Here is a 144,179-nt window from a genome sequence, read left to right on the forward strand (position 1 = left end):
TACATTTCCTTATTCTCACCTTCAAAGTCTTCACAGAAGCATCTTTTGTTCCTTCAAAACCTAGAAACTAAAGTAGTCTTTTGAGTTGAAGCTGATGAACCTAAGGTCCATTTATTCATTCACTTAAACACTCATTATGTGCCTACAAACCTCATGACATTGTTACAGCCACTCAAAGCATAAAAATGAGGGGAAAAAATAGAACACCTCTCCTCGTGAAGCTAACTATGGAATCTTTGTGTATGGCTAGAGCAGTGGTTCTCAACCTATGTTCAAAACCCCTTTGGGCTGAATGGCCCTTTCATAGGAGTCACCTAAGACCAATGGAAAACAGAGATATTTGCTGTCCGATTCATAACAATAGTAAAATTACAGTTATGAAGTAGCAACAAAAATAACTTTATGGTTGGGGTCACCACACGTGATGAACTGTATTTAAAGGGTTGCAGAATTGAGAACTAGTCTCCAGCATGGTTTCCACTGGTCCTAGGTCCTGGTGTTTAAGCCCCCATGCAGTTTTTTTTTTTTCAACAATAAACAGGAATGACATTTATAAACAATAGAATGTTTCAGAAATGATAGCATGTGAATTTCAAGACAGGCTCTTCTTTTTTAATCAATAATCATATTTATTTAGTCTTTGTTGCATAGAAAACGCCATGCCATGGGGGGGGGTCATACAATGTATTTCAATCATACACACACACACACACACACACACACACAGCACACATCTACCCCCACATCTCTGCCCCTCTCCTCACATCATGTTCTCTTTTTTTTTTTTTTTTTAATAATATTGAATCTAATGGGTGCTATCCTTATACTCCTGGGTATAGGACAATATACTGGAGTTTGGTAAACCTTCCAGTAGCCACACCCTTAAAGAAAACTGACTCTCCCTCTTCCAGAAGCCATAAACTGTCCAGATATCCTCAGGAATGTGATCTGGTAAACCCTGTCTCCCTCCACATTAGAATGATGACTGGATTGATCTTGTGCAGGTCTTGTACAGGTCTTGTGCAGGTAACCACAGCTGTTATGAATTCTTGAGTATCATGGCCAAGATGGATTCTTGAAAGAATCACTCACTCCAGAGAAGCACTGCAATATAATGAGATTTCTAAGTCAGAAGCAAGCTAAACTATTCCCAAATTCCTGAGCCTCAAAACTGAGTGAGATGATGAATCTTTGGCAGTTTAAGCCACTAAATATTGGAAGTAATTTATTATGCACCAGTAGGTAATCATTCCTGAGGGGGTCCATGATCCCACCAAAATGACTTGCAAATTTCTATGTACAATCAAATAGATGTATTAGCTGGGTAATGGCCTTCATTAAATTATTAATGAATAACAAACTATTCCCAAGCATAACATATATGAAACAGAGCAAGAAAAACAATGCTGGGATATGGGCTTAATTGACCTCCTTAGGCAGGTTATTTTAAATCAAAGAACTTTTCAAAATAGCACTATCCAATGAAACTCTATTCACTGATTAAATAATTTCATATTTCTACACTAACTGATGTGATAGCTACTAAGCACATGCAGTGATTGGACAGTTGAAAGATGGTTTATCTATCTAAGAAACTAAAATTGAATTCCACTTAGTTTAATTAATTTTAAATGTGTATCCAAGTACAGTTTTCCATTATAGCACTGTGCTCAGTAACTTCAGAATGTATAGGGAAACCCTCAATAAGATTTCTTTGAGCTGGGTATGGTAATAAATGCCTTTCAGTGCCAGCACTCAACAGGTAAAGGCAAGAGGGTCAAGTACACAAGCTCTTCTATAGCTAACCATCACGTCCAAAGTCAACCTGGCCTATATGCAACTCTGTCTTTAAATCAAAATAAAACAAAAAACTATATGTTGTTTTGAGGCACACTAGAACTATAGGTAATTCTCAATGGTACTATAAGTTTGACACAGAACTTTTTCCAATAGTTCTTCATATATCTATATAATACCTAGATCAACTGACCCACAGAATAAACCAAATAAATTAGTCAGGCTTCGTAACAGAAGAAACTTTGATCTTCTCCTCAATCCCTTCCATTAATCTCTCCCACCCACTGTTATTGCCCCCAGACAGTTAGCACCAGTACCCCAATCAGGCCTCCAAGTGCCCTTAGTGCTTCTTCCTGAAGATGTAAATACAAGCACATTAGCATAAAGAGGAAGAGTTCTTGTCAGTCTCAGGGAATTAATGGCATATAGGAAATATGTGTTAACTTCCTATAGGAGAAGCTGTGGGTCCCTGTTAGTCACTCCTGTTGTTTGCCTCACTCTTGCATGTGCAATCACTTTTCAACTCACATTTGCTGTAAGAAAGATTCGGGCAATGTTCACAAACTGCCCAAAAGGTCCAGCAACTGATGTAGAAGGCTATGAATCATATTGTTTTGCAATTCTGCTTGCTTCCCCCAACAAGGAGAACCAGTGCTCTGCTGGTAAATTGGAGATGTTTAGTTCTGCTGACCCTTACATAAGAAGTTTTACTGGAATAGAGAACAGAGATTACAGATGGGAAGAAACAAAAAAGCTTCCAGTGGAAGTCGGAGGAAAAGCTTGGCTGGAATTGTCTCTTCAATGCCAGAGTTTCAAAGATAAGATCCAGTATCAAGTATTTCACCAGGAATCTGCAAGAGATTCTGAAATTAAGCAAATTGTTTCTTTTTTAATTTTTTTAAATTTATTTTATATAACAAAGTCCATTTAAATGAAAACAAACATTTATACACAATATTTGGGAATTGGGGCATTGTTCTTTCCAAACTACTTTTGCTGGTAAGGGGTGCTGTCATGGGGGATTCGAAGAAGATTCAGATATCCTGGCTGTAGTCTGTATGGCTGCTTTGTCCAGCTGTTTTGAATGTAGGATCACCTCGTACTCTTTTTCAGGCGGTCTGGCGTGATCAAACCACATTAGTCTGGAAGGAATCCACATCTTTTCATTTTCTGTGGAAACAAAAATAGAAATCCTTTTCCCCAGTAACTTGTTCTTCAACTTAAATTTTGGAGTCAAAGCGTTTTTTGTTTTTTTTTTAATTTATTATTTTACATGTCGATCCCAGTTCCCTCTCCTTCCCTCCCTCCCCTTAAGCCCTCCCTCCCTCCTTCCCTCCCTTTTACCCTCTCTGCCCTCTCACATGCACTCTAAACACCCTCCCCTCCCAACCCCCCACCACAATACCATATGTAGGGGAATGCCATCCAGTTGGGGTCATGTAGATCTGACAGGTCCTGTGAAGTAGGGACTAGGGCTTCTCTCCTGTCTCTAGATTAATGCAGTTATCCCTCCATGAGGGATGTGTTCGCAAAGTCCTTTTGTGCACCAGGGATACATCCTGGCTCCACTGTCTGAGGTTCCTTAGATAAGCAAATTGTTTCTAATAGTACTTATTACTATTTGATCCTAAACTTGACAATTATCTTTTAAATCACCATTGTACAGAAATTAGAGGAAGTGCAGTTACTCAGATACAATAGTAACCTTGGAACTAGTCAGAAACCCCTGACAGAAAGCAACTTTTTGACCATCAAGTTTATACAGTTTTAGCTTCTTGCTAATTCTTTCTTGCTCACTTTTGTACAGATGTTCCTTGTACTAGGATACAAAAAAAAAAAAAAAACATAAAGAAATCAAGAGAAACACAGGGAGGGGACATTAGGAATCCTTACCAAAATAATCTATTGTGTATGTTTGTGCCTCTCTGTATGTGTTTATATGTTAAATTCTGTGTACCTATATGTTCATCAAGTTATCCTAAAAAGTTATGATCTAAAATAATGCTATTTGTTTTTGCCTCTACTTTTCAAACTTTATTTAAGCAACAAACATTCTTACACGTATTCCCCTGGTATAAAGTGCCCTAGATTACATTTATTTAAATTATGTAGTTATCCTGAAGGCAAGATAAATTTTGAGAACATGATTTTCCAAATATATGTGACTCATACTTCTTTCTCAATTTGAGAGCCATTGAAAGAAACAAGATAAAATTCTTTCTGTCTTACTTTCCACTTCCTCCAAATATTCTCTTAGGCAAAGTCTGGGGATTAATCAGTTCCCTACACCCATCCTTAACTGCAATGGGGTCAAAATGGAGCTCTACTTTAAAAATAGAGAGCTTGGGAAACTGATTCGTCTGCAGGACAGGTTAACCAGAACTTTCTCAGTTCTGCAGAGAGGTTGATTGTTCCCTGCTTCCAATGGAATCATGAGACACCTATAGTTTCACATTCTCAGAACCTGTAATTGGAGTTGAAATCAGGAGAATGTACATACTTATGGAGTATTTTGGCCTGTAGTAAGGGTTAGTCTATTATTTTCCAGTCTGTTAGTTCTTAGAGTGAAATCTCATCTGGACAGCAGAAAGGTTTTACTAAGAGATATTAGTGATGCAGGGGAAGGGGAAATTCACACCAAACCACAGTGAGCTACTACTTCAAGAACAACTATTATTTAAAAAAAAAAAAAAAAAAAAAAAAAAAAAAAAAACCCTAAGTGTGACAATGCTGGTGTTGATGTGGAGAAAAAGGAAAATGGAGTCCTTGTACATGTGGATAGAGACAGCATGGAGACACTTCAACAGACTAAAAATATAAGTCTCGTGCAAACTAGCAATCCAGTTGCTGACTATATATTCAAAGGAAATGAAATCAGCATGCTAAAGAGACACTTGGACGCCTATGTTTACTGAAGCACTATGCAAAGGAGCCAAGAAATGGAAACGAACATCCATCAGCAGATGAACACATAATGAAAATTGGTACATATACACAACAGAATATCCTTCCACCTATAAAAAAAATTAAATCCTACCATGTATGACAATGTAAAGGGAATGGGTAATAGGCAGTCATGGTAAGTGAAATAGATCAAGCATAGAAAGACAAGCTACACATGGCCTCACCCACGTGTAGACCTGAAAACAAAATCTCATAGAAGCTGAAGAAGGAAAAGTCATTAACAGCATCCAGAAAAAGCAGAAACTAGAGAAAAATGAGAGAAGAATGAGGGAAGAATGACAAAAGAATGGTCAGTGGGTAACAATGTGGAGCAAGAAAAGTTGGTGAACAATAGAGTATAAGTATATGGAACAAAAATGTACTCCTCGTCCCCCAAAGCTAGGATATTTTTTAAATTATCACCAAAAATAAATGATATTCAAGGAGATAAAAATGTTTCAGAATGTGTGTGTGTTTATATATGTGTGTGTGTGCGTATGCATGTACATGAGTTGGCATGTACATTCTTAAAGTTTACATGTGTAAAAGAAAAAGCAAGGGAGGGGAAATTAAAAATTAAAAGTAAATATTAATGCTTATTTTATAAAAGCAGTAAAGTTGTCATTACATCTCTCAGGGAGCAATAATTCTCAAGGAAAATAAATAGCAGAGTCTGGCCCCTTCTTCAATTCCCAGGCTTAATTTACAGACCCAGAATCACTAATGAATGAGAGCTAGATCCCTAATGCACTACTGAAAGTTGAAGGAAGCAGTCTTGAAGTACCAAGACCTGGAAGAAATAAGCAGCCATCTTCCTACCCAAGACAAGAAATTACTCCAGAAACTGCAGACATTATGATGGCTTCTGTTGATTGTCAACTGAACAGAAATCTAGAATTGCCTACTAAAGGAGCCTTGAGACAAGCCTTTGAGGAGTTGCGTAGATGCATTGGCCTCGGCATGCTTGTGAGGAGTTGTGTAGATGCATTAGTCTCCACATGTACGACTACAGCATCCTTGAAGAGAGCCGTGATAACTATCATTTTCAAAAAAGAACTACCACTGAGAAGAGAAGCCTTTTAATTAAGAGACCAGAATGTAATAGAAATTATCAGACACAAAGGTAGCAGAGTCACACAAGGGCAGCACTGAGGAGGTCTGTAATTATGCTGAGCAGCAGGGTCAAAGCAACATCTAGTCTCTGGTTGATCAGTGTCTCTAGAAATGAAATAAATTGGATGCTTAATTGATGCTTATTTGATTTGTATAAACAGAAAGGTTCTGGGTCAAGTGGCTAAAACTCTAACCTGAAAAATAAAAAGCAGAATCCAGCCCATTCTTCAATTCCCAGACTTAGTTTATAGACCTAGAATAGCTAATGAAGGAATGCTAGATCCCCAGTGATCTACTGAAAGTTGAAGCTGACTCTCCCAGCTGTGGCAACACTTTACAGAAAGAGAAAAAAAGGCCATTTCTAAGGCTGGTTGGTGCATGCTGACTGTACACTCACACTAAGTATAGGAGAGACAAGGCATCACTTGGGCCCTTGAAGCCAGGCAGTTGTGAAGGTAAAGCAATCTATGGAATTTTGACACAAGTCCATATAAGATGTGCCCTAATGTGCCTTGTATTTATCTTGCTAGTCCAAGATGTGTAATATATTATATATGGTCAACAGCTGACAGAAGCTCCATATCATTTCTCTGAGTTGAAAATCAAGTCAAGTATGGTGGGAAAGTCCAAGAAGAAAGTAAGAGAACTGCTTCAGTCTAGTATATTAATCCCAAAGCAGTATTGCATTTCTGGAAAGCTTGCTGAAGTTAGTACAAGCATTAAGGACTTCAAAGATTCGGAAGTTCTGATTCATCTATTATAGAAGAGATACATCATAGAGTAGGGCAGTAGAGCACCAACAGCTAAACCGTGTGATGATTCTGATTGCAGCTAGCTGCTGTGCCAGATGTGATTTCATTGTTTGAACAAATTAACCAACCCTCTGGCATCTAGCACGCAGCTGTTGATCTAACAAATGCTTTTCTCCCAAGACCTATTAGTAAAGACCATCTAAAGCAATTTCCCTTCATCTAGAAAGAAAAGCAAAGCACTTTCCCTATCCTATCTCAGAAGATATCAGTTGTAAATCAGATTGCAAAGGTCTGTAAAAGATGTTGCAATATAGAACATTGTGATTTATTCTGATTACCCAGGGCAAAATGGACTGTTCTATAGTGCTGGGTGGTTTTCAAAGAACATGTCTGGTATATACAAGCTTTCTTAGGATGTCTCTTGATATTAACACATCCTGTGATTAAGGACAATGAGAAGCTTAACCTAATGTAGAAATGGCTACTAAAGGCCAAATTTCTTCAATAAATGAAGGCTTGTTCATCCTCAGAATTTAAAGGACCACTATCAGTTTAGATGCTTGCTGAAGACAAAGGCATACAGACTGGGCAGTGGAGGACAGCAGTAATAAATGGCACCTCTGGCTGGTATAACACCTTCAGTGCTGTTCAGTAGATTCCAATATTCAAGCTAAGACCTGGTTACTGAAATGAAACAGTATATCATATTTAGATGAAATCATATGAGAAGACCTTTGTGATAGGATTAGTGGCCATATAAAAAGGAAACCAAGCAATCTCTTTCTCCATGTGAATATGCCATAAAAAGGAAGCCATGCGAAAAGTAGGAAGCAGCCTTCAGTAGATACCAGATCTTGATCTTGATTTTTTTAGACTTCTGAACAGTGAGAAATGATTGTTGGCTTTTGGATCCACAGAATCTTAAGTGTGGTCACAACTCATTTGGACTTAGGTAAATAAATGTGGCCGTCGTGAAAAATTTAGCAACAATAAAATGCATAATGACCAAAAATCAATTCAAGATAAAAATATAATGAGTCTAGGGTTCTTCTGGAAGCTCTAAGTTCTGAACATCCAGTATCCATACTGTGTAGTGAACATAGCATGAAAGCAATGTTGGCAGAAATACCTCAGTCCTGATTCTAAGACTCTTTATAATGTATAACTGTGTTATACAGTTTCTGCTCTTATAAAAACATAATGGCTTAATGACATAAAATAAAACTTGCATTATTTTCCTACTGCAATTTGGCAGCATATATCAAATTAGGATGTCTTCTGATTGAATTGCATTAGAATCTTCAGTTTTTCAAATTGTTGTTTAGTCTTATTTTTTTTAATCATTAATGAGTTTAGGTTCAAGATTAAAACAAAGTTGATAAACAAACTTCTCCCACTTTGTACTACATGTGGTAACATCCTCAGGTTCACCATTATAAAGTCAAAACAGTGATTAACTTTGAAAAGTGTTGAAGATGTCCTGTATCCTGCAGTATTAGATTAGCCAATATTTATTCTATTTATAAAATTAAATATACACATCATCATGTTAGTATGAAATCTTAACTTTATCTTTATCTGGGGAATCCATGCACATACATGTGCTTGTATACACCAGAGGTGAACCTTAGTTGTTGCTCCTCGGGGATTCCTTTTTTTATTTTTCTTTTTTTTATATATTCTTTTTTTAATATAATTTTTTATTTAATTTTATATAACAAAGTCCAATTAAATGAAAACAAACATTTATAGACAATATTTGGGAATTTGGGCATTGTTCTTTCCAAACTACTTTTGCTGGTAAGGGGTGCTGTCATGGGGGATTCGAAGAACATTCAGAAATCCTGGCTGTAGTCTGTAAGGCTGCTTTGTCCAGGTGTTTTGAATGTAGGATCACCTCGTACTCTGTTTCAGGCGGTCTGGCGTGATCAAACCACATTAGTCTGGAAGGAATCCACATCTTTTCATTTTCTGTGGAAACAAAAATAGAAATCCTTTTCCCCAGTAACTTGTTCTTCAACTTAAATTTTGGAGTCAAAGCGTTTTTTGTTTTTTTTTTTTTAAATTTATTATTTTACATGTCGATCCCAGTTCCCTCTCCCTCCCTCCCTCCCCTCAAGCCCTCCCTCCCTCCTTCCCTCCCTTTTACCCTCTCTGCCCTCTCACATACACTCTAAACACCCTCCCCTCCCAACCCCCCACCACAATACCATATGTAGGGGAATGCCATCCAGTTGGGGTCATGTAGATCTGACAGGTCCTGTGAAGTAGGGACTAGGGCTTCTCTCCTATCTCTAGAATAAGGCAGTTATCCCTCCATGGGGGATATGTTTGCAAAGTCCTTTTGTGCACCACGGATACATCCTGGCTCCACTGTCTGAGGTCTCTTACACTGCTCAGACCTTCTGGCTGAGACCCATATTCAGGGGGGTCAGAGTCAGTCCCCTGTTGGCTTCCCAGCTATCAGTCTAGTGGCCCTTAGCTCCTCCTTGTTCAGGTAAGCTGTCTCTATGTACTTCTACCGCATGGTCTTGTCCTCTCCATCTGCTTCTGGGTTCTAGTTCGACTCAGTGTTTATGTATGGGTGTTTGCTCCTGTTTCCAACAGGCATTAGATGAGGGCTCCATGGATAAGTTAGTTGTTGATCTCACTCTCCTGGAAGGGCATTTATGATAGCCTTTCCATGGAAGCTGAGATTGTCAGTTGGGAGCAGTCTTATAGTTCCCTCGACCTTTCTTTGTGTTCAACTTTATCTTCAAACCAATATTGGCTCCCTCTTTTATGTTCTCTCTCTCTGTCTCTGTCTCTGCCTCTCTGTCTCTCTCTGTCTCTCTGTCTCTCTGTCTCTCTCTCTCTCTCTCTCTCTCTCTCTTTTTCCTATTTTCCATTCCTAACCAGGTTCAATCCTCCTGGTCGCACATGCCTTCCTCTCCTCCCCCTCATTTTCTGCTACTTCTCTCTCCATTAGCTGTCCTCCCCCACTTTACCTGAGGTCTGGGGGGACTTGTCCCTTCCCAGTTCTGTGAGGGACTTTATATGAATCTCTTAGAATACAACTTGTATCCTAGTTCCTCTGGTGATGTGAATTATAGGCTGGTGATCATTTGATCTAGGTCTAAAATCCATATATGAGTGAGTACATACTGTGTTTCTCTTTTTGTGACTGGGTTACCTCATTCAGGATGGTTTCTTCAAGTGCCATCCACTTGCCTGCGAATTTCAAGATACCATTATTTTTTTCTGCAGAGTAGTATTCCATTGTGTAGATGTGCCACATCTTCATTAACCATTCTTCAATTGAAGGGCATCTAGGTTGCTTCCAGGTTCTTGCTATTACAAATAGTGCTGCTATGAACATAGTTGAACAGATGTCTTTGTTGCATTGATGTGAATCCTTTGGGTATATGCCTAAGAGGGGGATTGCCGGGTCCTGTGGTAAACTAATTCCCATTTTCCTGAGGAACCGCCATACTGATCTCCAAAGTGGCTGTATGAGTTTGCACTCCCACCAGCAGTGGAGGAGTGTTCCACTTTCTCCACATCCTCTCCAACATAAGTCATCACTGGTGTTTCTAATTTTAGCCATTCTGGCAGGGGTAAGATGGTATCTCAAAGTTGTTTTGATTTGCATTTCCCTGATAGCTAAGGATGTGGAGCATTTTCTTAAGTGTCTTTCAGCCTTTTTGATTTCTTCCATTGAGAATTCTTTCTTCAGTTCTGTACTCTATTTTTTAATAGGGTTGTTTGGTGTTTTGTTGACTAGTTTCTTGAGTTCTTTGTATATTTTGGAGATCAGCCCTTTTTCGGATATAGGATTAGTGAAAATCTTTTCCCAGTCAGTGGGCTGCCGTTTGGTCTTGTCAACTGTGTCCTTTGCCTTACAGAAGCTTCTAAGTTTGAAGAGGTCCCATTTATTAATTGTTTCTTTCAGTGTCTGTGCCCCTGGAGTTATGTTCAAGAAGCGGTCTCCTATACCAATTTGTTCAAGGGTACCTCCTACTTTCTCTTCTAAGAGGTTCAATGTGGCTGGATTGATGTTGAGGTCTTTGATCCATTTGGACTTGAGTTTTGTTCATGGCGACAGACATGGGTCTATCTGCAGTCTTCTACACACCTTCATCCAATTGTGCCAGCACCATTTGTTGAAGATGCTGTCTTTGCCCCATTGTATAATTTTAGCTGTTTTGTCGAAAATCAGGTGTTCATAGGTGCGTGGATTAATATCAGGATTTTCAATTCGATTCCATTGGTCTACCTGTCTATTTTTATGCCAATACCAGGCTGTTTTCAGAACTATAGCTCTGTAGTAGAGCTTAAAGTCAGGAATGGTGATGCCTCCTGAAGTTCTGTTATTGTATAGGGTTGTTTTGGCTATCCTGGGTCTTTTGTTTTTCCATATAAAGTTGATTATTATCCTTTCAAGGTCGGTGAAGAATTGTGGTGGGATTTTAATGGGGATTGCATTGAATCTGTAGATTGCTTTTGGTAAGATTGCCATTTTTACTATGTTTATCCTACCTAACCAAGAGCATGGGTGGTCTTTCCATTTTCTGGTATCTTCTTTAATTTCTTTCTTTAGAGTCACAAAGTTCTTATTATATAGGTCTTTTACTTGTTTGGTAAGCGTTACACCAAGATACTTTATGTTGCTTGTGGCTATTGTAAAGGGTGATGTTTCTCTGATTTCTTTCTCTGCCTCTTTGTCGTCTGAAAAAAATAGGGCTACTGATTTTTTTGAATTTATCTTGTATCCTGCTAGTTTGCTGAAGGTGTTTATCAGCTGTAGGAGTTCCCTGGTAGAGTTTATTGGGTCGCTTATGTAAACTATCATATCATCTGCAAATAGAGACAGTTTGACTTATTCCTTTTCAATTTAGATGCCCTTGATCTCCTTTTGTTGTCTTATAGCATTAGCTAGAACTTCTAGTACGATATTGAAGAGATATGGAGAGAGAGGACAGCCTTGTCTTGTTCCTGATTTTAGAGGAATTGGCTTAAGTTTCTCTCCATTCAGTTTGATGTTGGCAGTTGGTTTGCTGTATATTGCTCTTATTATGTTTAGGTATGTTCCTGTTAGGGGATTCCTTTTTTTATTTGTTTGTTTTTTGTTTTGTTTTTGTTTTGGTTTTTGGTTTTTGTTTGTTTGTTTGTTTGTTTTGGTACAGGGTCTATCTCACTAGGATCTGGGACTCATTCGCTTCTCTGCCACTAGGACTTCAAGTGCACATCAACATGCCACACTTTTCACACAATTCCTGGGGATGGAACTCAGGTCCACATGCTTTCCCAAAGTACTTTACCAACCAAGCTGTCTTCCCATCCCTCTACTTCCTTCTTTAACAAATGGGAAAACTGTATGTGTGCCCAAAATCTCTTTTTAAATAAATTTCTTTGTGATTTATCACCAGCAAATTCTGATTGTCATGCTTATTTTTTATGTAACATAAAATATATAGTTGGGTTAAAAAGGATTTAGGAATTGAAATTTTTTTAAGAAGCTCTTATTTAAGCCACTTAGTCCATGAGGTTTTGTTATCACAGCTGGGGTTGGCCTAACCTTCCTTTTCTCTGAAAACAAGGAAGAAAGTTCACTTCTAGATTATAATTTCCTGATGAGCAAAGGAATTTTCAGCTTTAGATGCCTCTAGGACTTGAAGCAGAATCATCATTTGTTGATTAATCATCATCATCCCAAGATTAACTTCTTCAAGGCTTTGGTTTGTTTGTCAATGTTGTCTAATTCTCAGAAGTTTCTCTGCTTCCTCTTGAAACCTCCTCCAACTACCACAATTTACAACAGAAATCTTTCTTATCATTCAACAACCATCATCTTCAGAGACATGAGTTGAAATCCCCAACCTATATTCCAAGTAGAAATACTTGAGAAGTGAGGCAAAACAGAGGAAATTGTCAGTTGGAGGTCATCCTGGCTTCTGAAGCAAGTTGGGGGCCAGCCTGAGTTAGATGGTAAGTATCTACCAAACAAACAAACAAACAAAACAGAAAGCAGGGCAGTAGTGGTACATGACTTTAATCTCAGCACTTGGGAGACAGATGCAGACAGATCTCTGTGAATTTGACAACAATGCCAGCCTGCTCTACCAAGTGAATTCCAGAAAAGCCAGAGCTACACAGAGGAAACCCTGTCTAAGAGGCCAAAAAAAAAGGGGGGGGTGAGGAATTAGGAGTGAAATGCTGCTTTCCATAGCAGAAAAGAAAAGCACTTCAACCTGTGCTTCAGAATATCAAACAAGAATCCACTACTTATTAAAGGTCCAGATGGGAAGCAGGGGAGCCAGTTATAGACACAAGGACTACTGCAAACAAGCTATGCAATGTGGATATTTTATTGAACACATGCACTCAGCGTGCTCAGCCCTGGAAACTCCTAGAGGGAATAGAGGGATGGAGCTCTGCATCTCCTCAAAGGGGCATTTCTCTGTTGCTTTAATGGGTCTGTATACCACATCCATTAAGTCACTGAGAACTGGGGTCATTCTGGAAGGTTCATTCTCATCCTGTCCAACCTGTTGAACTTATATGGCCACAAAAGTCAGGATGGTGGGTCTGAGCATGCTTTTATATCATCCCTACCAGGAGCTCTTGTCGTCCATTTAAAGACTCAGAGCTCTCTGTTCAGTGGGCTCAGTAGCGGCAGCCTATTAAATATTGTTACAATGTGCTTTGGTTGTACCTGGTATACCAAAACTAATCCTTGACCTTTTTTATTAGTCACTTTCTCTTGAGATTCTCAGACCAAATTTTTCTTCCACAGGAAAATTCTATTTCACTGTGATAAAAATATCCTTGCCTTTTCTTCCCACCCACCCCCCAGCCAACTCGTCACATAATTTTTCCAGGCAATTCTCTTTCTTATAATCATGACCTGTTATGTGTCTACGGCTCTTCCCCTGGAATTTAGTCACAAGTGTCCTCTCATCAAGAAACATGGAAATCGCAGTGATGACGGAGCAAAGAAGGGCACTAACCTCCCCTATGAATGGAATCATCCCACATTCTCACCTCCAGCCCACCCACTTAGAAACAATGGCAGCCTTTCTGTCTGGCCTCCTTGACTCTAGGCTTAAGAAACATATTTCAATGGAACTGATTTTTGAGTATAAATCTGGAGCTTTGCCCTCAGAGCCTGACAGGAACAAATAAAAAGACAAACTATAGGTCTGTGGTTGACACAGCAGGGACTCCTATCATGCCATCGGCTTTCATGTTCCTAAATGTGCAAACTGCCTAAAAGACCAGGGTAATTGAAAGGCAGGCATAAACCTCTCTGGTTTCTCCATATTAGCTGAAATTGCCTCCTACTGAAGTTGCTTTCTGGCTTAGTATTCTGAAAGAAATACAAGCCATTCAGTTTCCAACAGGAGTGTCTAATTCCTTTAACCAGCCCATCATGAAGAAAAGTCTCTATGGACTGGTAGGTGACAGGGCTAACGTAGTGGCACAGTTATTCCAATCCCGTTCTTAAGATGGTTCTCTCTCTCTCTCTCTCTCTCTCTCTCTCTCTCTCTCTCTTTCTCTCTCTACCTTCCTCCCTCTCCCTTTTCCTTCCCTCCCTTCCTCTTACCCTTCCCTTCTTTCTCCTCCTCTCTTCCTTCTTTTCTCACCTTCTTCCTCTTTTCCTGCTGTCTTATCTACTCCTATATTAAAAGAGAATGAATAATGAATATGCCTGAAACATTCCATCATTTCTTCCAGAGTTTGCAGTGTCTTATCTCACCTTCAAGTGTATCATTTGATAGCTATGACACTGCCCTCACAAGTAATGTAGATGCTTAAGGCAAGTGCAATGGTTTGGCTGTTTCCACAAAGTAGTGCTATTAGCAATGGGAACCTGGTGGAAGGTTTATTGAAGATGTATCTTCAAAGGAAAATAGGTTTAGGCACGCCCTCTTTTCTAGATTTTGCTCCTGGAATGAGTGGTTTTGCTCTCCCATGTGTGCCTACAGTGATAAGACACCTTCATCTGCCCAATCTGTGGAGTCCATCAATTTGGGATTAGACCCTCCACAACCATAATAAATCTTTTTCTAATAAATTGATTATCTCTGGTACTTTGTTATAATAATGGGAAGATGGGTAATACAGAAGGCTGATGTATGTGAGTAAAATGTTGGGTTGAAGTATATATATATATATATATATGTGTGTGTGTGTGTACATATATATGTATACATATATATACATATAAAGAATGATAAGCAATAGTATCCAAACATCTAAACCTGATGAAGAAGTAGTAATGATTCATGTGCAGAGACGTCTACAGCCATATACTGGGTAAAGCAGGTGTCCAGTGCCTACAACCTTGAGCGTATTCTCCACAATTTGGTAAGTTATCATCTTAAATGGAGCTGAGGTCAGCCATCGGCTATGTGGCTATGAGGAGAGCCCTTACTCAAGTTATCTGAGTAGTTGCTAGACAACCCAGAGTTGTAGGGGTAATTCCTCAGACCATCTCACTTACCGTTCTGCACCCCTACCATACCACCATGGGACTATCCATGAATATTGGAGAAGTTACATGTGGAGAGGTTTAGATAGAGCTTGAAAACCCAGGGCACTGATAAACTGCACTTGTATTGATCAGCTGATAGGAACTGTATGAAATCACAGGAATGTCATCCCCAAATCCAAAGCTGCATGTCAGTAACTTGCAAAATCTATGTAAATGGTGGGTGAAGAGGCTCCCTAAAAGTAGTGAGAGTAAGTACCCATTTCCTCCTCCCATAGGTCCAAAAGAAACCTTGATTTCAACACTCTTTCAGCCTTTGAGGCAACATTCTGCCTTCTTTTAGGTAATCATTCCTGGGTCTGAGACAGAGAAAAACAGTCAGGAAGGGTTCATTCCTTTTACCTTTTATGTACTTATGATATAAACAGTTCCTTCTCGCTTTCCTTCCAGACTTCTGCTTACAGAGCTTAGTTTTGAATTTTCAAAACATCTTCAATGAGTCATTATCAAAAATAGCTTTATTGTTGAAGACCTGTCACAATTTTGATTCTTTGTGCATGTCCCTGCCTGGCATGAAGAAAGGTCAATAGGAATAAAAATGTTCAGCGTGGGGGAGGGGAACAAAATAGAATATCTCAAAATGCCAATGGCCAGCCACCTTCTCTTCTCCCACCTTTCACAGTGGTTCATCAGTCCTTTGTGTGTCCTCCAGGGAAGTTGTTGAATCTTCTTTCTCAAATACCTTAGCCACTAAATGTACTAATTTATGACCAGGAGAGTTTGCAATTCCAGGTATTTTTAGATTTTAGAATTTTGTATGTACATGGTAAGATATTTAGGAGACTAGGATCCAAATCTAAAGACAGAATTCCTACTTCACATAACCTGAAAGGTCATTTTATATAACATGTTTAGCACTTTGTGACCTGTCACTATGAGATCAGAGGTGGAATTTTCCACTTGTGGAATTTTTCCATCATGTCATCAATAGGTTTCAATTTTTAAATCATTTGAGAATTCGCATTTTCACATAGGAAGTGCTCATAAGTAGCTGCAATTTAACTCCAGACTAGACAAGTGAGTAAGGAAAAGACTGAAGGATGCTGAGACCAATCCTCCTAAACAGTCCTTTATCTGGCTCTTCTTTGAGTAGGGTCAACAGCCAACCCCAGTGTTGTCAAATGTATCCCAGTACCCAGCACAGAAAATGAAATCCACAGCACTCTTTAACCAGAACAGTTAACATGCTTAAATGTGATTGTTTTCAATAAATAAAACCTATCTCTATGTATCTTCTATGTATTATATCTGCAGCAACCCTCAAGGGAAATTCTAGTATAAAGAGCTAAATCTGGATCAATCATATCAAACACTATACACTTCAAAAAAATCTAAAGAAAGTGTCTTGGGTAAGTTTTCTAACTCTTAGCAACTTAAAGTTTGTTTGAAATGTATCTATCTGCTTCAAAAAAAATACAGGTAGTGTTTGTGTACATTTTAAATCCTATTTAAGCCCACACACTTCACCTTCTACAGCTGCATTTTATTTCATTTTTGGTGAAAGATGAATAAGAAATAAACCAAATGCCAACATTTCAAGTTGTGTACTTCTGGAAAACTCTAGAGTAGTAATCACATTAGGGAAGATTCTTGACTATGTATCACTCAATAGCTCTAGCATAAACTGATGCTTCCTTCAAAAACAGAGTGATTTCAGTGCTTGTATTTGACACATACTGAAGAAACCCTCCCAAGAGACTGAATCATATTTGTTCTCAGACAAGAAGGCAGATGGTGCCCCGTGACCACAGCATGATGAGTTCTGCTCTGACATTTAAGTGGTTCAATCTTCTGACAAGCATAAGGATCCCACATGTGGGGTTAACTTTGTAGGGCAAAGCATGACATTCCCATTCAGGATGGAGATAATTGCATCTGTCTATTTTTTTTCTAACGTGTGTAAGTGTGTGTGTGTGTGTGTGTGTGTGTGTGTGTGTGTGTGACTTCACTGAGGAAATTCAACCTCACTAATCAGGAAATTATGTTCTTTCTGTTTTCTTAATCCATAGGAGGTCCACTGGCCCCTGGTTAGGGTCAATCATATTAATAGAATCACAGAGATAAATTGGGGGGGGGGCACACAGGTGTCTCCATTCCCAATCTGTAATTTGACAGACAAAAAAAGTCAAGGACCAACACATTTTTTCCAAAAATTCACAAATAGCTCATGCTATGGTTTATATGTATTCTTCACACTGCCACTTGTAAATGAAAAAGGTGTGGAATGAGGTTTGGGAAAACAAAGGGTTTGTATACACAGGTGGCTGGACACAGAAGGGAGAAGTATATACTGGAAGGGAAGGAGAAAAGATGGTACCTTCATGCTGGGAAAGCAATCTAAATGCCAGTTTCAGATGTTTTAACTCAGCATCCATTGCCAACTAGATTCTGATGAAAAGGACCAAGGACCCCTGGGTCCTACTGGGCTTCTTCAGCACAGGGCTTGATGGCTGTGATGGAGATGCTCTGCCCTCTGCATCTTAAGATACCTGCCTCACACTCAGACATGGTCTCCTCCTTGCCATTCACGTCCACACAGATGCTGTACCCTGCTTCCTGGCACTCAGATGCTTCTCTGCAGATACATTTGCTGTTCTGAGCTGGAAAGAGTAAGTGGGAAAGACTTAATGGCACATTGCGGAGGTGAGAGACCCAAAGCAATAATCTCCTGCAAAATAATGGCATCATGATTAGAGAGCTCCTGCCCTGAGTGACGCAGTAAACTATATGTTGGAAGGGCAGTAAGACCAGGAAATGGGGCTATTTTGTTCCACTCAGAATAAATAGGCTTTGAAATTGGTGCCAGGCTTTCCACTGACTGGACACACATGAGGCAGGTCTATCCAAGTCAAGAGCTCTCCCTTTCTTTCCTCATATAGGCTGCCATCCTTGTAAGCCAGACATCAAGGTTTTGGTGGAGGGTGGAGGATCAAAGCTCAGAGACACAGAAAGAAAAGATTAAAAAGTTCTTGGAGATAGAAAGTATGGCATTCAGAAGGCCAGTTGTCCTAAAAAAACTAATCAGAAACAAGGTGAAAACATGGGAAGTAGCTTGGTGGGAAACCATCACCCAGGTCTTCCAGGGGAAAGTGAGTAGGTCAGCCAGAGAATATTAAAGCAGAAATGAGCCTGATGGACCTAGAGTTACATTATCATCATCCTATCACAACTTATGAAAGGCTGAGGGAAAGGCCCCCATGCAGTACACAGGACAAAGAATCGGGGAGTTTGCAGATATATTTATCACATAATTCAGCTTCCACATTTGCAGGTACAGAAACCCTGTGTCAGAAGCTTGGTTCTTGCAACCCCGCCCTTCCCCCTTTACCTTATTCCCCAAAGCATGAATGGTGTTAAAGATCATTGCTAAGTTCAGTTCAGTCAAGTCCTACATGAAAACGGACCACAGTCTGAGAAAGTAGTTCCTGTGTCTAGTCTTTTCAGAGTCTTCTGATTATTTCAGGAAAGATCAGTTTGGGACTTATATTTTCAATGCCTCTCTAACACCATTAAAACTTCCTTATAACAGGGAGGAGGAGTCTTTAGTCTCAGAGCAGTACCTAGCTCAAATCTTCAACTTTACTTTGTTCCATTATTTTGTGTTTGTGTATAAGTGTGTGTGTGTGTGTGTGTGTGTGTGTATGTGCTATGTGTGTGTGAAACACAAATAATAAAAACCCAGGGACAGATATTATGGTTCAAGCTGAAGATCAGAGAAGCAAAGCAACCAGCTACTAGCTCTTGTCTCTACCTCAGGCTGAAAAGGCTGCCCTGTGTTCAGTGTGGGTGGAGAAAAAAATCTCTAGGACTGACTACTGAATGCCCTGATCCTATCTTATATACCTCTCTAGTGCTGGGATTAAGGTGTGGGATCCCAAATGCTGAGATCAGCTTTGTGTGAGCTGTTTCAGCTACAGACTGGATCAATTTCATGTAGCTCAGTGTGGCCTTGAATGAACAGAGATCTGTCTGCCTCTGTCTCCTGAGTCCTGGGAGTAACAGTGTGCACCACTACTGCCTATCTCTGTGGCTGCAGCTAGCTTTGCATTCCAAACCCTCAGGAAAACTTTATTAAATCACAAATAATATATCACTACATGCATATCTGTTGTTGTTGTCGTGTGTTCACACACCATGTTATACATATGGAAGTCAAAGAAAAACTCGTGGAAAGTCCCTTCTCTCTTTCCATCATGTGGATTCCAGGCAAAAGAACTTAGTGTATCGGAGTTGGCCACAAGCACCTTTACCTACAGAACCATCTAATCAGCCCAGTGACACTTCTTTTTTTAAGGATGCAATATCACAATTTGATTTTTAGAAGGTATTTTTATATAACTCCTTTGTCCCTTTAATTTTTTAATTTTTATTTTGTGTACATGGGTGTTCTGCCTGCCTGTATGCCTGCCTGCATACCATGAACGTAGAGTGAGAATTAGCGGGGCTTAGAAGAACACTTAGATGACCAGGAATGGATTTTTGTCCTCTTACCTACCTCATCCAATCCCCTCTCCAGGGGCAGTTACTGTCAAGCTAATCTAATATATGTAACATTTTGAGGTATCTACTGCTATACTAAAAACTACATTGTTTAAAACCCTTGGCACTGTTGCCTTGGCATTCTTACAGTTGCAAATACGGAAGGTTTCTTACCATCACATTTGCTCCAGGGTGGACACACACCACAAGCTTTCTCAGGTAAGGCAGGCAGGGTACAGCTGTCCTTGCCAACAAGAGTATAATTTCTTCCCTGACAGTGGAGAACATGCATCTTGCAGATGGTCAGAGACAGTGTCCTTTTGCTTCTCTCATCTCGAGCACATATCTCCAAAGAGGATCTAGAAAGAGCATTTTAATTACATTATTTACAAGGTTTGCTTTCTTCAGAGCTGAGGAAGATAAGCAAAAGTAAGACTTTGTGCTCACAACTCTACAAGCCCAACAACAGCAACAAAGACTGTGTTTGCTCGTTATGAGCTCATAATTTTTATATGCCCAGACACCTAGTGCTGGTTTATCTTCATCTAGGACAGACCAGATGAAGCAATTTAAATAAGAAGGTGAGGTCTGCCAGCAACTGCAGATGGATTGATACCGAAGGAAACAGAAAATGAGCAAAGACCAAACACCCCCAAGAGACCACATGAAGCCCCTGACCTCCCAGCTCAGCATCCCTCTGGGTCTGTAATCCAGCATTGTTGACTAAATTTGTTAAGAAAACAAATAAAGAGGAAACTATTTCTCAGTGCTGTCTTTAAGGTTTATTTTTATTACTTTAATTATATATTTTATTTTAATATTTAATGTTTAATGTATAATATTAATAATGATCAATATTAATATATAACTGTATATTAATATATTACATTAATAAAATATTAATACCTATAATTAAATATCATATGTGTGTGTGTGTGTGTGTGGTGCCTGCAGAAACCAGAGGGGTGAGACCTCCCGGAGCTGGAGTTACAGACAATTTTGAGTTCTAGGAACCAAATTCAGGTCCTCTGGAAGAGCAGCAAGTGTCCTTAACTGCTGGGTCATCCCTCCAACCCCCTCAATGTGATTTTTTAAAGTATCTGTGTAGCCAGTGAGATAGTTCATTGACTAAAGGCAATTGCCGCTGATGATGTGAGTTTGATTCTCCAGAACCAACGTAGTGGAACAAAGAGAGCCAAATCCAGCAAGTTGTCCTCTGACCTCCTCATTTGTACTGTGGCATGATACCCACCCTTGCCAATAACAGTGACGGTGCTTACAAAGGATTTAAATATATATCCATCAAACATCTTACTGGTTTTTTCTTAACCACTGTTGCTAAAATGGTATGTGTTGGTTTGAAAGAAAGTGGTCCCCAGAGGGAATGGCACTACTGGGGGAATATGGCCTTGGTGGAGTAGGTAAGGCTTTGTTGAAGGAAGTATGTCACTGTGGAGACAGGCTTTGAGCTCTCATGTATGCTCGTCATGCCCAGTGAGACAGATCATATCTTGCAAGTCAAGATGTTGCAAGTCAACTCCTTCTCCAGAATCATCATGCCTGTCTGCATGCCACCATGATAATGGACTAAACCTCTGGAAATGAAAGCCATCCCAATTAAATGTTTTTCCTTTAGAAGAGTTGTTGTGGTCATGATGTCTCTTCACAGTAATAGAAACCCTAACTGAGACATGGTATAATACAGCCACTTAGAAACATCATTTAAAAAAAAAAAAAAAAAAAAAAAAAAAAAGACTATTCCTTAAACAGGGCATAGTGGCACACATCATCACAGAATTTGAGAGATGGAAGAAAGAGGATGAGATGTTCAAGGCCAGTCGCAGCTACACAATGAGTTCAAGGCTAGACCTCTCTCAAACTCCTCTCCAACAGCCATACTCCCCCCCACAGAAACTACACTTCTGAATACTGATGGATGTGAAAAACATTGTTATAGGTAAAAGTCTTACATAACAAAGCATGTTTTTATACACTGGTCAGAAAGATTTTACATTCACAGACTTTATTTTTTTCCTCTTTGACCTAGAGCTAAATTTTTCCAGAGTAGCTTATGGGGGGAACTTCTTATTTTCCATAAATCTTTTTCTGTTTATTTGAAATTTGAATATAGCTACTTAGAGTAGTTTAAAAAGCAGAAAATTTACAATACAATGTTGATATTAGCATCCAATACTGTGAAATTATACTAAAAGTCATACCATGACTGCAAACAACAGAATGAGAATAAACTGGGAGAGTTTGGGGAATTAGCAAGAGAAAAAAATTGATTCAGATAAGTAATGACTATAAGACAGCAATAACAGAGTTGGGACACTAGAATAAGAATGTATCTGGGCTGATCACAATTTTAATTTATACTCTTCACCAATTTTCTGCATACTAAAAATCATGATATGTTATCATTATCTTCTATTAATTTAAGAAGAGGATATAGTATTTGATGGGCATTGCAACTACAAAGTATTTAGTAAATTGCTGTGTTGATTCCTAAAGATGAACCGACCTAAGTCCTTAATCTTAGAAATGAAAGAGTCCAGAGACTGGTCGTCTACTACTTCCTCCCAAACCCTTCCCCATCCCTGCTCATCTTCTTGGAAGTGTGGCATGGGATGACCATATCAGACCATGCTTATCCTCCAGCTGTGAGTGTATCCTGTTGTTGTAGAGCACAGGTGAGGTGGTTTTCAGCATGAAAGGAAGTGTGGGGAACTGTTTATAACTCTGGATTAGACCTGTGGTGCCTCTGAAGTCCCAAAAGGGAATCTGCTCCTCCTTAACAGTTGTCTCTTCATCACCCTCTCTGTCTTCATGTGTCATGAATGTCTCCCTCTTTCAGGCCTGGGTGTGGATATGCATACACACACAAAACTATAGTTTTGCTTTATTCTGCCCACAGTTTTGTAAGCTAGCTGCTAGACCTCTCCTACTCCTCATCTAATTATACAACCTGCATCTTGCTAGGATCCTAACACAGGCATCCAGGAGTTACTTCCCAAATCTTCCTAAAAGTATTGACTAGAAAATGGTAGCGTTTTTTGGAATGCAAATCTAATAAGGAAGCTTCTAGTGTCAGAAAAGCAGCTGCTCTATTATCTATTGGTACTGCTTTTTTTAACGTTTATATCCCATGGGAATTTCAGCCTAATCCTCAAAAGCTCTAAATCCTCAGGTGACAGTTCTGTCATTTTGCTTTACTTTATATGGAGAACAAGCAGTGCCCAAGCAGTCCTTCAACTCCTCCAGATTAGAACCCTGCTTAACACCATGGCTGTTCCTGTAACAGGCAGCAATGGGACAGATAGAAATGCAACAACCCTTAGCTATTCATAAACTGTACCTTCATTCAATAAGCTGTGCAAAGCCACCCCATTTACCCTGGATAAAATCAAACAGACAAGAGAGCGGCAAGGACAGAGCTTACCTGCACTCGTAGGGCATTTTACAGACACATTTTGAGTTCTGCAGTTTCTCCCAGGGCTGACATGCAGGAGCTGCTGGTGAGAGAGTGCTGGTGTCTAAAAGAAACATTTAAGAGAGATGTGATTCTTAGCAGAATAAGCCTTGCTTTTCAATAGAACTTGCTGAATCAGGATCTGTAGGCTTCTCAGCTATTAAGATATCATATAGTTGAAAGAAAGGTGCTGGATTTGGGTGGGTGGGTGGTGGATTTAGGTGGGTGGGTGGTGGGGAGAATGGTGCTGGGGGAAGGAGAACCATACAAAAATATTATATGAAAAAATGTATTTTCAATTTTAAAAATTCAAAAAAAAAGAAAGTATACTCTCATCCCTAACCAAGAAGCTATCTCTAATTGCCATCTGCTTGCAAAGGGAAAATTAGTTTTCTCCAGTGGCATCTCACTAGGTATATTAGCCACACTTAAGGGATATCTCCATGCCTAGCAGTGGAAAGCCAATGCACAATAAAGTCAATGGTATTTTTGTAAGACTTTTTTTTTTTTTTTTTTTTTGGCTCATATTGTTTGTTAGCGCACTGTTTGTATTATTGGTCTTTTACTTCTATTTTATGGTCTCCAACTTTGTATTTTTATGGTATATGGTTGTGTGTGTGTGTGTGTGTGTGTGTGTGTGTGTGTGTGTGTGTGTCTTTGCCTCTCTTTCCTCTCTCCTGCTGCTCCTGTCCCCAGGGAGTCTCCCTGTTCTCCTTCCCCCTTTTTATGATCCCTTTCCCTAATATAAAAACAAAAAAACAAAAACAAAAACTTCCAGTGAGCTCTGTCATATGGCATCTTTCTCCTGCCCTTTTTAAAATTATAACAGTGGTAACAAATGCAGAAGTGGAAGCTAGGCATGTTTAACTGATTGTGCACTGTTCATACATCTTGATGTTTGATCCCAGCTAACAAGTACCTATGTAAGAGATGAAAAACCTATTTAACAAATGTCCATATTTGTCTGAATCCAGTTATTGAAGCAAATTCCCTTTCGAGAAGCTGATCCTTGTATACTGTTGTTTTGGGCTACATTTCACCACAAGCCACGACTGGCCACAAAGCCACAAAAGAACTTAGAGATCTGGATAGATGGCCCTGTAGTTACCAGCACTGGCTACTATTCCAGAGATTTGGGGTTGATACCTATCACCCACATGTCAGCTCACAACTGTCTGAAACTCCCATTCCATGGGAGCTGATGTCCTCTTCTTCTGGCTTTTGTGGGTACCAACCATGCTTGTGATGCATATATATATATATATATATATATATATATATATATATATTATGCATAATATATATGCATAATATATATATATGCAGAAAAACACCCATATACATTAAATAAATAAATAAACAAAACTTCTTTTTTAATTTCTTCTATTGGAGAATTTCCTGATGTCCAAGGAGAGCTATAGCCTCACACATGCCAATGTCCTGATTGTCTTCCTCTCAAAACTGTGCTTATGTCTTGAAGTGCTTTATTAAAAATATTATATCCACTATCTTTTGTCTAGAAACTCATTATTTTAAGTAAACCATTATTTGAATTTTGGCAGGAAAACACCTTGGTGTGGCTTACAGTACCATAAACTGAAAGCCTTTGCATTGGCTCTGACAGATGACAATGTGAAGTCTGAAACACTCATTTTTTTTCTCCACTTTTCTGCTAGCTTAGTTTAATGAAAATCATTTGCATCAAACTTGGGGGCATAAATTTAGATACTCGTCACATAGTATATTATAAAGACAGTTTTATTAGAAGAACATGTTTTCTGCATTCTAACTGCATTTGTTTATTTAGTGTGTGCATGTATGTGGCGCACACACAGAGGTCAGAAAACAACTCCCACAGTGTTAGTCCTGGGAGATCAAACTCAGGCCATCAAGCTTGACAGCAATTGTCTTTGTACACTGAGCCATCTTGCTGACTTAAGGGCATAATTTTATAAGTGAGTATAGCATAGAATACATATGTCCCTTACTGTAGAAAATAAAAGAAAGTTAGACAAGATAAAAATCCCATGAGAAACTCAAAATTGGAAAAAATGGTAACAATATGAAGCATGTCTTCCATGGCTAGAAATCTCAATGACAATCACATGCTCTAAACACTTCAACTTGATGCAGTGACACTCCAAATGCAAAACAGAAACTTGAATCAGATCCTAGAAATTAAAATGACATAAGGGGGAAGCATGGTATCTGAAATAGATTAGTCAAAAGTGTCCTGAAAGCAGGGTTTAAATGAGTTCACCAGACCAAAGATAAATGATAAATTGGTGTTTATTAGGGAAACACACAGATAAAATAACCACCACAGTCTTCCTTCTCCAGAAGATGCAGTCTCTGCCCTTCTGATGCTCTCTGAAACTCAAGAGAGCTTGAGCCAGCCTCTCCTCTACCTTATAATGGGTCTCATCTGCACCTAAAACCACACCCAAAGGGTGTGGCCAGCACTACAAGTTCATTGCTGGGCAAGAGGCCACTATAGTGTCCTGGTAATATTATTTTCTCAATTTGTTTTGATTTGTTGTTTTCTTTGCTTTCAAGACGAGGTTAGACTCAAAGTTGAGATCTTCTGTCTCAGTTGTCAAATATTAGGATGGCTGGTACAGTGGTCTGAATGAGAATATCGCTATCCACACCATGAGCTCATGGATTTGCAGTTAAACTATTAGGAAGGGTTAGGAAGAATTAGGAAGGGTGTCCTTGTTGGAGGAGGTGTGTCACTGGGGGTGTCTGTCTTCCTCTATCACTCTCTACCTTATTTTTGAGACAAGGTATCTCTTTGAACCTGGTGCTTGACATTTTGGCTAGACTGGCCAACCAGCCAGCTGCCAGCATCCACCTGTCCCTATGCCCCCAGTGCTGGGATTAAAGTCATACACCACAATGCCCAGCTTTTATCTGAAAGCTGAGGATCTGAACTAGGGTCCTCATGCATATTTAATAAATACTGTATCCACTGAGCAATCTCCCATCCCCATACTCAACTCATACTTTAAAGCACCAACCTTGAAGCTGATAAACATGGAGATTTTTGTTTGTTATAGGTTTATCTTAAGTGTAGTTATTATTTTTATCTACATATTCAGAGAAATGCATGGGTTCATAAAACATCCTTAATTAGAATCAACCATAATACCATTGTCTACTAAGTAGGGGAAAATCATACCAAATTATACTATAAATGACAGAAGCAAGCATTTCAGAAAAACAACTACCTAACTTTCTTTGAAACCAAAGTATATCCTCATTAAGTATATATTGTTCTCTTTCATTTTAGAATCACAGGTACAGGTGCCTTACTTTCCACAACTCCATGCTAGAGGGAACACTAAAGACAGCAACTGTTTTCTGCTGTGTTCAGAAGAGAGTTCACATCAGAGCTAATGTAGAAGACACTCATTAGTCCACTCTACTACTCTCTACTATCTATGCATCACCACAGTTCATACCTAATTCAGAGGAACAGGGCTCCCAGAAACCTGTTCTTTGCCATTATAAATGTCTAATTCACTTAACTATATTCATTATAAAATCCAGTACTTATCCTCATAATAATAAACAGGTTTTAGCACTGAATTAAAGTTTTTACACTAAAGAAATAGTATGTAGAACAGCTTGTACATGAGTTTTCCTTCTCTCCTGGCTATAATTACTAAAAGCATTTTTCCAGGGTGAAGAGGTGGAACAGCAGTTTTAAGGACTTCCTGCTCTTGCAGTAGGCCTGGTCTCATATCATGGCACCCACATACCTCTCCATAACTCCAGTTTCAGGGCATCCAATGCTCTCTCATGACTTATGCAAGCCTTTCACACATGCAGTTCATTCACATACATGCAGGCAAAACATTCATACACACAAAATACAAACAAATTCACCCTTTTATATTGAGTAAACAACAACATATTTATATTTATTAATGTATAATCAAACAATAAATATATTTTTTAAAACTTATTTAGCCCATTTTACAACCTCTGAAATACATAATTTTGTCTTTCTAGATTGTTTTTTCTGTCTCAGGTGCTTGTTTGTTTTTTGAGACAAGAGCTCTCTCTGCATAGCTCTGGCTGTCCTAGAACTCACTATGTAGACAGGGCTGGGCTCAAGCTCACAAAGATCTACCTGCCTCTGCCTCTGCCCAGTTTATCTTAAGTTCTTAAAAGAATGTTTTTGCATGTGACTAATGTTTAGAATACGTGATTGCTGGATTTTCACAATGAAGAGTAAAAGAAGACCACCCCGTAACCCTCACACCCCCAACCTCAGCTAAAAGCCAAGGGCCTGAAACTGAGCTTAAAGCCATAGGAAGTAGCTATTTGGGGATTACTGAAGAAAGGTAGCTGACTTGACCCCAGACCAGTGGTTGCAGAGACAATAGATCTTGCAATCACACAGCTTATCTAAGAAAAACAGCTCATTTCTCCCATTCTGCCCCTAACAAGCCCTTCAAGCTGTTTCCCTGTCCTTAGCTACAAAAACATCAACCTAAAGCCTGAATTCCGCATCTCTTGAGCTCTGGACATTGAGCGATTGGGTCCTGTGCCTTGATCATGGGATGACCAGAATTAAGAGACATCACCTGTTTGGGATCAAAAGTTTTGGGCTCAACTGAATTCTCATGTTTTATTTCTTCCTGAAAACTTAATTCTTACTTACCCTTACAAAGAGAAGATTCACAAACCATAAGAATTTTCTTTGAAAAATGTCTACTTTGCAATCAATGTTAAATATGAATGCCTTACAAATTTTCAACTTCCATATCAATAGATTCCAAGAGTCCAGAAATAAAGCATTCAAAAATTGAAATCATCATCTTAACTCTTAGTTTAGGAGATCAGTAAAGAATCAAACATCAGCTTTCAAAAAGCCTTCATTTTCTTGCTACTCTATGTAGCAGACATAAGCTGTTCTTTCCCTGTGGAGGAGTGAAGTTCAGTTCCCCATCCTCTCCTGTTCCTCTACTCCACGACTCTATTATGCCATGTGAATAGCTGTTGCACCATCTACACATTGACTTCATTCTCCTCGGAAGCCAGATGGAGAGAATGACATACTGTAACCCAATGCCAAGAAGGTCACCATAAGGACTCTCACCTGTCTGAGCACTGGTGTCATTGAAGAGACATGGGAGCCACTCACCTTTCTGCATACACAGGGTGTTTTTCAGCTCAGGGCTCCATTTAAGGCTGGATCCACAAAGGAATGTTGAAGGACCTTCTAAGGACATGCCAGCTGCACAGGAGAGGGTCACCTTCTCACCGACCTTGTAAAGGGGTTTCTGGGGGTGACTCTGCATGCCATTCATCAGTACAGGTAGAGAGCAGGCAATTTCTGAAGATGAAGAACAGGATGCAAGGGTCACTGCTTTCCTAAAGAACCTGTTTAAAAACAGCCTTGGGGAGTATTAATATACATGTTCTGCCTTTTCTTATCAGAGGACAAACAGGGAAAACAGAGCATCTACTCACAGGGGGATCCAAAAAGCACACTCCATGGTGTCTGACATGTAATTGACCAGTGAATGGCTGAAGACAAAACAGCTGTCATCTCCTTCCCCTGCCCTCAAAGTAATGTGACAAGCTAAAATGAACAAGCCTACAAATAGACTCCCAAAGCCTAGGCTGCTGCTAAAAGCAGACTTCACAGCTGCCACTTATCTCTGTAGTCAGGTAATGTCCCACCAAAATTTCCCCCAAGAGCTTTACTCATTTGCATATCATTAGCTCTAATTAGATATGTCACTATTTACAAATTTAAAGCACCACCTTGCACCTTGCAACCATAAACGTGTACAGTGTTCTGTATTTTTCCACCTCAAATTTTCCCTTAGTGGCATTCATTAGTCCAAACCTATTTAAAAATAAAACCACAGAAAAAAACAGAGAGAGAGAGAGAGAGAGAGAGGGGGGGGGCAGGTCAGAAATCATGACTGAAAACAAAAAACTTTGCCAAGTCTCTCATGGATTTTGGACAATACTATACAACATCAAAGAGTTTCTGCATTGTCTTTATCAGAAGACCCAACCATTCATTTATTCAAACACAGTATTCATCATTTATTGAGTGCCTGTATTTTGCCAAATATGTCGTGTATTGGTGGAACAAAGCTAAGTACTGGTCACATGTTGTGCCTTCCAAATCTAGCACTGAGTTTGCTCATGACATGATACATCTGCCAGGTCTATTAGAAGAATGTCTTTCAGCCTGTCTCCCACTAAGACAGATAGGAAAGTTGCACAAGATTAAAGGAAAAACGTTTCTGAGAATCAGATAATTGTCAAAAGAGAACAGATTTGAAGTCCCAAATTCCAGACAGAAGAGAAATCTAAGATAGTGATTACAGATTTGGTAATGCTTTTCTCCATGTGGTACTTGTAAATTTGAAAAGCTAAACCAAAATTAAAATAAAAGCATAGTGAGGAACAGACAAACTGAAGAGAGGATTGCAGCTCCAAGGTTAATCTGTTTATAGAGCCTGCAGGAGAGTCATAGGGTAGAGGACCCAGAGCTACAGCATTGTCAAAAAGGGGATGATACCTAGGTAGACAGTCCATACTTCTATTAAGACCACTTAGTAGCTAGATACCATTGGAATAAACATTAAACAGTCATGAAGCAGCTTCATTTTTGACCAGATAGAAAACTCATCTTCTCCAAGGATGTCATCAAAACCTTAAATTGTTCTTAAAGTTTTTCATGTGGAGAGTGGCATTTAGTCAAAACTAATCTAGTCTTCAGAAACATAAGAATGACCAAAGTTTGACCACCAAAAATATAACTAACATAAAACATGCAAATAGTGAAATTAACAGCTATGTGCCCTGAAAAGGCTGCAATTATTTTGTTGAGAAATCTAAATGATATCAAGTATAGTGTCTCATGTCTGTAAAATCAGCAATTGCAAGGCTGAGGCAAGAGAACCAACATTAGTTGTGGTAAGGTGAATTCCATTCCAGTTTGGGCTATTGAGTGAAATTTTGCCTCATAAAAAAAAATACTAAATAACAAGATAGAAATTTTCTACAAAACATTGGAAAATAGCACACACCTTTAATCCCAGCACTTGGGAGGCAGAGACAGGCCAATCTGAGTTAGAAGTCAGCTTGGTCTACAAAGTGAGTTTCAGGACAGCCAGGGCTATACAGAAAAACCCTGTCTTGAAGAACAAAACAAGCAAAAAAAAATAGAAAATACAAATAGCAGGAAAATATATTAAAAGTTCAATAGGATTCTTAAAAGGCTATACCACAATTACAAAGAAAATGCACGAGTGAAAGATAAATCAATAAAAATATTTAACATGAAAAGCAAAGCACAGAAAAAAATTGTGTGTGTGTGTGTGTGTGTGTGTGTGTGTGTGTGTGTGTGTGTGTGTGTGTGAACACCAGCTTTCTAGCTTTGTATGCTGTGGGAGTAATCACTGAAACTCCCTCTACCAATGCTTCCTCAGTGAACCTGTGAGCCTTGCCTGTGAACTGTGAGCCAACATAAGTCTCAGTTTCCTTAAGTTGTTTTGATCTGGTATTTTTGTCACAGTGCTGAAAAAACTAAATGATGCAGACTCCTATCAGTTTTTCAGAAAAAGAAGATGAGTTACTCATGGTGATTTGCTCTATAGTGTTGGGGTTTGCATGAGTGGTTATTTATCTTGATTCACCTTCTTGTCCATCATTCTGTCATCTTAGGATATATACTAAAACCAAGACCACTCACTCTGACAATGCATTTCCCCAACAAGCCACTGTAACTCGTCTCCACATCTGGCAACAGGATCACCAATAAGGGAATACCCTTCTTTGCAAGCATATATAATGCTTTTCCCAACAGGAAACGTGGTACCTTCACCCTAAACAAGTCAAAAGATGGAAAAAGGTTGAGTTTGACTGTTTCTCATTAGGTTTATTTGGCCTACAAATCATAACTAATTTTAATCATCGATCAACATACATCCAAACAATTGATTTAGAAAATCAATGTAAAGCATTTTCCCCTGTAAGAATGTATTTAACACTAGTACCACCAGTGATTGCAATAAAGCCATAAATGCCAACTTATCATAAATGTATAGATTGCTCCCCAAATACCAAGTGCTGCACTAAGTATTTTACTAAAATCACTTTAATGAACACTATTAGAGTAATTTCTTTCCCTTATACTTGCAGTAAAAGGCAGTTTTTCATCAGATTTTGGAAGTGGTTGTTTGTTTGTTTGTTTGTTGTTTGTTTTTCCATCAGTTCTTCATCTGAAGGATGTGTATTCTCTTGGTTGACAACACTACCTAATAAATGTTAGCATAACAGAAATATTTGCATCTTTTCAATATCTTCCTGGAAGTTTTTCTCATTGATGACATTTTATCAGATCATTGTTTGTTTTGCCTTTTTGATGTAGGTTCTCACTGTGCCTCCCTGGATTTAATAAGTAGCCCTAGCTGGCCTCAAGATCAGAACCTCACTCCTCTGACTCCCAAGTACTGGGATTACAGGCATGTGCCACCACACCTAGCTCAACGATCATTTCTAAGAACATATGCTGTTGATCTCCAACTCTGCACTATAGTTATGCAAACACTGCTATGAGTGGATTACATATTTTATTTGCATATAATATTTGGAAGTAAGTTGTCATAATAAAACAAAGAATTTCAAATCCCCAGCCTGGCAGGAGAAAACTACCCTCATTTGAGATTCTGGCTTCTTTTCCTTACCCTCTAGTTCTCTGCCCCTGGGAAAATGCTAAAGAAATACATGCCTGGAGAATGGTTTGGAGATTGCATCTTACCCAGCTCTACTCTGGGAAATAAACCCAATTTCCTGGTGTCTCGTTATCATTGCCAGACATAGACTACTCAAGGTTTAGTCTACCTCCTTCATAGAAGCTAATAGGAAACAATGGGTAAGGAACATGCATGTCAATTTTTTACTATAGCCCCTAGGCCTTCTACTTTGCAAGAGGGACTTCCTAATGAGGAAGATTGATTCAACACCATCCAAGCATTTCTATTAAAAAAACAACTTATAGAAAGTATAAAAGACTCCACTCCCAACCTACTGAATCAGAAAAGATGTAGGATGTAAATCAAGCATCAGTCTCTATTCTGAAGTTCCCTAAGTGATCTATATAGACATTCTGAAACAGTGTTTAAAAATGTTCACTCCTTTAAAAAGCAGAAGAGCTTCATGAGTTGCTAATATGGAGTTTGCATTATATTGCTTTCTAAACATGTTACATTTCAAAAGCCTCATCAACCATGGTTTGTGTATAGAACAGTCTACGACTTTCTACCTTATCCCCTTTGCCTCCTCACTTTCCTAACAGCATATATACATTTGTGGAAACTTATGTAAACTCATTATTATACACTAAATGGCCCAGAATTGAAGAATCAAAATGCTTCATGAAGAAGGTAAAGCTGGCAGCATGGAGGGCATCCTTGTGAAGACATATCTCCTGTGTGAGCCATGAAGAGATGCCATTGAACTTTGAGCTACAAGTTCAATTGTAAGAAAAACTGGGACCAAAACTAATTGAGACCTTCACAATGCCAAGAGACAGCACTAGACAACCAACGCAAGATGATCATAGTCCTTTTATGAACACAAAAATTGATAAAAGTAGACAACCTACATCTATCTCTTGAAGTAAATAAAATACTTTATGATGAAACTTTTTTAAGATAGGCCATTTTTAATAAAAAAATAATAAAGAAAATTCTTCAGTTTAAAAAAAATTGCATGTACATTCACACTTAGTAACACTGATGGTATCTGTAATTCATCAAATGGCAGTATTAACATCCAAGACCATAGAGGGAGTACTGTCTTCAATTACCCTGGGCCAAAGGAGAAATGTCACAAATGCAATTCACCACTACTGAAGTTAAAATGCACACATAAAAATGTTTTCCACAACTTTACTATGGAGAAGGAGATGGGTTATGGCCAAGTAAAGAGATAGAAGCTGGAATATTTATAAAGGAAAAATATATATTTTCATAACCAACTTGAACAAATCCATCTTTTAAGGCAGGGGGTGATGGGCAGAATCCTTTTGGAACCAACGACAAATAAAAGCAATGTGGCTCAAGTAATCTGGAAAAAAATGAAAATCAATGTGATTTGTTTCCACAATTAAGTTGATATATTATATTACAATTTTCATTTATATCTGAAGACATGCAAGTAGAAAGTACCAAATATGTGATCACATTGTATTTTTAAATACCTAGAACATAAATTCAATCTAGCAAAAGATACTGATCTAAGTATCTACAGGATCCATAGTACAGAAGCAACATGGAAGAAAGATGAAAGTCTTTGGGTATTGTATCTACATTATATGATTTCTAGAATCCATCTGTCTCAGATATCAATGTATCTCCTGCTGTTGAGTTCTGAAATTCTTTTATCACAAAACTAATTCTACTTGGCAATAAAAAATATCCTTAATACCGCATCACCAATGCTATTCCTAAAAATTTACCATCACATTATCATTCCAACAGGAACTTGCAATTATGATAATGATAATGAAAACATTCATCACTGAACAGTGATTGTCCACAGTGCCTTTGTGACCATTATACTACCAATCCTCTCTGGTGAGTGAAATCTGAGTGAGAGGAACACAGGTAGGCTATGACACTTCTTTCTCGGCCAAATTCCTCATCTTTTGCAATACCCCAAGGAAACCAGAAATGGGAAGCAATAATAAAAATCTTCCTGTTTCAGCTAGGATATCTGAATCTTCTTCGAATCCCCCAAGACAGCGCCCCTTACCAGCAGGAAGTAGTTTGGAAAGAACGACGCCCAAATTCCCAAATATTGTGTATAAATGTTTGTTTTCATTTAATTGGACTTTGTTATATAAAATTAAATAAAAATAAATAAATAAATAAATAAAAATCTTCCTGTTTCTACTCATCAGGAGGACACATTCCCTCATTAGAGAAACAATAATAAAAATTGAAGAACAGGAAGAGGAGGTCACTTCCATGTTCCCTTCTCTCTGCCTTTGTGTATAAAGGTTTGTTATTCCCCCATTAAATAGACTTAATTTTGTAAGGAATTACAGAGTGCAGGGTAATGAGTCCCACCAGGCAAAGACCTCTTTCACATACTCATCCTCATGGGGGTACATGTACATTCTTTTCTCACTATAACCCATATGTCCTTTGGAATCCTTGAGAATACTGGTTATTATTATTTAACAAGGCATGGAAGACCTAGGATCAAGGCAGCGTATGTCCTCATCTGTCACTTACCAGAGCACCTTATTTGTTTCTTTAACTCACATGGCCTTCAAATCACCTTACTGGAGTTTCTTGTCTAGTTTCTGAGCTTTGAAATATTTCACAAATAAACCAACAAATGCATTTTTGGAGTCTTATAGGTGGTTCCCTGGGAAAGTATTCCCAAATGCCATACACAATGCCCCCAATTCAGCTGCCTAAAGCAAGATCATCTTTACCCCAGTTCCAAAATGGAAGCTACGGTTACCTGTTCACATGGGGAAATGATGAGGAGGTAAAAATTTGCTCAAAAGACCCAAAAGAAAAATAGCCTGTTTTTTTTTTTTTTGTTTTTGTTTTTTGTTTTTTTTTTTTTTTTTTTTTTGTGGCTAAAAACCAGAATTGACCTTGCACCTCTTTAGCAAGTCTCTTCTTTACAAGGTACCATGGATTCCAGAAGAAGTGCAGGCTGGGAACTGTGGTCGAGCTCCTAAATGATTTTAGCATTGCCTCTTTACAACAATAAAGTCTTAGTAGGATGAAATTCCTCTGGGACTGGAGAGATGATTTGGTGGTTGAGGACCAGAGTTCTGTTCCCAGCAAAAAGTCAGAGGGCTTGTACCAGCCTACAATTCTAGCTCCAGGAGAACCCTTAGCCTCTGACCTCCTTGGGGGTATGGGTATTCACATGTATACACACATAATTAAAAATAAGAAAATAATTTAATTTTAAGTGAGAAAAAAAGGAGGAAAAAAAAAAACCTCCTTCTGATCAAAAGAATAGACTCTTAGTGGAGACCAAAAATTTTAGTTAGGCCAAATCAATCACTTGGCCACTAAGCGGTCCAACTCACCTTAAGCTATGCTACCTTTAGGCAGAATAATATTTCCTTTAGGCAGAATAATTATTCCTTTAATGAGATTCTATACTTTGCCTTCACTGACCACCCCTAGAACAGCTCTTATATTTTTGGTTGTGAGCCTAGCCTTTAACAGCTGAGCTATCTCTCCAGCCCTTAAAAAAAAGAGAGAGAGAGAGAGAGAGAGAGAGAGAGAGAGAGAGTAGCCTAGGCTAGCCTCGAAATCGTGATCCTCCTGTTCCTCCTTCAGCAAATCCTAACAGCGTGCACCACCACACTCAGAGCACAGCCATGCTGCTTCTTGTGTCTATCCATGTTAGTTACTCGGGAGGATGTAGCTTTTCCTTTTCTTTCTGTTTCTGCTCTAACTAAGCATGCCTTCCCTAACACCTTGGATTTCCCTGCATTTGTCACTTTCTTATTTGTCCCCTAAAGCTCCTCTCTCTGCCATGTGATTGTTAGTGAGTCACATATCAGACCACCTTTAAACAGGATGGCTTTTCTTTCTTTTTTTTTCTCCTTCCTTCTTTACTCATCCATTTTACTCCTTTGGGAGGTTTATGAAATTTATGACTCACTCGCCCTAAGAGTGTTTCTTTTAAACTCTGATAAGATCGCCTTTTGTTTAGAAAAGTAAAATAATTCTGCAACAGAAAAACAAAGCCTGGGCATGGTGATGCCAGCTGTAATCCCAGCACTTGGGACGTAGAAGCGGGGTGATCAGGAAAGAGTACAAGGCCATCCTCAGTTACATAGTGAGTTTGAAGAAAGTCTGGGCTATGTAAAGCTCCATCTCAATTAAGGGAATAAATAAATAATTGTTTTAAAAATAATTCTGGCATAGGGATGCAATTGAATCAAGAAAGCTAAGAGAGCTTTTGCATGATCCCTGCCAAAGTAAAGTTAGTATCAGATTACCACCAGACCAATCAGGCAAAATATCATCCATCTAAAGCATCAGGCTTTATATTTGGCACAGAAAACATGAAAGTAGGAGGCAGTGGTACATCTGAAAGTCAACACATTTATTGAAGCTTTCCATGTGCCTGTGCCAATCACTTTTACATGCTTGATCTCATTTAGTGCTTATGTTTTATTAACAACTTACCTACAACTATTATTCTGATTTTAAAGGTCCATCAAGTGACTTGCTCAAGGTTACACAGCAAGTAAAAAGCAAACCCAGACCTACTCCCAGTTACTAGTCCTGTACCTCCCTAGAGTCCAGAAAACCTGATGCTCACAGCCAGTGTTAATGGCCATGACCAGTTCACTTCTTTGTTGACTCTGGTACTAAGAGGCAAAGAAAAAGGTGATTTAAAAAAATCACTTTACTTCTAATCATCTAAGAGCAGCTATCTGCAACCTCGTGCTCACCACACAGTATACTTTCTCTAAGTAACTGCTAAAATGTCTGGTCTCCATTAATTACCTCAAGTTCTCTAAGTCCTGGTCTTCACATTGCCGGCTTTCAGTTGTTTCTCCAATACAGGCCTTTCCACCTGCTCTGGGCTGGGGATTATTGCATTCTCTGCTCCTTGATTTCTTCCCCTGAACACAGGGGCCCCAAGAGGACCAACAACTCCAACCTCCATCAACCACTCCTGTAATATGAGAAAGGCTCTTGACTTCTGTAGAGCAAGAATTCCGAACTTAGTGTTGGGCTTGCTGCTAATGTGTTTATTGGGGATAGGGGGATAATAGCCTTGTGAGAAATTTACAAAGGGCTTATTATAAGATCAGCAGTTGGCTGAGTGTGAATCCAGCAATGGTTTTATTAGTTCCAAGGACTTGGACAAGTCATTCAAACTTCTTGTTCCTTTGTTATTCTCCAAGTACTTCTTAGTGTTCTCTAGCAGGTTTTATAGCAGCCAGAAAGGCTCTCCTCACTGACTTGAAGTATCCATATCCAGCCTGCTGAAAAAAAATTCTTGCAATATCTTAAGTTCACTGACAATTCTATGAGTGTCAAAGTACTTTCGTGTACATTGTATCATTTATTTGCTTTTCTAGACAATGACCAAAGCAAAGGGAGGGAAACATTACCATTCCCACTTTGTATTCCAATCCCTACTAGTAAAGGAAGATTCTGCTTTAAAAGATCATTGAAAATCCACCTGTCAGCAGTTGAAAAATATTGACTAATGGTACACAGTACAAAACTGTAGGGGTATTCCAAAGAGCTTGCTGTCAGAAAGGCTAGACAGGAGATATGCTCCCAAAGAGCTGTTTTAAAACAAAACCTTGTGAGATAATTACAAGAAATTGGAAGGCATTTTAAACATAATTCTATTCTATAGAGAATGAGGACTCAAAACCAGAATGGTGTTTTTAATTCAGACAAGTAAGAAGAGAGAGCAAAGGACATCAACCTTAAAAGCTATAATGTGGAGATGAAGATGGAAAACCAAGGGAGACTGAGTAGAAGCGCAACTTCACATCTGCAAACACGAGCAGGGCATGTCAAGGGCCAAGGATAATTCCCTTTTCAACATAGCCCTCATTGAGTGAAAACCCATTATACTGACCTGCTTGATTGCCGACAAGGACTCCTTGCTCACACGCCATACCAAATGTGTATGGTTTGCAGTGACACTGACATTCTGTCCCCACAACAGTAGCAAGGCCACCGTTCTGGCAAGGCTGGCAATGGCAAGGGTCGAATTCACCCAGGTACTCCTCGAGAGCTCGCTTCAGGTACAGTCTTTTTACAGATGCACAGGGCACTTCCTTGACCAGCTCATACAAAGGCATCAGCTACAAAGGAAAGACATCAGTCAGTGCTTAGAGCTTTCAGGGAGATTGTGCATAGTATATGTATATACAACCCCACTGAAACAAAAGGAAAAGTCACTCTTGCATTCATTATAGCTGCCCTGATAGTACATATGTTTCAAGATCCCCAATATAGTCCCCAAAGCAAGAATAGAACCAAATCTTACGTAGGCTGCTTCTTCCTATTCATATGTACCTATGATAAAGCCATAAAGGTTGCTCTCTCTATGTCTCTACGTGTCTCTCTCTGTGTCTCTGTGTGTGTCTCTCTATGTCTCTGTCTCTCTCTCTGGTCTTTCTCTCTGTTCTCTCTCTCCCCCGTGTGTGTGTGTGTGTGTGTGTGTGTGTGTGTGTGTGTGTGTGTGTGTGCGCGTGTGTGTGGTGGGTCCATGTGTCTGTGTGTCTGTGAATGTTACATGTATGCAGATACCCACAGAAGCAAGAAGAGAAAGTCAGATCCCTTGGAGCTGACATTAATTACAGGCAGTTGTGAGCCTTCCAACATGAGTGCAAGAACCAAAATGGGGTCCCCCAGAAGAGCAGCAAGTAGTGCTCCTAACAGATGAGTCATCCCTCCACCTTCCTGTGACAAAGTTTGGTTTATAAACAAGATAGAACATGGGATTAACAATAATAATTAATAATGAACTGCAACTCGTGAGTTGCCCATTTCTGAACTTTCTATTAAATGTCTCCAAACTATGGAACTAAGGAAAGTAAAACTGCTGATAAGTATTTACTACTTTACAATTGTTTCTTTAAAGCTTAAAAGGGATGTGGCAGGGGGGAGGATCTACTCTCCTTACCACAAAATCTACACAAACCTAGGAAAATTTAGAACAGATAAGGGAAGAATCTTGTTTATATTTTAAGCATGTGTAAAATTAAAAAAAAAAAAAAACAAAAAGCCAAAGAACATTCATTGTCTAGTTAATGGAAGATTGTTTTAAAGACAATGTGTTATCACCTCCACAGTGTACAGAAGTGTGCTTAAATTACAGCAAGGAAGCAAGTCCAATTACACTTAGAATTAAATTTCCTGTCTCAGAGATTTAGTATCTCTTTCCTAGAGACAAAAAGCCTTCTCCTGAAGAAATGTAAAGCAGGGAGATATTACTATTATGTGTTTGTTTTTTCAGAAGAAAAGAACTTTGAAGTCAACAGTGTGGTGGCTAAATTTTAACAGCAAGGCTTATGTGAAAACATGCTTTCCCAGGAGCAAGAAGGCTCTACCTTGTAACAGTTGCTAAAATTTCCTACACACTTTTGTGATAGCTACATTCAGATTATCACAGTGATATCACCAAGGACTCGACTGGGAGGAGCAATGACAGCCAAGCTATTCTGAGCAGTGGCCTTCAGTGGTCATAAAGCTGGATGGTGTCTACTCTTTCATTGTTCCTTTCCTGCTGAGCCAGGAAGTTGGCTTGTGTGCAACAGTTTGTAGCCCTTTAGGAAAAACAAAAAAGGATGCAGTTGGAGCTGTGAAAGAATGTCTGCTTTCCTCTCATCGACATTTTCAATGGTACAGTGAAAATAACCCATTCTGAATACTAAAAAGGTGGTACCCTTTGAGACCTTTCCTGAGAATGCTGTACAGGTACAGTGTGTTAGGTATGCTTAAAGCACTAGTGTGGGTCTTTATTATTATTATTATTATTATTATTATTATTATTATTATTATATAAAGTATGTTCATCTGGGATACTGACTACTATAAAAAAATAGATCATACAATCAATTCTACCAAAATGTTCCTTTAGAAAATGTGAATTTGCTCTATTGAGGTTGATACATCAGAGAACAACATGAGCATTTTGCAAATTTTATGTGTTCTTATGTGCAGTTGTATCCACAAGATGCACAGAGTGAGTGAGCCCAGAACTTCGCTGCTGAGGAACACATGTGATGTACACACACATCCATGGGCATTCAGACATCCATGTTTGTTCGCCTACTGTATTATAAAGCATGTACACCCATCCATTGGGTGATTTGTCTACCAGATTTCTGACTGTTCTACTTCACCTGATTGAAAACATTGCAACACTTCTAGCACCCAAGAAGCTTCAGGGTTTTCTAGACAATGTGCCCCATTTATGGCAACATCAATGCATGTATTAATAACTTAACATGTATAAACCCTTGCATCAACTGTTATCAATGCCACCTTTTTCTAATCAGAATCATAGCTAATTTTGAGTGTTGTGGCCCTAACTCCATTTTTCAGTCTTCACTGTACATGTTTGCATAATTCAGTAGGTTTTTTTTGGGGGGGGTTGTTGTTGATGTTTGGAATACATATATTTATTATAAAATAAGTCTCACTTTGTGGTAAAACACCCTCAGCTCTGCCTGGCATTTGGTGTTACTTTTATCTACTTGACTTCAGAGTCCATGAACTCTGCACAGGAAAAGAAGCAATCTCACTGACACATATAACAGCAAGTGAGTCTGTCTGCCTTCCTCTGGGAAAATCCGTAACCCCTCTGAATTGGAAACCAAAGAAAATATGACCAAGGGGCTGAAAAGATGAGTTGGTGGATAAAGGTACTTGCCCAACGAGCATGACAACCTGAGTTCAGTCCTCAGAACCCACACAAAGGTGGAAGAAGAGAACTGACTCCACAAAGTCATCCACTGTGGTGGTTTGAAAGAAAATGCCCCCCAAAGACAGTGGCACTATCAGGAAGGGTAGCTTTGTTGGAGGAAGTGTGTCACTGTGGCGGAAAACTTTGAGGTCTCATATGCTCAAGATACCACCCAGTGTCTCAGTTCACTTCCTGTTGCCTGCAAGATGTAGGCCTCTCAGCTACTTCTCCAGCACCATGCCTGCCTGCAGACAGACATGTCCCACCATCATGATAATGGACTAAACCTCTGAAAATGTAAGCCGCCCCATTAAATGTTTTCATTTTATAAGAGTTGCTGTGGAGTGATCCTACATTCAAAACAGCTGGACAAAGCAGCTGCAGATTACAGACAGGATTTCTGCATCTTCTTAGAATCCCCCATGACAGAGCCCCTTACCAGCAGGAAGTAGTTTGGAAAGAACGACGTGCAAATTCCCAAATATTGTCTACAAATGTTTGTTTTCAATTAAATGGACTTGGTTATAAAAAATAAACAAATAAATAAATAAATAAAAAGAGTTACTGTAGTAATGGTGGCTCTTCACAGCAATAGAAATCCTAACTATGACATATACATCATGCACATACACTGATAATAAAGCAAAGAAAGTAAATTTTCTAAAGAAAACATAATCATATTTAGGGAAAAAGTTAAAATACAAATTCCCTCATTAATTTGCTAGGGGTTTACAGGACATCTGAGCTTTACTGCTGATCTATGAACCAACCACATCCTCTGTTTCTTATTATCATGTATGCATTCACTTTTCTATATAAAGCATAATTGGGATGCAGGAAATGCTAATTGCAGCCAATTCTGTTTAATCACCTTGATGTAATTTCATTTTCCCAATACAAACAAACACAACTGCTCCCCGCCACTTCAAGCAGAGCATCACACACCTTTTGTTTTATGACTTGGGGAAGATGAGTTACAGATTCAGCCCAGGAAGAGTACCGCTGTTTGTTTCCAGCAGGATTATCCAGCTCCAGGAAACTAAGGTCAGATACAAAGCCAGGACCTCCACCTCTGACAAATGGTTCCCCTTGAAGCTTCCTGCTCTGGCTTCCTAAGCAGGAGGAAACAAGTGAAATATGTCAGCATAAGTCCTCATGCACATATAAAGCAAAATTAACAAGGTAAAAATGCGTGCAAAGTGTGTCAAGTGTTTTTTAAAAAAATCAAAATCTAAAGAGAATAGAATGGACAGACAGAACACAGAGATTGTTAGAGAAGTTAATCCATTCTGTACAACACTACAGTGACTATTATCCATCAAGACATACTTGAAAAAAACCATAAAATATACAACACCAAGAGCAAACCATAATGTTAATGAATATTATATGAGAAGATGAAATGTGATATGTCTATGTAGATTCATCAGTTTCAACCTATTGTTTCACTATAGTACAGCAGCTAGTGTGAGAGGTTTGGGGTCAGGAAGTACATGGCAAATTTTATACTTTCCTCTTGATCGTGCTGTGACTCTCAATGGACATAAAAAAACAAAATTGAAAAACATGCAGCTAAGAATACATGTGGTAGAGCATTTACTAACCCTTGGGAAACCCTGAGCTCATACCTGCACTACATAAAACTAGTTGTGGGAGCAAGCAAGCCTATAATCTCAGCAGTCATTCACAAGGTAGAAAGGATTAGAAATTCAAGGTCATCCTCTACCACATAAAAAGTTGAACATCTACCTGGGATACATGAGACCCTATCTAAGTGATGGTGATGATGATGATGATATTACCTATGGACTGACATAGAGGATATTATAAAATTACTGCTAGTTTTGAATACCTTACTTCAATAAGTATATCATGCATGTTTTGCAGAAGAATATCATTAGAAGAAGCATACATATATTAAAGGATGAAGTATCATGAAGGTGCAGCTTACTTTCAAATAATGCCATATCTTATATAAACATTTCAAATACATGATCATTGATGCTGCTAAATCACCTGTCAATATTATAAATATTTATGTATATTTGTTGTAAAATGTCAAAATAGTAATTTCTATGTACAGGTAATAGGTATGTAAGCAACTACTATGTTCCTTACATTTTCTATATTTGAAATTCTCTGTGATAAAATATTGAAGAAAAAACCAGCCCTAGGTCTAGCATATTAGCAATTTTTTAAAAGCTGTTAATTAATAGGAATACATTACCTAAAATGTGAGAAGTGTTCTGAAGTTTGAATGCTAATTGAGTTCCTATTTTTCTATTTATGTACCTCATAATTTCAGACATATTTTTATCTCCACTTATAATTGGTTCTTACAAAGGTCACAACTAGACATTTCAAATCTTACTGATCACAATTTGAGTGATTTCCACTTCCTTTCTTATAACTGTCCAAATTTTGCAAGTTTGTCAAATGAACACACTGTACTTTTATGAGAAATTATGAAAGCCTAGCATTTTTAATAAATTATTTGAGTGCTTCCTCATTTTCATTGTTAATTCTGGTTTGATATGCAAATAGTCTACTTAATGCAATAGCTCACAAGTTCAAGCCTTGAGCTAATGAATCACCACCAGTTGGGGTGCCTGCAAGTTTCTGAGCTCAAGCAAGACCTACATGCGAATATTTGCACAGGTTGGGAGATGGCTCAGTGGTTAAGAGCACTGACTGCTCTTCCAGGAGATACAGGTTCAATTCCCAACACCCACATGGCAGCTTATATGTCTGTAACTCCAAGATCTGACACTCTCACACAGATACACATGCCAGCAAACCACTAATTAAAATTAAAGTAAATAATCATTGTTTTTAAAAGGAGAAAAAGAATGTCTGAGGTAAAAATGCCCAGAATCTACATTTCCTCTCCTTACCCAAGTGATACATTTGAGCATGAAAGATTGGGACTCACTGCTTTACTGACACACCAGGATAAGATAGGCAGGTTCTATAAAACAGGTGCAATTTTTAAGCTTGTGTGATCTGTCTCCAGACCCCATGAACTGTCTGCTGTGACTAACTCACCCCCCCCCCCAAGAAAGCATGGCAAGTTCAGCAGCAAAAAAAAAAAAATCCATCCACTTACATTTGTAGCAAGCTTTCTTGCTGGCCTATCTTTGGATGCCAGCCTGCAAATAATGACCCGGAGACTTACTATTAATTATAAAAGCTTGGTCTTTGCTTAGGCTTCTTCCTAACTAGTTTTTATAACTTAAATTCATCCATAGTTTTTAATATACATTGTGGTATGTGGTTTATTACCTCACCTACTTCTGCTCATCCTGCTTCCTCCCCATATAGCTGGTGACTCTACCTTTCTTCTTCCTAGAGTTATCTCTGTCCCTGGAAATCCCACCTAACCTCTTCTTGCCCAGCTATTGGTCATCCAGCTCTTTATTAAACCAATCAGAAGGTGCCTTAGGCAGAGACACATCTTTACATTATAAACAAATATTCCACAATATACATTTCATGTTCTTGCTAGATATGATCTTGGGTGATCTCCTTTATTTCAGTGTGTCTGTATTTAGAATGAGAATATAAATTCTAAATATCTTATTGATAAGAGGAGTACATTGGTTAGCCTTTGTAAATCATTAAAAAATGTTCTGGAAGAAAATAAGTTCTATGTGTTTATTAAATACAAACCTATACGACCTAGCAATGGATGAGTCAGTGAGCAGCTTTCTGCTGCTAGCACAATGGACCTCTGCTCTCAACATCTTCCCAGAGCTTCCCTCTTCACCTCTGCATCCAAGGAGCATTTTTCCAAGTGATTCAGAGGGAGCTGAGGGGGATAGTGGGAGGGTCTTTAGGGAGGTAAAATGGGAAGAATTCAAAGGAGAAAAGGGAAGGGAAAATTATGTAATTATATTTTTTAATTAAAGGAAACTGCTCTTTGGCCTACCACTGTAATCAGATTGATGAACACCCCCAACTATAATCATAGAGACTTCATCCAGTAATTAATAGAACCAGACTCAGAACAACCAAGGACCAGTCCGAGTTCCGGGAATCCAGTCAAAGAGACAGAGAAGGGAATATGAGCAAGGCAGATCAAGACCATGATGGAGAAATCTACACAGACAGCTGAACCAAGCTTGTGGAACCTTATGACCTATAACTGTGAAGACTCCGGAGGACTGAACTTGAACTAGGTGAGGGGCTCCTAAAAGTAGGACCATGATACAAACCTTGTACAGGAACTAGCTTGTTAGAGCCCACTCCCTATGATAGGATGCCATGCTTAGCCTTAATGCATGGGAGAGGGGCCTGGTCCTGCCCCAACCTATTGTGCTAGACTATGCTGACTACTCATGGAAGCCCTTACCAGTGAAGAGTAGTCTGGGAGTGGGCTGGAAGGGAGGAGAGGTGGGATAGGAAGAGGTGTGGGAGGGAAAACTGTGATTGAAATGTAAAATGAAATTTAAAAATTAAAAAAAAAAAAACTGTTATTCATTCATTAGCCACCTCAATTCCCTTGAACTGAGTATTTTCCCTGGACTTGTCATCATCATATCTTTGGTGCCTAAGGCCTCTCCCAAAGATCTCTGTTACCTCACTGAACACTACAGTAGCCTAGGTCAGCCTTCATTCCTATTTTTACCCTCATCCCCAAGAAGATTTAAGCTCTAATATTGCCAAGTCCACCGCCTTATAAAAGACACTGGTATCTTGTCTCTCTCCCTCTCATGTGACAGAATCCCTTCCTTCTATGGAAAAACAGCTTTATCTCCACACTAATAGATGCTTTTTTCTGCTCTTGTCTAACTTGATATATTTCTAGCTTTTCAGTACTGACTTCTCATTTCTTTACTTTCCTTCTCCATTTCTCACCTTAGAGTTTATTTTTACTCTGTCCTTCCTCTTTCTCTACAACTCTACCTATGTAAAGCTTCACTTAATTATTTTTGCTTTAATTTGTTTTGATGGCACCCAGAATAAAATTTCAATTCCTTAACACTGTGTCTATATAATCTATATCAGCTGATCTGCATAATACTAACAGCAAAGTTGTAGGGTAAAATATTAACACAGAAAACAGTAGCTCTCCAATATACAAAAGAAATAGACCAAGAAAAAAAATCTGTGAAAATCACCTTTTGCAACTCAAAACAATAAATTATCTCACAATAACTCTAACTCTAAGCAAGCAAGTGAAAGACTCATAATAAAAACCTTAAAATACTGATGAAAGAAATTGAAAAAGATACTAAAATATAAAAAGAACTCTTATGTTCATGGATTGTTAAGAATAATATTGTGAGAATGCCCATTCTACCAAGCGTAATCTACAGATTCAATACAATCCCCATCAAATTCCAACAATCTTCTATTTAACTGTAAAAACACACAAAAAAACCTGAGGAATAATAGGACTCCAAGAGGTGTAGCCATCTAAAATTTCAAGTTATATTACAAAACTCTAATAATAAAAATAGCATGGTATTGCATGAAAACTAACACTCTGATCAATGTAATAAAATTGAAGATCTATACATACATAATCCCATACACTTATGAATAGCTGATTTTTTTCAAAAAGAAGTTAAAAATACAGAGTAGAGAAAATACAACATCTTTGATGAATGGTGATAATTAAAATGAATGGTTCCATGTAGAAGAATGCAAATAAATCCATACTCATTACCCTGAACAAAACTCAATTACAAATGGATCAGGGAATCTCAACATAAGACCAAATACCTGAATCTAAAAGAAGAGTAAGTGGAGAATAGCCTTGAACTCATTGGCACAAGAGATGACTTTCTGAACAGAACACCAATAGCATAGGTACTAAGATAAGCAATTAATAAATGAGACTTCATGAAACTGAAAAGCTTCAGCAAAGGACACCATCATTCAGAAAAAGTAACAGTCTACAGAATAGGAGAAAATCTTTATCAGTTATACATCTAATAGAAGGTTAATATCCAAAATATATAAAGAACTTTTTAAAAATGAACATCAAGGAAAAAAACTCAATTTTAAAATGGTATATAGACCTAAGCAGAGATTATCAAAAAATGAAACATAAATATCTGAGAAACCCTTAAAGAAGTGTTCAACATCCTTAGCCAGTAGAGAAATGAAAATTAAAACTACTTTAAGATTTTATCCTAACCTAGTCAAGATGAACAAGATCAATAATAATTTTAGAAAAAAAATTAAAAAAAATAACTCACGTTGGTGATGATAACATTCATCCATTGCTAGTGGAAATACAAACTTGTACAGCCACTATGGATAGAAGTGTGGGGTTCGTCAGGAATCTGGGAATAGATCTACCTCAAGATCTAGGTATAACATTCTTGGGGCACATGCATAAAGGACTCTATAGCTTACTGTACAGATACTTGTTTGTCCATGTTCATTGATACTCTATTCATAATAGCCAGAAATTGGAAACAAACTAGATGTTCATCAACAGATGAATGATTAATGAAAATATGGTACATTTACACAATGGAATATTATTCAGCTGTTTAAATTTACATGTAATGAATAGAGTTAGAAGTTTACATGTAAATGAATAGGGTTAGAAAAATCATCCTAAGTGAGATAGATAACTGAGACTACAAAAGATAAATTCCACATGTGAATGTTCACCAAGTGTGCTACAACTGGAATAATCACAGAGGTTGGGTGCTTAGTTAGGCACCAGAAAAGAGGAGAAGTTCTTCCAAGTAAAGTGAAATAGAATATAGTATTATGGGCAGATAAAGGGGAAACTAGTATAAAATGATTAAACAGGAAGGGGGATGAGAGAGAGAGGAATATAGGGAAAGACAAAGACATCACTAAAGGCCATTTGGAAAAACATGGAAATCTGCTACTATTGAAGCTCTCTAAGCTTGTGTGTGTGTGTGTGTGTGTGTGTGTGTGTGTGTGTGTGTGTGTGTGTGTAATGTAAATGGAATCACTAAATAATAGGTGAAAGAAGGCCCCAACTAGAAATCTTATGCCACTAAGTAATAGCTCCAGTTCCAGGAGTGAGTTACATCTTCTTGAGTTGTTGGCCAAAAGGGCCCCATGAAAACCTCCAAACATCACAGGCTATTGCTAAGGCTTTTGGTTGCTCTCCACAGCTTGATGGTGAGGCTCTGTTGCTGAGTATAACATTTACTTATGTTATTGAGATTGGAGAAGATGAACTGATGACTAACTAGAAGCTTCACCCCTACTAACTAGCATTCACTGTGGTAGAAGTTACTCTGTAGACTACTGAAGGAGAAAGGTAACCATCAATATCACCCAACTACAAACATTTCAACCTACAATTGTGAACTACAAGTAAGATTATTGGTGCAATAGTTGTATAAAGGTTATGGCAGTAATGAACCACTTTTGGCTGGATTTAAGGCCCACCCTATGAGATGGAACCCATACCTAACACTGCTACAATGGCCAAGAGCCAGAAAAAAGACAGGTCATTGGCCTCGGGGAAAACCTACTATTATTCTGCTAAAGAAACATAGCAATAAAATGACTTCTAAAGATATACTGTTAAACACATAGACTAGATATAGTTCAACACTCCCTTGTCAGAGGACCTTTTTCTTGCAGTGGATGGGAATTAACACAGAGACCCCCCCCAACTGGAAAACGTGCAAGAAGTAACAGACCTTAGAGAACTCAGTCCTAAATGAAATGTCTTATCAAGCTCCTCCCCTCAAGACTCGGGGATCTATGAGGAAGAGGAAGTGGAAAGATTTAAGAGCCAGCCATGATGGATAGCTGCAAGGAAACAGTGTCTTCCAGACACAACAGGGTGGGTGCACATATGACTTCACAAAATCTGCACAGATTCTGGCCAGACAGGGTCCCATCGATGAAATGAGAGTGCATGTGTGACATTCTGATCTTCTACAAAGATTAGAATATTACATACTATTATGTCTCCCATTATGATTAATTCAGCGGAATCTACCAATCACCTAACCACGAGACCACCCCTCAGAAAGGCTCATTCACATTAAGGCAAGCTAAAGAGATGGAATAATTATCCCCTTGGTGACATAATGCACTTTTGCTTCACAAAAACTTTGTCTTTGGTGCAGTCTCTTACATGGACGCTCCTATACAGCTCTGCTGTGTCTGCCTGTTTTCCTTAGTCCCAACTCCAAAGAGTATAACTGTTCTTCTCCATGTTCTTTCTGACCTCTGCCAAAGCCTCAATATGTTTGCTCTGGCATTTTGACACTTTCCCTCCCTTTCTCTACAACCATCCAACCACACACTTTCTGCCATGTAGCTCCACTGCTGAGCACGTTCAAAGGCTTTCTCTCTTCTTTTTCTCCATAGCCCTCCTCTAACAGCTGGCAGTTTATAGCCTATCTTCCCTGTTATATTCTTTTGATCTCTAATAATACTGTCCACAGGCTTCCTAATCAGTCCATTTTTAAATTCTTTAATCAACAATACTAGGAAACTAAAGAGGTCCTAATTTCCCTGGTCCTACATAGTGCCCAACATGGAGGTCCCCAAATCTTCTGGTGACAGAAAGATAACATGAGACCAGAGATTCAAGTAAGATTAGTGACATAGTGAGAACCTATCTCAAAAAAAGGAAGAAAATACAATAATAAAAAACAAAACAAGATATAAAAATGACCAAATACATTTTTTAAACAGAACACCTGCTAAAGATTAAAAGCCCTAGAGACCAAAAATTAATTAATTACAAGATGATCAAGGCTAAGTTAGTAATGTAAATTTGACTCTTCCTTATTTACCTGAAGTTGATTTGAAAGCTTTATCCAGTTCCTTGCATCTCTTATCCGATGTGCCCACAAAAAAAGACCGTAAATCCGAAGAAGAACATTCCTTCCCCTGGGCTGCTTCAAAACCTGGGAAGAAATTCAAACGGCAAGTTTCTGTGTTCATTAAAGAAGTTCTTTGCAGTATAGATGGGGGGGGGGGGTTAGAAGTGGTCTCCTGTTGTCTGTGGCAATTAACTAAAGAGTAACAAAATACGAGCAGTTTCAAGTGCTCTCTAAGAGTGAAGTTCAGAAAAGAGGATACTTGGATTTCATTATTTTCCTCCTATTAGCTTTGGCTAAAAGGTTCAGGTGGGGAGAAATCCCAAGTAATTTTCACATAAATGGGTAGAGTGAGTGGAAATTAAAACTTCAAAGAGTTGTATCTCTTACTCACTGTCAGTTTCTTAGTAATAAAGCAAATAAATAAACTCAGGAGTATGAGGGCTTCCCACTCACTGGAGATTCTAAAAGCTGAATTCTAAAAGCTGAGCCAATATAAATTAATTCCTAAACTCCTGGCCCTACTCACTTGGCCTCTTGGTTAGTATCTGGTTCCTAATGAAAAGGATTAGGAGCAAGATAAACCTCCTTTGTAGGCAGTTTGGTTGGGGGTACAAGCCTAAAGAGAACAAATGTCTACACACCCTGGTGGTAGACATTTGTCAATATCATGAGAATCAAGGCTCAAATAGAGGCTCCATTTAGCTGAGGACAAAAGCTCTGACTCATCATGAATATAATTGATGTTGTCAATAGTGCAAATCTCTGCAGTATGCTGACTACAAGTCTTTTGCTTATATATCCAGTAGTGGCATAGCTGGATCATATGGTAGACGATTTTAAATTTTTCAATACTGATTTCCACAGTAGTTGGGTGAATTGATGGCCCTATCTTCACTGTACTGGGCTACTTTCTCTATATCCTCAATAACCTTTATTGTTTTCTTAATGATTGCTTTTCTCCCTGGAGTAAAACAGAATCTCAACATAGTTGTAATCTACATGTAAATGCCACAAAATCTCAGATTTAGGAGTGAAACTAAATTTATATCAAACCATATGCAAGAATAATCTTTCAAAGAAATAATGCCTTTGTCTGCTACAAAAAAAAAAAAACAATATTTGTGCATTTGTTTTCAACCTATGAAACAAGAGTTCAAACTCTATTTAGATTTAACTGGTAGGAAACTAAAAAGGTCCAGTGGAATCAAGGAAAATATTATAATTACCCTCTAAGAAAAAACAATAAGCTCCACTTAAATCCCATGTAAGAATTCTTATTTATCTTTAAGCTCTTAACAGAAACTTTACTGAAGTCAAACACCTTGAAGAAACGGGTTAAAATGAAGGAAGTGTGGGCAACTACACAAGGTGAAAGGGAAGGTTTGACATGAAACATGAGTTAGGCAGAGAATTCTCTGGGGAGAAGGAATAGTGAAAATGGTCCTCATCTGAGCAGCTGGTGAGGGCTGTCATTTCCAGCTGGAACCCACAAAGCAAAAATCCCAGTGGCATGTACATTTTCTAACAAAATCAGTCACCTTTAGGAGCACAGGGAGAAAGCTAGGTTGATTATGGTACCAGTTCATTCTGACTTCAAATCCTTCCCTTGCAATATGTGACCTCAAAAAGTTGATTCATAACACCAAGTCTCTGTTTCTCAGTGGGGGGTGGGGCTGCAATGGATCATAGTGCCCAACTCATGAGATGGAAGTGAGGATTTTGGGTATCATGTGACTTAGTTCTCATCAACTAAGCAAAAACTATCATCACCTTGAGAGAGGGAGCCTTGATTGAGGAATTGCCTCCATCAGATTGGCCTATCTTTGAGGGCATGTTTTATGAATAATTGATACAGGAGGACCCAGCTTATTATGGAGTGCCACCCAGGGCAGGTGTTTATGAGATGTATAAAAAAAGCAAGCTGAACAAGCTAGGTAAGACAAGCCAGTAAGCAACATTCCTCCATAGTCTCTACCTCTGTTCCTGCCTCTAGTTTCCTGTCTTCACATTCTTGTTTCATTTCACTTGATGATGAACTGTATAACCCCCCCAAATAATGCCCTCCAAAAAATAAAGATTGTTTAAAAGACACCAGGAAATTTGAAGGCAAATGTATTGAACTAGAGAAAATCATCCTGAGTGAGGTAATCTAGACTGAGAAAGACAAACATGGTATGTACTAACTCATAAGTGGATTTTAGCTGTAAAATAAAGGATAACTACAATAGAATCCACAGACCTAGAGAGACTAGGTAACAAAGAGGGTTCGTTGGGAAGATGTCCAGATCTCCTTAACAACAAAACAGATTTTGTGAATGAACTGAGGTGAGGATGGAAACATTAGTTAACAGGTTGTGGGGTGGAGAGGGGTAGAACTGAAAGAGACTACTGGAAAGGGGGTGGACATTTGGTGGTCAGGTAAAAACCTGGTGCAAAGTAATGTCCCAGTCATCTACAAGGACAACCCCAGCTAAGACTCCTAGCAATAGCAGATACATAGCGTGAAGTGGCCATTTCCTGGGACCTAGCCCATCTGTCATCAAAGAGGCTTCCTCCAGCAACTAACAGAAATAGATACAGACCCACAGCCAAACATTAGCCAGAGTTCATGCAATCCTGCAGAAGATGGGGAGAAAAGACTGTAGGATTCAGAGAGGTCAAGGATATCACAAGAAAACCCATAGAATCTAACCTGGGTTCATAGAGGCTCACAGAGACTGAACAAATAATCAGGGAGCCTGCAGGGAACTGACCTAGGCACTCTGCATATATGTTAAAGTTGCATAGTCCTCTTGTGGGACTCCTAACAGTGGGAACAGGAGCTACCTCCAACTCTCTTTTGGAACCCTACTCCTCATACTGGGTCGCCTTACCCAGCCTTAATACATGGGGAAGTGCTTAGTCTTACTACAACTTGATATGTTTTGTTGACACTCATGGGAAACCTGTCCTTTCCTAAACAGAAACGGAGGGGGAGTGGACTGGAGTGGGGTTGGAGGAGCTTCAAGGAGAGAAAGGAGGAGAAACTGCAGCAGGTGGTAAAATAAATTCATTTTTAAAAAAAACAGGAAATACTGTTTAATCTTTGCAAAAAATCCTGGTGGAGACAAAAAGAACTCTATTCATTACTGTTGGGAATGTATAGCCCTAGTACAAAACAGGATGAAGCCACCATACATGCCTCCATCACTCCTGGTACTCCTATATCCTAAGGACTGACTCTTTGTCAATATACTGAGAGATGCATGCACATCCATGTTTATTGTGACATTATTCACGTTGCAATAGAAGGATATGGAACCAGACTAAATATTCATTGGCAGATAAATGGATAAAGAAAATGTGCATAAGCACAACGGAATTTTATTCTGCTAGAAAGAAAAATGAATAAAATTATGACATTTGTAGGAAAATTGAAGAAACTAGAAATCATCGTGTTAAGTAAAATAAGCCAAAATTGGAAAGACACATGCTAATAGTTTTCCTTCTGTGGAACCTAGATTTAGATATGGGAAGTGTAGGGAGAAAGAGAGGGGAGAACTAGAAATGGGCCCAGGACAGAAGCAATGATCTTGGGGAAGGAAAGTGATGGAATATATGTGACACAAAAGTAAAGGGACTATTATAGGAGGTGGTAATAGATAAGAAGAGGGCTGTGGGGTGCAGAGAAAATGCCATGAACAAGGGGTATAAATAGGAACAAAATATGCATGAAGGTATGTAACAAAACCATTGCTTTGTATGTAACAAAACCATCTTAGACATCTATTTTTTTTTTTAAAAAAAAAAAAGCATTTTTTAATTGTGGAAAAGGGAAAGATTGTAAATTATTATAAAGTCTAACTCTCTGGAGAGAGTTGATGATGGTAATGGTTGAACTTGATATTATTCAAAAAAGTAGGCAGACAATTCTTAATCCATGGAAGACTTTAAGTAGAGTATAACAGACACCTGCAATATTGGATTCCTCTACAGTTTAAATCTCTATCAAATTTTGCAGCTTAAAGGTTTAAGCTAGACTGGAGAGATGGCTCAGAGGTTAAAAGCACAGCTGCTCTTAACCACATGGTAGCTCACAGCCATCTGTAATGAGATCTGACGCCCTCTTCTGTCCTGTAAGCATACCTGCAGACAGAATACTGTATACACAATACATAAATCTTTTAAAAAAGAAAAAGTTTAAGCTAACCATGTGTATTTTTCTATTTAAACTCTTTAGATGTTTTCAGGTAACACGTTTAACACCATACCACTGTGTTTGCTATATCCTGAGTCCATATAAAACAGAACTTTGTATTCTCCTCCTAAGGACCCGGACTGTAGATAGTGTGTCCCATACTGATCAATTAGCTGTCGGTAGGCACTGTAGTCATATAGAGTGGGAAGATGGGAGAGTTCCTTCCAGAATGGCTCAGCAAGTTGTAAAAATTCAGGATTATTGTTAATGAACTGGGCCACTTCAACACTGTTCCGAACAACCAACAATTTATAACTCTGTGGGGGAAAAAGAAAGATCAAAAACAGTTTTAGGTGGAAGATGAAAAGATATGAAAAATAGTTCCCTATCCATCATCTTGATCAGCTACCAATTCCTGTCACCCAGTGTAATTTTTCTCAAGATGTAATGAGGTTTCTTCTGAGCTCATCTTCATGAAGTAACGTGAAGAATTCTGGATCCCAAATACAGATGATATCTGAGCAATGCTTATCTCAACTAGGAAAAGGGAGCTGACTACATTACACCTGCTAAACTAGTTTTGAAGAAAAGTGTTCAGAGTACTATATTTTTGAGTCACATTTTGACTTACAGGTAAGGAGAATATATTACTTATCTCCCATACTGGGATATTTATAGGTTAAGCTATTTATTTAATGAGGTCTTTTGAACATTTGCTAATAATCTTTTAATAATTTTCTAAGCAGACCTTGCACTAAATCCCTACAATGGGAGCAGTGTAATACAGAGATGATAAACATCTTAACTCATTCATATTCCATAACCAGTTTCTTAGTTATAAAACAAATGTCTGTTTTCCTCATGCTGCCCTTTCATGACTAAACAAACTGACAGCTTTACAGTTAGTGTCTATTAACCCAGAACTCTGAATCTTGCCTGAAAAAAAAGAGAAAAAAAGAAAGGAAGGAGGCAGGGAGGGAGGGAATGTGGCAGAGAAGGAAAGGAGAAAGAGAGGGAGGAAAAGAAGGAGACAAAGGAAAATAAATAACGAACGAAGCCAGGCACACTGGTTCACACCTATAATCCCATCACTTGAAAGGTGGAAGCAAGAAGATCAGTAGTTAAAAGCTAGCCTCAGCTTTGAGGGCAAACTAAGACTACACAAGACTATCTCAAATAATATTAGTAATAATAATAACAAAAACAAATATTTAATGAGAAAAAAGATAAATATATTGTCAAAAAATAACAAAAATATCATACTTTCAAATAATTCATTGACTCTTAAAGTAGTTGTTTTTGCCTTAATGTAATCAGAAAACTAGTACTTTTGACAAATACACTTTTGTTAATGTTAACACTTAATACCAGTTAAGAACAGAGAAAAAAAGATAGTTAACATTTCATACTAACCTTTTTCATGTAAATTTCCTTGGTCTTTGAGTTATGACTGTTATGATCAGATGAGGAAGAGAAAAATAAGAACTTGCTTGATGAAGATGATTTATATTCTCTGGATGTGTGCTTTATATAAGACCAGCTGCTGTTGTAAAACTCATAGTCAAAATCATTATTTATTTTGACCTGTAAGGAAAAGAATTTCTACTATAACAAAGTAAGGGGGTAGTATATATATCAAAGATGCTTTTTTGTATCATTTAATATGCATGTTTTCAGGGCTGGAGAAATGGCTCAGCAGTTAAGAGCACTGACCAACCTTCCGGGTTGAATTCCCAGCACCCACAAGGCAGCTAACAACTATCTGTAACTCCAAGATCTGACACCCTTACACAGACATACATGCAGGCAATACACCAATGCACATAAAATAAAAATAAATAAATATAAATAAATAAACAAATAAATACATTTTTTAAAAGGATGCCTGCTTTCTTCACACAGTCTCCCACAAATATAAGTCTCTACACTTAACACAAAACAACTGTGACTGTCATCAAAGTTGGGCTTGTCTACAGAAAGCATTTGTCCTAAGACAATTCTGCTGCACAGGAGCTATAGTATCAATAACAGAAACTCCACATGACTCAACAAAACACATTTATCCCCAAATATATTGTTTTCTTTACTCAGCATTTAACTCAGAAGTGAGCAAATTCATACAGCTATATCAACAGAGAACTTGCAGCATTCAACTCTTGAAAGAAAGGACATCAGCAGAAGAGGAGGGAACAGAGATGATAATGTAAGTGAATATGAGCAAAACAGGATGACAGACATGTCTGAAAATATCATGATACAAGTGTTGCAGCTCACAGGGGCAATCCCATCACTTCAAAGGCTGAGGCAGGTGGATTATGACACATTTGAGGCTGGGCTACTTTGTGAGTTCCAGGCCAGCTTAAGTTACAGAGTGAGACTATCTCAAAGAAAGAAAAATAAACAAAGATGGAAAGTATTGTAATAAAACATTGTTTAGTAGGCACACATACTAAACACAGAAATCAAGAGGTTTTCAGAGAGAAGACACTGGCACGGGAAGAACTATGAAGGCTAAACTGAAACAGGAAGGCGGTAAAAAGCAAATGAAAAGTACTGATGGAAAGAGAATAAGTTGAAGAACAAGTCTCCATGATGTTGAATGATGGATGTGTCAATAATAAATTGAGTCCCAAATACCTTGGAATGCTATTGTGTTGGGTGTTGAAATTGGTGACTGGGAGAATCTGTTATCTGAGGTAGAAGAAAGACAATTAATAAAAATCACACTATCTTGAAAAAGATCATGGTTGCAGCCATGGGTGGGGTACATAAAAGTGAGAAGAGGTTGCAGCAAACAAGCCAAGAGTATTATTGCATAATCAGGAATCAGAGATTTGAATTGTAGATTTGAAGGTGGAAGAAAAGAAACAAAATATTTGACATTAGATTCATATTTCTCAAAAGAAATACAAATAAAAACAACCTAAATATTGTTTATATGAAACAAAACGGCACAGGAACATTACTGTAGACACCTTCATGGTTATGTTATTACTTTTTTTGTGAATGTTTGTGTTTCCAGTAGCCTATTGTATGTGAAAAGTATGAATAAATAGAGAACGTGGATGACAAGGTTAGTAGCTTAGTCAAGAGGAAACCAGGCTTTATGTAAAAGTCTGCATTGCTAATAACATGCAGATTATAAGTGATCATACATGCTTTATGCTTACTAATATTGATGTCCCATATGAGTCAGAAGCCACCCTCTATGCTGTGGAGAGCTGATCACACAGTGAGTCCTGGGTCAGTTTATTTGAACTCTGGGGAGCTCTTGTGGCCCCATCTCCACATCTGCATTTAGCACTCAGATGACTGGCTCACTGCCTGTTGCTTCCGCCTCACTTAGCTCAGGCTGGATTTGCAAATCATTGCTATTCTGCACTCAGTAACAGGCTATAATTTCCCTCTACTTTTGACAAACACCTTCAGTTTCAGTGACAGGAAAGGCATTTCAGACGTCAATCCCCACATCAAGCCCTGCTGAGGAAAGTGAATGTCAGGATCATGCTGTCGTTAAATCACTCGCTCCAGAGGCCACGGGCTTCTAGCATGTCTCCTTCCAACTAACTCAAAAATATTCTTCCTCATTATTTCCTCTCTTCTGTGATGTTCTAAATTTGACCCTTTTGAATGCAATCTCTCTCCCTTATAATTATGCAAGAATTAGTAACGTATTCTTCCAGGAATATGAAGTTGAACAATAATTATTAGTATCTACATGCCCATATCTCACGTTCTCCCTCCTAGTCAGAAGTTAAATTATAATACATGCTATTTATTATATCGAATTCAGAATTGAAAAAGAAAGTAAGTGCAAGAAATGAGGAAAAGAAAATGTAACAGAAAAATTAAGGGCTGCAGAATCTGACTCTCTTGATCTAGATTACACTGTCTTAATGTGGTAATGTGAAATAAGCCAAAGTCTCCCAAGCCTAAATTTACACATGACATACTAGCAAAATATTACCTTCCAAGAACAGTGCAAGGATTAAATCTATACCTGTTGCTTTAAAAAAAAAAAAAAAGAGCAAATACCGAGTAGATATTCAAAAGTTGGCAGTTATACATGTTTCTCAAGTCAGTTTTATGTCATGCTTACTTGGCTTGATAACCTTTTTGTTAGCATATTGCAAATGCACAAAAGTTAGAGGTTTTATTATGGCATTTCCATACACAAATATTATGCACTTATGTCATATCCATCCCCTCTATTATTTGCTTTTATTCCTCTTCTCCCTCCAGCCTTTCCTATCCATAGGACTCCTTTAGTTCCAGGATTTAATAAGCATTCACCTGTAACTAACTCATTGGAGGTTAAGGCTTAGTACTCAGTCAAAGCTGCTTCTCTGAGGCCTCCTGTGAGTGGGCAGAAGGTTATCCAGTCTCAACAGCAGTCACTTTTGTTTGGGAAAAAAAATGAAAGTTAAATGGAGGGATAACTCAACTGAAAATTCAGAGAACTCTGAGATGAAGGAAAAGAGTAAGAAGGTAGCTGTGGGAAAATGAAACCAACAAAGAGGTTAAGACAGAATGGCACCATAAACTCCACTTTGGTGAGGCTGTGAAGGAAGTTTTGAGGGTTGGGATACGAACTGGAATGGGTGGAATGTGTTCAGTGTAAAACCCTCCTCCTTCACCCAAATCCTCAGCGAAGTTTCCAAAATCCTTAAGTATTTTGTTTTGGTGTTGGTATCCAGATTTGGTGTTGGTATACAGAATCAGGATGAGAACAACAGGAGCATCTGAAGAGCAGGAGCTTGGAGCAAGAGGGACTCTGATCAAAGCAAAGATGATTAGTCAGGTAGAACCAGTATGGACAGCATGGAGCCATGACTACTTTTCCACACTGCTGTTAGAATATCATCTGAAGCTCCCATTGTGGCATCATAGTAAAGTTTCATTGTGCAGATCCTACAAAAGGGTGATTCAAGTGGTAAGTGTACAACCCAAAGAATTTGTGTAAGATTCATGCACAGGTAGGTTGGAAGCATTTTCATAAGAAAAGAAATGGCAACAGGAATAAAAGTTTCATCTTCATGAACATGAATAAATCTCAAAAACATATTTTAGCAAGAAAAAAATAAGTCATAAAATTATTATTACTCTATTTCTGTAAATGGCAAAAGCAGGCAAAACTAAGTCACAAGCAGTTGTTTAGAGACACATAGGTACATGTAGATATATATGTGCTAAACATTCAGAGCAAAACAAGGAAAGTATTAGTACAAAACACATATCGGTGGCTTTCCTGGTGTTATCAAGGATGAGTGGGTAGGGGGCTGTGAGTCACTGGGTATACTCTACTTCAACATGTATATTAGAAATACATAGGCATTTCCTGGTCAAGGCCAGGCTGGAGAAACCCACTGAAACAGCTGACCTAAACAAGGAGCTCAGGGAACTTAGACAGATAGTTGGGGAACCAGCATAGAACCCACCTAGACCCCCTGAACTTTGGTGTCAGTTACGAGGCCTGGGCAATCTATGAGGCCTCTGATGGTGGAGCAGTATTTATCCCTAGTACACAAACGGACTTTGGGAGCCTGTTCCACACAGAGGGATACTCTCTCAGCCTAGACACATGGGGGATGGCCTAGGCCCTGCTCCAAACGATGTGACAGACTTTAAAGATCTCCCATGGAAGGCCTAACCCTCCCTGGGATACAGAAAGGGGATGAAATAGGGGGTTGGTGGGGGCCAGCAGAGGAGGGAAGGGAGAGGAAACTGGGATTGACATGTAAAACAATATTGTTTGTAATAGAAATTTAAAAAAAAAAAGATCTAGCAGCCAAAATTGCAGTATGAATAATGGAGGGGCTTACAAAGTCTTATCCCTAGCTGGGGAGCTATTGGCAATTGCTGGCTCCTGGGAGAGGTAAAGATGTGGAACCCGAGAGGCTACCCATATTCCATTAGATGGCTCCACGCCCATGAAAATACATACAGCAGTAAATGGACTCCGTGGTTTAGGTTTTGTTTTTTCTAACAAACAGTACATGAAGTTGGAAAGCAAAAGTAAGAATAGTAGGTGCGGAATTACTGAGAAGGGAATGATGATATCAAAACAGTATTATATTATAATATGTATTATATATGTGAGTATGCATACATATGAAATTTTAAAATAATAAACCAACTGACCACATATTAAGCCATAAGTGAATTCCCAGCAAGTAGTAAAATCTTGATGCATATAAACAATGATTGCTGACAAGTCACAGATTACAATGAAGTAAATTGGTGTAATTAAGTACCTGAAATGTATAGGAGAGGATATTTCCACTCAGTCTGTAGAAGTCTTTTCCATCCCCACTGAACACTTTCCGGCATTGACCACCGAAACTTTTGGTGTTGAGGACTCTGTTCCTGAACTGGCCTGTGAGTGCATTGTAACTGTGAGGAGGGGGAGGGAGGAGGTGGATGCACAGGATGGGGGTGGGGGATAATTAAAAACCAGTATTAATACCTGCTCGAGAGAAAAGAATGGGTAAAGCCTGTAGAAATCAATCATTAAAATCCTTCACAGTTCAATACCTGAGAAGGAGCAATACCCTAATGCCAGCTACTCCTGATGGAGTAGCAGAGGAAATCTAACATCCTGTCAGCCTAAGAACATATTTGGAGAGTGCAGGCCTGTGGTATCTATGGCAACAGTTGCATTAGAATTGATTCTATAGATAAAACCAATACAATTAAGGTTACTGGGGAGCAGAGATTGCTTTCTACTGGAGTTCCCAGCTCGTCCTCTTAGCACGCTGAAGAGTGTTCCTTAAAGTAACTATGCCTCTTTTTTGTTAATGTACTTGAAGCTATTGAAGGGAAATTCACATTGATTTTTCTAAAATAGGTTATTTTAGAAAATAGAAGCCTAGAATTGGCAATCTTAATTTTTAAAAAAAAATCTCCTTTTTGCTTTCAACTATGTCTGCTCCTTCTCCTCCTCTTCTGTCTCCCTCCCGATCTCTCATTTCTTTGTTTCTCTCTCCTCCTTTTCCTCCTCTTAGAATAACCAACTCTCCAGATCTCCGTGGTTCAGAGAAGTTCTCATTGATATGAGATGTTCAGTGATGAATCCGGTGTGGCTGGAACAACAGCTGGCTCTACACTTTTACCACATGTGTCTATAGGTACTCAGCTATGAATTTTTCATTGGAGCAGGATGTGGCAAAAATATCTGAGCTTATTATTAGAGTCACCAAGCCACAAAACAGAGCAAGAGTAAAAACTACAACCCATTGGTATTCTTGGAAGTCCTCTCAGCACCTTACCCATTGCCGGTAAGTTCTATGTTGGGAGGAGGTTTATCGATGTCACAGGAAGGTCTGCTTTCTGCATCCTCACATCTGTCTTCATCAGCACTATCTTCTTCACAGTCAGAATCCCCATTGCAAACCAAGGATCTGCTGATGCACTGGCCTGAACAAGAGAAAAGCTCCCAGAAAATATAAGAGGGAAAATGGAAGAACAATGGCTGGGATTACCCCAGCACTACAGATAGACTCATGTGGAACTCAGACAAACCTTCAGATTGTCTAGAACAGAACTAGTGATAGTTTTGATCTCCATTTTGAAACACACAGAACTGGTTTTCACCTTCTCTGGGTGCAAATTGAAAATAGACCTGAACTCAAAAGTCCAAAATCAAAGCTGTAATCATCAAGCATTTTTGTCTACATCCTCCAAGTCCCACACGATGCTACTTACTTACTGGCAAAACAGATGTCCTATCCATTGACTTTTTTTTTATTTTGTTTCTGTAGTTGTTCACCTAGATGCTAAACTTGTGCTTTTCTTGGAGACTAAGATGTATAATTTGTTAGAGCAAAGATACTAGAGAAGGGCTGGAGAGATGGCTCAGGGATTAAAAGCACTGACTGTTATCCCAGAAGACCCTAGTTCAATTCCCAGTACCCACATGGCAGCTTACAACCCATGGCAAAACACCAATGCACATAAAATAAAAATGAATACTTTTTTTTAAAAAAGAAACTAGATCAAAATGTTGAAACTCTGTTTTTCAGCATCTACTCTGTGGAAGACTTCCTGGCGTTGAGAAACAAATATGTATGGTATGGTCATTGCCAGACTTTTCATATGAAGTATAATCTGCTGAAAATATCACTGCTATGATAATTCAGAATACTGAGACAGCATCAGTGGGTACCAAATAACTTTGGCCCTGTCTTTCTCCCCAGCATCATCCCACCCTTTTCTTTACCAGCCTTCCTATGCTCTCATATTGGACCATGTGTATGAGTGCAGGTCCAAGTTTTCTGTCATTTCAGTTACTTAATACTTCCTCCTCTCTGTCTAGAAGGATTCTCTCTACTCCTCTCTGATGTCTTTCAAATATTAAATTAAATATTATCTCATTTTGAAAACTATCCAAATCCTTCTGACTATGCAGGTCATTCTTCCTCTATTTCTTCAAAGGATGCTTTGCACACAGAAATGTTCACAGTACAGCATGTAGCTCACTCTATGTATCACTCAAGGCAATAAAACAAACATCTGTTGAGAGTCTGCCTGTGTTCCAGGCATTCCTCATGAGAAAATAAAATAGAGCTTATGTCTACAAAACTTCAGAGAGATATACAGGCCAAAAATTTGGATTATGGAAAGTGTAAGATACACAGTGAGCACAGAGAAGTGATTTCTTGGTTAATTCTGTCTCCTGGTGGATTAGCAAAGGCTTCCCAAAGCAGTTATCACTTGATTTGAGTTTTCAAAATTAAATAGGAGCTTTACAAGTACTGTAAGAACAACTGTAAGCCTTGATGCAGTCAGTCCTAAATGAAACATCTTTATCAAAGCCCTCAGTACTAAGGGATCTATGCAGAAGAGGAAGTAAAATAACTATAAGGGTTAGATTAGATGAACGACCCCAAGCAAACAGCATTTTCTGAGCAAAAAAATGCAAGTAAATGTATGTATGTATGTATGTATGTATGTATACACACATGCATATATATACATATACACATACATACACTATATATATATATATATATATATATATATATATGACAACATGCACAAGACCTGCATAAGTTCAGGTCAAACAGGGTCCCAACACTGAAAAGGGAAAGTGGACACAGGACTCCACTCCTACTAAGAAGCTATTTGCAATTTAAACCCAGTAGCAAAGGTGTTATGAACAGTTTTTCCACCTGCCTGGTCCCACAGCCGCACCAGCCCCAAATAACACATAAAGACGCCATATTAGATATAAAGCTATTGGTCTGTTACTAGAATTGGCTAGCTCTACCTTAAATATTAACCCATTTCTAGTTAGCTAAGTATCTCCAAGTGGTCTTGGGTTACCGGAGAGAGGGTCAGAACCTCTGCTGCCTTGGTCCTACATGTTGAATCTCCTCCTACCTCTCCCAGAAACCTCCTTGTCTCCTCGTCCCACCTATCTTGCTTTCCTATGGCCAACAGTGCTTTATTTATTAACCAATAAGAGAAGCATATTAACAAAATGACATCTCCCATCATCTCTTTTCTGTCTAAAATAAAAAAGGATTTTAACATTAATATAGCAAAATATATAACAAAACAGTTATCAAATAAGAACCATAGTTAACAATGTTCAATCCATTAACATTTAGCAAGATGTAAATAAAATATTTTATCATCTATCCTATCTTTGTGAGTCTAAAGTCCCATATGTAAATTATCTTTACTACTAAGGAAAACTATAACCATAACTATCTGTCTTCAACTCCGTCAAAGACCACAGAAGGATAATATATAAACTCTAGAAATGACAGAGACATTTTACTACCTGGTTAGTCATCCAAACATCTATAATGTTTTATCTTTAGCCTATAGGCCATAGTGTGTCTGGCAGACTCCTCAGCAAAGCAAGAAATTTCAAAATGTCCCACCTGTGTTGGCAGTTTGTTAGTCACTTTTCTCTGTGTCCTGTAGACTGCCTGGCAGACTCTTCTATGAAGCAGGAACCCTGTAGCAATGTCCATCTTGTATCAGCAGTCACTTTCCTGTGGATCCTGGATGTCCAGTTTATACAGCATAAAGTCAAACAGTCCAGACAAGAGCAATATCTTGCCCAAATGGCTAGCTTTTCCATGTTGGACGTAAACTCCATAACGAGTTTCTTTGATGTCCATCTTCCTTTCTAACGCAGGTGGTGTTGCCAGGAGCAGTTGTGCCTCATTGTTAGGAAAAACCCTAAACCATTTATAAATGCCATATTCTGTAGGTCTTTGAAAGTTTTGAAGAATGCCTATCCATCTCAAATACATCTCTGTATATCTTGAAAACCTAAGTTAACTGTAAGTTTTGACTATCATAGGTAATTATAATCTGTACTATTATTTGTAATATACATATTACAAAATTGACCATAAATTTGTATCAATAAATGAAAGTCCATTCCAAAACAAAGTAATCATTTCTATACCAAAAAGCGGAAATAGTTTTTCTTCAGTGAAGTGATACTTGCTATATCAACCACACTCTAAGACAGGCCTATCTCAGCTGTAGCTGGCCAACACAAAAAAAGTCTCCATGATTTCCTGAGTGATTTCTGTTGTTAGGGTTTTGTGGGTTTTATCCTTTTTAGATTTTTTTTTTAATTGTCTTGGTTTTTTGTTATTTTTTTAAGAGGGAGAGAGAACATGAAATTGGGTGTGGGGAGGTGGAGGATGATCTGAGAGGACTTGGGGAAGAGAAAGAATATGATCTAGTATATTGTATGAAAATTTGTAAAAATAATAAGTAAAAGAAAAATTCTAACACACTGAGTTTTTTATCTACTAATCTGTCCTTAAAACTCCCATATGTTGCAGAGTAATGGCACAGAGCTTTAAGCCTAGAACTTGAGAGACAGAAACAAAAGAATCCCTCAGTTCAAGGCCAACCTCATCTACAGAGTAGAGTAAGTTCCAGAACAACCAGGGATACACAGAAAAATCCTCTCTCAGAAAAAAAAAATTACAAAACAAAAATCTTTTTTTTTGTTTTTTGTTTTGTTGTTGTTATTGTTATTGCTGTTTGAGGCAGGATTTCTCTGTGTAATAGCCCTGATTGTCCTGGAACTCACTCTGTAGATGAGGCCGGCCTTGAACTCACAGAGATCCACCTGCTTTTGCCTCCCAAGTGCTGGGATTAAAGGCCTGTGCAACAGCTAATAAGCTGGTTTTTTGTTGGGTGTGGTGGTTCACATCTATAACCTCAGCACTGGGAATGTGGGAGATTAGAAGTTCAAAATCATTCTCTGCTATATAGAGTTGAATGTCAGCCTCATCTGCAAGACACCATGACTCAAAAAGAAAAGAGAAAAGAAATTAGTTGAGGCTGTTAATAGCTATAATTCTGTCAATACACCAAAGAATGCCCATGCCTTTATGTCTCTCTTGCTTTTGAATGGATGATATCTAAGTGTATGATTTATCTGATTATGAAATTAGTATACTAACAAAAATCTTGCTTATACTTGGTGAAAATTCATTAGGAGGCCAATATCAATTCAAACAAATATGTATGGAACAAGTTAACAAATAAGACCAGAATTATAGTTTGCATGTTGAGCCCATGGAAAACAACTCACCTGAGAAACACCTAAAACGGTCTCCACATCCCTCCTCAGCTGGGCAGCCTAGTTCAGGATTGCAGGATTGTGTTTGGAAAGCACTTCCCACGCATGGGTTGCCTCCGTATTGCCCATAAACAGCAATCAAACGCCTTCGAGTCTGGAAACAAAGCAAAAGATCTCTTTGTATTTTATATGGTGGTTATCGCAGGTTTTCTTGAGTAATAAAATCCAAGAACTAATTCAATTTGAGAAACACTCTGACGAGGAACAGAAGCAAAACCCACAAAATCAATGAGTCTGCAGGTTTGATGGCAGTTAGATTGCTATCTACACAAAGCTTCAAACCATTTATTTATTTTCACTATGGGGTGAGGGTCAAAAAAACTTTCTGATGACTCTTTGGAAATGCAACTTGAAAGAATAAATACATTACAATACAGAATACTTAACATTTTGGCCAGAATATTCTGGGAGTTAAGCAGGAAAAAAAATAATAAAATGCATTTTGTTGGAGGAAAGGGCAGGAAAGGTTATGGGAAATGAAGTGAAGTTAGCAGAACAGTGATGATACACACCTTTAATTACAACACCTTGGCGGCAGAGGCAGGCAGATCTCTATGAAACCATGTCTGGAGGATGTAGGGATGAAGGGAAGAAACCCTTAATAAACACAAGAAGTGACTGACTTGAGCTGGGCCTTCCAGGAAAAAAAAAATGAGACAAGGGGGGGAAAAAACCCAGAGAGAAATGTATTGATAGAGAGGCCAAGTGTGCAAAATAACCATGAACAATCCAAATGTTAAGGGATGTTAACGAGATTTTACTAGCTGATGGAGAATTGAGCTCTGAGAGGGAAATGTATTGAAAGCAGACCTCTTTTGGAAAAGAAGAAAATGGAAAAGGTTACTGCATTAAGTGAAAAATTCCTAAGTCATCCTAAATTTCACTTGGTCCACATTAAGTATGGAGCCATGCATCAAATGCTTAAATAAACTGAAGATCTGCACCATCATCTCTCTTGGCTAGTGGCCTCGTCTTGTACTTGTCCCTTTGCCGTCTAGTTTTTGTCAACTTGCACTAGAGTTATCTGAAGGGTGGGAACATCAATTAAGAAAATGTGTCCATAATTTCCAGCTATGGGGCATTTTCTTAATAAGTTGTTGATAGGGGAGGTCCCAGCCCATTGTGGGTGATGCTATCCCTGGGCTTGTGGTCTTGGGTTCTATAAAAAAGCAGGCTGAGAAGGCCAATGTGAAAAACTCTTCCATGGGCTCTGCATCAGCTCCTGCCTCTAGGTTTCTGCCCTGTTGAGTTCCTTCCCTCTCTACTTTTGATGATAAACTGTTATATGGTATTGTGAGTGAAATAAACCCTTTCCTTCCAAAGTTGGTTTTAGTCATGATGTTTGACAGCAATAGCAACCCTAACTAAAATAACCTGAGTCATAATTATCAGGGAAGAATAAGTATATAACCCAAATTTAAATGTGTTCATCCATTTTACATTGGGTTGGAAGTGGGTACCATCTGGGTCAAGTGGTCACACTGTGTAATTTGACTTCTTTGTAAATACAAGTTGTGTTACAGTTTTAAAACAAGGCATTTAGCCAAATGGTGGTGGCACACGCCTTTAATCCCAGCACTTAGGAGACAGAGGCAGTTGGATTTCTGTGAGTTCGAGACCATCCTGGTCTACAAGAGCTAGTTCCAGGACAGGCTCCAAAACTACAGAGAAACTCTGTCTCATAAAACCAAAATAAATAAATAAATGTAGGAGAATGCAAAGAGATTCATATCTATCCCCCTGCCCAAAACTCAAGTCCAAGTGGATCAAAGACCTTGACATAAAACAGATACTGAACCTAACAGAAGAGACAGTAGGGACTAGCCTCTCACTCACTGGCACAGGAAATTATTTTCTGGATAGAACACCAATAACACAGATGCTAAGACAAATAACTAATTACTGGGACCTCATGAGACTGTAAAGCTCTGTAAGACAAAGGAATCATCAATAGGAAAAAATGGCAGCCTTCAGAATGGGAAAAGATTTTCACCAACCCCACATTGTCAGAGGGCTAATTTCCAAAGTGTATAAAGAACTCAAGAAACTAAACATCATAAACCTAACAATTCAACTAAAAATGGGGGTACAGATAATAAACAGAGAATTCTTAACAAAAGAACCTCAAATGGCTGAGACACAAAGAAATGTTCAAAAAATCCTTGGCCATCAGGTAAACACAAATCAAAATGATTTTGAGACCTCATCTTATACCTGTCAGAATGGCTAAGATCAATAACACAAGTCACAGCTCATGCTGTCAAGGATGTGGAGCAAGGGGAACATTCCTCCACTGCTGGTGGGAGTGCAAACCTGTGAAGCCACTTTGGAAATCAGTGTTGCAGCTTCTCAGAAAACTGGGAATCACTTTACTGCAAGACCCAGCTATACCATACCTGGACATATACCCAAAGGATGTTCCATCCTATCACAAGGATCATGGCTCAACTATGGTCCGAGCAGATTTATTCATAATAGGCAGAAACTGGAAACCACCTAGATGTCCCTCAACTGAAGAACAGATAAAGAAAATGTAGTACATTTACACAATTTACTCAACTGTTAAAAGTAACAGCAAGAAATTTGCAGGCAAATGGATGGAACTGAAGAAAGATTATCCTGAGTGAGGTAACCCAAACCAAGAAAGACAAACATGGTGTGTGCTCACTTCTAAGTGGTTATTAGCTGTGAAGTACAGAACTAAGCTACAATCTACAGACCCAGAGAAGCTAAGTAACAGGGAGGGCTCTGGGGGGGGGAGGTGCATGAGCCTGGGAAGGGGAAATAGAATAGATTTCATAAGTGCACTAGGGGCAGCAGGAATGGGAACAGGAGATCAGGTTGGGGAGTTGGGGAAGAGTGTACTGGAATATATAACTGGAATTGGGGGGGGGCATTTCAGGGTCAAGGTAGAAACCTAGTGCAAAAGAAACTTCCCAGAATCTAAGAGAGTAACACTAATTAAGACTCCTAATAATGAGGTTACCAAGACTGAAGTGGCCATCTTTTATAACCAAGCAAGATTTCCAATGGAGGGATTGGGATACCAACCCAGTCACAAAACATTCAAACTACAGTTGGTTCAGTGGCAAGATATGGGAGCAAGTGTGTATCTGACTCTTTTGCCTGCTCTAGAGACTCTCCCTCCTATTGGGTTGCCTTATCCACCCTTGATAGGAGGGCTTTTGCCTTGCCTTATTGTATCCCATTTTTGTTGTGTTCACTTGTTATCTCTTGGAGGCCTGCCATTTTCTGAAGGGAAATGAAGGGAGAGTCGATCTGGGGGTGAAAGTTTGCAGGGAGCTGGGAGGAGTGATGTAAGGACAAACTATATTCCAGATGTATTATATGATAGAAGAATCTATTGTTAATTAAAAAATCACTTCAAAGAATGGTTATAATGGTATTTAAAAACTATAAGCAGTATTGAAATTACAGTAGTCATGAATGACTACTAAATAAAATAAAGACGATACGCATACAGAGAGAAAGTGGCTGGAAGACAAAATAGCAAAACAGTAGTATATTTGTCTCTTCTAAACAGCAGAATTATGAGTACTGTTTTTTTTAATAACTTAACTTTATTTTATGTGCATTGGTAAGAAGATATCAGGTCTCCTGGAACTTGAGTTATAGATAGTAAGCTGTCATGTGGGTGCTGGGAATTGAACCCTGATCCTCTGGAAGAGCAGCCAGTGCTCTTAACTGCTGAGCCATCTCTCCAGCTGCCAGAGTGCTGTTATCTTTCATTATACATTTCGGTATTTTTATCAATGAATGTGTTATAAAGAAAAATACATTTTTACAAGTATTGTGCAATATCCAAATCATGTCAAGTGCTTCATTTTATATTATTACATAGGAAATAAATTTAAAACATTGAAGATTTATTCATTTTTTATCCCTATTTGTGAAGTAAAATGAAGCATTCATTTCACTGTTTGCTGGTATTTTAAATGGGAGGAAAAGTTGAAAATGGTGAACAAAACACGGAATTTAAACACAGATTTTAACTTCTATGCTATTCCTGTCTGTTTAATAACAGACAATGATTTACCCTAAACCTCCAGCCTGTGTTCTAAAAAAAAATTCAAGAAAAATATAGACATCACAGTATAACAGTATTGCAAACAAGTTCTCATTTCTTCCTGGGAAATTACTAAAATAAGTTTCAAAATACATAAACACTAATAGATGACCATTCAAAAGTTGACTATGTTGTGTTCATACCTTCACATAGCAATAACCGACTCAAATGTTCTGTAGGAGCCTACCTGTGTCCTGGTACAACCATTGCATTCAGACCAAGGGCCATAGGAGTCCCACTGACAGTTCACTGGAGAAGAGGCTCTGTCATGGCACCAGATTTCCCATCATAAAGCATGTGGGATGATAAGCAAGAGAACACAATGAACAAGTAAGAATAGTCAAAAGTCATCAAAAGCACCTGACCTTGAGACAATGTTAATCATCTGTAATCCAGCTTCCTCCTCCCAAATTTTTGGAATGGGCAGGTAGAGGCAAGAGGATCAGAAGTTCAAGGTCTTGCTCAGCTTACAATGAGTTTGAGGACAACCTGAGCTGCATGAAAGCCAGTCTCAAAATAAATAAATAAATAAAAATAAAAAAGACAACAAAAATGTGCTTTAAGATGCAGAATGTATTCACATGAAAATGTCACCGTGATGCACAGTTTATATATTTATTATAGGTTGGGTAAAAAGAAATACCTTCAAAAATTTCAAAGAGGTATTAAAGGTATGCTAAAATAAATGAAAGTGAGAAGAAGTACCCATTTTTACCAGAGTCTAATTTTTATTAAATATCTATTTTGTACAAAGTACTGTAAGCATAAGGACACATAATTTTCTAATCATCACACATTATATCTACTGTGATAAATTTCATAACAGTATTTGTACTGGCTATTTGTATGTAAATTTGACACAAGCTAGAATTATCAGAGAGGTGGGAGCCTCAACTGAGAAAATGCCTCCATAAATGGATCAAGCTCTAGGCAAGCGCAGAGAGAATTTTCTTAATTAATGATCAATGATAAAGGGAGGGACCAATCCATTGTGGGTGGTGCCATTCCTGGTCTGGTCTCCCTGGGTTCTATAAGAAAGCAGATTGAGCAAGCCACAATGAGCACGCCAGTAAGCAGCTCCCCTTTGCATCAGCTCCTGTCTCCAGCTTCTTGCCCAGCTTGAGTTCCTGTCCTAACTTCCTTCGATAATGAACTGTGATATGGAAGTGTAAGCTGAATAAACCCTTTTCTCTCCAAGTTGCTTTGGCTATGATGTTTCATCACAAAAATAGTAACCCTGACCAAGGCAATGTTTACATAAAGTTAGATATGGGAATATAAATAAAGGAGTAGTCAAAGATAAGGGAGTATGTGAGAATATTTGGGAGAAAGGTATGGGGCCTTTGAAGAAACTATCCAGAAACTGGGGAGAAAAGTTCTAAGAATAGTAGAAAAATGCTAGCAAGGGCTATATGACAGCAATTTATGTTCAAAGGTGCCCCACATTCACTCAGGCTCCTTCTTAAGTACACATACAGGTAAAAAAAAAAAATTAGTTTAAGCAATTTCACCCATCTCAAGCATATGTGGGTGGTAAAGCTGCTCTCACATGGCTAAACACTGGCTGTAGAAGACACCTGGATTAGTTCTCAAAGGTCAATGAAGACTTCTAAAAAGATCACAGGATTGGGGATCTTGATTTGTGTGCTTGTGGTAGAATATTACTTTAAGGTAAGTGACTTTTGTTCATGCTGCATTTGTTTAACTCTGTGAATCCGTATTACTATGCCTGTCTAAAAGTCCTGGTGGCCCTAATAAAGTGCTGAATAGCCAATAGCAAAGCAGGAGCAAGGATAGGCAGGGCTGGAAGGCAGAAAGCATAAATAGAAAAAGAAATGAGGAAAAGAGAAGCAATGAGAGAACAAGGAGAGGAGGATGTCAGGGGCCAGACACCCAGACACCCAGACAGACACCCAGACACCCAGACACCCAGACCCAAGACACCCAGAGACACCCAGACACCCAGACACCCAGACGACACCCAGATGACACCCAGACACCCAGACACCCAGACCCAAGACACCCAGATGACACCCAGACACCCAGACACCCAGACGACACCCAGACGACACCCAGACACCCAGACACCCAGACCCAAGACACCCAGAGACACCCAGACACCCAGACATCCAGAGACACCCAGATGACACCCAGACACCCAGACACCCAGAGACACCCAGACGACACCCAGACACCCAGACACCCAGATACCCAGACACCCAGACACCCAGACACTCAGACACCCAGACACCCAGAGACACCCAGACCCCAGACACCCAGACACACCCAGACACCCAGACACCCAGACACCCAGACATCCAGACACCCAGACAGATACCCAGACACCCAGACAACACCCAGACACCCAGACAGACACCCAGACACCCAGACGACACCCAGACACCCAGATACCCAGAAAGCCAGCCAGCCACAGAGTAAGAAGGAAAGGAAGATATACAGAGGTAAGAAAGATAAAAACCCAGAGGGAAAAGGTAGAAAGGTTAATTTAAGAAAAGAAAAGCTGTCTAGTAGACACATGGGGGAGGGCCTAGGCCCTGCTCCAAATGATGTGACAGACTTTGAAGACTCCCAATGGAAGACCTCACCCTCCCTGGGGAGCAGAAAGGGGATGGGCTGGGGTTTGGTGGGGGTGATAAGGGAGGATGGGAGGGTGAGGGAACTGGGATTAACATGAAAAACAACCTTGTTTAAGGCCAGGCATTTATAACTAAAAATAGGCCTCAGAGAGCGATTACTTTGGGAGCTGGGTGGTGGGCCCCTCATAAAGACCTAAAGAGCAAAGAACCCAAAAGAGCAAAAGCATCACACAACATGGCACATTACTGGGCTGGGAGACTTCTTGAGTCCAGATGACTCTTGAATCCTATAGCCATCAGATGATGCTAAAAGTAATGAATCCCATTCTGTAGTATGCATAGTAACCTTGAGCCAAATGTCTAAATGTTAGAGACAGCCTCTGAATTTACTTTTGTTTGCCTGTCTGTGCCACAGAGGACAACAGAGGCTTTCCCCAAGTATGGCCCCACAGGATGGACACTGTGTAGCCTTCTCCCCTGTCTTATACTGCTGGCCGCAGGACCCTGGTCACCAGTGGGCTCTACATGCTGTCTCATTCTTTGTGTCCAGGCCTGGTTCCATCAATCTGATAATGCAAAATAAAAGCAAAGGACTGGGTAAATGGTGATGGCTTTTACCAGCCTTCAGGAACCAAGAAAACTATTTTCTTAAAAAACAAATCTGTTGACCTTTAAAATCCAGAGAATGTTTTCAAGGACTAAAATTAAAGATTAAATATTACTCTGGGTTGGCTGCAGCTCTCTGAATTAAGGTAAAACCTTGGAACTGGACCGAAGAACCATGAGACATTTTTGTCCTTGTTTCTTCTTCAAAAGAAAAATAAAAAGAACAAAACATAATTATCATGTTTTCTAGAATCATGGAAAGATGAGGTATATAAACACATTCAATATACTATATAAAAGTTAACCCATACTAAGGAATTTACTATTTCCAACATTTTTAAAATTTCCATACAAAACCTGAAACATTCTTACCTTAGGAAGATTTGAAACTCTGCCATAAATCCCACCAAAAAGAATAAGCTCATTGCCTAGGATGGAAAACAATGAAATATTACTTTAGCTTTCATTTCCTAAATGAGTTAAAAAATGAATACATCCACTTAAGTATAGATTTGTGGGTTGGGAGAATATGAGTCAAAAAACCATATAAAAATAAATGGCTTTTCTTTTTGAGATTGTATTTTAAATAGAAGCTTGAAGATTCTTCCAAAAAAAAAAAAAAAAAAAAAAAAAAAAAAACCTTAAAAATAGAGCTACCGGCCTATCTCTGCGGGTCCACTTGGAGTTCCTGCAGGCAAGATCCTTGACCCACAAATCCGGGCCCCTGCCAAAGAACAAGGTCTCAGCTGGAGAGCGCCAGTTTCCAGTGAGATCCCACTACCCTGCAAAACCTTCTCAAGTTCCAGTCCAGCCCTCGTCCTCTTCTGCCGGCTATTGGCCAGAGAGAAGCCTCCTAGAGAGCTTGGACCACACAGAGATACAGACATTGAATCTTTGATCCACATAAGCCCATCTGGGAAGGACCATAGAGAGAGGGAAGAGACACCACCAACACCTACAGGAAGAAACTATGGGAAGAAGGCAATACAAGAGAACACCTAACAACAGAAAGACAAACATGACACCACCAGAATCTAGGGAATCTACACCAACTAGAATGGAACACAACAACAAATCAGAGGAAGCAGAAGGGTACGACTTAAAAATCACCATCATAAAAATGATAGAGGCCCTCAAAGAAGATATGAGAAAATCCCTTAAAGAAATAGAGGAAAAAACAAACAAAAAAGTGGAAGAAATGAACAAATTCCTTAAGGAAAGTACAGAAAGCCAAGAAAAAACAATTAACCAGGTGAAGGAAACGGTTCAAGATTTGAAAACCGAAATTGAGAAAATAAAGGCAACACAAATGGAAGGAAAGCTGGAAATTGAAAAGCTGGGCAAAAAATCGGAAACCACGGACACAAGCATAACCAACAGAATTCAAGAGATGGAAGAGAGAATCTCAGGCGCAGAAGATAAACTAGAAGAAATAGATTCATCGACCAAAGAAAACCATAAATCCAACAAATCCTTAACACACACTATCCAGGAAATGTGGGACACCATGAAAAGGCCAAACCTAAGAATAATAGGCATAGAGGAAGGTGAGGAAGCCCAGCTCAAAGGTGCTGAAAACATATTCAACAAAATCATCGAGGAAAACTTTCCAAATCTGAAGAAGGACATGCCCATGAAAGTACAAGAAGCATACCGAACCCCAAATAGGCTGGACCAAAGAAAAAAAGACCCCTCGACATATAATAATCAAAACACCTAGCATACAGAATAAAGAAAAAATATTAAGAGCAGCGAAGGAAAAAGGACAGGTAACATATAAAGGCAGACCTATCAAAATTACACCTGACTTCTCCATGGAAACCCTCAAGGCCAGAAGGTCCTGGATAGATGTTCTAAAAGTATTAAGAGAACACGGATGCCAGCCTAGGCTACTATATCCAGCAAAACTCTCAGTCAATATAGATGGAGAGAATAAGATATTCAATGACAAAACCAGATTTTCCCAATATGTATCTACAAATCCAGCCCTACAGAAAGTATTGGAAGGAAAATTCCAACCCAAGGAAGGTAACTACGCCCACAAAAATGTAGGCAACAGATAATCCAACTACACCAGAAACCTAGGGTGAAGCAGAACAAATATATTCACAATACCACTGCCAACAACAAACCTAAATCAAACAACCATCAACAATCAATGGTCCTTACTCACCCTCAACATTAATGGTCTTAACTCACCTATAAAAAGACACAGATTAACAGAATGGATACGAAGACAGAATCCATCCTTCTGCTGCATACAAGAAACACATCTTAGCTCCAAAGATAGACATTACCTCAGGGTAAAGGGTTGGGAAAAGATTTTCCAATCAAACGGAAATAAGAAGCAAGCAGGCGTAGCTATCCTAATATCTAACAAGCTAGACTTCAAACCAAAACTAGTCAAAAGAGATGAAGACGGTCATTTCATATTCATATCAGGAGAAATCCATCAACACAAAGTCTCAATTCTGAACATCTATGCCCCTAATACAAAGCCACCCACATTCGTAAAAGAAACACTACTAAAACTCAAAGCTCATATAAAACCTCACACACTTATAGTGGGAGACTTCAATACACCACTCTCAACACTAGACAGGACCACAAATCAGAAACTCAACAAAGAAACAAAAGAATTAACAGAAGTTATGTCTCAACTGGGGCTAACAGACATCTATAGAACATTCCATCCAAAGACAAAAGAATATACCTTCTTCTCTGCTCCACATGGAACCTTCTCTAAAATCGACCACATACTAGGAGACATAACAAACCTCAACAGATACAAGAGAATAGAAATAGTCCCCTGTATCTTATCGGACCACCATGCTTTAAAATTGGAATTCAACAACAATACAAATAGCAGAAAACCTGCAAACTCATGGAAACTTAACAATGTGCAATTGCACCACTCCTGGGTCAAAGAAGAAATAAAGAAAGAAATTAAAGACTTTCTAATATTCAACGAGAATGAGGATACAACATACCCGAACTTATGGGACACCTTGAAAGCAGTGCTACGAGGGAAGTTCATTGCACTAAGTGCCCATATGAAGAAAACAGAGGATAGTCACATAAATGAATTAACAGCGCAACTGCAAACCTTAGAACAGAGAGAAGCGAATTCACCCGCAGGAGCAGACACCAGGAAATAATCAACTTGAGGGCTGAAATCAACAAAATAGAAACCAGGAAAACAATACAAAAAATCAATGCAACAAAGAGTTGGTTTTTTGAGAAAATCAACAAGATTGATAAACCTTTATCCAAATTAACGAAAAAGCAGAGACAGAACATGCAAATTAACAAAATCAGAAACGAAATGGGGAACATAACAACAGACACAGAGGAAATCCAGACAATTTTCAGGTCATACTTCAAAATCTGTATTCCACAAAAATTGAAAATTCAAAGGAAATGGACAAGTTTCTGGATAACTATCACTTACCAAAATTAAATCAAGAACAGACAAACAACTTAAATAGACCTATAACCCGAAATGAAATAGAAGCAGTCATCGAAAGCCTTCCAACGAAAAAAAGTCCAGGGCCAGATGGATTCAGTGCAGAATTCTACCAGACATTCAAGGAAGAACTAATACCATTACTCCTCAAACTGTTCCACAAGATAGAAACAGAAGGTTTATTGCCAATCTCTTTTTATGAGGCCACAATAACTTTGGTACCCAAACCTCACAAAGACACAACTAAGAAAGAGAACTACAGACCAATATCCCTGATGAACATCGATGCAAAAATACTCAATAAAATAATGGCAAACCGAATTCAAAAATACATCAGAGAAATCATCCACCATGATCAAGTAGGCTTCATACCTGGATTGCAGGGATGGTTTAACATACGAAAATCTATCAACGTGATCCACCATATAAACAAACTGAAAAAGAAAAACCATATGATTATCTCCCTAGATGCAGAAAAAGCCTTCGATAAAATTCAACACCCTTTCATGATAAAGGTATTAGAGAGGTCAGGGATAACAGGAACATACCTAAACATAATAAGAGCAATATACAGCAAACCAACTGCCAACATCAAACTGAATGGAGAGAAACTTAAGCCAATTCCTCTAAAATCAGGAACAAGACAAGGCTGTCCTCTCTCTCCATATCTCTTCAATATCGTACTAGAAGTTCTAGCTAATGCTATAAGACAACAAAAGGAGATCAAGGGCATCCAAATTGGAAAGGAAGAAGTCAAACTGTCTCTATTTGCAGATGATATGATAGTTTACATAAGCGACCCAATAAACTCTACCAGGGAACTCCTACAGCTGATAAACACCTTCAGCAAACTAGCAGGATACAAGATAAACTCAAAAAAATCAGTAGCCCTATTTTTTTCAGACGACAAAGAGGCAGAGAAAGAAATCAGAGAAACATCACCCTTTACAATAGCCACAAGCAACATAAAGTATCTTGGTGTAACGCTTACCAAACAAGTAAAAGATCTATATAATAAGAACTTTGTGACTCTAAAGAAAGAAATTAAAGAAGATACCAGAAAATGGAAAGACCTCCCATGCTCTTGGATAGGTAGGATAAACATAGTAAAAATGGCAATCTTACCAAAAGCAATCTACAGATTCAATGCAATCCCCATTAAAATCCCACCACAATTCTTCACCGACCTTGAAAGGATAATAATCAACTTTATATGGAAAAACAAAAGACCCAGGATAGCCAAAACAACCCTATACAATAAAAGAACATCAGGAGGCATCACCATTCCTGACTTTAAGCTCTACTACAGAGCTATAGTTCTGAAAACAGCCTGGTATTGGCATAAAAATAGACAGGTAGACCAAGGAATCGAATTGAAAACCCTGATATTAATCCACGCACCTATGAACACCTGATTTTCGACAAAACAGCTAAAATTATACAATGGGGCAAAGATGGCATCTTCAACAAATGGTGCTGGCACAATTGGATGAGGGTGTGTAGAAGACTGCAGATAGACCCATGTCTGTCGCCATGCACAAAACTCAAGTCCAAATGGATCAAAGACCTCAACATCAATCCAGCCACATTGAACCTCTTAGAAGAGAAAGTAGGAGGTACCCTTGAACAAATTGGTATAGGAGACCGCTTCTTGAACATAACTCCAGGGGCACAGACACTGAAAGAAACAATTAATAAATGGGACCTCTTCAAACTTAGAAGCTTCTGTAAGGCAAAGGACACAGTTGACAAGACCAAACGGCAGCCCACTGACTGGGAAAAGATTTTCACTAATCCTATATCCGACAAAGGGCTGATCTCCAAAATATACAAAGAACTCAAGAAACTAGTCAACAAAACACCAAATAACCCTATTAAAAAATGGGGTACAGAACTGAAGAAAGAATTCTCAATGGAGGAAATCAAAAAGGCTGAAAGACACTTAAGAAAATGCTCCACATCCTTAGCTATCAGGGAAATGCAAATCAAAACAACTTTGAGATACCATCTTACCCCCTGCCAGAATGGCTAAAATTAGAAACACCAGTGATGACTTATGTTGGAGAGGATGTGGAGAAAGTGGAACACTCCTCCACTGCTGGTGGGAGTGCAAACTCATACAGCCACTTTGGAGATCAGTATGGCGGTTCCTCAGGAAAATGGGAATTAGTTTACCACAGGACCCGGCAATCCCCCTCTTAGGCATATACCCAAAGGATTCACATCAATGCAACAAAGACATCTGTTCAACTATGTTCATAGCAGCACTATTTGTAATAGCAAGAACCTGGAAGCAACCTAGATGCCCTTCAATTGAAGAATGGTTAATGAAGATGTGGCACATCTACACAATGGAATACTACTCTGCAGAAAAAAATAATGGTATCTTGAAATTCGCAGGCAAGTGGATGGCACTTGAAGAAACCATCCTGAATGAGGTAACCCAGTCACAAAAAGAGGAACACAGTATGTACTCACTCATATATGGATTTTAGACCTAGATCAAATGATCACCAGCCTATAATTCACATCACCAGAGGAACTAGGATACAAGTTGTATTCTAAGAGATTCATATAAAGTCCCTCACAGAACTGGGAAGGGACAAGTCCCCCAGACCTCAGGTATAGTGGGGGAGGACAGCTAATGGAGAGAGAAGTAGGAGAAAATGAGAGGGAGGGAGAGGGAAGGCATGTGCGACCAGGAGGATTGAGCCTGGTTAGGAATGGAAAATAGGGAAAGAGAGAGAGAGACACAGAGAGAGAGAACATAAAAGAGGGAGCCAATATTGGTTTGAAGATAAAGTTGAACACAAAGAAAGGTCGAGGGAACTACAAGACTGCTCCCAACTAACAATCTCAGCTTCCGTGGAAAGGCTATCATAAATGCCCTTCCCGGAGAGTGAGATCAACAACTAACTTCTCCATGGGGTCCTCAACTAATGCCTGTTGAAAACAGGAGCAAACACCCATACATAAACACTGAGTCAAACTAGAACCCAGAAGCAGATGGAGAGGACAAGACCATGCGGTAGAAGTACATAGAGACAGCTTACCTGAACAAGGAGGAGCTAAGGGCCACTAGACTGATAGCTGGGAAGCCAACAGGGGTCTGACTCGGACCCCCTGAATATGGGTCTCAGCCAGAAGGTCTGAGCAGTCTAAGAGACCTCAGACAGTGGAGCCAGGATGTATCCCTGGTGCACAAAAGGACTTTGCAAACATATCCCCCATGGAGGGATAACTGCCTTATTCTAGAGATAGGAGAGAAGCCCTAGTCCCTACTTCACAGGACCTGTCAGATCTACATGACCCCAACTGGATGGCATTCCCCTACATATTGTATTGTGGTGGGGGGTTGGGAGGGGAGGGTGTTTAGAGTGCATGGGAGAGGGTAGAGAGGGCAAAAGGGAGGGAAGGAGGGAGGGAGGGCTTGGGGGGAGGGAGGGAGGGAGGGAGAGGGAACTGGGATCGACATGTAAAATAATAATAAAAAAAAAAAAAAAAAAAAAAAAAAACGCTTTGACTCCAAAATTTAAGTTGAAGAACAAGTTACTGGGGAAAAGTACTTCTATTTTTGTTTCCACAGAAAATGAAAAGATGTGGATTCCTTCCAGACTAATGTGGTTTGATCACACCAGACCGCCTGAAACAGAGTACAAGCTGATCCTACATTCCAAACAGCTGGACAAAACAGCCCTACAGACTACAGCTAGGATATCTGAATCTTCTTCGAATCCCCCAAGACAGCGCCCCTTACCAGCAGGAAGTAGTTTGGAAAGAACGACGCCCAAATTCCCAAATATTGTGTATAAATGTTTGTTTTCATTTAATTGGACTTTGTTATATAAAATTAAATAAAAAATACTCTATATGCATAAAAAAAAATAAAGATGGAAAGCACAGAAAAAAAAAATAGAGCTACCATATGATTTTTGCAATCCCAATAAAATGAAATCAGTATGCCAAAAGAGATATGTACATTCCCATATTTATTGTCATATTGTATTAGTCCTAAAAGCTAAAACAAGAACTCTAACAGTGTCTATCATTGGATGAAAGAGTTAAGAAAAAGATAGAAAGAGAAGGTAGAAAAATAAGGCAGGAATTAAGAAAAAGATAGGAAGATAAGGAATGTAGCTCACTGGTGCTTAACTAATTTGCATGAGACTCTCTACTTGATCTCCAATATGGGGTAGGGGGTGAGGAGGAGAAAACACACACAATGGAATACCACAGAACCATAAAAGAGAAAAAGCTGTTTGCAACAATACATATAAACTTAGAAAGTAGTGTGTTGAATAAGCCAAGCACAAAAAAGAGAAATACCATCAGATAAAATTCATTTATAGATGTTGTCTAAAACTGCTGAACTCAAAGAAGTAAAAAGGCGAATGAACACGGACTGACTGTGGGATACCATACCTAACCCCAGCTGGTAGATCTACAATCCAAACTCTACACCTAAGGCTCAGGGAACATGGTAGAAGGGGTGGTGGAAAGATTAAAGACATTTAAGAGGAATGCAACACCTGCCTTAAGATAGTGTATTCTAAACATGGCAGGGAAGTTGCACCTGTGAAATCTCAAGACTATTGTTGCCTAAGCAAGACCAACATGCTAACATGGCTGAGGGAATCTCACAAGACCCTAACTCTCAGTGAAGAGCAATCGATGGCTGCTGACAAATGGAGAATCAGTTTTCTACAAGAATGAACCTGAGTTATCTAATCCCAAGGGGTGGGCACTAAACACATGTACACAAGAGGAACATGAAATGGTCCCAACAGGTTTCTGTCTCTCTCTCTCTCTCTCTCTCTCTCTCTCTCTCTCTCTCTCTCTCTCTCTCTCTGTGTGTGTGTGTGTGTGTGTAACATGTAACAAAGGGCAGATTTGTAGATGTATAAGGGACAGAGGTAAACAAATAAGACTTTGTAACTGAAAGGAAGATTACTAGACATGAATATCTAGAAAGGCCAATGGAAAAGTCTGAAGAAAAAAAAAAGAATAGTGCGAGGACCATTCGCAGGGGATTCTCGATTGTATAAATGGAGAAATGGAACTAAGCATTAGGGTTTTTTCACTGATTTCTTCTGACCACAGATATCATGTGACCAGCAGCAACAGCCTTGACTTCCCCACACAAAGGACCGTGATTTGCTAAAATACATCCTTCCTTGAATTGCATTTGTCAGAGTACTTTTAAACAGAAAACCAAGACAATTCCTAAATCGGGAGCAATTTGTCTTCCTGCCCTTTAGAAAGAGAAGAATACACATGAAAATAGAACAATCCTGTGCACAAGCTGACTATAAATAATCAGTTTAGATTTTGCCATGTTGAAAAATAGGGAAAGAACTGTGTCTGTGACACTCAGCTAGACCTGCAGCACCTTTTTCGTCCCCAAATGAACACCAGCTCTTCCTGGTTCCAGCTGAAGTGCTGATCTGAGGCATCATTGTGCCTAGCGTGGACTATTCCCTAGTTTCCCTGGTTCTGGGCTGAGCTCAGACCAAGGAGCCAGACTATGTCACTGGCCTGTAGCTAGCTCAGAGGGAAGCTTCTTGGCTCTGAACTCTTCTTCAACAACTCAGCCCCAAGTTGCCACCTATTCAAGTGACACCCAGAGAATCAAGGGGAATTCTGGAGCCATTTTCCCCAAGTTTAGCTCACTTGGATGGAGAAGGAGGTCAAAGATTATTCCTCCTTAAAATGCCAGACATAGAGATCACTCTTGCTATTTGATAGGTCAGGGTATTCACATATCTCCCTTGCTGGAAACATACCACAAAGGCATGCCTTTGAGGTTTACACTAAGAATGTAAACATCTACTTTTAAATATAAGCAGAAATTGTGCAAGCATCTTGGAGTGAAACCGTTGCTTCCTTTGTTGACATCCTATCAGCAAATTAAAATAAAACAGTATATTTATTACCTCAACATTAAAATGTCATAAATTAATGATGGAGAAACACATTTTAAACAAAACAATTATTAAGATGTCTCATCATAAAATAAGGAAGGAAAATGATTGACAGTCAATTCAAATATTAGGGAAAACAAGTTGGGTGGGTGACTTTAGCAAGCATATCATATTCCTTCTTCAACTAACAAGTGTTCTGAATTATTAAAGCCTACAAAGCACAGTAAAAATATTGTGAATCTAGCTTTGTAGATTGCCTTGGTGTTGTAGCATTGTAGCCTTAAGTGTATCAATTTTGTAACTTTGGGTTCAACTATTAACTATAAAATTCAAAGGTTACTGAAGATCTACATCCTGGTCCTTCTCCAGCCTCACTAATGAGCAGATTTTGTAAAACAAGTAGGTATCACAGTGCCTATAGGGCAATCCCACAGATGACAGAACAGCAGAATTGTTCCTTCAAGTGTGATAGTACAACATTTCTATTTTAAATATCAAATCTATAATAATAAAATTTGGTCTGGAAAGATGGCTCAATTGGTGATGGACCTGCTGTGCAAACAAAAGGATCTGGGTTTTATCCCCAGAATACATAGGAGGCATATAGATCCATGTGCTCACAGGTAAGTATTAGGGAAAACAAGAATGTCAAATACACAGGGTTGTCTCTTCAAACAGAGAGATGTATAACCTGTGTTCTACCCAGAAGGCTGGGAACGGATGTGATGAATAGCCTGTTAGCCTCTGCACTATCTGGATGGCTAGGCTGCACTGGGTACTTCTGACCTTTACCTTGAGCTTTTTTATCTCAGCCAATCTACAAGATTATTCTCCCCTATACCCTAACTATGAGCATTGTTCTCCTTGTATCTGTTTCCTTAGTTGATCTACAGAACCTATCTTTATAGAAGATGTCACTTGTACGTTACAAGAAGTTCAATGCAATTGTGTCTTAAGCACACAGGGTTGCGCTATACAAGGAAACTTTTTTCCAAATTGAGCTGCACTTAAATAGGACTAAAATAAACCATCCAGTTTCATACTCTGAAAGTTTGAACCAAGATAGACTACTGAGTTGTGTTGAACTGAATTTCCTTCCTGCCTCCCCTGGGTAGACACTCTGATGGACCTGATGTTTGTAGACACTCTCCTCCATGCCACCTCACACACACACACACACACACACACACACACACACACACACACACACACACACATCCACATAAAAAGCCTATGATCCCAGCACTGGGAAGGAAGAGACAGGAGGATCTCTGGGTTTGCAAACCAGCCAGTGTAGCCATATTGGTGACTTCCAGTTTCAGTGAGAAACCTTATCTCAAAGAAGAAAAGAAGGAAGGAAAGGAAGAAAAGAAAAGAAAAAAAATTGAGGAAGATACCCTATGGCCTGCACACACACACACACACACACACACACACACAGAGAGAGAGAGAGAGAGAGAGAGAGACATACATTACAATAGCAATTCCAACATGTTTTTATATCCTAAACTTTTATTCTATAATAACAATTTCTATCTTTTGTCTTTTGTGCACATTAACTTTTTAAATATATCTGTCATATTTATGTTAGTCCAACCTGTGTGTATGACAAATTCATTGGCATGTCCTTATATCGTCTGCCCTCGCAGTTCTAACTCTTTCATCCAACATTCTGAAGTCTGACTTTCCAAAGCCACAAATTCAGTTTTCCATACAGCTCTGATATCATCCAATCAAAACCTCACTACATAGCCCACAATTAAAATAAACAATCAAGCTAGAGAAAACAGCCTTAGAAGTGACAATGGTCTTATTGTATTATTCCTTTACTGCTTTCTCTGGACTTCCATAAACATTGCCTTCAATTCCTTTTAGCCACCTCTTTCAGACTATAATTGAATTGCAAAATGAGGAAACCCAATTCACTTTGGCTGAGCTATTAAAAATCTATTTAGATAAGGTCATTTTTAAAGTCACTCCCAGACCTTTTCACTGTATTTTCCATATCCTTCTCTTCATCTGATTTCTTTCAGTTAAGTGTGACCCCTCTGAGATGCCTTAAATATGTAAATCATAAATTATTAACTTACCTTCATACTTGAGAAACATTCGGGGCACAGAAGAACAAGAAAATTTTGACAGTAAAGACAGACAGGCTTTTGTCTCCCCCACAGCCTCTCCTGCTCTGGATTCTTTTTCCACTCATTTATAGAGCCAGCTGTACTGAGACTGGCTGGATTCTCTACCCCAGCTGGATTCTCTAGGGATATAGAGCTCCTGCCTCTGTACTTGATCTGTGCCTTAAAGCCAGATGCATTTTGTCAGTTAAACAGACCCTTGCTGCAGCCAGCTGGGACTGTTTGGAAGTTACAGATATGTTTCTGGGAAATGTATCTACTAATCGGGAAAGACAGTGAATGTTCTCAGTTCATCATTAAAGTGATTTCCAACCAAAGGAAATTCTGCAAAGCAAGGGCTGGTCCTCTTCACTGTTTTAATCTACTAAACTGAGCACATGTTTTCCCTATACTCTTAAAGGGTGTTATAAAGCAGACTCTGAGATTGCTTTATTGTCAAAGAAGAGTTTGTCCATTTTCTGATTTTGTAACAAAAATACTTGAGACTCCAAACTTTAAAATACAAAAGTGTATTTGGCTCGTAGTTCTGGAACCTAGAAGTCAAGAACATGGTGCTGGCATCCCTGTAACATCTGGTAAGAGCTTGATTTTGTGTGTCATGACATGAAATGGGTTATCACGTGGTGAAACATCTTAAGTGTGGTAGCATAAGTCTCTCTTCCATGTCATATAAGACCACTAATGGGATACACCACCCAGAGCCAGCCTACCCTTCGCCCTTAGTCTTGCTGGGCCCACTGCTCCAGGTACAGGTCCAACACCCTGTACACTTCCTTGGAACCTCCTGGGTTGGCTCTGAGCATTCTGAAACTGCCTATCCACAAAGGACCAGCACTCACCTGATCTTTGGGGCCAAATGCCTGCCCTCTGACAGAGACCTCCAAGAGAGCTTGAATCATCCAGAGTAACAGACATTGAAATCCTGACCCACCTACACCCACCAGGAGAGCAGGGAAGAGAGAGAGTCCACTCACTGGAAGAAGTCATTCAAAGACAGCAATACAAGAAAACACCTGACAATCAAAAGAACAGTATTACACCACCAGAATATAGGGACTCTATGCCAACTACACCTGAACACACTAAAGTAGGTGAAGCAGAAGAGAATGACTTAAAAAATAACTTCATGAATATGATGGATGATACAAGAAAATCATTTTAAAGAAATGGAAGAAAAAACAAACAAACAAAAAATTGGAAGAAATAGAGGGAAAGACCAAGCCAAAAAAAAAAAAAAAATGCAAGGAATGAACAAATGTATTAAAAAAAGTAAGGAAAGCCAAGAAAACAATCAAACAGATGAAGGAAATAATTCAAACAGTTCAAGACATGAAAATTGAAAGAGAGACAATAAATAAATCACAAACTGAGGAAATGCTGGAAATACAAAAACTGGGTAAATGATCAGGAACTACAAATGCAAATATAACAAACACAATATAAGAAGAGATCAAAGAGTGAATCTCAGTGGCTGAAGATAAACTAGATGAAATAGACTCATCAACCAAAAAAATCATAATCAAACAAATCCTTAACACAAAACACCCAAGAAATGTGGAACACCATGTAAAGACCAACCTAAGAATAATAGGCATAGAAGAAGGCGAAGAAGACCAGCTCAAAGGAGCAGAAAACATATTCAACAAAACCACTGAAGAAAACTTTCCCAATCTGAAGACAGACATGCCTATGAAAGTACAAGAAACATCCTGAACATGAAATAGACTGGACCAAAAAAGAAAGTTCCCTCGCCAAATAATAACCAAAATACCTAACATACATACAGAATAAAGAAATAATATTAAGGGCAGCAAAGGAAAAAAGCAAGGTACCATAGGCAGACCTATTAATTGTACACCTGATTTCTCCATGGAAACTTTGAAAGGCAGAAGTTCCTAGATAGATGTTCTAGAAGCACTAAGAGACCACTGGCCAGCCCAGGTTACTATACCCAGCAAACACTCAATCACTATAGATGAAGAAAAAAAATATTCAATAACAAAGCCAGATTTTCACAATACTCATATACAAATCCAGCCTTGCAGAAAGTTCTGGAAGAAAAACTCCAACCCAAGGAAGTGAACTACACTCACAAAGACATAGGCAATAGATAATCCCACTTCACCAGAACCCAAAGAAAATGTGGGGCAAATATACTCACAATACCAACAACAACAACAAATGTAAAACAAACAAGAATTAACAATCAATGGGACTTACTTTCCCTCAACACTCCTATAAAAGGACACAGGCTAACAGAATGGATACAAAGACAGAATCCATCCTTCTGCTGCATACAAGAAACACATCTAAGCTTCAAAGATAGACATTACCTTGGGGTAAAGGGTTGGGAAAAGATCTTCCAATCAAATGGAACCAAGAAGCAAGCAGGCATGGCTATCCTAATATCTAACAAGTTAGACTTCTAACTAAAGTTAATCAAAAGAGATAAAGAGGATCATTTTGTATTCATTGCAGGAGAAATCCATCAACACAAAGTCTCAGTTCTGAACATCTATGCCCCTAATACAAAGGCACCCACATTCATAAAAGAAATGCTACTAAAACTCAAAGCTCATATAAAACCTCACACACTTATAGTGGGAGACTTCAATACACCACTCTCAACACTAGACAGGACCACAAATAGAAACTCAACAAAGAAACAAAAGAACTAACAGAAGTTATGTCTCAACTGAGATTAACAGACATCTATAGAACATTCCATCCAAACACAAAACAATATACCTTCTTCTCTGCTCCACATGGAACCTTCTCTAAAATCGACCACATATTAGGTAGCATAACAAACCTCAACAGATACAATAGAATAGGAATAGTCCCCTGTATCTTATCAGACCACCATGCTTTAAAATTGGAATTCAACAACAACACAAATAGCAGAAAACCTGCAAACTCATAGAAACTGAACAGTGCCCAATTGGACTATTCCTGTTTGAAAAAAGAAATAAAGAAATTAAAGATTTCATAGAATTCAATGAGACTAAAGACACAACATACCTGTGATGGGAGATGTCATTCTGTATATATGTTTCTCATACTGGTTAATGAATAAAGCACTGTTGGCCAATAGGAAAGCAAGATAGGTGGGACTAGGAGACAAGGAGGAAATAGGAAGTAGTAAGGAGGAGTCAAGATGGAGAGTCTGGAGAAGGCAGAACCGCCAGCCGCCTCTCACTGGTAAGACCACATGGAAATACATAGAAATGGGTTAATAATTAAGACAGAGCTAGCCAATAAGAAACAAATTAATCACAGAAAGTATTTGGGGGCCACAGCTTGCACATAGTAATCGAAGGATAAGGAGTCTGTTCTCTTCTTCCACCTGTGTGATCTAAGACTTGAATTCAGGATTTCAGGTTTGTTAACACCTTCACTGATTGTCATCTTGATGGCCAGTTTTCAGTTTTCTTTATCTTTTAAAGAACTGTTTTATTTCATGTGTATAAGTGTTTGCTTGTATCTATGGATGTGTATATCTGGCGCCCTCAAAGGTCAGAAGAGGGCATTGGGTTCCCTTGAGCTGGAGTTACAGATGGTTGTGAGTCACTATGTGAACGCTATAAACTGAACCCGGGTCCTCTTCAAGAGCAGCAAGTACTCCTAATCACTGAACCATCTCTCCAACCCTGATTCACCTTTTTAAAAGAAGCAGACTTACAAAATATGTCTCCACAATCTCAACAGTGATGTGAAACTCACTGCTCCCTTTGTAATGGTCCTGAAGGGATAGGTTAATCTACTTAAGCTCTGGAAGCATTCGAGATGGAAAAGAAGAAAAAGGAAATGTTACACCTTTCTGAGTTAGGATTCAGAAAGGCAGATAGACCTAACAGAACCACATGACAGCACTTCAGCAGCTGCATAGACAGTGGAATTCTGGGAAGGAAAGGTACATTATCTCATTAAAGAGATAAATATTCCTCCCATCTCTTTAGCCTGGTGTTAGGTGACTCTGCCTTCCTAAGACAAGCGATTGATCAATCCAACTAGAATGTTAGGTTCCACCCAGGCCACAGTGTCCATTCTCTTGACCAGAAGGAAACAGCCTTCCCTTAATGGACCTTTAATGCTAACAGTATCACATGAGTGTTTATCTGTTTGGAATTCAACAGAGAAACCATTAGGACAAGAGCTTTAAATATAGATGACGTCTGCACTATTGACAGTTTGGCTGCCAGCATAAGCTGTGTGGTCAGTGGAAACTCGTGCATGGAAGGGTTTTAAGGGAGAACTGAAACTAGGGGTCAATATGAGTCAAGCGGTGGCAGTAGCGATGTGTGCATGCAGGGGAAGGAATTGGAAGCATAACTTGGGAGTTTTTAGTTAAAAAAAACAGAAAGAGTAAAAGCTTTATTTAAAGAGATAGACAAAAAGTCTAGAAAGATTCTCAGGACTTAGTTATTAAACAGGATTTCAAGTCTGACTCCGAGATGCACAAAAATTTAACAAGATAAATGAAGGAAGATGCACAGGGGATGAAGTGATTTTTTTTGTGGTCTGGGAGAGCATCCAGCATATTCCTGCAAGTGGGGGTGGTGGTGTCTTCAGGAAGACCGAGGTCACCCCAGTTATGTAAGTGGAGATTCTGGTGTGGAAAACACAGCTGGGGTCATGGAATCTTCTGGTAGCTGATCTTAATGAGGCATAGACCACAAACATCCCATTTGGGAAGCCAGAAAAAAAAAACAGAGCAAGAAGGAGAGATTGGGGAAATAAGTAACAGACGGAAGCAATGCTATCAAGCCAATACGAGTAACTTCAAGAAGAAGCCAATGGACAATGACAACTGGCACTGGCAGCCAGAGTAGGGTTGCTAAGGGAACGCACCAAGCTAACCACACAGTACACTCGTTGGTAAACTTAGGATAGCATTTTCCTTTTTTTTTTTTTTTTTTTTTTTTTTTTCCACTGAATTCTAGTATTGAAGGATGAAGGACACTTCCAGAAAGGGGGGGGACCTTAATTTGTGACTAAATAAGACTGTAAGTGTATAAAATAGAGTTGGATTAGGAAGCTTCCAAGACCCTGACTTTAGGGGCCTGGTGATAGGAAGCATCTCTGGGAAAGAATCACTCTCGGGTGGAATGGGAAATGTTCTGCATCAGCCTTAGCCTGTAGAAGATGCCGCAGGTCCTACTCTGGTCGTGACAGTGGAAAATGTCTCCTGGTGCCAAATGTCCCCTGGAGCGAAAACTCCCATCACATCCCTTGAGTGAGAATCACTGCTACATTCTATTCCCAGCAAAACGCCCAGGGTCGCATTCATGGTGCACTGTGAAATATGTCTTCCGAAGTCTTGCAGAAAACAATACTTTGACTGAACTTCTTTAACCCAGAACTTCCCAAGCTTATTAGACATCCCCCACATTTCTGTTTCTAACAAGATTAGTGTGTGAGCATTCTTAGTAGTTAGCATCTGAACAAAAAAGAATCCGTAAAAGGGAAAAGCAGGTTTCCCCTTTTACCTGCTCTTACCAGCAGAAACTCATACCCTCCTCATCTGTGTGACCCACCTGCCCATTTCTGTCTCTACTCAGTTCCCTGGGAACTGACAAGACCCACTACTTCTGGGGAAACTTTCAGGCTACTCATGATATCAGGACACAATGTGTTCCAACGCATGTACTTATATGGACTGAGAGAGAGAGAGAGAGAGAGAGAGAGAGAGAGAGAGAGTCGGGGGTTAGGGGTGGCGATGGGAGGGTCTATTTGAAGAAAATGGCTTGGCATGCCTCTTTAAGTTGCTAACCATTTTATTGAATTGGGAACAAAACTAGAACAATTCAATTCCACTAGATTCAGCTGCTTCTTGTGTAGCTGAGAAGAAAAAACTTAACTTGGGAAGAGTAAAACCCTCTTTCTGCTTTGCACTGAAACTGGTCAGAATTGAGCTTGCCAGGAATTGGAACAAAGAAGCAATAGCACCCTCTAGTGGCATGACGCTCCAGGCTCTGCAATAGAACAACCTCATCTGGCTGTGGAGTTGAACCACTCAGTAGCCGGCTAATCTTCCTAAACTCCTGGGCAGGAGCTTATTAAACTAATAAGTACTACGGATGGTATCTTTCCCCAGTAAAGTGCCAGTGTGTGAATAGTTTGAAAATGAAAAAATAGCTGCCAGGCAAGACTTTATCCAAAGGAAGTTTTCGGCAAAATGATGGTGGTTAATGCTTTCTCGTCTCATCTACTAAGGTGCTGAGCATCTTTGCTGGCAGCAGTGCACTAAACACAGACCCCTGCACTATATGAACTCATGAGACGAGTTCTCTTAACATCCTGTTTTTCATGAGTTGTTTAGAGTTTAAATGTTTGCAAAATATTTACGGGGCTTTTCACTCCCTCTGCAAGTAAGTCCACACCAGACAAACCTTTACCCCGGCTGCCCCAGTGACTGCAGATAGCAAAGGTCAGATTATAATCAGGAGGTAACAAGATGTTTCGTCACTATTGTCTCCAAGAGTGCCTGGCGCTTATTAAATTTAGAAGAGCCTGGATTTGTTTGGATTTCTGACTACTGCTTGAAATTTGGTTGTTGCCTTGGTAATCTGTGGTGCACATTGGGGCAGTTGCTCCCAAGTCCAAGATACACTTCTTTAGGTTTAAATTTGAATCCAGGGAAACGGTTCTGAAAAGGATGATGCAAACTGTGAAGATGTCTGAAGTTCTGGGAGGACACTGTGTAAACTGGTGCAGAGACATGTCAGAGGACAAGTTCCTTTATTTCATGTATACTTAAAATTTATGGTGCCTCAATCCCAGAGAAACTATGTAACAAAGAGGACCTTAAGAGAGACACACATGGATCCACCTAGCAAAGGGGGGAAAAAAACAAGATCGCTTGAATAAATTGGGAGCATGGGGGTAGTGGTCAAGGGTGGAAGGGGAAAAGGGATGAGGGAAGAGGAGTGGAAGAAAATGTATAGTTATATTTTAAAAAGAGAGAGAGATGGAAAATATTATGGTACCTAAGAAAAGAGATGTAAAAAAAATGCAGTTCAGCATGCAAAATTCTTTTTTAAAAAAGCAATCACTTCCAGAAAGGTCAAGTGCTGTGGAATGGAGTAACTGTTTAACTATGTAACTATGTAAACATGGGCTGCTATTTCACCTTGCCTGCCTAAGGTACCTGATGGATCTATTAAAAAGATTAATGACTGTCATTTTGTCCTGCTGGGTCTGCTGCTGGGGGTGAGCATTGGGCCAGAGTACAGACCCAACAACCCCTTGACTTCTGTGGAACTTCCTGGGTCTCCTCTGAGCACACTGGACCCACCAATCCACAGGGACCACCTTGAGGCCACACTCACCTAATCTCTGAACCTCATCACCTGTACTCTGCCAGAGGAGAGACCTCCAACAGAGGTGGGATCATGCAGAGTTACAGACATCCAACTCCTAACCCACCTACACTGGCCAGGAGAGCAGGGTAGAGAGAGAGAGACTCCATCTTCAACCACTGGAAGAAGCAATGGGAAGACAGCAAAAGAAGAAAACACTCAACAATAGAAAAAACAGTGTGACACTACCAAAATCTAGGGACTCTACACCAAAGCAAATGAACCAGAAGAGAATGACTTTAAAAGTAACTTCATAAAAATGATAGAAGCCCTCAAAGATGATATAAGAAAATCCCTTTAAAAAAAAATGGAAGAAAAAAAACAAATGAAAAAATAGAAGAAATAAAGGAAAAGAATAAGCAAAAAATGTAAGAAATGAAAAAAGTCTCTTAAAGAAACTAAGAAAAGCCAAGAAAAAACAATCAAACAGATGAAGGAAAAAATTCAAACAGTTCAAGACCAGAAAACTAAAATAGAGACAAAAAAGAAAACACAGACTAAGGGAATGTTGGAAATAGAAACACTGGGAAAACCATCAAGAAATACAGATGCAAGCATAACCAACAGAACACAAGAGATAGAAGAGAGAATCTCAGGGAATGAATATAAACTAGAGGAAATACATTCATTGATCAAAGCAAATCTTAAATCCAAAAAATCCTTAACACAAACATCCAGGATATCTGAGAAATCTTCAAAAAGGACAAACCTGAGCTTAATAGGTATAGAAGAAGGCTAAGAAGCCCAGTTCAAAGGTGCAGAATACATATTCAACAAAATCATTGAAGAGAACTTTCCTAATCTGAAGAAGGACATGCCTATAAAAGCACAAGAAGCATACCGGACACCAAATATACTGGACCAAAAAGAAAAAAAAAAAAAGTTACTTCGCCACATATAATCAAAACACTTAACATACAACATATAGAAAGAATATTAAGGGCAGCAAAGGAAAAAGGCCAGGTAACATATAAAGGCAGACCAATCAAAATTACACCTGACTTCTCCATGGGAACTCTGAAAGTCAGAAGGTCCTGGATAAATGTTCCACAAATACTAAGAGTCCACGGATGCCAGCCCAGGCTACTATACCCAGCAAAACACCCAATCACTATAGACGAAGAAAACAAGATATTCAATGACAAAGCCAGATTTTCACAATACATGTACAAAAATCTATCCCTACAGAAAGTTCTGGAAGGAAAACCCCAACCCAAGGAGTTAACTACATTCACAAAGACATAGGCAATAGATAATCTCAGTTTACCAGAAACAAAAAGAAAAAGCGGGGCAAATATACTCACTATACCACCAACAACAACAAATCTAAAAAACAAGAATTAACAATCAATGGACCTTACTCACCCTCACCATTAATGGTCTTAACTCATCTATAAAAGACACAGCTAACAGAATAGATACAAAGACAGAATCCATCCTTCTGCTGCATACAAGAAACACATCTAAGCTTCAAAGACAGATATTACCTCAGGGTAAAGGGTTGGGGAAAAAAATCTTCCAATCAAATGGACCAAAGAAGGAAGCAGATGTAGCTATCTAACAAATGAGAACTCAAACCAAAATCAACCAAAAGAGATGAAGAAGGTCATTTGATATTCATCACAGGAGAAATCCATCAACACAAAAAGTCTCAATTATGAACATTTATGCCCCAAATACAAAGGCACCCACATTCGTAAAAGAAACACTACTAAAACTCAAAGCTCACATAAAACTTCACACACTCAGAATGGAGATTTCAGCACCCCACTCTCACCACTAGACAGGACCACCAGTCAGAAACTTAACAAAGAAACAAAAGAACTAACAGAAGTTATCCCAATTGAGTTTAACAAACATCTATAGAATATTCAGTCCTAACATAAAAGAATATATACCTTCTTCCCAGCTCTACATGGAATGTTCTCTAAAATCAACCACATACTAGGAAACATAACAAACCTCAACAGATACAAAAAAAAAAATTGGAATAGCCCCTTGTATCTTAACAGACCACCATGCTTTAAAGTTGGAATTCAACAGCAACACAAATTGCAGAAACCCTACAAACTCATGGAAACTGAACAATGCACAATTGCACCATTCCTGGTTCAAGGAAGAAATAAAGAACAAATTAATGATTATCTAGAATCAAAAGGAATGAAGACATTACATACCTGAATTTATGGGACACTTTGAAAGTAGTTCATTTCATTAAGTGTCCATACGAAGAAAATGGAGGATAGTCACATTAGGTAATTAACAGCACAACTGAAAGCCTTAGAACAAAAAGAAGCAAACTCACCCTGGAGGAGTAGACAGCAGGAAATAATCAATTTGAGAGCTGAAATCAATAAAGTAGAACCAGGATGTATTCCTGGTGCACAAAAGGACCTTGCGGACACATCCCCCATGGAGGGATACTGCCTTAACCTAGAGACAGGAGAGAAGTCCTAATCCCTACTTCAAATGACTTGACAGATTTAGATGTCCCCACCTGGATGGCATCACCCTACATGTGGAATGGGGGGTGGGGATGGGAGTGGAGGTGCATGTGGGGGGGGAGAGACAAGAGGGAGGGAGGGAGAGGGAACTGGGATCAATATGTAAAATAAAAATAGAGAAAGAACGAAAAAACATAAAAACTACACAGTACCTTCTTTAATCTCAATATGAATTTTACAAACCCTCAAATGATAACAGAGCCCTTCAACCACCCTCAACAAAAAGAAATATTACACATGAAGGAAAATTGTTCAAGAAAAAGTTGATAATTGACTTTTGTCAAGATAAGCAATAAGACATGCTGCTTAAGTGGTAGGGAATTTGGGCTATCAAATTCCATGCAAACCAAGGATAGTGTCATAAGGATCATGTCAAAATTAGAAAAACTGAAAGAGAACCTGTCTTCTCAGAAAAAAGAAGTATGTAACAACTGATGGTTTCTATTATAAAAGCTAGTTATGTATTAATGTACTTAATATCAAAAAAATCAAAGCCATTTACCAATAGTGAACTTATAAACAATATAGAGAGAGTATGGTAAATAGAATACACTCTTAAAGAAAGTGGAGGGCAATGAATGCATCCAAACTCAGTTTGTCTTACTGGCCTGCAGCCAGAGTCATTGAGGAAATGGGAGAGCTGGAGAGATGGCTCAGTAGTTAAGAATACTGGCTGTTTCTCCAGAGGACCCAGATTAAATCCCCAGCACCAATGTGGCAGCTCACGACTACAGAATCTGGCACCCTCACACAGACAACATACCTATAGCCAAAAACACCAATAAAATTTTTTTAATTAAAAATTTTAAAAAAGAAGCCAGACAGTGGTGGTACATGCCTTTAATCCCAGCACTCAAGAGTCAGAGGCAGGCAGACCTCTGTGAGTTCAAGACCAGCCTGGTCTATAATTGCTAGTTCCAGGACAGCCTCCAAAGCCAAAGAGAAACCTTGTCTTGAAAAACCAAAAAAAAAAAAAAAAAAAAAAAAAAAAAAATGTAAAGAAAATTAGCCTACAGATTTAGCATTTTAGTGACTTTAACCATTATTTGAAAAGTTAAACAAGTATATTCAAGGTGAAAACCATCCTATCAACAAAATATTTTAGTTAATAAAAGTATTGCAAATTACACTGACGTTATAGGAAGGAATTAAGACAATTTTAATTTTGACACACTGGTTAAATACAGTCTTGAGAACAGCAACAAATATGTATGTTGCACTATTTACTGGGAAAGCCTGCTTCTAGCTGTGGTGTGTCTCAGGCCTAGTGCATACTTTTAATCCAAGAGCTGATGTGTAAATTTAATTCATCTAAACAATAAAAAGCAGGAGTCAGATATCAAAGTAAAAACCTGATGGGTCAGAGAAGCAGCAGAGCAGCCAGCTGTGACTCCCTACCTCTCTCATTCCTCCATACAAAAGGGCCAACTTCCTGCATCCACCCTGACTTATCATTTCCTGTCTCCTCTGTGTACAGAGGTCCAGTCCTTCATGGTTAACTATTGCCCTCTGACTCTAAGAAAGCTTTATTTGTCAAAAACACAATTAAACTATAACCCAATATTAAGGGCTTTCAGCCCGAGTACTATGAACAGGATTTTTAAAAAGTCAACCATAGGTCACAGGTGTTCAGGCATCTGTCCTGGCCTGCCCTTGGGGTTCTGACAGGATATACCTCCAGCTGCAGCCATTAAGAGTACCACCTGTGCATATTCACTATGTCCCCATTTAAAGGGGTCCTGCCCATCCCCCATTCTCCTTTCTCTCTCTTTCTTCCTCCCCCCACCCCTTCCCTTTTTTATGATCCTTTTTCCAAATCAAGAACTCCTGTGCTTGAACCCTAGCCCATGGCATCTTTCTCTTGAGCACTGCTTTTCTTAAATTAACAACAACACATGGAGTAAGCAACCATTTGACAGGAAGTGAACATAGGATGATTAAGAAAAAACCCAGATCATAGAGAGTAAGAGTGTCAGGAGCATGGATAGAGAGATGCACAGGAAGTAGGAGGGAGGGGCATTCAGTTTGAGGAGTTTTCTTCATTTTGAGATGGCAGAGGAGAAGGGAGACTTTGGGGATATAAGCTGTGAAAGAAGGTCAACTGGGTGTTTTCTCTGTCTCTCTAAGCTAGCAGGCTTTCACCCCAACATCTGGCTCCTGAGTCTTTATTGGTAAAAATAAACAATTGAGATTTTTGATAAAAACAACATATGTATAATAGCCATGCTTTTTTATTTGATACAAGATTTTGAAAACAATTTTCATGACTTCTAAAAAACAATCAGTAGTTTGCAACTCTATTTTTAGTTGATATAAATATGTTACCTGGCAACTTTCAAGTGAAATCGATAGAGCAATCTGATTCAACTGAAAGGTAAATTGGATTAGTTTATCTTCAGTGAACTTTTGTAGCTCTAGCTTCCTAGAGAAAAATATCTCTCACTTGACAATTATGCCATCACTTTTTGGCAACACCTACATTTGTAAACAACTATTTTCAAGAATGAAGCACACCAAGAGTTAAATCAGAACTGAAATACTTGCCAAGCACCCAAGAACTATGGAGAATTGCAGCTACTCCCATTGAACCAGATTCTGATGCATTCATTTCTCAGCTAGTGTCAACTATCCCATTAATTGCATGCTGAACTCTTTTATTTTTTTTTAACTCTCACGATAAAAAAAAAAAATCAAAAAGTAAAGTTTATTAATGATCCAAGCTTGGAACCCTCATTTTTATTTCAAAGACCCTCAGATCAGGGCACTGAATAATTATAACTGGATATTTTGCTTGTTTGGAGTGGCAAATACTGAAAAAAAAAATTACACATAGACCTATTCTTTGCTCATCAGTTTTTGTTAGTGCTGTGTATTTAATGTGTTTTAACTCTTCCAATGTGGCTCACAGAAGGCAACTGTCGGACACTCACCTACCAGATATGTCGGCTGCCATGTCAGAGGAGCTGCAGTCAGCAATGGAGCTTATGGAGTCCAGTTCACTGAATAGCAAAGCCAAATCATGGAGGGACAAAGCCTTGTCTCCAGCATGCCCCTTGCTTCTGCTGTGCTTCCTCCGTTTGCTGCCTGCTGTATTTGGCACGGTGCAATTACTATGCGAAAGGATCCCACTGTATCCAGGAGAGTGTGCATGTTTCTTGGGGAAAATCCCACTCCTCACTGGGCAGTTTACTTGTAGATCATAATGAAGACAATTCTTATAAGAGCAATGATAATTAGTTAGATCTGTGATTTAATTGAACTTTCTGAGTTAGCCTAAAATTTACATGTGGTTAGGACAGTTAGTAAAGATGGTTAGGGAAATGGTTTAGGTTATTCTGTCAATTGCTCCAATAAGAGATACAAAAAAGGCAAAATAGTCTGGAAGTTACCTTCCCTTTCCCACCTCAAGAGACAGAAAGCTGTCCCTCCCGATCCAGTGAGATTGGCCCAGGATTTAAAAAAAAAAAAAAAAAACAAGAATAAGCAAGTTTCTGACATGGACTGGAGTTAGTGGGGTGTCAATCAGAGCCAGCCAAGCAGCCCCAGGCTCGTACCTGAGTGTGAGTGCATGTGCGTGTGCATGTGTGTGTGTGTGTGTGTGTGTGTGTGTGTGTGTGTGTTGGGGGGGGTTGTGGATGAGGGAAAGGCTAGCTGAGAAAGTTAAGAGTCAGAGACACTGGTTCGCTGTCAGAAGGGCAGTTTCAGTCCACACTGAATGCGCCTCAGTTTATTCATACACCATCTTAAGTAATCAACCAAAGGTGGGGACAGTGGCAGAGGACTTCTATTATGTATAAAGAGCAAATAGCATTTACTTCCCTTAATCCTAAAGACATTCCATAAATGCACATACTACTTGGCCTTCAGGCACTTAGTAGCTGCACATATCACCTAGCCTTCAGGGTAAGAGTAAACCCTCTGAGCCCAAGTCTATTGTTATTCAGGTAGGAGACTTTCACCTCGAAGGCCAAGACACCCTGGTGAGCTCTGAACTCATGGCAGGATGGAATAGATTTCCATACGGTCTAACAAGTTCTATGCATTATAGACCCATGAATTCTGCCTGTGGAAAAACAGGTTGATGATTAAAGAAACAATTACATGCCTATACCCACAGTTAGGCCAGAGTTCCTCTGTCACACAGCTTACAGAATCAATCACAGGCCCCAATAAGCACCTTGAAAAAACAATGTTGTAAAAGGAAATTAAATTACCCTATTGTGTGTAAAGAAAAAAAATAGATGGTTAACTGACCACTTGTTTAAAGTTTTTGTTTTGTTTGAGATAGGGTTTCTCTGTATTGCTTTGGAGCCTATCCTGGAACTCACTCTGTAGATAAGGCTGGCCTCAAACTCACAGAGACCCACCTGTCTCTACCATCCAAGTGCTAGGATTAAAAGTGTGTGCCATCACCACCCAGTTTAAAAATTTGCTACACTGAAATATCAGACAGCTACCTGCCAGTACAAAAAACCAAAAAAAAAAAAAAACTGGCTGAAATATATGTGTCTTGCCTAAAACTTTGTTAATCAGTAATAAAAGAATCATTGCTTTTAGGTGAAGTTCTTTTGGTGAGAAAATTAGTACTAATTAATACAAAGGAAAATGTTTACTTGTGGGCTTTTAAGGAAAACATGTAACTTGTGATCTTAATATGATTTCTTTTTATGTAAAGATCTTAATTGTTTTTGGAAAATATGTAACTTATGGTTGTAAGGTGAACTTTTCTTGCATAGAAATATTTGTATTAGATATAAAAGGGATAAGAGAAAAATAAGAGAAGGGGAAGGAAAAATGAAGAAAAAATCAGGAAAAATGCAGAAGGGAACCATGAGGGAAGAAATAAAAGGACAACATCAGGGAAGAAGAAAGAAAACATCAGAGTAAAAGAACAGAACAGTGAAAGAACAGAGTAAGGACAAGCAGCAGAAAGAAAAACAAAATGAAGAATTAAGCTTTGACCCTCAGATAAAGTTCCCATGTGTGGCTGTCCAGTTGTTCGCCTACTCTCCATCTCCCCCCACCCCATCCCACTTTCTCTGACCTGCTGATAGCTGGCTTTCAGCAGCACAGATACAGTCTTGTCCACTCACAACAGGAAATGAAAAGCCAACCCTAGGTCTCCCCTTAATGTAGTGGTGGTACATGCCTGTCATCTCAGAAAATGAGAGGCTGAGAGAGTGGATCACAAGTTTGAGGCCAGCCTGGACTACATAGCAAGATTGTGTTTTGAAGTGTACAATTAATCTGAGTGGTGGTGTGCTCCCACAATTCCAGGCACTTGGGAGGCAGAAAAAGGAAGATTTCCATGAAGTCAGGGCTACCTGGTCTATATAGTGAGTTCTGGCTGTAGTGGAGGAAGATATCATGTGGGTCTTTACGCATCTGGTTAAAGAAACTGAGTTTCTGAGACTCAGTAACTTTTTGCATTTGGGCACCCAGTAGGCGCTCAGAATCCTGTGCCAAGTGCTAAGTTACAGACACTACCTCCAAACCAGTGCTGCAAACTCCAGCTAGAGTTTCTGAGCCCACCCCAAGAGACAGAAAGCTGTCCCTCCCAACCCAGTTGCTTCTGTATCTTGAGTGGCTGTCCCCCAAGCTGACTGACCACCATCTTGGGGCACCACAACCCTTTGCTAAAGATCACTGCAGCTGCAGCTGGGTTCGTTGATAGTGGAGGCTCACAGATAGAAGGGCAAAGGGGCTACATGATCCTCATCTGAGTACACAGCTATTCCCTGTGACCCACTGAACACAATTCTGCACTAAGATAGTCAGTTGATCCTCTGCTGAGGGACTGCTTATGTTACGCCTTTCTAGTAAGATAATAATTATTTATTATTGTTAGCAATAATAATTATTAATAATAATTTAATTGGCCCTCTTACAGACCCTGAGTCCTTTCATCAACAATATAAAACAATGATGCTGACCATACCTAAAACTGGGTGACTATATCATTTCATCATTCATCAGAGGGAATTCTTCAAAAACATGCCACAAGGATACCACAGCTAAAAACGGCCACCACAAAACGAAAAGTGCTCTTTGCTTAACTTGTTTAGGGCACATTAGGTTTGTACTTCTCAACATTCCTGGCAACGCTAATCTATTTAAAAGAACTTTGGATGTGACCCAGACTTTGTCTTCTGCTTTTACATATTTTCTCTTTCAAAGCAAAACAATCCTCCCGTATTAATTGTTATGCCCTCTCAGACTTATTTTCAGGGTATTCCTGACCTGCCCTAGGTTTCTTTCTGTTGCTATGATAAATACTGTGACTAAAACCATCTCAAGGTGGAGGAGTGATGGAGAAAGGAGTCAAGACCATACTGGGAAAACCCACAGAAACAGATGACCTGAGCAAGTGGAAACTCATAGACCCCAGACAGACAGCTGGGGAACCAGCATAGGATGGAACCAGGCTCCCTGAACTTGGGTGATAGTTAGGAGGACTGGGCAGTCTATGGGACCTCTTGCAGTGGAGTATTTATTCCTAGTGCATGAATGGACTTTGGGAGCCTATTCCTCCATGGTGGGATACTCTCTCAGCCTAGACACATGGGGGAGGGCCTAGGCCCTGCTCCAAATGATGTGACAGACTTTGATGATCCTCCTTGGAAGGCCTCACTCTCACTAGGGAGTGGATGGGGGATGGGATGAGATGGGGTCAGTGGGGGAATGGGATGATGAAAGGGAGAGGGAACTGGGATTGATATGTAAAATAGGATTGTTTCTAATTTAAAAAAATAATTTTTAAAAGCATCTCAAGGAAGCAAGGGTTTATTTCATCTCACAGGTTATCATCTACTATCCAGGGAAGCTAGGAAGAAACTCAAGGCAAGAGCTTGAAGCCAAAACCAACTGAGAAATGCTTTTACTGGCTTTCTTGCTTCCTCTGACTTGCTCTGCTAGCTTTTTTTTTTTTTTTTTTTAACCTTGACCCAACCTAGCTAGGGATGTACTGCCCCCATTGGTCTGAGCCCGCCCTTCTAATCAACCAGCATGCCCACAGGCCAATCCAATGTTGGCAGTTCCTCAGTTGATGTTTCCTCTTACCTTATGTGACTAGGTTTGTCTTAGACTGACAACTAAAGCTAACTATGAGCCAACTATTTCTCTTTCCAAAGGCCTGAAATTAAAGGATGCACCATTTATCCTTTGGTTCAGGCTACACAAGATAAAAGTATCTCACTTCAAGCATATTTACTGTGTAGAAAAAGAGAGAGGGAAAAGAGGTGTAAAGAAAAGAGGGAAGAGAGGAAAGATATAAGAAAGAAATTGGGATGTTGAGTAGGCTCTTAACCTAAAGTAGCAAGACTGAGCAAGAAATGTCAGAAACTCCTGCTCTCAAGGCTCACATACTGGCTTTTCCTCTATTCTGTCTGCTGTCCTTACTGACAAGTCTTCTGAATTTCAAAGGGTCTCCTGTCTACAGCATTACCATTATCACATCCAAGACTTCAGTGGCTCAGTCAAGTGGGTTAAGCTGCTCTGGCAGAGGCAACAGTATATGAGCAAAGAGAATGCAGCTCATTCCTTGTCCAAAGGCATAGAACATGATACAGTTATCCTCCCAAGAATAAGGGATCTCTTTTTGGTAGAACACTGTGACATGTGTAAACTGTGGAGATTTGAATAAGAATGGCCTCCATAGGCTCATATTTGAATGCTTAGTCATCCATCAGGAAACTGCATGAGAAAGATTAAGGCGATATGGCCTTGTTGTAGTAAATGTGGCCTTGTTGGAGAAAGTGTCTCACTGTGGGTGAGCTTTAAGGTTTCAAAATCTGTGCCGTGTCTCTCTCTCTCTCTCTCTCTCTCTCTCTCTCTCTCTCTCTCTCTCTCTCTCTCTCTCTCTCTCTCTCTCCCCTCTGGCAGCTTTTATTTACAGGATACAAAGAGAAAACAAGATGGCTAGTGTCCTGCCTGAACCTTGGCCTGCGTATTGATTACTTCATGTTGGGCAGAAGAATGGCTTTGATTGTGTGCACAGATGTGAAGAAGCTCATATAGAATTAATAATCTCATTCTGGGGCTAGTGAGTTGTCTCAGTAGGAGAAAGCACTGGCTGGACAAGTTTGCCAACCTGAATTTGACCCCTGAAACCCAAGATGGAAGGAGAAAACCAACTCCTAGAAACTGTCTTCTGTCTGACTAGCCCATAGATGCTGTATTACATACAAGCCTGCATTCACATACACCATACACACATCCTCCTCCTTCCCATCGCCATAATAAGTGTTGCAATTTTGTAAGAACCCCCATTTATGTTACTATTTTTTTCTTTCTTCCTTCCTTTCTTCCTTCCTTTTTTTTTTTTTTTTTTTTTTTTTTTTTTTTTTCCCCCCCCTTGGTTTTTTGAGACAGGGTTTCTCTGTGCCTTTGGAGGCTGTCCTGAAACTAGCTCTTGTAGACCAAGATGGTCTCGAATTCAGAGATCCACCTGCCACTGCCTCTCGAGTGCTGGGATTAAAGGTGTGTGCCACCACTGCCCAGCATTACTGTTCATTTTGATTTCACATTTCCATCTGTGCTTAAGTCCTACATACCCTATCACATACTTAAATATGTTGTGTTCCCTGTTAGGTATTTTCCCTCTAAAACAATAAATTCATGTAACTCTGGAAATGACCGATTAAAATGAAAAGCAAGAATTATAAAAGGCCAGGTATGGTGGTACAGTCCCTTAATCACTTGGGAAGCAGAGGCAGGCAAGTCTCTGAGGTCAAGGCCTGCCTGGTCTACATAGTGAACTCTAGGACAGCCAGGGCTGTGTAGAGAGACTCTGCCTCAAAACATCAACAAATAGAATTATAAAAGAAAAACCACTTTGCCTTTTGTATACAATTACTTGGAAAGCTATGGGATATGTTAAAATATGTATGTTATAAAAATAGCAAAACTGGAAGAAAAAGTATATGAAAATAAGTTAAGATAATTTGTTGTTCTACTCAATGTCTCCGTAGTGCTTGTACCAGATGTTGTTCTTTTGACACAACTATTGCCTAAGAAACACAAACACTAGACTCAGTGCCCACGTGGACAGAAAGGGAGAGAGAAGGGAGAGTGGGGGAGCAAGAACAGGAGAAGAGAAGGGAGGGGAACAAGAGAGAGGGAGAAAGAGAGAGAAGGGGGAAGAGAGCAAGGGAGGGAGAGAGAAAAAAAGAGAGAGGCTCGCTTGGTGTGCTTGCTTTAAAAGGGAAACTAGCGCATGCATAACTGAGTCCCCTGCGCAGCCAGGTAAAAGTGAGCAGCCAGATAAAGTGTGAACAGCCAGGTAAAGTGTGAGCAGCCAGGTAAAGCTTGAGCAGCCAGTAAGTAGAGAAGACAAGGCCATGAGCATCCCGCCCATCATCAGGGAGTGGGGTCAGCAGACCGCTGGGTTCCAACACCAGAGATTAATTTGTGCCTCTTTGTGCTCATTTTCCTCTTGGTATGGAGTAGAACTCCCAAAGCTAAATCGGGCATGGTGGTGCAAGCCTCTAACCCTAAAACGGGAGAGGCAGAGAAGTTCAAAGTCAGACCACCCTACATCAGGAATTCACATCAGCCAGGGCTACGTCGTAATACACTATTTTCAAAGTATAATTCCAAAAAATTAAAAACATGCACACAAATACAATCTATACCAGTAGATTAATGCAGATTAATTCGGTCCTCATTAGAGAAGCTTCATTATTTAATGGTTGGCAGTTATTACAGAGACTCACAACTGTTCAGCCCTAAATGGGACATCTATGTACACTCCTTCCCCGCCCGTGTGGCTCAGGGAACATTACAAAACAAAAGGCAAAAAGATTGTAAGAGACAGAGATGGGGTTAGACAGCTGTAAAACGGTGTCTTTTCGATATGACAGGGGAACTGCACTCAGGAATTCACAGTGGCTACAGTCACCTCAAGACTGTCAACATTCCAGCCTGGGTCGGGGAGGGACACAAGAGCCCCATGTCTACCTAGTCAGCCATGGACACTGTGGGAGGGAGAATCAGCTTTCTTTAGGGGCGTGGTCTTTAGGTTAATCATGCTCTATTGGACAGTCCCAAGTCTATACAGGTAGGCAGCATTAATCGGACTCAGAGTTGTAAGAAAATAAACCAGTTTTAAAGGACATGAAGTTAGGAGGTAAAAGTGGGAGATATCCAGAAGGAGTTGGAGGGGGTACATTTCAGCCCTAAGGAAGAGTTACATGGGCCCAGTTTTGAAACGCTAGGTTGACTTTTATGTGTAAGCATTGGAAGCATCCAGAAGATGGCAGTATAATGATGCTTTTCAGATTTTTAGATCTTTGGAGAGTAAAGAATTCTTAGGAAAATCCAATATATAAATCCTCTCTCTCTCCCTCTGTGTGTGTGTGGGGGGGGGAGGTGTTTTGTTTTGTTCTGCTTGCTTATTTGAGACACGGTCTCGCTGTGCAGCCCAGGCTAGCTAGCTTCAAACTTAACTATGTCCATCTTCTTGCCTCTGACTTTGATTTTCTCAGATTTCAGCACCATATCCTTCTGTGTCTGGTATGACTTAAACCTCTTTGAACCTGTATGCAAACCTGAGAAACCTGAGATGCCAGGAGAGGACACAGGAGCATGAACTGAGGCTGGGGGTGGGAGACAGACTTATGATGAAGATTCTAAAAATTGACTGACTTAGCTAGAACTGCTGTGACTGTGTGGAGGGTTAGAAAGTTAAGGTCTGAATCCAAGCTATCTGGGGCTGCCTCTGTCTCTTTCAGACCCAATTGCCCACCTCTGTGTTCCGCCTAATGTCCATCTTTGTGACTATTGTTTTAAAATGTTCAAATACCAGGCTGATAAATCATCAGATCCATCTGCATCCTTTCATAGAGAGTTCCCTACTTTACTGTAACCCCACATACCTGATGTCCCAACAGTGTTTTCCGGTGCCTTCGTTTATTGTTTTCTATTGTTCTACTATAAAATATCACAAAACTGTTCCTGAGTTGGAATATGGTATTAAGGGTAACTTCAATCCATGTTCCTGGGCCATGGTCACTGGTATTTAACTCCAGAATAAATTGTCTCATTTCACTTAAAGTGAGATTTGTACTTTGCATTAACAACAAGCACAAACACATTTTTTAAACTCAAGTAGTAAAAAGAAATTCTGTGCAGAATTAATATAAAATAAAATAATGTAGAATGACAGGTTGATACCCAAAGTGCTCTGAGAATTCTAACTGGTATGAAATATGAACCTGAAATCTAATCTCTGAATAAGAATGATAAGAAAGAGCCAGCCATTGCCAGACAGGAAAAGGAAAAGCACTTCAGTCAGTAGCACACTTTTCAGACAGGAGGAGAACTCTGTATTTGGAACCTAATTTAAATACAGCAACTGCAAGCTTATTTTTGACAACTGAGAAATGCAAACATTTTTAGATCTTTGGAGAGTAAAGAATTCTTAGGAAAATCCAATATATAAATCTTCTCTCTCTCCCTCTGTGTGTGTGGGGGGGGGTGTTTTGTTTTGTTCTGCTTGCTTTTTTGAGACACAGTCTCTCACTGTGCAGCCCAGGCTAGCTAGCTTCAAACTATGTGATATTAAGAAATAATTGCTCTCCCCTCATCGTTGGCCCTGCTGGGCCCTCTGCTCAGGATGAGTGTCTGACCAGAGTGCGGGTTCAACATCCCATCCTCCCCTTGGAACTTCCAGAGTCAGCTCTGGGCAATCTAGATGCGCCCCTCTATTGGGGACCATCTGGAACCAGCCCTCAACTGACCTTTGGGCCACTCCTCCTGCCTTCTGCCTGAGGTGAGTCTGGGACCAGCCCAGGCCCAATCCTTTCCTAGGAACTCCCTGTATCAGGTCTGTCTCTTGACCCCCTCCCCCCCCATACCATTGGCCTGAGTGGTCCAGTCCGGGTACTCTGGATCATCAATCAACCACCCAGAGCCTGCCTTCCTTTCATCCTTGGCCCTGCTGGACCAACAGCTCAGGGTAAGTGTTTGGCCAGAGAGCAGGTCCAACACCCTACCCTCCCCTTGGAACTTCCTGGGTTGGCTCTGGGCAAACTGAACCCACCTCTCAACTAAGGACCATCTGGAGCCTGCCCTCACCTGACCTTTGGGCACCTTTAACTGCCTTCTTCCTAAGTGCTTGAGACCATCCTGAGCCTGCCTTCCTCACATCATTGGCCCTGCTGTGGCCTCTGCTTGAGAGACCTCCAAGAGAGCTTGGATCATCCAGAGTCACTGACATAATATTCCTGACCCACCTGGAGAACAGGGTAGAGAGAGAGACTCCACCTGCACCCACTAGAAGAAGTCATGCGAAGACAGCAAGACAAGAAAACACTCAACAATACAAAGGCCCATATGATACCACCAGACTCTAGGGAATCTACACCAACTAGACCTGAACTCACCAAAGCAGATGAAGCAGAAAAGAATGGCCAAAAAGTAACTTCATGAATATGATAGAGGCCTGATGGGAGATGTCATTCTGTATATGTTTCTCATACTGGTTAATAATAAAGCACTGTTGGCCAATAGGAAAGGAAGATAGGAGGGACTAGGAGACAAGGAGGAAATAGGAAGTAGGAAGGAGGAGTCAAGATGGAGAGTCAGGAGAGAGCTGGACTCCAGCCGCCTCCCCGGTAAGAGAAGGCCATGTGAAAATACATAGATCAGCAGAAATGGGTTAATAATTAAGGCAGAGCTAGCCGATAAGAAACAAGTAACCGGGCCAACAGCATTGTATCAAATACAGAGTCTCTGTGTATTATTTGGGGCTGGCGCGGCGGCGGGACAAGACCGGGCGGCGGCGGGGGGGAAAAACCCATACTTGTTACAGAGGCCCTTAAAAATGATGAGAAAATCCCTTAAATAAATGAAAAAAAACAAACAAAAAATTGGAAGAAATACAGGAAAATATATATATGCAACAAATGAAAAAATCTCTTAAAGAAAGTAAGGAAAGACAAGAAAAATAATAACATATAAAGGAAACAGTTCAAACAGTTCAAGACATAAAAACTGAAACAGAGACAACAAAGAAAACACAAACTGAGGGAATGCTGGAAATAGAAAAACTGGGTAAGTGATCAGGAAATACAAAAGCAAGCATAACTAACAGAATAAAAGAGATCAAAGAAAGACTTTGGCAATAAAGATAAACTAGAGAATACAGACTCATCCACCAAAGAAAATCTTAAATCCAACAAATCCTTAACACAAAACATTCAGAAAATGTGGGACATCATGAGAAGACCAAACCTAAGAATAATAGGCATAGAAGAAGGTGAAGAAGCCCAGCTCAAAGTTGCAGAAAACATATTCAACAAAATCATTGAAGAAAACGTTCCCAATCTGAAGAAGGACATGCCTATTAAAGTACAAGAAGCATACCGAGCACAAAACGGAACTTGAAGAAACCATCCTGAGTGAGGTAACCCAGTCACAAAAAACAGGAACATGGTATGTACTCACACATATATGGATTTTAGACATAGAGCAAAGGATCACCAACTTACAACTCACACTGCCAGAGAAGGTAGGCTACAATGAGGACGCTAAGAGGATCATACAAACATCCCCCACAGAAGGAGTAAAGGACAAGATCTCATGAGTATATTGGGTGTGGGGAGGGTGCAGTGAGTGGAGAGGGAGTTAGAATAAAGAGGAGAGAAGGGGAGAGGAGAGGAGAACATGAGGAACCAGGAAAATTGAGTTGGGGCACAAATAGACAAGAACAAGAAAAGAGATACCATAATAGAGGGAGCCATTATAGGTTTGAAGAGAGAACTAACACTAGAGAAATGTTCAGAGACCTACAAGGATGACCCCAACTAACAATCTGAGCAACAGTGGAAAGGCTGCTTTAAATGTCTTTCCCTTATAATGAGATAGATAATTAACTTATATGCCATCTTAGAGTCCTTATCTAGTAGCTGATGGAGACAGAAGCAGATACCCAAGGCTAAACACTTAACCCAACTCCTGGAGTCCAGTTGCAGAAAGGGAGGAGTGATGAGCAAAGGGGTCAAGACCAGGCTGCAGAGACCCACAGAGACAGATGACCTGAACATGGGGGGAGCTCATGGACACCAGACTGATAGCTGGGAAACCAGTGTTGGACTGACCAGACCCCATGAATGTGGGTCTCAGTTGGAGGGCCTGGGCAGTCTACAGGACCTCTGTCAGTGGAACCAGGATGTGTCCTCTGGTACATTAAAGGACTTTGGGAGCACGTTCCCCATGAAGGGATACTCCCTTAACTTAGAGACACGAGGGAGGGCCTAGGCCCTACTCCAAATGACTCGGCAGATTTTGATGGTCCCTCCTGGAAGGCCTCACCCTCCCTGTAGAGTGGGTGGGGAATAGGATGGGAGTGGGGACAGGGGGCATGGGAGGATGGGAGGGAAAGGGTCCTGGGATCAATATTGAAAAGAAAAAATATTAAAATAAAAAAGTAATAATTGTTCATTATTTGGTGTCACAGTGACATTGTGGTTATATTTTTAAATCCTTCTTAGAGATAGCTACTGAAATATTTATGGATGGAAATAACTGTTGAGAGAAGGCCATGATTGGGAGACAGAAAAAGAGAATGCATCCTATCGGGGAGTTAGACAACAGTATCTGTACCTGAAGCATTCCTAATATCATAAAAGAAAAGATAGCTTCCTTTCTGACCTGCTCACCAGCCAAGAAATGACATGACTGAGTAGAATAAATCTAAATTAACTGTGTGACCCAGTACCCCAGAGACCACACTCCTCCTAGAGACAAACATTGACCAATCAGGACATCAGGACTGCACTCAATTGCATGGCAGAATTATTGCTGGAAACCCCAATGTAGAGGACAGCTGTCAAATAAAAATCACCATGATCTATTATCGTTGTTGTGAACTCTTGCAGTATACAAAACTAAAGCACAATTTGTCTTTTTCTCCTCTGGTCTAACTTAGGTGAATTGTTTTCACTGCTCACCAACTCCCTCCCAAGATTTTGGGCATAGACACACATACAAGCTAAACACCTACACATAACTCTTTTATTTAAAACAAAACAAAAAAAAAAAAAAAATAAAAGTTTTACCAAGAAAGAAATCCATAGTTGGAACACTATTTTTGTTGGTTAGTTGGTTGGCTGCTTTGGTTTTAAAAGCAGTCCTGGGGTCCTGTGCCTGTTAGACAAGTGCTCTACCATTGAGTTTAATCTCCAGCTTTAGTCTTAATCTTAGATGTAAAGTTTTCGGCTCATTGTTATCCCCCTACACCAACTTTTAGTGTTCTGTTTCCCAGAAGGAGATGTAATGAACTTATGAGAGGCTTAACAAAAAGCAACTGACCTGACCTGGATTCCTGGTTCAGATGAAAAAAATATATAATAGTGTTTCTGATCACAAAATAAATTGGGTTTGCATTCCATTCTGTATTTGGACTTTCATAGAAGCTCCTGTGGAGAGGCAGGTTTCCCAGGCCTACCATCAGAATCTCCAGGTGGAACAAGAGGTAAATTTTATACGCACTCACATTTTGAAATCACAGTTTGAGTTTAAAAAACTTCCCAGAAGAGTGTGGAGAACATTGCATTTGACATTTGGATTACAGAAGAGGGTTCAGTTAGTAGAATAACAGAAACCATTATAGTCTTTACATATATGCAGGAAAAGCCTGGACAACCTTATATGCAAGAGTACAAAATCTCACATCATTCAAAATCTGCTTGTCAATTGCTACCACTCCCATCATGAGAATAATTTCTCTCCCGTAGCTTATAGTAAATAGAAAATTATGATCAAGATAGTAAGGATAAACGGTTGATATTTTGTTGGGTTCACAACATGGAGAACTTCTTTTGTTCATGCCACTTGTACCAGAGGAAAGTGGCACACATCAGATACCTCAAGTGATACCTGGGAAGGCAGCTGTAGATGGTCCTTTTCAGTGTCTTCCTTTCTACCTCACATCCCTTACAACTGCTGAGTGGGAAGGTAATTTCTTCCTCTTCCTGGAGACACAGGGGTGAGAATGACATTCTGCTTTACTGAATCTGCTGCTGCACTGTCCCTTATACTTTCCTTTGTGTACTTTATTTTGTACTTCATTTGACTCTTTATAAGAAGTCCTAAGTTGAATGACCTTCCAGCTGAAAAATGTAAGTATCTCCAAGACCTAGATTGGTACCAAGGCTGCTGGTGGTACCAGCCCCAAAAGAAAAAGGAATAGTAGCAGTAGTTGCTGCTGTTGCTGTTCTCCTCCCCCCTCCCCCCTCCTCCTCTCTCTTCCTCCCCCTTCCCTTCTCATTCTCCTCTTCTTTTTTAAGACAGGGCCTCTCTAAGTCCTCTTGGTTGGATTGTAATTTCTATGTAGATCAAGCTGGCCTTGAATTCACAAATCACAGAGATCTGCTGGCCTCTGCCTCCCAAATGCTGGGATCAAAGTTAGGCACACCCAAGCTCTATTTTGTCTAAAATGTCTAATCCTGAGGAAGGGTTCAGAGACGGTTCTAACAATAATCACTATCACTCGTTTCAAACGTTTAAACAAAAAGAGGTATATTCACATGAGGAATTCTACTTTTACAGCTATTATTATTTAGGTGTGTGTGGTATGTGGAGGAGGTTGAGGTCGAGTCTTTCCCTGTTTGCTCTCCACATTATTTTTTGAGACAGGGTCTCTCACTGACCCTGAAGCTCCAGGGATCTTCCTGTCTGCCCTGTCAACCCAGTGCTGGGGTTACAAATGTACACTGCTATATCCAGCCGTTTACATGGGTCCTCATGTTTTCACGGCAAGTACTTTACTGACCAAGTCATATCCTCAGTCCAGCACCAAAGTTTTCTAGTCATTAACTATTTATATAGACAATGATTCACTGAGTAGCCTGTCTTACTTAAGGTCAAGTGGCACAAATCAGGGTCATTTGCGAAGAGTGTCATAGGGCAAAGGTGTCTCCACCTTGTCTCACACGAAGCCATGTCTGGTTGCTAACCCTTGCCCTGAAAAGTCCCGTGGGAAAGCACCCAATCCTGTACTAGAAACTTGGGGCCAAAATGCCCCAGCTAACTGCTTGCTCTTGGCTCTTGTTAAACTGCTTCCTTGTTTCTTCCTGCAACTGCCAAGCGGGATGTGGGTTTTCCTGTGTTGTCTTTAAAATGTCCTATAATATGCAGCCGGGCCTTCCCTGTGCAAATGTTTTTCATGCTTCTCCTCAGGAAGGTGGGAGCAGACTATCAGTTGGTCCTTTGGTTGCTTTGAGTGGTCTTTGGGTGTTTACACCGTAACAAGAGGGAATCTCAACCGAGACAGTGTTCACCAGATGGGCCTGTGGACAAGCCATGGTGCTTTGTCTTGGTTGACGATTGATGGGGGAGGGGCCAGCAGACTGTTCAGTGTTACCCTGGGGCTAGTGGTCCTGTAAGCTGTAAGAAAGCAGGCTGAGAGAGCCACCAGGAGAAAGCCAGTGAGCAGTGTCTCCTCACCAAGGCCTCTGCATCAGGTCCTGCCCTGACTTCCTTCAGTGACAAACTGTGATGTGTAAGTGAAATAACTCTTTCCTCCCCAAGTTCCTTGTGGTCTTGATGTTTTTATTGTTTGGTTAGTATCTCTTAATTCTTTTTTTTTTTTTTTCTTTTTTTTAATTTATTTATTTTTCTTATTTTATATATCGATGCCAGTTCCCTCTCTGTCCCTCCCTCCCTCTCTTCCACCCTCCCATGCCCCCACCACCACCCTGCCATCCCATGACCCCCCCCTCCACATGTAGGGTGATGCCTTCCTGGAGGGGTCATCTAAATCTGTCAAGTCATTTGGAGTAGGAACTAGGCCCTCCCTCCTGCCTCTAGGTTAAGGGAGTATCCCTCCATGGGGAATGTGCTCCCAAAGTCCTTTTGTGCACCAGGGATACATCCTGGTTCCACTGTCAGAGGTTCCTTAGACTGCCCAGGCCTTCTAACTCAGGCCCATGTTCAGGGGGTCTGAGTCTGTATAATGGGAGTCCATTAGCTCCTCCTTGTTCAAGCTGTCTCTGTGGGTTTCTGTAGCCTGGTCTTGTCCTCCCTCTCTGGATTTGGATTCCAGTTTGGCTCAGTGTTTAGCTGCAGGTGTCTGCTTCTGTTTCCATCAGCTACTAGATAAGGGCTCTATGATGGTGGCTAAGTTACTCATCAATCTCATCATCATGGAAGAGCATTTATGGTAGCCTTCCCACTGTTGCTCAAGTTGTCAGTTGGTGTAAGTCTTCTAGGTCTCTGAACATTTCTCTAGAGTCAGTTTTCTCTAGAAACCTATAATAGCTCCCTCTTTTATTCTCTCTCTCTCTCTCTCTCTCTCTCTCTCTCTCTCTCTCTCACACACACACACACACACACACACACACACATCTATTGTTTTAAATCAGCACTAGAAACCCAAAGTAAGACACTAGAACTCCAGTTTTCCTGCCCTGGCTTCCCTGGTGCTGAGGGTGCATGCATGTGCCACTATGCCCAGCAGGTGATCTTCACGTCTTTGATTGTAGGAATGAGGATCCTCACTTCATAACGAAAAGGCACTGGAGACTCAGAGTAGTAAAAGTCACACAGTTTATTTTACAATATTGCACAATCTGGTAAGGTCACAGGTGTGTATCAGCATGTTCAGCTCATGGAGCCTTTCAGTCATATTTGGTGTCACAAACTTAGAGAAGCTCCAATTAAATATCTAGTTTGACTTTATTCTTTTTATTTAACACTGCTAACTAGCAGAAGTTATCCAAATGTTCAGAACAATATAAATTTACAAAAATTATAATTCCTCTGAACCATGTCTTCTCAAACATTACTTATACCCTTTATAAATTCTTTAACTTCACTCTAAAATTAAAAACTCACTGACACATTTCTGATTTCAAATAACTAAACTAATATCAGAACATCTAGTGAGGTAAATTTTCTTAGCTATTGTATACAAAGTATGAAACACACATAAATCAGTCCCAAACTTTATGTAAAATGATGAGTTTCGTTGACCATTCATTATTTCCATGTGTAAGGGTCAACTGAGACAGTCTTATCAGGTGTTAAAATTTGGTCTATTACCACAAACAAGTAGCTTTAACTGTCCAACAGTGTGGGGTCTCTGCTCAGTTGCTGGTACTGAACCCACAACCAAGGCACCCAGGAAGCAGTTTTCTTCAACAGTGAGACACTGTGAGTTCCGTATTTTCATCACTTTGCAATTACACTGTAATTCCATTCTTCACACATAGAGATATCCCACAGACTTCATCCCCTGGGGTCAAATCACACATTACCTAATAAGGCAGGTTGGATTCAATTCATTTATGTATCCTCAGATCCTATTCTTTTTCCATCTTGCATTTATTATTTGACAATTTCATACATGTATGCCATGATCATATCCATCCCAGATCTTGGCCCCTCCCACTGGGTCTCTTTCCTGTTTAGTTTTGGATTTTTGTTTTCGGAAACCCACTGAGTCTAATGATGCCTTCTGGAATGCTGACTGATCTTGTTGGCTTGGTGATAGATCCTATTCTCTCTCTCTCTCTCTCTGGATCTCATTATGTATTCTGGCTGATCTAGAACTTTCTATGTTATTATGTAGATCAAGTTGATCTCAAAAGCACAGAGATCTGACTGCTTTTGCCTCAAGAGTGCTGGGATTACAGGTGTGTGCCTCCATGTCCTACTCTTAACTGCTTTCATATTTTCCACATTTAGATACCTCACTATGCACTTAGACTTTGCATAATTTTTGTTTTGCTCATTTTATCAGACTTTCACTGAAACTCTCCTTCACACTGTTATATGAGAGGAATAGCTTAAGCAAAAAACATACTTCCTGGCTCTCTGGGGTATGTTCATTAATGTCTCCCTGTTCTTGGATGGCAGGCCTTGGCCTTTGAAGGCTTGGTCTGGGACGACGTATGTTGGGTAGATGTAGGTTTAAAAGGCTTAGATTGGGACTGATGGGGTTTATGTGGCTTAAACTGAGTAGGTCTGGATGGGGAGGATTTAGCTTGGGAGGGCTGAGGATGAGGGGGGTTAGCTTGGGAGGGCTGGGGATGAGGGGTTTTAGCTTGGGAGGGCTGGGGATGAGGGGTTTTAGCTTGGGAGGGCTGGGGATGAGGGGGTTTACCTTGGGAGGGCTGGGGATGAGGGGGTTTAGCTTTGGAGGACTGGGGATGGGTGGGTTTAGCTTGGGAGGGCTGGGGATGAGGGGGTTTAGCTTGGGAGGACTGGGGGTGGGTGGGTTTACCTTGGGAGGGCTGGGGATGAGGGTTTTTTTTCTGAGAAGGTTGAATGGGCTTAGGTTTGACATGTTTCACATGGAACTTGGGTGGATGGGGACTGATCTGGGAGGTAGATGAAAGCTGAGACCCGGCTTGGAAAGCTGGATCTGAAGGCCTTCCCTTTGTCAGCCGTTGAGATCCTTGATGAGGAACTGGTATTTTTCCTTCATGAATGACTCCTGCTGGCTGACAGGATGAAGGAGGATGAGGGTACTTAGTATGAGATGCTGTCCTCATAGGTTTTCTAGTTGTATCACTCAGCTGCATCCCTTGGGCACAGGCTTTCCCAGGCTGTGGCTTCCCTGCTGCTTTTGTTGCTTGTGAGCCTGGAGAATGTGAGTGGCCCAAAGGAGAGACAACTGTCCCAGGCATTTGAAGGGTTCTCTCTGCCTGTAGGCTCTCAGGATGGGTCTGTCTTTGTGATCTCCCATGTGTTCTACTCGAATGATACCCCTGAGAAGTTCCTGAAAAGTTCGTGAATCTTTGCTGTGAATAAAATCTCCAGGGTTGGAAGTGCTGATTACCAAAGCTTTCACCTCCTCTGTGAACCCCTGTATTCTGATGAGGCAAAGGAGAGAACCACTTAGCTCTCTGCTGTGACCCAAAGTGGGAGCTCAGAACAGAGGGGGCTTTCAAGGAAACATGGTAAAAGTTACTTCCAAGTGTGTTAGGCAGGGGCCATGGGTGGACCAGTTGAGGCATGAATCCTAGAGTCTGGTGCAGGTTCTGAGCACCCTGGCTCTCCCCAAGCTGGGCCCCAGGGTCTTTGATTGGCACCTGAGCTCGGCTTTCAGATGGGCTTTTTATCTGACTATCTGTTTGTTGGTTCTCACTGTCAGCTGTTCTAGAGAAAACTTGAATATCTTGAGTAGTTTCAAAGTCTTGATCTACCTGAATCCCCAACTCCCTGGCCAGAGAGGCCATATCTTCTAGGGATACACATCTGAGTGAAGAGGTCATTACTTCCTGGAGGGCAGCTTGAAGGACCTCCATCGTCTTCCTTCTATCCCCAGCTTCATCCACTTCCCAAAACAGTAGCTGTGCCGGCTTCAGTCTCAGGAGCCTTTGGAAAATCTGGGCCTCTTCACTCTCCTTGGCCTGGGGACTGAGGACAAAGTAGCATCTTTCAATAGCATCTTCTCCTAAAAACATCAGCAAGTCCCATTCCTTCTCACCAAGGCAGTCAGTGAAAAAGAAAACGGCTGAGGAAACTTCCACCAGAAAACCAAATTGTGTCCAAAAGCTTTCAAGATCTCCACGCAGGTTGGCCACAGCAACAGGCTTGTGGAAAACAGGAGGGCTTTCCTTTATCTCCTTGTTGTCAGGAAAACACCACGTTACCTCTACCAGGCCACCAGAAATTTGCCGAGGAAGCACAGGAACAGATAGATCCTGATGGAGAAAGATTTTGTGTGGCTTCTGTTGAGAGGAGCTGAGCAGTGTGTTAAGGGTTCTGGACTTGGAGAAGCTACAGTGTCCTAGTCGCACAAAAGAGATGACAGGCATCTTCATGGGAGTCAGAAAATTTTCCGTTTCCCTAGAGGGCTTTCCTGAGGACTGCACTGGGTATGGCTTTAAGTCTCTCATAGCCCCCACCATTAAGATGCTTTTGTTGTTTTCTGCATCTGGCAACAGCAGGGGAAGGGCGAACTGGCACTGGAACATGTTTGACATGACTTCACGTTGCAAAGAGATGTCCGAACAAAGCATGGAGGCACACATGACATCAAGGGGATTAACAGTTTGTATGTCTCCAATTTCTAAATTCTCTATTCCAGCCAGCAATTCCCCTTTGCTCTCCTCATCCACCATCTTGGGCCTAAGGATAAAATCTCTGGCTGTCAGGTCTAATGCCTGAACTTTCATCAGGAAACTCCAGGCTAAGTCTCCTGGAGCTGAGGGTGTCCACTCACTTCCTCGGTCTATGGAAAACTGCTTCACAAAATCTGGGAGAAGCTTTCTGCTTCTATCCATGTTCAAACAGGAGAGGACATGGTGAAATACTCTTTTTCTTTCTGTAAAGCAGAGAGTACTCATTATTGCCTTGTTTAGAATCTGTGTCCTTCCCTTAAAACTATGTCACTGACAATTTCACTCCCAAAGGTTGAAACAATAAAAAAATCAAAGTCTCATTTCACCACCCTTCCTGTCCTGTTTTCCTTCTAAGAGGTATACTAATTTGGCATAGTATGTGTCTTAGTCTGTTTTCTGTTGCTGTAATAAAATGACCAAAAGCACCAGGGAGGGGAAAGGGATGATTTCAGCTTACATGTCACAATCACAGTCTATCATAAAAAGGACTTCAAGCCACGAGCTCAAGGCAGGAAGCTGCAGGCAGGAACTGAAGCAAAGGCCATAGAGGAAAACTCGTTATAAGCTTGCTCTCTACAGCTTGTTCAGCCTGCTTTCATATACAACTCAAGATGTAGGGGTGGTACTGCTCACAGTGGGCTGAGCCCTCCCACATCAATCACTGATCAAGAAAATGCCCTACACCAATATGTCTTCAAACACATTTTATGGAGGTATTTTCTCAAAGGGCAAAGGTGTGAGTATCATAGTTCTAAGGAGAAGGTTTCCCCATATGCAAGTGTTGCAGCTCTGAAGGGAAAGCTTTCCCTAATACAGGTGTTACAGCCCTAAGGGGGAAAGATTTCCCCAATGCAAGTGTTACAGCTCTGGAGGGAAAAGTATTCTGACAGCTGGAGCCAAGGAATACCACAAAGTTACACCATCCAACAAACCTCACACAAGACATTTATTGAGAAAGTCACAGAGAGATGCTGACTCTGCTCTACGAAAAGCATCAGAACTGAGTGGGAGGCAGCATTTCTTGGGGGTGAAGTTCTCCAAGATAGAGATTTCCATAGTGGGGATTGGTAGAATTTCAAGCTCAGGGATTGGTTGGTTTTCAAAACCCAGACGTGAGCTCAATTTTTACCATATAAAAGATGGTTAATAAGCTAGACAACCTGAGTTTCATTACTTGGACTCACATAGTAGAAGGTAAGAACCAACTCCCACAAGCTGTCCTCTGGCCTCTACATGCATGCCATGGTACACATGATCACACACATGTTCATACACATGCACACAAAATAAAATGTAATTAAACAGTATTAGAATTTACATATTGGGTATTCCTCCTTTGGAATTCCTTACATTCTTGAGCAAATTTTTCACTTCCCCTCAATAAATCTATCTTTGCTTTAAAAAAGTTACATGTTATCTCTTTGTTTTTCTTATCTCCCATTTTTACACATATTTATCTAGTTACTAGAAATAGTACTTGTAGAGAAAAATAAGAGCAGATGGCAAGATAGCAAAAGATGTTTCATCTGTTTTGTTTTGTTGTTCCCAGGAGCTTGGGGCAGGTGTGGGTCAGGGTTTCAGATAGCCCCAGATGGCTTTGATCCTCCTTCCTCTACCTCCCAAATGCTAGGATTTACAAACACAGGGCACCATGCCCTATATAACATAAGGTATAAATAAGACTTGGTCTTGGGGTATAGCTTAGTTGGTACAATGCTCACCTAGAGTATATAAAGCCATGTGCTTGGTCCCTGGCACTGAAAATAAACACACAAATAGGAGTTATAGCACAAGCCTGTAATTCCAGCACTTGGGAAGGAGAAGCAGAAAGTATCTGAAGTTTAAAATCATTCTTGGATACATGGTAAGTCTGAGGACAGCCTGATATATATAAGAACCTGTCTCAAAAGAAAAGGCTCTTGAGCTACATGTTTGGTAGAGCCTGTTCTAAGGAATCTATTCTATGCTTTTACTCCCACATCAAACACTTTTGCACTTTTAGTGTGTGTGTGTGTGTGTAAATGTACATGCCATGCATATATGCATGTATGCAACAGTTAAAGGACAATATTCAAGAGTTAGTTCACTCCAAGTCATCTTACCAACATTACTTTCATTTTTAACACATCTATACTTTCAGTACTCAAAAACAGAAAGGTTGGCACACACAAATATCTCTATGTCAGGATGGTAATCTATGTAACAGAACCAGACATCCTGAGACCTCAAAATGCACTGTAAGTTCCTCTACTGACAGTCTCCAATGGTTAAAACTAAAAATTGAAAAACCCAATCTCTTTCTGGTTATGAAGCCACTAAAATTACTAAGGTGCTTTAATCTTAAAACAGAAGTTAATGTTTAAAGTGAACAGCTAGTAACTGGAGATATAGATCAAGCATGGGATGCTTCACTGGTGTGCATACAGGTTCTATCTGTAGTACCAAATAAAACCATGTATGGTGGATCATGCCAGTAATCCTACAACTTTAGAGGAGGCTCAGCAACTCAAAGTAATCCTCAGGTACATGGTGACTTCAAGGCTACCCTGGACATCACAAGACTTTGTCTCATGAGTGTCAAGCCCACTACACAGGAAGGTGTTTATGCCTAGTAGTACAGACCTGAGCATAGCTAGGGAGGTCATAGGCCCCACAGAAGACACACTACATAGCTAGAGAGGTCATATACCCTGTAGGAGAACACACTGCTTCTATTGTACTAAATGAACATGCTGTCAAACTGCCTCCTGATGTATGTGTACACCCATACATAATGTTGCCAACAGCTTTGTCAGACAAATTCCTTCTGCAGCTCACAGCTGACCAAGGTGTTGAGAATAAGTGACTATCCAGTGCTAGCACTTAAAGGAATATCCATCCACCCTTGTGAACAAGGGGATAGATAGGGACAAGGGCCTAAAAATGCTGTCTTCTAGGCATGAAATGGCCATTGCTTTCATGAACTCACAGGGAATGCACAAAACTCTGCCTATGGACATTGTCATGGATGACTGAGAGGCGTTATCAGCAGGTGATGAGCTGCCCATGTTCCAATGTTTAACTGCACACTGCTGCCCTTCAGGGTGGCCCTGAACAACTCAATAGGTCACAAAACAAGAGGACCTGATAGTGGGCAGGAGACTTGTTGAGTACAGGAGGAACTGGGGGGTGTAATAAAAGAGGGTGGTAAATGTAACCTGAATACACGACCTTACATTCATATATGATATTGTTGGTGAATCAATTAATTTAAAAAACATAAAAAATAAATAAGGTATCCCCTGCTACATGGTGGGAAATGACTAAAGAAATCTATGTACTGATAATTAATGTTAACTTCTGCTCAAATGGACAGCCCACCATATTCAAGACCCTGGATCTGCAATTCAATAACCTTCAGATCATAAATACTTGGGGAAATGTTATGTTTATTCTGAAGATTATGACTTTTTTCTTATTATATAGTCCCTGAAAAATAATTATTTACATTCAGTTTACATTTTGTTAGTATGAGTACTGTTGTAGTGATTTAAAGCACACAAAAGCTTGGGAGGGGAGGAAGAGAAAGACAGAGGGAAGATGGTTAATGGGTACTAGAGTGCAAATGGTTAAGAATAACTTCTAGAGCTGGAGAGATAGCTCAATGGCTAGGAGCACTGGCTGTGCTTCCAGAGGTCCTCAGTTCAATTCCTACCAACCACTTGGTGGCTCACAACAATCTACAGCGGTATCTGATACCTTTTCTGGCATGCAGACAAGAGTACTATATATACAAAAATAGATGCATACATTCATGCATACACACATGCATGGATTAATTACATTAAAAGAAAAAAATCACTTGTAGGGCCAGCAAGATGGCTCTGTAAGCAAAGGTACTTTCTGTCAACCTGGTGACTTGAGTTGGACCCTTGTGACTCCCATGGTGGAAGGAGGAAAACAAATCCTGAAAGTTGACTTCTAACCTCCACACCCCTCCCAACACACACACACACACACACACACGCACGCACGCACGCACGCACGCACGCACGCACGCATGCACGCACGCACGCACGTGCACGAAGAGTAACTTCTAATATCTTGTATCAAAGACATCTTTGGTTGAGAACAATTAATTAATTTCTCTAGAGCAGCTAGTGTGAGAGCTATGTTGTTCTGTGCCTGCTTTGAGACAGGGCTTTGTTAGCCCGGGCTGACATCAGCGTCTCTGTCTTCCTTTCCAGTCTTCAGAATGCTGGCATGAACCCCACACCCAGAGAGAGGCTTCTGAATGTGCCCAGAAGAAGTCATACATGTCTGGGAAATACCCTCAGCTGATTTTATAGTTATTGAAATGTTATACTTGTACTTCACAAATATGCATATTACTATGTATTAAACTAAAAGTGATTTCAAATTTGTTTGTTTGTTTGTTTTGGTTTTCTCCAGACAGGGTTTCTCTGTGTAGCTTTGAAGCCTGTCCTGGAACTAGCTCTGTAGACCAAGCTGGACTTGAACTCACAGAGATTCGGTTGCCTCTGCCACTAAAGTGCTGGGATTAAAGGCTTGCACCACCAACACCTGGCTAAAAATGCAATTTTAAAAATAATAAAACATGTAAGAGAATGCGTAGAGGTTAAGTACAGGTATCAAACTTCTTTTTATTTATTTATTTATTGTTTGTTTGCTTGTTTATTAAATTGTTTATTTATGAGACAGGTGTTTCAGTGTGTAGTGATGGCTGCTGGCTACCCTGACACTCACTATGTGCCTCTGGCTGGGCTCAAACTTTCAGTAACCCTTCTGCCCCAGGTTCCTGAGTGCTAGGATTGCAGGCATGAGCCACCAAGCCTGGTTCACAGGTTTAGCTAGCCAGAGGAGGTTCTCAAATCTAGTCCCCTTGGATACTGAATCTTTCTACTGCACAGTCTCCCACTTCCCCAGACCTGGGAACTCCTTTGTTCAATACCCACCTCCAGAAAATCCATGTTAGAGAAACACCATATTTCTGATTAGTTGATTAGCCCTATCATGCCCCCCTCCAGTATGTCTTGGTTCCTTCTTAGTCTACTGATTAAGCTGTCTAATAATTACACACATTGTCTCCATACCTTCAGTGCTTTTCTCTTCCTCTTCCAATGAAATGCCGCTTTCTGAAGCTTCACAACTACTTTCTTCATTAGAAAGCCCCACAGTTTCTTCATACTCACGTTCCCCATCATATACAAAGCACTCTAGGTCATCAAAGGCCCCTTCCTCCACAATGGTCTCCACATCTTCAGGGTACCCAACAGACTCTTGATATTCCCCTTCTAAGTACAGAGAATTGTCTGGCTCCTCGTATCTCTGTCCATCATTTAAGTATGTCATACTCGGAGCTTCATACTCAACACTTCCAAGTGAATGCTCACTCTCTCCAGAGGAGCCTGCAGTTTCCCGAGCACCACTACTTTCCTCATATGTGAAAGACTCAGGTGTCTCCCAATCCACACATTCTTTCTCTTCATAGAGCTCTGTAATCTCTTCATTCTCCGGGGTTTTCTTCCCCTGGGAAAAGCGATCTGCTACAACCCTATTCAGCCCTGGAGACCAGGCCTCTTCAGTCGCCTGCTGTGGGACTTCTGGGAAAAAAAAAAAAAAAGATTCCATTATTGCCTATTTTTCCAAAAAAAAAAATAATAATTTTAAATTACCTTGAGTCTTAAGTCCTCAAAGCATCCACCCATTCACTTTCTTTTTTTTTTTTTTTCTTTTTTCCTTTCTTTCAGACAGAGTTGTCTGTGTTGCCTGAGCTGGCCCAAATGCTTGAGCTCAAATATGTTAGTTCCTCAGCCTCTCCCAGTAGCTGAGGCTGCAGGAATGCAATCTGTCTCTCTTCTTCATTTCACTGGAAGCTTGAATGCCTATTGTGCCTAACCTAATGTGCACAGTAACCAACTGATTGTCAGAACTTTCTTTTTCGTGAGAGAAAAATCACTGCAGCTTCAAAAGTAGTGAAAAGAAGTTTATTTGTTATGAATTAATTATATCAATTTTAATTACTATAATTAATTGGTAATTGTATTAATTATATACTTAACATGAACCACACTCAGATCTCGTTTGAGCTAAGGAAATCCCAGTAACTCCTCATGAATGAGTTGATTACCTTATTGGAATAGTGGATTCTAGAAATAATGAAAGCTATTTTTCCAGGCACATGAGGCTTGTGAGTGTTAGTTTTAATTGTCAATACAACTTAGAATCACCAGGGAAGAGACTCTCAAGTGAGTTTTCGACACTGGGTTGTCCTTTGGGCATGGCTATGGAGGACTGTTTTAAATCAACTCATGTGGAAGAGCCACCCCAGTCACTGAGGGTAGTGGTAATCCCTAGGTAGGGGGTCCTGAAGCAAGCAAGTGTGCATGTATTCCTTCCTCCCTGCTCCTGACTGAAGAAAGGATGGGACTAGCTCTCTCAATCCTCTGCCTGAGTGACTTCTCCCACAGTGAAAAAGTATAATCTGGAATTACAAACTAAAATAACCCACATGCATTTCTCGTTGTTCGAGTACAGTAACTGAAAAGGAAACCAGAACAAGATCTGCCCTATATTAAGGATCATGAACATACACTGTTTTAATCTAAGCCCCTGTCTCAATCATCCCTTAAAATAATCTTGCATCATCTTCTAGATTACTTAAAAAGAAGCTGTATCCCCCTCTAGTGGCCATTTCACAAATTGTTAAACAGTACACTGGACTAGCTCTGCCCCACCCCTATCACTACTTATTATTAACTTTTGTTTCGTTTTGTCGTTTGTTTTTCAAGATAGAGTTTAGCTATGGAACCTGTCCTGGAACTGACTCTATAGACCAGGCTGGGCTTCAACTCAAAGACATCCACCTGCCTCTGCTTCCCAAGTGCTGGGATTAAAGGTGTGCCGCCACCACCTGGATATTACTATCTTTGGTAACATGTCAATTTTTAAAACATTATAAATTTTCACTAGTTCTTATTAATCATACAATAGTGGCATATTCTCTCTCTCTCAGATCATAACTTTGATTATACTTGCCCCACACTGCCCTCTCTCCTCCAGCTAGTCTATTTATTCCCAGCAGATTCTCTACCCTACTTTCTACCACACATATTAAATACACATATATGAAAATGTAGATTCCACTTTTGAGAGAAAACATGTGATATTTGTCTATCAGATCTGATTTCATGTAATATGATCATTTCTGGCTCTAACCACCTTTCTTACAAAAATGATTTTATCCTTTCCTTTTGCTCTTCTGTTTGCTTAATTTTGAGATAGCGTCTCACTCTTAGCCCTGGCCAGCTTGGAACCTGCCATGTAGCCCAGGCAGGTCTACAATTCTTGGTCCTCCCACCTCTGACTCTACAAGGATTACAGACTAACATATCTAACTTTCATTCTCATGACTGGATTATACACCATTGTCATTATATAGCACATTTTCTTTATTCATGCATCCACTGATGGACAAATAGGCTGATTCTGTAAACTACTGTGAACAGTGCCTCAGTAAACATAATGCTATCTCTGTGCACTGATTTCGATTCCTTTGGAGATATAGATAGATAATAGATGATAGATAGATAGACAGACAGATAGATAGATAGATAGATAGAGATATACTAGTTATTTTTGAACCATCTAATAGCTAGTATTTGTGCATACTTGTAAATAACTAGTATAGAAGACTGTATGTGCAGCAGACATCCAAGTGTTTCTATGTGGTGCAGGTGCAGATGCCTGTGGAGCCCAGAGGTTGGAGTTGGGCTGTCTTCCTCACTGGAGAGGCTAGCTGGCCAGCAAGCTCCAGAACTATATCTGTTTGTCTCTACCATCCTGCACTAAGCACGTATGCACACACCACCACAAGTGGATACTGGGAATCTGAATTCAGATCCTCGTGCTTGCATAGCAAGCATTTTACCAAGTGAGCCAATCTCCCCAGCTCTGATAGAAAGGATTTTGACATGGTGTTTGAGGAAAACAGAGATGCCAACAACCATGCTATCTGATATGCTGTTTACATACAATAAAATACCATATTTACTCCCATAAAATAGCTGTGCTATTTAAAACAATACATATTAACATGCAGGGTTATTTTCGTTTTTCTTCTTTCTTTTTCTTTCTTTTCTTCTTCTTTTTTTTTTTTTTTACATGCAAGTTTTTATTTCTGAGTTGGATTAACTCATTTAACAGGATACTTCCCAGATCCATACATATTCCTGAAAATGTCATTTTATTTTTCTTTACAGCTGAATAATATTCCACAGAGAACCTCATTTTTTCATTATCCATTCATCTGTTGGTGGACATTTAGGCTGGTTCCATGTCCTTGCTATCATAGGTAGAGGAGGAATGAACACAAATGTGCAAATATCTGTGATATAATCTGGCGTTCTCTGGTATACACCCCAGGAAGAGAACAGAGGATCATGTGGCAATTCTGTGCTTAATTTTCATGTTCTCCCTTATATACAGATCATAGTTTAAAAGTATCCATGTATATATATATATGAGCAAGTATAAGTGTGGGTATAGTATAAAATTTAAGAAGGAGACCAAGAGAAGATAGCATTGGGTGACTAAGGACAAAATGCTGATAAAAGCACATGAGTCATGAAAGAAGGTTTAAAGTTACTTCATATTTTAAATTTTTTTTTCATGCAACATTTTTTTGGGAGAGGGATTGGGGTAGGGGAAAATGGTTAAAATATAGTATATTAAAAAAAAAAAACTACTTTTTGCCCCTAGTTTGAACTCGATCATAGTTTCTTTTCTTTTTTTCTTTTTTCTTTTTTTTTTTTAAGGTGGATAAATGATAAAATGTATTCCAGAGTAGAAGAATAGCTGGGTGGTACACACTTTTCATCCCAGCAGATTTCTTTGAGTTCAAATCCAACCTGGTCTACAAAGGGAGTTCCTGGACAATCAGGACTACACAGATAAACCCTTTACTGAAGGAAAAAGAAAAAGAAGAGACAGACAGACAGACAGACAGACAGACAGGCAGACAGACAGACAGACAGGGAAAGAGAGAAAGGAGTGGCAGGGGCAGGGACCGGGAACTGGGGCAGGGTCTGAGAAGGACATGGGACAGACTCAGGGAAGGAGGGGACATGGGGACATAGAAACAGGGGACACAGGGACGCAGACAGGAATGGGGGTGGGTACGGGGAAAGGAAAGGACATGGGGACGAGTCAGACATGGGACAGGACGGGGGCTGACACAGGGTGGGGGACACGGGGCGGGGCAAACACGGAGGCAGGGACCATGATGGACACTGCAGCAAGGACGGAGAGGGACACAGGGCACCGGAACAGGGACAGGGTAGGGGACAGGTTCAGACAAGGGGATGGACTTGGGTACAGGAAAGACGTGAGGACCGACACTAGGAGAGGGACCTAGGAACTGGGATGGACTCAGTGACAGGGAAGGACCCAGTACGGACACAGGGACTGACCCAAGGATAGAGAAGGACACGGGATGGGGACAGAGTGACGGGGGGGGGGGGTCACATGGTGACAGGGATGGGGATAGAGTCGGGGACAGGGCAGATACCGGGACCAGGACAAGCGGGGACATGGACTGGACGGACACAGGGACAGACATGGCACACGGGAGGCAGATGAGAACGGGGTAGATACAGGGAAGGACACCACGGGGACGGACAGGAGGATAGGTACAGGAGCGATCATGGGTATGGACTTCGGGAAGGACCTGGGGATGGGGGGTTGGGGGGGGACACAGGTACTGTACGTACACAGGGATGGAGTTGGACACAGGTCAGGGAAGGACACTGGGACGGGGTGGGGGACACGAGGACAGGGACAAGAAGGACACGGGGATGGACTCGGGGAGGGACGACACTGACGGACACTGGGAAGGAGCAGATACAGGGATGGGGCGGACACGAGGCAGGGACTTGACGGGATGGACACGGGGAGGGGGTGGAGTGGGGGACATGGGGATGGACTCGGGGAAGGGGACTGGACACTGGGAAGTGGCGAACACAGAGGCAGGGATAGACATGGGGAGGACTCAAGGGATGGACTCATGGACAGGGAAGAAAGAACACTGGGATGGGCACTAGGACCAGGAGGTTACAGAGATGGGATGGGGGCTGCACGGGGTCTGGGGACACAGGGACAGGGAAGAACAGGGGACCAGGGGGTTGGGAAGGACACAGGATGGACAAGGACAGGGATGGGGTCTGTCACTGGGATAGGGACAGAAATGGTGACTGGGATGGTCACAGGGACCAGACGGACATGGGGACAACACAGGGAAGGACAGGGGAACAGGTGTGGACATGGGACTCGGATGGGAACTGAAACCACCATAAGGACACGAGGAGGGACATGGGGAAGAACTGGATGGAGGGCTGGAAGGAGGGAAGGAAGGAGGGAGGGGAGAAGACGGGAGAGGGGGAGGGAGGATAAAACCCCTAGTGAAGTCCCCTGGCTTAGAACAGCCATCCTAACTGTGTGGGTCACTGTGACACAGAAGTTTGGGATCCGACAACTTGTTGAATGGCTTCCTTAAACTAACTAGCCGTGCTTAGTTGTGAGTTAATGAGAATAAAGTAATTTTTTAAAGAAAGAAAACAAACATATTTTATAGAGTATAGAGTCCCCCTGTCCTTCCCTGACTTTAATTCCAGCAGGCGGAGCTCTGTGAGTTTGAGACCAGCCTGGTCTACAAGAGCGAGTTCCAGGACAGGCTCCAACACCACAGAGAAACACTGTTTCAAAAAAAAAAAAAAAAAAACACCAAAAAAGAAAGAATGAAAGGAAGGAAGGAAGGAAGAATTCTGCTGGCATTTTTATCAAAGAGAACAGGAAGTTACTGATCCCCCTGCTGGTTTATTAAAATACCTCCCCCCCCCCCCAACAACTCTCCCAGTGGCTACCCAAAGGCCTTTGGAGATAGTAATCTCAAAAAGCCCTAGACAGTGCCTTTCCTAACAGTGTGCTCTTTCTAAGTCCCAGCAGGGACAAGGAGCACCTGATTGTGACAGGAAAAAATAACTGCAAAAGTCTGCTCAGCAATTACCATCTCCTAAATAAATGAGATCCATTGTTCCCTGCTTTTAAGACTACACTTTCTGTTTCACATTTCAGTAAGAATCGCCTTAGGAAGTCCAGTCCAAACAACAGGCAACAATTCTTCCTTTCTTTTCTAGGAAATCTGCTTCCTCCCCTTCCTTTAAAATTCAAAAAAACAGAACAACAACAAAAACAAACATATAAACAAAAAAATCAACTTACCCTGCTTTAAGCCCAACGTGGTAGCTGCCTCTGGAAATGCATTAGACAAACACTTGAGGAAAGAACGGCAGCTCTCCTCTCCCTTCTTCTGTATCACAATTAACAGCTTCCTGCTTTTCTTCAAGGGATCTGTAATTTCCTCTAGCATCTCATATTCGTCCTCAGAAATCAGTCTCCGAGAGGTTAACGTGTCCAAGAGTGAATCCGGGTCTTGCTGGAGGACATTAAGCAACTTGGTTCTTTGTCTGTCTATGATTTCTGAAGAAGCACTCTCGGTAGCCATTGCTTCCTAAGAACCAGGAAATGGATTAAGTCATTCTGGCAAGTAAAGAAATGTAAGTTAAAAAGAAAAAGATGGAAATTCCACTTAGCAAAGATAAAATATGTCAAGAATACCTATTGTTGGAGAGGCCAGGGAGGAACACAGAAGGGGAATTAGTCCAGAGAACCTTGTAGTTGATTTCCTGTTGCACTTGATTTTGCTTTATCCTCTCTCTCTCTCTCTCTCTCTCTCTGGGTGTGTGTGTGTGTGTTTGCTCAGTACAGAACCCAACTTTACATGATATCCTGCCATTCGCCCACACCCCTAACCCCCTCTGCTCTTTGATCACAAGACTGAGTTTTATTAATACTGAGCAGTGGGAAACATGGCACAGGCGGTACCACACACATTACAATCCTATTATTGTAAAGGCAGAGGCAGGAGAATCAGAACTGTGCAATTTCACGGTAGCCTAGTCTACACTGTGTTCTAAGCCATCCAGGGCCATGAGAGAGCTTCTCTCAATAAAACAAAACAAAAGGGGAAGGGAGGCTGGGCACTTCCCCTAGGAAGGTCCCCTTGAACTTCAAACTGGGCTAGGTGTTCCTGCCCTAGGCATTGTAGTATGATGATATAAATGTAAATTAATTGATTTGTGGAGAGTAATCTTCAATATGCATTTAACCATTTAAAATATGTAACTTTCTTTTCTTCTCTGTTCTTATTTTTGGTTTTTTGAGACAGGGTTTCTCTGTGGCTTTGATGGCTGTCCTGTAACTAGCTCTTGTAGACCAGCCTGGCCTTGAATTCACAGAGCTCCGCCTGCCTCTGCCTCCAGAGCACCTGGCTTAAAAATGTGTAACTTCCAATCCAGCAATCCCACCTTGGAAATTCAGAGGCTGAAGAGGTAGCTTAGCAGTAATAACACTAGCTACTCTTACAGAAGATCTGCCTGGGGTTTAGTTGACACATTCACAAGGTGGTGGCTCAGAGCCACCCATAAATCTAGGGTTAAAGGACTGGACTCCCTCTTCTGGGCAACGGGCATACACATGGTACACATATATACATACAAGCAAAAAACTCACATACATAACAAAATAAATTTAGAGAAAATATTAGATACATGCCAAAAATGTACATATAAATATTCTAAGAGTATAATAGAAAATCAAAAGTAACTTAAATTTCCATAAGTCAGGGCTGTGAAATAAATGAAAACATATATATCACGTATAATATGGGTTTGCTTTTTTTTTTTTTTTTTTGAGACATGGTTTTTCTATATAACAGCCTTGGCTATCCTAGAACTCACTCTATAGTCCAGGCTTGAACTCACAGAGATTTGCCTGTCTTTGCCTCCCAAGGGCTGGGATTTTAAAAGAGTGTGCCACCATACCTGGCCAACCAAAGAACCATTGAACTATGAAGATTTGATTTATTTGTGAGATGTCATGTGGGAATTGAATCCTAGTACTGAACAGGTAGCCAGTGTTCTTAACTGCTACAGTCTCTCCGGCATCCTACTAGACTATTAAAATGGATAAAGTAGAACTTGATAAATGATGATAGCCACTTTATAATATTTTGGAAAATAGCAAGTTATAGATCCAAAAAAACCCCAAAAAACAAAAGCAAAAGAAACCAAACCAAACCAAAACAAACAAACAAAAAAAAAAAAAAAAAAAAAACAAACCAAGCTGGGCATGGTAGTATGTGCCTTCAATCCCAGCACTGGAAGAAATAGACAGGCAGATTTCTGTGCATTCAAGGCCAACCTGATCTACACAGAGAGCTGTAGGCTATTTGGGGCTATATAGTGTGGCCCTGTCTCAAAAATAAGCAGACAAACAACAACAACAACAACAATATGTAATCTAGGTATGGTGACACATGCCTCTAACCTCAACATTAGGGAGGCAGAGGCTGAGGGATCTCTGTGAGTTAAAGGCCAGTCTGGTCTACATACCAAGTTCAGAATAGCCAGGATAGTAGAGTAAGATCCTGTCTCAGGAAAAAAAAAGTATGTGCTCAGCATACATATATGTACATATGTGTATATATACACATATACTTCAAATATTTTTTATAAAATAATTAAGAGATACTCCAAATTTTAATACTGGATACTTCTGAGGATGAGATTATAAATAGGGTTATATTTTGTATTTTAAACACTAATATATTTTAGAGCTAGAGAGATGGCTCAACAGTTAAGAGCACTTACTGCTCCTACAGAGGACCTGAGTTTGATGCCCAGCACCCCCATAGTGGCTCACAGCCAACCGTAACTCCAGTTCCAGGAAATCTAATGCCTTCTTCTAAATTCTGCTGGTACTAGTCATGAATGTGGTATACATACACACATACATGGAGACAAAACACTCATACACATAATATATTTTTTAATTTACATTAATTCTTTGAGAGAGGGTCTTTCTAATGTAGCCCAACTGTCCAGAACCTTATGATGTAGACCAGGATGGCTTCAAACTCACAGAGATATACCTACCTCTGCCTCCCAAATTACTTATGTCATCAAATATAGAGAAGTCAGCCTTGTGCCCAACCAGAAGCTTCACCCCTATTAACTAGTATTTATGGTTCTGGAAGTACTGTGTACACTACCAGAGGAGAAAGGTAGTCATCACCCAGCTACAATGGTGACTAGCCTGAAAGACATTTAGGTACATTAGTGGCACAAATGTTATAGGAGTAACAAACATTCTGATTGGATTTAAGGCCACTCCATGAGATGGGACAAATATCTGACAATATCTGGTGGCCAAGGACCTGAAACTAGATAGGTCACAGGCCAAGTGGGAAATCTATTAATATCATTCTACTAAAGGAGCATAGCAATAAAATCACTCCTAATGGAATTTTACGACAGCCACAGACCAGTGCCTCACTCAAGCCACATCAGAGAAGCTTTCTCTTGCAGTATATGGGAGCTACCAGAGACAGCTAGGCGATGTGCAGAGAATGAAAGACTTCGGAATACACCCATCCTAAATTAGCCTTCTATCAGGGCTCAGGGATTTATCTGGAAGAGGAGACAGAAAGATTGCATGTACTAGAAGCGATGGATGACTCCAAGGAAACTGTCTTCCAGACACAACAGGACTGATGCACAAAGAACTCAAAGAGATGTGGCAGCATGCAAAAGACTTGCACATAATCAAGCCAGATGGGGGTCCTAGCACTGAGAGCTTATGTGGACATGGGACCCCACTCCTCCACCCCTAACCAAAAAGGTTCAGGTTTCTGGTAAACTTGGGCACGAGCGCACGTATATACATACATAAGTACGTACATACATACACACACACAGACACACACACACACACACACAGAGAGAGAGAGAGAGAGAGAGAGAGAGAGAGAGAGAGAGAGAGAGAGAGAGAGAGAGAGGTAGAGAGAGAAACTACCTCATATTATGGAGAAGAAAAAATATTTCACTGTCTGATGCCTTCAGTTCTAGTTATGTCTTGGGTAGACATTGACATCTCTCTCAGGAGTTCGCTCCTTGGCAGTTAATGTCCATCCTACTCTTCATGAATCTTTATTTTTCATAGCTCATTGATGTAGATGACCCCACACAAAATAGCTGTTTTAGTAATCATAGCACATGACTATTTTAGGTCACATGACAAATGATGAGCTTGCAGATAGAACTAAGGTTTCAGATTAGCTGACTTGAGATGGAGAAATTATCTAGGTGATCATGGATATAATCACAAGGGGCCTTAAAAGCAGAAGGAAGGAGAAAACAGTAATATAATGTGAGATGGGTTATTATTGGACTGCAAGATGGAAGATAGCAATTAGAGTCTGGGGCAGCTTCTAGAGCAGTGATCCTTAATCCATTCTTAATGAAATTAAGTACATTCTTAATGAAAAAGATGAACTTTCTGTTGGAAGGTTGGAAGGCAATCTTGCCAACATTTTAATTTTCTTTGTACTGTGCTGGAGATGGAAGCCAGAACTTCTTTGCTACTCAAGTACTACACCTCAGCACTCCATTTTAATTTTAGTAAAGATTTTCTTTTTTCTTTTCACCAGGAGAATTGTTAGTGTTTTTAAAATTATGTTAAAAACATTCATGAGATTCATCTCCTTAAAAGATTTTTAAGCCCAGGCTATGGTGGTGCACACCTTTAATCCCAGCACTCAGTAGGCAGGGACAGATGAATTTCAGTGAGTTTCGAGGCCAGCCTGGTCTACAGAGGGAATTCCAGGACACCTAGGGTTGTTACACAGAGAAACCCTGTCATGAAAGACAAAAAAAAAAAAAAAAAAAAAAAAAAAAAAGATTTTTAAGTGTGCAACACAATTTTGTCATCTGTATGTCTGTATGTTCAATGCTACAAGTGGACCTCCAGAATTGATTTCCCATAACTGAAACTAAATCTATGTTGCTTCATGACACTAAATTTGTAGCAACTTGTCATAGAGTCTCCTGAGACTTATAGTTCTGTTCAACCAATTAATGTTTGTTTTCTTTCTCTTGAGTTCTCCCTATCGCTTCCCTGGTCCACTTCCAGTCTACTACTTTGGAGTGGAAAGGAATATGTATTTTCATTTCTACTTCCTCCTCCTAGAAGAAACTAGTACTTAAGTACAATTTTCTAACATGCAAAAAACAAAAAACAAAACCTTCCAATCCTTTAGTGTTCACTTTGTTCTGCTGTGAATTAGCTAAGATTTTGCATGTGATAGACTAGTAAGTCTCATATTTTAGAAAGTAAAAAAAAAAAAACGTAGATGATATGGTAGATGATATGAGATGATACTCATAAATGTCTATATATATTACTCATGTTTTGTACTGGAAGAAGTTGCAGGCCACTGATGCATTAGCATTTATCAAGCAAGTCTGGAGTTACTAATTTCAAAACGATTCTAAAGAACATTTTTACAGTAGAGACTTCCAAGCTGTACAAGTCTGAAGGGTCAGATTTCCTGGTGGCAGCGCGCTGGAAACTGTTATTTAACAAGTTCTACGTGCGATTCCTTGTACGGGATCAAACAATTTGTTACTGCGGGACATCGGCCTGTGTTAGAACTAAGCTCCTACTCTTGCCCGGGATGAGGGTTGGGGGCTGGCGACAGTCCCAATGAAGACGAACCTGAGAAGCTGGCTTTCCAGCCTCGGGATCCCAGTCTCAGCCGCTCACTGCACACACGGTCAGGGGCGCTGTCACGCAGAATGTCCGACTCTCCTCGAGCCCCACGACGGGAATCCACGCCGTGGGCCCAGACCGGATTGCAAACGCTGAGGTTTCGAGGTACAACCGCTGAAAAACTGCAAAAGGTGCAGGGGCCAAAGAGACAGCTTTGGACAACGCCCCTCTAGAGGAGCCTCTGGCTCTCAAGAGGGTGGAGTCGGACGCGTTGGCCACGCCCTTCGGACGCGCTAGCCACGCCCCTCCCGGTCCCAACCACACCACTGCGCCGGAGGCTTGATAGTGCTGCACCTCGCCCGCCGGAAGTAGTTCGCCAGGCGGAAGCTTATCCGCAGGAAGTAGCAGAAGTGCTTTCTCTTCCGGTCTCTTTGGCCTCGGCGGCAGAAGCAAGATGGTGAGTGTGTTGCCTGAGCTCTGTAAATCTCTTTCCATCCTTCTTCCCTGAGCTGCCCTGCCTGCTGTCGGTGCGTGGGTGACAATATTGCGAGTAAGGGGAGTTGCTGCGCCAGGAAAAGGGCTTGCGGTGGCCCGCAGAGGTCGGAGGAACCGCAGCTCTGGCGGGCCGAGGCTTCGGTCCTGGCGCCGCTCTGGATCTCTGGGGTTTGGGAGAACGTACGCATTGTTGCCCCCGGGTAGATGCTTAGGACAGGTTTGGGAACGTTCGGCTCCAACCGCCGAGAAACCGGAGTTTTTTCTTGACTGGAGCTGGGACTAGGAGGCGGACACCTTTGGTTTTGTTTAAGGCGATTTCAAAGTACCGGTGTACGTGCAGAGTGGAACATTGGAGGGTGTGAATTATCGGTAGTGATTTCTTTTAGCTTCTGTGTGAAAGATGTAAAGCTTTGCCCCGTTTTCCCAATGTCGTTACATCGCGTCAGCAGTCGTTTTCCATGAAAATGCCAGAGTACATCGAAAAGTTACTAGATTTCAAAATTGCTTACTAACGCTTTTTACTGTGCAGACGAAAGGAACGTCATCCTTTGGAAAGCGTCGCAATAAGACGCACACGTTGTGCCGCCGCTGTGGCTCCAAGGCCTACCACCTTCAGAAGTCTACCTGTGGCAAATGTGGCTACCCTGCCAAGCGCAAGAGAAAGTGTAAGTGCTTTGGCTGGCTGTGCCTTGAGCCAAGGTGGGGGCATAATAGGGAACTTTTAGTACGTGTTAATTGGCATCTGAAGAACTTGGTCGGTTTCTATGTTGGTTGGGTGGTGAAAGTACCGTAATTTCTAAGGAAATTGGCTGACAGTGGGTATTTGGGAAAACCTTTGGAATCATGTTTTATTAGATAACTGGAGTGCCAAGGCTAAGAGGCGAAACACTACCGGGACTGGGCGTATGAGGCATCTAAAGATTGTCTATCGAAGATTCAGGTAACAGTTTTTGTTTCGGTATCTGTGGATGGGATAAGAGTTAGCCCTGTGGCCTGGTGTCTTTTTTATTTTTATTTTTTCCCTTAAAAGTATCTGAAACACTGAAACATGTCAAGGCTTGTTTTGTGAATGGGGTCTGGAAGGCAGTTAACCTGGCTTGGTCTTGGCTTTAGATTTTGCTCAAGTCTGCTATCCAAAGCTGTTGTGATTGCTAGTTGTCAACCTAGATAGGTTTGGTTTTGTCTTTCACCCTGAAGCCTGTGGTCACAGCATTTTTTTAAAAGTACAGGATGCTCAGCCCCTGTCTTAGACTTTGCTTCAGGGTCTGTATTTTTGGCAGTTGGTTGTAAAAGGAACCCTACTGGGTTCCCACCAAGGTTGAAAACTATGCCTACATAAAGCTGGCTGCTTCCTTTGCTACTGTCCAGCAGTCTAAGACAACTACATCAGAGGCAGTCCATTATGGGGTTGCCCTTGGGGAAAGTGGGGTTTGAGTGATGTGCACTTCTAATTACAGTCTGTACTAGGATTGAAGGTCACATGGCATTGTGAGACTCTAAAACTTTGTGTTTACACTTAACACAATTGCAGGTTTGTGGGCTTGGTGTGTAGCAGTTTGCTAGTGTTTCATAAACTAAGTCTATTTAAAGCCTGTTCAACCTTTCTGTGCTTCAGATCACTTGCCTTCAGAAAGTGAGGTTCCTAAAGTTAGTCTGGTCTGAGTGTCCCTAAGAATTCACTCTTGACTGAGCAGCTTTGAACATGCTGCTATTGGTGATTGTTTTCTGCCACTAAGGAAAGATTGGGGCCTGTCCTTGAATAGGGAAAGGAATAACTGTCATACATAACCTCAGACCAAAATGCTTGAGTCTTTATATTTGAATCGGTTAATTGTAATCTTAAGTGGGGTAGAAATAATGGCTTATCAGTGATGTTCTAAAAATAAATGTCTGAACATATGAATGCTATATTGATTTCAGCATTTAACTGAGATAAGCTTACTGAAGTTATTTTGACTAAATTTAAAAGTAATGTATTGATGTTGCTACATTAACTCTTCTTGTCTTTCACATGGGACAGACATGGATTCCGTGAAGGGACAACACCTAAACCCAAGAGGGCAGCTGTTGCAGCATCCAGCTCATCTTAAGGATTTCAGTCAGTCATAAAATAAATGTTCTGGTTTCGAAAACAGTGTGTGGTCTGTGCTAAGGTATTTTAATGTTAGTTCAGTTTTAGGTTATGTGATTGCCTTGGAATCTCAGTTTCTTTTAATAGCATGCTAAGAACTAGATCTTCGTACATAAGGTTGGTGGTTACTGTAGGGGCTGGGTGAATTCTGATTTGGCAAAGAATCTGAACCTGCCCTAGGACCCAACCTATTTGCTTGTCCCTTGGCATGGAGGTAGATAAAAGATGAGGGAGAAGGCTTGCTAGGGAAGACAACCATTAAAGAGAGGAGTTACTAGAATGGTTATGTAGCATAAGTATGCATCCTAAATTATTAATTCCAGCACTTAGGAGACAGATGTGGACATTTTTCTGAGTTCAAGGACAGCCTGGTTTACAAAGGAAAAAATACACAAAATAAACTGTTAATCCCTGCTATGCCTAGGGTATCTTAAGGTGCTTTCAATATATGAGGTACTTGAAAATCCACAAAACTACTGGTGGAAACTGTCAAGGGTGTTGATTGGACTTTTCTTCTAGTATATGAGACATCTTCAAAGGTGCTTTTGATAATCTGCATTTCATCTTGATGAAATTCATAGCCTGTAGTCTGTTCTGTGGTTACTAATGGCTAAAATAGGTAAATTCTAACAGGATAATCAGACGTTGAGATGAGTGGGGGTTGGCCTTAGTAATTAGGTTTTAGTAAATCTAGAGATGGGAAATTAAGGTGGGCACAGTCACGAGGTAGATAGTGCTTGAAGAATAGCCCTACCTTACCAAGCATAAGAACAGTGAGCTTGTCTCTAGCTAATGCCTCTGAGGGAATTTGTGGTGGTTCTTGTATGTAATGGGTTTAGGGAGAATTGTAGGCACAAGGATAGGCAATGACCAGATAGAGTGTACCTAGATGCAGTTTCGCTTCTAAGGTCTAGTTTGGGTAGGGTGTTTTGTTTGAGGCTGGGTTTCTCTTTAATGGCTCTGCATATTCTAGAATTCACCAGGTCTAGTTTTATTGTCAGGGCTTCACTGTATCTGATTGTCTAACTCAGTCTTGAACTGTGCCACTAAGCAACAAATGTTGGGTTCAATTTGTAGAACTAGATTGGTGTTGAGCTTGTATGGCCAGCCCTACTACTGTGAGTGCTGGAGTTGTCCATGGTCTCACTAACCATGGCTGGCCTGTAACTCAACAGTTGATTGCCTTTCTAGTGCTGGTATTAAAGGCATGAACCACCACACCTGGCTATTCTCAGCTTTATTACTATTTTAGTATTCACAAAAATGTTACATTTTAATTTGTAAGCAAGGATGGTGAGAGGTCTGTGACCTTAGCATTGGTGATGCTAGGGGCAGGAGGAGCTAGGGAGTAAGGTCACTCTGAAATGCATACTGCTTAAATCTAGAGTGGGAGGGGTTAGAGAGATGGCTCAGTGGTTAAGAGCATTGACTGCTCTTCCAGAGGCTCAATTCCCAGTACCCACATGGCAGCTCACAAATGTAATAACAGTTCCAAGAAACCCAACACCCGTGGCAAAATACCAGTGCACATAAATTGCAAGAATAAGTAAACAAAACTGAAGTGGGAGATAAGATTTGTCCTAGTAACGGGTTTGGTGACCACTTTGCCAGACCCGAATTCTCCCTTTAGCCATCTCTGTCTTGATCAAAGTTTGTGGGAGAAGCCCTCTGAGCACCAGCACACCAATGCTTCCTGACTGAGATCAGTGTGACCAGCTGGCTCCTCTGGCCACCTGGAGCTGCATTTGGCCCTGTATCTTCCTTGCCTTGCTGGCCCATCCCCTCACATTGAATTAAGAAATTAGTAGGTTGCTTTTGTCAAGAAGGCTACATCCTTACCTAAATAAATTTAAAGAGAATTCTAAAGCTCCCCACCAAAACAATTTTTGTTTTTAGAGACAGGGTTTCTCTAGCTTTAGAGCCTACTTCCTCTGTAGACCAGGCTTGGCCTTAAATTCACATAGATACTCCTGCCTCCCAAATGCAGGTCTACAAGAGCTAGTTCCAGAAAAGCCACAGAGAAACCCTATCTCAAGGGAAAATTTCCTCACAGGCCTGCTGAATAGAGTAAATTCCTAAAAATCCCAGCACTTGGGTGGAAACAGGCAGATGGATATCTTTGAGTTCCAGGGCTAACTCTTGGTTTGGGCTATGCATGAACATGTCTTAACCCTTAACTGCACACATCCTATCCATATATTCCATTGTGAACAACGGGATATGATTCTTCCCTCAAAACCATCAATTTTACTTCAGTTGTACCCAGCTTTTTGGGTTTTATGTGCCATAAGGCAAACTCCCTAAGTGAAGTTCTAGGGAGAACCTCAATGTTTACCATCATCTGCCTGTGCTTGAGCATGCCAATGGTTAAAATCAGATATATTATGGAAAAGATCTTGCACTGTAGAGAGGTGGTTATATATACATCTGTCAAAATAGAAAACCACCCATACTCTACCTCTTACTAACCTCCCTATGCTGCTTTAAAACAGGATCTTACATTAAACCAGAAATTGCCCATTTTAGCTGAGCTGGTTGAGTAGAAAGCTTTGGTCTACTTACCTGCCCTGCAACACCAGTACACAGGTAGCAGTCATAGCCTTGCCTGCCTGGCTCTTGGTTTTATGAGACTGGGTCTCCATATGTAGTCCTGGCTACCCTGGAGCTTGCATTGTAGATCAGGCTGGCCTCAAACTCAGAGATCTCTTGTCCCTGTTTTAGTGCTGGGATTAAAGGTATGAACCACCATTCCCTGCCTTTTCTCTTTATTTTAATGTAGGTACTAGTCCTTATACCTGCACAGCAAATGCTCTTACTGAGTCTGCAGGGCCCAGTTTTCACTCTTGGGGTAGCCTATATATGATCTGTACTGTTGGCTTTGCTTGAGTAAAGTGTCCTTGCTACTTTTTAACAGCCTGTGAGCCCAGTTCCTTGAATAAGAACACCTTTAATCTCAACACTTTGGAGGCAGAGGTAGGTGGATCTCTGAGTTCGAGACCAGTCTGGTCTACAAGAGCTAGTTCCTAGAACAGACTCCAAAGCCACAGAGAAAGCCTGTCTTAAAAACAAGAAAAAAGAAACCAAGAACTGGGGCTGGGGAGATGGCTTGGTGGTTAAGACCATTTTTTCTAAGTTTGTAGCTAAAAGTGGGAGATTCAGGGTCTAAGGGTAGGTCTGGTGTTCTCAAGTCAGAAGCTGAGGAACAAGCCTGGTAGCAATCACATGGTCTTTCTTTCAGGTGGAAAACAATTATAATCAGCCATGTGGGAATGAGGAAGGCATAATCAGAGCAGTAGCCCTCCAAGGAGGAGCAGATCCCCAGAGGAGGACAGGAAACAGGAAGCCTTCAAAGTGCTGTCCTATTAGTGACGGCTCTTGAGAGAGAATCCTGTGAGACAAAAGCAAGGCATAGTGGTTTAGAATCCCAAGAGTCTTAACTTTTCTAGACAGGTTTCTCTGTAACTGGGTCTTGTCCTGGAACTCTGTAGACCAGGCTAACCTCAAATTCCTAGAGTTTGCCTGCCTCTGCTGGCATCAAAGGTGTGTATCACCACTGTCTGACTGAATCCCAAGAGTCTTGATGTAACTCATTTTGTAAACACAAACTACAGCATAAAAAAGTATTTAACATATATGCTTGTGCCCCCTTCTCTTCCCCCTCCCCCCAGTAATACAGATGCTGTTATCAGTGAGTATTGGAGTGTATTTTCAAGTATTGGAGTGTTTTTCAAGACAGGGTTTCTGTGGTTTTGGAGGCTGTCCTGGAACTAGCTCTTTTAGACCAGGCTGGTCTCAGACTCACAGAAGTCCGCCTGTCTCTGCCTCCCGAGTGCTGGGATAAAAGGCATGTTCCACCACATTCTTTTAATTAATTGAAATTGGTACCAAATTTGCCTTACAGGATGAAATCCATGCTCTTCTAGGCAGGATGTAGAACCAAAATGCTAACTGGTAATACACCACAAAACAGGTGAAAGGCACCACCCATGTACATAATTTTAGCATTGGGCTAACACTTCCAAACATTAACATAGAAGCTGGGCATGGTAGTACATGCCTGTAATCCTAATATTTGTGAGTGGGAGGCAGGAGATTATGAGTTCAAAGCCAGTCTAGTCTGGGCTACTCTATCAAAGAATAAGACTGCAAGCCATTTCAAAATAATTATGGTCACAGCAAACCTGCCCTTTCTTGATCATCTTGGGTAGAAATACAAAACCTAACTTTTAAACATTTATGAATACAACATTAATGAAGACTGGGCTTTTGGCTACCAACCAGGACTTTGAATTTGGACTTTAAATGTGAGAAAAGGTTTCCCGTTAGATGACAGCTGGGCTCTTTGTCTGGCTTGACTACATGTCTTGAAAGTATACACAGACACTGTCTATTAGCAAGATAAAGTGAGGATCAGGGAGATGGCCCAGCAAGTAAAGTCTATAGCTAAGACCCTGACCAACAGAGTCTGAGATCTGCAGTTCAGTCCTAGCAACCCAAGTCAATAAAAAGCCAGGTGATGATGGTGACATACCTGTAATCCAAGGAGGCAGAGGCAGGTGAATCTCTTGAGTTCAAGGCCAGCCCAGTCTACAGAGCAAGTTCCAGGGCAACTCAGAAATCCTGTCTCAAAAAACAAAACATGTGAGATGCCCTCCTACAGGAAGACTGAAACTGAGGCAGGAAAATTGCTAGGAAGCTCTAGGGCTACTAGCTAAGCTGAAGTGTGCAGTGTGGAAGAAATGGAGAACCTTTGCTTCAACAAGGGGGAGACAGCAACAGACCCCCAAAAGTACTCTGATCACAGACATGTGGAATGACATATACACATACAGAAATAAAGATTAAAAAGAAATGTAATATGAGTTACAAATGCAAATCAAATATGTAGTTTTAAATTTTCTCATACACACATTTTTTTAATTTTAAAATGTAAAATTAATCCTGTGAATTAATACAGCATAACCAATGTGTCACCACATAATTGGTACTAAAATTTGAGACATCTTAGTTTTTTTTCTTTTTTCCTACTTAGTGAGAAAAGTGCAATATACTTTACACCATCAGCATATCTCACTTTTGGCTAGCTAGATTTCAGTGTTCGTGTGGCTGGTGGCCTAGGAGATAATGGGAACCTCAACATTAAGTTTATGTTTTGAGTTCAAATGGTCATTTGATAACACTTTCTTCACCAAGAATATTTCAGCAGACGTGGTGGCACACATGCCAGAATACCCGCACATAGTCAGGGCTGGAAAGATCTGTTTAGAAAAACAAAGAATAATCTAGTAAGCACATAAGTTGACAAAAGTTAGATTAAAAAGTTACTAAATTCTAGGAGGAAACTGTCACCCAACAACCCCTTTCTCTGGCCCTTACATTCTTTCCATTCCCTCTTCAGCAACGATTCCCAAGTCTTGGAGGGGGTGACTATAGATAGCCACCTATGGCTAAAGAATTGGGCCACTGTGCCATAGCCACAAGTCACTTGTTTCAATAGCACCAGTGGTTTTAAATTTAGGTTGATAACCACAGTGATCTGTAGGTGCAAGCACACATGTTTAGAAGGAAGTTGGACAGACACATCACATATATCTAGTAAAACAATAGAAGTTCCCTCCCCATTAGGTCCTATAATCTCCACAGCCACAGGTTTTTATCCTGGTTTACAACACCAGATATAAACTTCCTCTAGTGGAGTAGGCCTTAAGTCCAATCAGAAAGCTATTTGTTGACCTTATCCAAGATAGCTGAGACATTATTGCACAATCAGCACATCTTGCCCTGCATGCCAGTATGTTAAGCATGCAGGGTTCACAACCAAGTAAGAATGCTGGTGACAGGTCTCCACCAGCAGCCTGTGTGGTCTCGCTTGGCACTACAAAAGCCAGCCAACAAGGTGGAGGGGGTCCCAGTTCCCTCTCAGCTTAATAGCTCCATGTTCTGTAGTCACAGGATGAACATGTGGTGTCTTCTGTAATAGGGTCTTAACCATCTACTTGTGGCATATAATCAATGCAGTACTAATAGCTTTTATGATCTGTGGGGCCTCAGGAGCTTCCTTGGCCAACAACTCAGAAGGATGCACCCCACCCTTGGCACTTAGGTTTTTATTCAATAACCTATGACCTCTGATAATGTCTTTTTTTTTATTTTTTTATTTTTTAAAATTAATACAGCCCTACTAGGATTATAAGGTAGGTGAAAGTACCACTGTGCCTAGTTGTCTCTCTTATGGCTTTCCAATCTCTAAAATACTCAGAGTTTAGCATTCTGTCATTTTCATAACAACCTTTTTCAGAGGATAGGCAGGGCAAGGCAACATCTTGAACCATCATCCACTAACAAATAGTGGGGTTACAAAAATAAACTTGGTTAAACCCTCTGAAAATCTCTTGTCATTCGAGCAGGTTTCAGATGATTTGATTACAGAAATTCACAACTTTTTAAGAAAACACTAAAGTTGAACATAACAAGGTCCATTCACAGCATGGAAAGGTTTCATCCACTGTATCAATTCTTCCTCTGTAAGGATGGAAAAATTTAGCCTAATTCTCCCTAGACTCTGCCCCCTAGCAGTGAATAGGCAAAAGGTCATTCTTGACTGTTTATGACAGGATGGGTTACGGACAGCACCTGTGAGTGAATGTGAACAGGAAATGAGCCATGTCACACTACCCAGGAGCCCTAGCGAAAGCAGACTTCCTGGGCAAAGTGCAGGGCTTGGATAGTTCAAATTGATTGGTCCACACTGGATGCTATGAGATGATTGGTTTGTGATGCGCGGGCTTTGTTGTAACCCTATAAAAGCTGTCTGAACCCTGTACTCTGGGTTCCCAGTCCTTTACCCCAGGTAGAGTATGGCTGCAGACCCCAGTGCACTGGAATATAAAAGACCTCATGCTTTTGCATCAAGACCACTTCTCGTGAGTGATTTGGGGGGGGGCGCCTTTCCTGAGCCGGGGCATGAGAGTTCGTGCCCTCCTCGGGTCTTTCACCTCCACAGGTCAAGGTTGGGTACAAAGCATGGATGGGGTTTTAACTTAATTGGTTCTCTTTAATCCTTAGTCATTCTCTCTGAGCCATTACATTTTCATAACCAAGAACTTTTCCGAAGAGCCTCCCTACATTTCTCCACACCTGACGATCTTAGATAGAGATGAGCAGACATGACCCTGCTCTTCCTTGCTGCACTTGCTCCTTCTTGGGTCTGAGTGGCTCCGGAGTTGGCAGTGCAGATGCCAACTGGAGCTGTTGTCTTTCCATCCACCATTCTTAGCTGTTGGGGAAGTTCCTGTCTGGGCAAACCATCTTCACCCCTGGCATAATTGTGTGCTAGAGGGAAATGCACCCGCCTTACTCTGGGGTATAATTGCCCATCTGTGGGTAGCCGTGATTATCTTTATGGGTATGTATTAGCATGGATGTCTTCTGTGAACTGTTCTCTAGGCATCAAAGTCTTCCAGAAGCTCTTTGCCGCACAATTTGACTATCATTTTTTTTTCCCCCTTAGGAATTCTGGCTCAACACAAATCTTGCGACATTTGTCTTCCAACAACCCAAACAAACTTCTTCCTCTGCTTTGCCATTAAAAACAAAATCTCCTATAGGTTGCTCTCTCACTTTATGGACACTCTTTACATGTTGGTCACTAAGATCTACTAAAGCCTTTCCTACTTTACAAAGATCGTCTCTCACCAAAGGGCTCAGCAAAGCCACTAAAGCTCCATACCATCCTTAAGGTCCATGCTGAATCAACTTTTTTTTTGAGACAGGGTTTCTCTGAGGCTGTTTTGGAGGCTGTTCTGGAACTAGCTCTTGTAGACCAGGCTGGTCTCGAACTCACAGAGATCCACTTGCCTCTACCCCTGTATTGCTAAGATTAAAGGCATGTGCCACCACTGCTGGACTCAACATTTTCCTTAACTTCCCTTTGAACAGAGTTCTATCTGGCCCAGTGAACTAGGGTTCAAACACAGCTTCTCTTATTCCTAGTTCCCTCAACAGTGTGTGTCCTCCTTTATTGTTTTCATTCCCGGACGTTTATGGGGACTTCAGACAGAGATAACCAGTCTGATAAGTCAGTCAGTTCACCAGGGACTGGTTTTCCTCACAGTGTGTCGGTTATGCAGTCTTTGCCTTAAGGAAGGGTGGTAAGTTACACTACTCAGTTTTCTGCCTCCACAGCTATCAGACTGTTCCCATCTGCTCCCACGGCCCACAGCCTCACAAGGCATGCTCTCCTGGTCACGTAGGAAAAAGGAACCTTAACTGAGGAATTATTAACCCATAGCAAGTTGGCTTATGGATGTGTATATGGGGGACTCTCTTGATTAGTAATTGATACAAGAAGCCCCAGTCATTGGAGATATTATCATCTCTGGGTAGGTAGTTCTGAGTGGTACAAACAAACAACAAAAAAACCTAGGTAAGCATAAGCCACAGAGTGAGTCAAAGGGTATAATTCCTTCATGGCTCCTGCTTGACTTCCTGTCCTGACTTCTCTCAGTGATGGCTTATGACCTGGAAGCACAAACAAAACAGTATCCTTCCTTCCCCTGTTGGTCAGAGTATTTTATCAGAGCAGCAGGAAGCAAACTGGATTTTTTTTCTTGAAGGTATTTAGTGTAACTTTTACTAAAGTTACAGCATTGTAATAAGTCAATTAGATTGCTATGGATAGGGATTGTGGGGTTTAAAAGAAGAAGGTCCCTCATAGGCTCATGTATTTGAACACTTAATTCCAAGTTAGTTGCCACTCTTTGTGAAAGCTTCCAGAACTGCAGCCTAGCTAGAGGAAGTATATGGCTTGGGCAGGCTTTGAAATTTGTTTGTTTTTGTTTAGTTTAGTTTTGTTTTGTTTAGCCTGGCCCCACTTCCTGCTTGGTTTTGCTTCCTGTGTGCAGATGATGAAACATGAGAACTTCCTGTTCCCACTGCCATGGCTTCCTTGCCTATTGCCCTATCTCCCCTGCCATAGTAGACTCCATC

The 144,179-nt window shown here is 40.2% G+C and overlaps 3 protein-coding genes and 1 non-coding gene across 4 annotated transcripts; 2 read left to right on the forward strand and 2 right to left on the reverse strand.

The window, feature by feature from the left end:
• Positions 1 to 17,368: 17,368 nt before the first annotated feature.
• C7 (complement C7) lies at positions 17,369 to 84,061 on the reverse strand. The gene is made up of 18 exons (XM_051182493.1): positions 83,915 to 84,061; positions 72,810 to 72,865; positions 69,422 to 69,497; positions 65,100 to 65,241; positions 60,793 to 60,940; positions 59,779 to 59,917; positions 54,938 to 55,108; positions 53,598 to 53,841; positions 49,318 to 49,431; positions 41,507 to 41,673; positions 37,724 to 37,952; positions 36,628 to 36,799; positions 33,109 to 33,196; positions 30,819 to 30,951; positions 28,245 to 28,436; positions 23,060 to 23,153; positions 19,792 to 19,976; positions 17,369 to 17,738 (listed from the first exon to the last, which is right to left on the reverse strand). Exons 1-18 carry the CDS (start codon positions 83,918 to 83,920, stop codon positions 17,557 to 17,559), a joined length of 2,538 nt encoding a protein of 845 aa, XP_051038450.1. The 5' UTR covers positions 83,921 to 84,061; the 3' UTR covers positions 17,369 to 17,556.
• A 28,425-nt stretch (positions 84,062 to 112,486) lies between these two features.
• Positions 112,487 to 132,758, reverse strand: Card6 (caspase recruitment domain family member 6). Its single transcript, XM_051182494.1, has 4 exons — positions 132,572 to 132,758; positions 127,178 to 127,466; positions 120,994 to 121,503; positions 112,487 to 116,103 (listed from the first exon to the last, which is right to left on the reverse strand). Exons 2-4 carry the CDS (start codon positions 127,458 to 127,460, stop codon positions 113,660 to 113,662), a joined length of 3,237 nt encoding a protein of 1,078 aa, XP_051038451.1. The 5' UTR covers positions 127,461 to 127,466; positions 132,572 to 132,758; the 3' UTR covers positions 112,487 to 113,659.
• A 155-nt stretch (positions 132,759 to 132,913) lies between these two features.
• Rpl37 (ribosomal protein L37) lies at positions 132,914 to 135,203 on the forward strand. Its single transcript, XM_051182495.1, has 4 exons — positions 132,914 to 133,022; positions 133,590 to 133,725; positions 133,916 to 134,000; positions 135,081 to 135,203. The coding sequence occupies exons 1-4, from the start codon at positions 133,020 to 133,022 to the stop codon at positions 135,148 to 135,150; spliced, it is 294 nt and encodes a 97-aa protein (XP_051038452.1). The 5' UTR covers positions 132,914 to 133,019; the 3' UTR covers positions 135,151 to 135,203.
• Positions 134,920 to 134,999, forward strand: LOC127220842 (small nucleolar RNA SNORD72). Its single transcript, XR_007834404.1, has one exon. It is a non-coding gene; the product is annotated as a small nucleolar RNA SNORD72 (small nucleolar RNA).
• Positions 135,204 to 144,179: the final 8,976 nt, after the last annotated feature.

The sequence above is a fragment of the Phodopus roborovskii genome, unplaced genomic scaffold (genome assembly GCF_943737965.1).
Source record: "Phodopus roborovskii unplaced genomic scaffold, PHOROB, whole genome shotgun sequence".
Taxonomy (NCBI): Eukaryota; Metazoa; Chordata; class Mammalia; order Rodentia; family Cricetidae; genus Phodopus; species Phodopus roborovskii.

Coding starts and splice junctions, on each gene's coding strand:
- C7 (XM_051182493.1), bottom strand. Junction 49,432..53,597: donor AGGATATAGCAAACACAGTG/GTATGGTGTTAA, acceptor ATTTCTTCCCAG/GTTTTGAAGCAGCCCAGGGG. Junction 33,197..36,627: donor CAGGACTTAGAGAACTTGAG/GTAATTAATGGA, acceptor ATTTTTTTCCAG/ATTACTTGAGCCACATTGCT.
- Card6 (XM_051182494.1), bottom strand. CDS start 127,460: ATGGCTACCGAGAGTGCTTCTTCAGAAATCATAGACAGACAAAGAACC. Junction 121,504..127,177: donor CACGTTGGGCTTAAAGCAGG/GTAAGTTGATTT, acceptor TTTTTTTCCCAG/AAGTCCCACAGCAGGCGACT. Junction 116,104..120,993: donor GGAAGAGAAAAGCACTGAAG/GTATGGAGACAA, acceptor TCTGCTTTACAG/AAAGAAAAAGAGTATTTCAC.
- Rpl37 (XM_051182495.1), top strand. Junction 133,726..133,915: donor TGCCAAGCGCAAGAGAAAGT/GTAAGTGCTTTG, acceptor ATGTTTTATTAG/ATAACTGGAGTGCCAAGGCT. Junction 134,001..135,080: donor ATTGTCTATCGAAGATTCAG/GTAACAGTTTTT, acceptor CACATGGGACAG/ACATGGATTCCGTGAAGGGA.